At 46.3% G+C, this 144,179-nt stretch overlaps 3 protein-coding genes and 2 pseudogenes across 3 annotated transcripts; 3 read left to right on the forward strand and 2 right to left on the reverse strand.

The window, feature by feature from the left end:
• Positions 1 to 7,182: 7,182 nt before the first annotated feature.
• Positions 7,183 to 78,499, forward strand: LOC136524322 (uncharacterized; annotated as a pseudogene).
• Positions 74,314 to 77,593, reverse strand: LOC136521131 (protein MAIN-LIKE 1-like; annotated as a pseudogene).
• Positions 78,500 to 84,048: 5,549 nt separating the features above from the next.
• On the forward strand, positions 84,049 to 87,794 carry LOC136520280 (protein KINASE OF THE OUTER CHLOROPLAST MEMBRANE 1-like). The gene is made up of 5 exons (XM_066513735.1): positions 84,049 to 84,262; positions 84,783 to 85,153; positions 85,279 to 85,370; positions 85,845 to 86,318; positions 86,613 to 87,794. Exons 2-5 carry the CDS (start codon positions 84,785 to 84,787, stop codon positions 87,565 to 87,567), a joined length of 1,890 nt encoding a protein of 629 aa, XP_066369832.1. The 5' UTR covers positions 84,049 to 84,262; positions 84,783 to 84,784; the 3' UTR covers positions 87,568 to 87,794.
• Positions 87,795 to 88,568: 774 nt separating this feature from the next.
• LOC136522204 (elongator complex protein 4-like) lies at positions 88,569 to 91,869 on the reverse strand. The gene is made up of 8 exons (XM_066516000.1): positions 91,652 to 91,869; positions 90,835 to 91,088; positions 90,677 to 90,746; positions 90,172 to 90,328; positions 89,909 to 89,987; positions 89,463 to 89,622; positions 89,280 to 89,371; positions 88,569 to 89,180 (listed from the first exon to the last, which is right to left on the reverse strand). Exons 1-8 carry the CDS (start codon positions 91,797 to 91,799, stop codon positions 89,019 to 89,021), a joined length of 1,122 nt encoding a protein of 373 aa, XP_066372097.1. The 5' UTR covers positions 91,800 to 91,869; the 3' UTR covers positions 88,569 to 89,018.
• A 31,159-nt stretch (positions 91,870 to 123,028) lies between these two features.
• Positions 123,029 to 125,265, forward strand: LOC136521633 (zealexin A1 synthase-like). The gene is made up of 2 exons (XM_066515385.1): positions 123,029 to 124,061; positions 124,380 to 125,265. Exons 1-2 carry the CDS (start codon positions 123,159 to 123,161, stop codon positions 125,013 to 125,015), a joined length of 1,539 nt encoding a protein of 512 aa, XP_066371482.1. The 5' UTR covers positions 123,029 to 123,158; the 3' UTR covers positions 125,016 to 125,265.
• Positions 125,266 to 144,179: the final 18,914 nt, after the last annotated feature.

Genomic DNA, 144,179 nt, shown 5'->3' on the forward strand with positions numbered 1-144,179 from the left:
TCATCAATAAGATGGATCTAAATACAAAGTATGATTCATACAAGGTAAATGAAGTGAAAGATATTGTTCTTCCACATTTACTCCTCTGAAGTTCCGTTTCCCCTGGAAGATTATCAACACTTCTGGGAAAAACAGAGAACATAATGAATCACATGATCATGTTTTTCCTCAATGAAAAGAGAATGAATAGTGGATGGCTTGAACTTATCAACACTACTTTTCAGCCATGGAACAGTATTTTCTCTCACAATAAATCAGTATTAGCATCATCAGCAGCCGAAAAATCAGCCAGCCAAACAGGGTAACTATAATGTTTCCAGTACTGCAGTGTTCTTCCGACTTCCGTGACCACTGACCAGTTTGGCAGCCCCTGCACTGTACCAAAGCTGGCTGGAATTCTTTGCAGGTAAGACAATCAGCAACACAATGCAACAATATGTGTGCAGTTGGTAAAGCGGTGTTTTTCGTTGTTACCAATTGTAATGGATCTTGAAAAGGATCAATGAACATACTGAGAGTTAAATGTACGCTATAAATCTGTAAGCACAGATATACTGTGGAACATAATGGTAAAATACAGATCACGCAGATATGTGGTTCGTGGGGGTTAGAGAAAGTACCAGTTGCAACTGCCACTCACATTTTGAATTTGGTTTGTTCTAATTATTAGAAAGTATCACATTTACATTTTGTTTGGTATATAAATAACAGAAAAGGCAACATTTATGTGGTTCGTGGGGATTAGAGAAAGTGATAGGTGCAACTGCTTCTCAAATTTTGAATTTGGTTTGTTCTAATTATAAGAAAATATCACATTTAAATTGTGTTTATATATATATATATATATATATATATATATATATATATATATATATATATATATATATATATATATATATATATATATAAAACAGAAAAAGGCAAAAAGCTAGGCGCGCTAATGTCTAGTGCACGCCACCACGGGAGATACAATTGCGCTTTTTCATTACGACTGTGCATCTCACTCTCGGAGAAGATCTTTTCACTGCATTTTTTTTCCATCCGTGCCCGGGCCAAGGGTCACGATTGGGCTCGGAGGCCTCTTTTTTTGTGCACTAAGGCATCTTTCGCAGCTGACAGCCGTGTATCTGCCCGTGGAGGCGTTGGAGTGGGCCGAGTTCCGCTTAATATCCTAGCCTTCTTCTAATTAAACTCCCGGTACGGTACAAAGGGGGGCGAACCCAGTAAAAGATAAAGTTAGGGTTTGGGTGCTCGGTTCCGCACAGCGGGAAGGGAAGGGAAGAGAAGGGGTAGGAATACCTTGTGGATGCTCGTCGCCGGCGACGAGACCAACAAGGCATCGGCACCTGGTGTCGGGCGGCAGTGGCGCGGCGGTAGGCTAACCAGTCGTCGCATCGCAGGTAGAGAGAGAGGGGAGAGACGAGAGATAGAGCACACTTTTTTTTTGAGAATTGATAGAGCACACGTGGTGAAGATAACTAATGCGACGGACGGCCTTAAGCTCAGTCTGGGGTTATTCAGCCCATTGGGCCCAGTGGGAGCGCACCCGCACGGGCCTTCTTCTCCTGGGCCGTCCGTCATGCTTTTGTGTTGCAATTTCTTTGTTTTCTTACTAGCAAAATATTTGTTTCTTTCTCCTAAATAAAAAAGCAAAATATTTGTTTGAACAAAGAAAGGGGCTTACAAACACGACTGGTTCCAAGCAAAAAAATTACTGTATTTAATTTTTCAAACTGGGAAAAACAACCAGGCATGTGATCCATGCGTGGATGGATTCACAAAGCTACTACAAGGCCAAGAACTTTCAAGGAATGGTAGGTGTCCAGGGAATGACGCTGAACCCGTTCGACCTAGTGAGAGAAATTACATGCTCGGTCTCTATACTATTCTCGACTTCTCATCTCGGTTCATGAACTATCAAATTGTAGTTATAGGTCTATATAATCTATCTCAATGTTTCATCTCGATCCATATCAGTGTTTTTGTGCATCTGAAGTTCCTGCAGATGCAGCTGCGTCGAAGTAGTCTGTTGTGGTAATATCATTGCCAAATCTTCGTTGCCTGCATAACACCATGCATGTCCTCCACTCGTCCTTGATTCCTGCAACAACCTCCTGCACTGTGCTCGTCTTCGGTTGAAGACTATTATTTCTTTCAAGTGTTTCTGGTTTTTGCTGATGGTGGACTATTATCAGCTAAATTCAGGAACAAGTCCTATTCTTCATTATCAAGCGGCTATTCCCCTCCATACTGATCTAGCGTACCCACACCACTGGAAGAGATGCAGAGTGGTCTCTAAGTTCCTCATGCACAGCTGGGTAGAAAGTAGTATAGGTTAGGCCATTGCCGGACCTCTGCAGTCTTGCAGCGGTCCAGATTCTATCCTGAAGCATTAGCCATGTGAAGAGCTTGCATTTTGGTGGCGTTTTAGTCTTCCAACAACTGATGTTATTAGGCATCTTGATGTCCCTTCAAATTGCAATGCACACGCCGATCCGTTGTGAGTGCTGACCGTTCGTCCTGTGCGTCCACGTTGTGTTTGATTCTAGTTGATGCAATGATGCTTTGTATGCTCTCCCACGTGACATGAAGCTTCTTGTGTCAGTTCATCATCGTCAACGTCAGCAATCCATGTGTTGTTACTTGTTAGCCAACGTGTCTCTGTCACGGTCCTATTCCTTCTCTTGTTGTGTTTGTAGATAGCTGGGGACATGTCTGCCGGCAATTCTCCTTGCAACCAGCGAGATGTCCAGAAGGATGCCCTGTCGCAACGTTGAAATCTTTCGGAGTTTTAACGGCTGTGAGCTGGTACATCGATATCGATTCAGGCTTTGAAACAGACGTACGTTCCGGGAAATCAAGTTTCTGCACGCAAATTCACTGCTGGCTAGCTAGCTAGTTTCATCTGTCAACACTTCTCTGGTAGTCTTGTGGATGCAATGCACTGTGTCCTGTGACCATGCATAATAGGTTCAGACGCAATGTACATGTACCTGAGGTGGAGATTCTGGAACCCAATGCACGGACAAAGCCTTCGCCATCCAGACTCCAGACTCCACAGTTCCGTCTAGATTTTTTTTAGGCGCACATAATGACGAATGATGGGTCAACGTCATTATTACCATTTTTTTTCTAATCAAATAGATGAAGTGTCCACTAATATCCAATTCCTACTGGTGACTGCTGACCTGCTCCTTTAACAATGAACATGGACGGATAACTGAAAATACCTTGGTGCTTTATTCTTCTCATCTCAAAGGTTAGAAAAAAAAGATCTACACTACATGATGCCATGCCACAGCCTCTGCTAGTTGCAGCACTGCATGCTTTGCTCATCCACTTGGGAAGAAGTGGGGATCAATGCTCAGTGTTCAAGATTTGCTAGTACTTTCTTTGCGATCGACTCTGTGTTCAAGATTTGCCACTTTGATGATTTGATTTGAGGCCTTTTCCATGATTCCTTCCACGTGCTCATGTCATGAGAGATCGATCACGCGTAGTACAGGCAGCATTTCCTGCTCTGTTTTCCACTTTCTAATCTATTGACCGACGTGCATTTTCATATAAGCAATCTCGCGTTTTCAGAGCTTGGTCTTCTGCATCTGCATGCCTCTTGTGTCATGTACTAGCCGAGTCCTGGTCCATGACGTACGAGGACGGGCTACCACTAGTCCACTACTACCAGTGGAGTGCCGAGGCAGAGAACCTGTTGCCAAAGAGTGCAGCATCTGGTAGCATTGCCAGCCGCACATGCAGCGTCCTCACTCCTCAGCCGAAAATGGAGCTGATCGGCCAAGTGGTTTCAGGAGACCCGGCATAGCCGGTATAGAAATAATTAGGTATTGCCCACACTAATCTTTGTCTCACTCAGTTTTGGGTGAGCAGACAAGGTTAGGAACCAAACGATTCCTTTCTTGTCACAGGTTCTAATCCTCTCGCGTGCAAATCCGAGGCACACTTATGGGCTGTCCGGCTGCCGCGTGATGAGGCGGATATATCCTCCAAATGGTGCTCTGTGTTGGCTAACGCTATGTAATAGCTAAGCATGCCACGTAACAAACTCTTGTGAACCATCAGGCTGTTTAAGAGCCATTGATTAATCAAATTCAGGTGGGGTATTCGGGACCCCTAAGGATTTGTTTGGATGCACGTGTATTTACCTCAATTCATATTATTGGAGTGGAATGAAATGAAACTTAGTTTAATTTCATTTTAATCAACTTCAACACATATGGATTGGGATGAATCCATACACATCTAAATAAGGCCTAAAGCAATCATTCATGCCTAGACATTTTTGTAACCAGAATCATAGCTAACCAAAAGCCACACAAAAGAATGAATAATCATAACCAAGTTAGAAAATACTGTGACTTATTAATCTCGTTTGATTTGGCTGCTGCTTTCAGCTTTTTCAGAGAATAAAGGGAGCAAAAGATTAGCTAGTACGGCAACAGAACAGTTAGATGTCACATCATCGAGTGACGTGAGTAGAGACCGGGCTATAGGAACCGATAGTATGTTCGGCAGCCTGTATCTGGTTTACCGCTTATCAGCCAGTCAATAGTGTTTTTCCCTCACACCAAATCAATCAACAGTACTTTTAGCCATGGCTTATAAGCCAATCCAGCCGAAATGAAGAGGCTGCGAATTTTTATTTCCACTTCCACAAGGCATAGAGCCTTGTCCACGTGTGCATTGCAATCAGGAGGACAAAGTCATGTGAAACATTTACATGCCCATTTCTCCCAGATATTACAGTCAAAAAAGTCAACCCACCACTACTGAAAACATCTTATAGTCTCAAGAAGGGTAGTCGAACGAACTTTACAGAGCTCTCCATATAGACGCAAACCCCAAGTGCGTTGCAGTTCTGTGTATGCGCTCATTCCAGTCCAGATCAACCATCATCTGCGTGGTCGTGTATTTATGTTTTTGATAACTGACTTCCAGAGTAGTTGTTCCAGCCAGGTCACCAGATTCTCCGGTTTGTCTCGCCGCGTCCTTCTGTGATCCCTGCAGCTCATGAACATAGGGTTTATAATATTTGAAAGAAAATCGCCCCCCGATGATAAATTCGAAATTTTGGGAATTTTAGAAATATCGGGTCAAATTCAAATGAGTTTTCTTTAAAAAAAATTAGCACCATTTTATGAGAAACACTCTCTAACCTACCATACATCACAAATTAATTTATATAACACCAAAAAAAATAACACAATATATAGCAGAAGTGTAGTAGTGATAATATGACAAACTAACGGTGAGCGAGCTGCCTATGCTAGTTACGTCAATTGTAGGAGTAAGGAAATAGAATGAATTAGGAGAAATTTATAGCTTCTATGGGTCAATGCGATATAGAGGGCCATTGTAAGGCAGTTTTGTGCAATTTTAGGGCATAAGATGAATTCAATCGAATTTATTCAAATGATACAAAAAAAAATTGGCCCAACGAAAAATGCTACATTTCAAGAATTTCAGCGAGATTGTGAGCCTTGCTTGAACATGGCAGTCAAAGTTCACCATAACTGCTGCAAGCTGAGCCAGGGTCGCTGAAGTGCGCATATTGTACACCATATATGTTTTTTTTATGAAACAGTAGGGGTTGCCCCCTACTGGATTTTATTGAATAAAACTTTTATGGTACAAATACACCATATATGTTTTTTTGTCGGCTGACCAAGGTTTAACTATAAAATTCATAGTTGACCACTCCCTTCATTCCCATAATTTCAGCAATACCCTCTGTCGACAGATTATCGTTGGCAGTCCTCCGAGGGCTATCCCACGAAGGTAGATTGATCGGTAGAGGAGCGCGGGATAAGAACAAGAAGGCAACAGAGACACATGAGTTATACAGGTTCAGGCCGTCAGTATGACGTAATACCTTACTCCTGTGGTCGCTTTGTATTAGCTATCGTATGATATGCCGTGATTTTAGAGGGGGTCCCTGCCCGCCTTATATAGTCCGGGAGGCAGGGTTACAAGTCGGTTAGATCTAAGATATAACCGGAAAGTAATAACTGATTATAGAAATCTTGGGATCATACATATCCTAACAGATCTCGTAGTATCTTCAGGATATCTTCATGATGTCTTGCGGAAGGCGCCGAGCAGAGTCGTGCCTCGCAAGGCTTCTTCTTGTGGGCTGGGCCACTCCTAGGGGCGTAGCCATGTGATCTGCCGTGGGTATCCGGGGTCGTACCCCCCACACCCTCCCACTTGCACATTCAGAAAACATATGGCTGATCCTTTCATGTTCAGAACAGAAAAAGCAACTACTATTGTCTACCTTCCTCATTTGCATGTTAAGAATAGATTACTCTTTTACAATTTACTATAAAAAACATGCATGAGCAAGTCTGTATGAAAAAAAGGGGGAGCAATCTTGTATTTTCTTTTGAACAATTTAACATTTGCATGTGCCTCAGAAGTTGCCCAAGGTACCCTAGCATGTGGCCCAGAGGATCAGAGTACTAGGAAGCAATAGTGTGACGCCTCAGACAAGCTTGAGCATTGGTGCTTTTGTTCGAATCTCTGTTGCAACTTGCACACCCAAAATGATGATATCAGGCTGAAAATAAAATGGATTTTTTGCATTTTGGCCCTTTTTTAAAGAAAATTTGCGTTTAACCCCTGGACGACGTAAACTGATCTTTGAACCCTGGGAGTCGGCGCCGTTGCCTACGGCGCCGAGGTAACACGTCTTGGCGCCATAGGACATGGCGCCGAGATGCCTGGCTAGGCAAGACAGGGCATCCAAGTGGCGCTGACGTGGCAGGTAGGTCGGGGCCACGGACCCTGGCGCCGAGGTCGGAGCCACAGATCTTGGCACCGACCTCAGAGCCATGGGTCTCGGCGCCGACTTTGGAGCCAAGATCCATGGCGCCAAGCTCGAATTCAAAACCCACGCCAAGGTTTCCCTGGCCGAGGCTCCCTTCATTTCTTCCTCCTTGTTCTCGGGTTTTTGCTCTCCCTAAACCGTCCAATCTCTTGAATCGAGCAATTTGACCTTGGAAAGTTGGATTTGATCCATAGATCTTCGAGAGCAAGGTATGTTCTCTCCCCTCCTAATTTTTTACGCATTGGTTTGGTATATATTACGTGTATTTTGCAACCCTAAATACGTTAGTACTTATTGTTTGAAGTGATTATTAATTTTTTCTATTATGTAACAGTAGGATGCCAAGGCGTGGTAAAGCTAGTAAACCAAGGTAATCTCTGTCAATCATGTTATGTTATTGGTTTATTTATGTACAACAAATGGAAAACCCTAGGTTTATGGTTTAATGGTCATTGCTTTCGGTTCTTAGAACGAAATTGGTTTATTTGTAGTTATGGCAAGATGACTAGAAATGCCTTTGACCCATTGCCTTTGCCTAGTGGTGTTCCGGTGCCCATGTGCTTTTGCGGTGATCCTTGCAAGGTAACGAAGTCCGATGAAGAGGACACGTATAGGTAGAGGTATTGGATGTGTGCCAATTTTGCCTTTGAGCCTACACTTCGTCAGCACCGCATTAACAAGATGGTGGAAAATTAATGTTGTGTAATAATTATTTTGTGTCATATGAAGTCATGCATAGTTTATTTGGTGTGTAACATTTAAATGTATTGCAGACCCCTCCACCACTCTGTGATTTTGAGCAGTGGATCGACACCGAGATCAAGCCAGAAGACAAGGAGTGGATGTAGAAACTCTTGCGGTGGGAGGCAGAGGACAAGGAGTTGATCGAGAGGAGACGCAAAGAGGTGGCTGCAGAAAAGGAGCACAAGGAAGAGGAGGAAAGGAGGCATGTTGCTACGTACAGGGAGGAGAGGGAGGAGAAGCTTGAGCGTGTGCGCCGAGCGAAAGTAGTGATGGAGGAGAATCCCGATACCCTGAGGAAGGGAAAGTGGCCTCGTTGCACTCAGTAGTCTCCATGACTTGCAAGTTGTTTGGTTTATTCATGAATAATGTTGTCTAGTTTTGGAGTTTTCATTGTGTTGTCATGTTGTCAGGGACCAATACTAGGGTATGCAAAGAGGAGGAGCTAATAGTCATCAACATTGATTCAACCAAGCAGTCAGGAGCACGCCTATAGCTCCAACCGACCCCTAGGTGCATGTGCTCTGCCTCGCCCAACCTCCGAGGGCAGGCTCCGCCTTGCCCAACCCCGAGGCTATGATCTCTGCCTTGCCTGTCCCCGAGACCACAGGCTCCGCCTCGCTCGACCCTTGGGTTTGTGCTCTGCCTCGCCCGACCCTAAGACCGCGGGCTCCGCCTCGCTAGACCCCTTGGGTGCAGGCTCTGTCTCGCCTGACGGAGACCCATACCACCGCCAACCACTCCAGGTCCAAGCGTATGGCCTTGGGTCAAAACTCTAACACCAAGGAAGAGATCGGCACGCCCTAATGTAACCCATGACCACAACAGGCCATACCTGAGGATTCACATCAAGAATAGCATCGGGTGTACCAGTGCTGTTCTGCCTAACCCTCGTACGAACACTGACAGGCGCGTCAGTTTACCACGACGTCTGCCAGGATGGAGTGGAGCGCCATGACCGGTGGATGACACCTATGCATGACGCCAGTGATGGATAGGACCACGACATGGAGCCGTCCCTATTGACATCTACAGGGTTGGTGGGACCCGCATGAAGGAGAAGGACCCAGGGATTCTGGAGGCCTTCCTCTCTCTCGTTCTTCTCCTTTTCCTCCGCTATAACCTACACTTTCCCTTGGCCTATAAAAGGGAAAGCAGGGCACCCCAAGAAGGGGATCCCAAACCGATCGACCCATCAAGATTTGATACAAATTCACACAAGAGCACGACACGAACGCACAGCCAAGCAACGATCAAGCTCTCAGCACCCACTCACTCCTTTCACCAGAGACTTGGGATCCTTTCCCTCTCTCAAAAGTTTGTAACCCCTACTACAAACTTTCAGTGCTAGTAACATGAGTAGCAGCAACAAATTGGACATAGGAACTTTCTGCCCAAACTAGTATAAACATCGTATCCTCTAAGCACACCATCCGAGTAGACACGCAATACTAGAAATTTACTCATCGGTGGTAACTCAAAACACCGACAGTTGGCATGCTAGGTAGGGGCCTTTTTGCGCATCTCGACATCCACACCAGGCCTTGGATGGCTATTCACGGCGTCAGCTAGGTCCTGGGCATGCATGTGTGCTTCGGGAACCTAGACTTCATCATCACGATGGAGGGAGGGTTGGTGTAGGCTCCTGCCATCGTCCAACCTCTCCACTTCACCGGCCTCAACACGATAGCCGAGGTGCTTGAGGAGCTACAGCTACATGCATCGGAGGCCCGTACCCCCAGGAGCGACCAGCTCCTCAACTTTGATTACAGGAGGCTAGAGCGCCAGCTCGGCGCCTTATTAGGACCCCGACCATCATGGGAGGACTTGCGCCACCTCACCTTCTCGTTCGCTAATGTCATGATGTAGCTTGCCAGAGGAGAGCCGCTCACCCCAGAATACCTCACCCGGAGCGCCCCGACATTGCTCCTGTCCGGTCTCTGCAGCACCGTAGAGACCGTTGGCCACCCTATGGCACAATGCACGCCTCCATCCCCCACAAATGACGAGTTCATGGGGATGATCGAATATATCACAGAATCTTTCCACAACCTTCTCACAGGAGAATCGGGGTCGCCCTCTGACTCTAACTCTAGCAAGGGGAGTCATCACCCTTCTCATGAATGTTTCGTGATAGGTACCCCCAAGGGACACATCGAAAGCATCCACAAGGGAGAGGCTACCCAAATGAACGACCTCGACGATGAGGTCGAGAGGGATGCATGGGCCCCACCTAGCCTGCGGGTGGAGTAGCTGAAGGCCTAGCACCAAGAGCTCAAGGAAGCATGACTCCAGCTCGAACAGGAATACGCAGAGCTCGACCAAGAGATCGAGCGCCATGAAGACGGCGGGGCATGCGTGCACCGTGGCCCGTGATGTGAACCGAAGGGTCATCAAGGACAATGAAGCCCTCCCACACTTCATCGGGTGAGCTAGAACATTGCTGCTGTGCGGCCTTGCTTCGGGGGCTTTCAGGGCCCGCGAAGCCCGAGAATCATTGATCCCATCGTGAGATTCCCATGCTACTCGAGCATGCAGCGATGCAACAGGCCGAGAGCTCGCTGTCCCAACGACGTGAGCTCGACGCCAACCAGCGTGCGCCCTTAGAGTGACCCAACATGGACGCATTAGTCCACCAGGCACAACAAGGTGATAGGTCATGCACCGTGGTCCCGGTGCAAGAGCGTCTTGGCCACAATCATGACACGCGCGACACCCTTGATGCCCCTAGGTGTGCCCATGGTGACGCTAGGGAGGAGGCCAGCCATGGCTACCACCCTCATCATGGCAGAGGCTACTAAAGCGGCGAGGACTGAAGCCCAAGCCCTAACTTGCCGGGACCTCAGGCCTTTTGCCGACACATCCTCAACACCGCCTTTCCACCACGGTACTGACCGTCGACCAACATCCCAAAATACTCCGGGGAAACAAATCCTGAACTGTGGCTCAAGGATTATCGGCTTGCCTGCCAAGCCGGTGGAGTGGATAATGATGATTTCATTATCCACAACCTTCCATTGTTCCTGGCCAATTCGGTAGGAATGTGGTTGGAACACCTTCCGCCCAACAGAATCTAAAGTTGGGCGGACCTGAAAGAGATCTTCGTGGAAAACTTCTAGGGCACATACGCGCATCCTAGGAACTGATGGGATCTCAAAAACTACCAATAGAAGGCTGGGGAAACTCTTTGTGGGTATATTCAGCGCTTCTCCCAACAGTGCAATGAGCTGCCTAACGTCGCCGACGCCGATGTCATAGGAGCCTTCCTATTTAGGACCACCTGTGAGTCCTTGGTTCACAAGCTAGGACGTAAGGGCCCACAAACTACCAAGGAGCTTGTGGGGGTACGACCTCGGATACCCATGGCAGACCACATGGGCTGTGCCCCAAGGGCGGCCTAGCCCACAAGATGAAGCCTTGCGGGGCATGACTCTACTCAGCGCCTCCCGCAAGACACTGGAAAGATATCCTAAAGATACTACAAGATCTATTAGGATACGTATGATCCCATGATTCATGTAATCTGTTATTACTTTTCGGTTATCTCTTAGATGTAACCGACTTGTAACCCTGCCTCCCGGACTATATAAGGCGGGTAGGGACCCCCTCCAAACTCACACAATATCATATGATAGCCAATACAATCAAACAAAACACATGAGTAGGGTATTACGTCATACTGATGGCCTGAACCTGTCTAACTCGTATGTCTCTGACTCTCTATTGCCTTCTTGTTCTTGATTATATGCCTCTCTACTGATCAATCTACCTTCGTATGATACCCCTCGGAGGGCTGTCGATAATATTCTGTCGACAATTGGCGCACCAGGTAGGGGAGTGCGTGCTATTTATATATCAAACAAGATGATACGATCCATAGGCTCTTTGTTCCCTCCCATAGCCTGGCCAAATCTTCATGGTCAGATTGATCTCATGGATCATCAACACTGACGAAGTCGGAGAGCTCATCGAGCTAGTGCAGATCGATTCTACGCCGATCACCCCAACACTTGCAACCGCAGATCCTATCTTGGAACCACCTCTGAGGTCGCCTTCATCGACAACTCACTGCCTACTTCCTTGCTACTAGAGGAGGCAGATCATCAATGATGATCTGATCGCATCCATCGATCGGGTTTGTCTAAAGCTCACCGATTGCCTCTCCATCGCCGAATTGGCTCTGGACACTCTGGTTCAGCACTGATCACCATTTGATCTAGATCTATCGAAGGCTGCTTGGGAAACTCCAGGGGCTATGGCCCTACCCTTTAGGTTCACCAACACTGCCACCACTTACCAAGATGCCCTAAGGGGCAAATTCGCCAACTAGGTTAGAGATGTTCATCCTCTCGCTGACCAGATCGCCAACTAGCTTCCACCGGCCATCAACATGCTGCACATCACCCGATGCCCTGGAGCATCCCTCCAAACCATCCTAGAGGAGAATCTAGACTCCGAGTCCCAGGGCTCTACGGAGACCGTCGCCAAAACCACCACCGAACTACTACCTCTCCCTCTGTTCTGTGGCAGCGCAATCTTCAACGTTAGCGTCGATAGCCCCCCTCAGAACAGTGAAACTGAGGGGAACATGCCGCTCACAAGAACCAAAACGTCAACCGTGCACAGTGCCGAGCAAACGAGGTTACCCTTGCGATGGACGAGGCTTAGCTTGACTCGCAAGGAAGGCCACTCCAACGCAATCTCAATGACGAGTTTGTTTACATTGACGGCCACAACGTCTATAAGACCCCAAGCATCAATCTGGCAGTGGCCATCAACGAGCTCACCTGGCTCCCGTAGACACCCGAGGTCGCCAAGGTCGTCGCCATGCTTAAAGCGATGCATTGTCAGGTCAATGAGATCCACCAGGATTAGAGACCTTCATACTCCACAACCTCGATTCACCGATCAGCCACGCCAAGATCCGACTGCCACCCAAGTCGCTTCACCGACCAACACCATGACGACAGGCAACCCCTCTAGGGTGGAGCTAGGGGCAACCGCATTGAACATCACTGCCAACACAACTAGGAGGTCGACCAGGACATCTGAGTGCACCTCAACAATCTCTGAGATGCACGACGATGTATCGATGAACGCCGTTGCGGTCGCCATGAAGAAGAAGTACGTCGCTGCCAGGAGTACGAGCAAGAGTACGGTAACCTAGACTCAACTCTCGAGCCGCTCAATGCCGGCAACATTGTAGACGATGGCGTCGACAACCCCAAAGGGTTCATGAGGGTGCTCTGAACACTTTAGTGACCCCGTGGTTTTAAAATCACTAGGGTCGAGCCCTAGGAAGGAAGGATGAACCTAACACAGTGGCTATAGGCTTACACCACTGTCGTCTGCGCCATCGGAGGAGACACCAGTGTCATGGCTAACTATCTTTCTGTCATGCTCACGCCAACCGCCATGGACTGGTTCACAAGCCTTGCCCCAAACTCCATCGGATCCTAGGAAGAGCTGAAAAGTCTTCATCAATAATTATATGGCTGTGTGTACTCAGCTGGGCACCAAGCATGATCTCAACCGCATCAACTAGAAGTCGTCCGAGCTCCTTCATAGCTACATCATACGCTTTTCCGAGATGAGGAATTCTATTCCCAACATCACAAAAGCTGAGGTCATCAACGCCTTCATCCGGGGACTCCATCACCGCGAGCTCCTCTCCAAGTTCAATCGCAAGCCGCCCATAGGGATTGGCGAGATGATCAACACCACCAACCAGTATGCCAACATCAAGGAAGCCAAGGTGCGCTTCAATGAGGATATGGGCACTCATCGCCCAACACGCCGTTATGATGACCGCCTCGATGACCGAAGCCACAACGATCACCACTACGATGACCGTAGTTACCATCATGACAGCGGCCGTGATCGGCCAAAAGGACCCAAGTCTGGTCAAAATCACCGCCGCCGGCTAGACCACATCGTCGCCGCCATTAATGAACCTCGTGCCAAGCGCAACTACGACGAGTAGTAGAAGAAGATCCTCGATGGCATGTGCCCTCTCCACAAGAACACCAAGCATAAGATGAAGGACTGCCTCGGCTTGGCTAAGGAGTTATAGGACATAAAGCTGGACGATGACTCCAATGATGGAGCCGGAGGCCACCGACCACCTAGGGGCAATAACAATGCCTTTTAGGACCATGACAAGGTGGTCGCCACCATCTTCGAGGGCCTCGCCTCCACCAAGAGCAAAAGAGAACAGAAGCTCGCCGCCCAGCGGGTGCTCGCCGTCACTTTAGAAGATGCTGCCGCCAACCCCAGCTATCACCCATGGTCCGAGGTCCCCATCACCTTTAGCAGGGCCAACCAGTGGGCGGACGTCCCCTACACAGGGCGTTTCCCCCTCGTCCTTGACGCAACCGTCCAGAAAGTGCTTTTTAGAAAAGTGCTCGTCGACGGTGGGACCACTCTGAATCTACTCTTGGCCGGAGCCCTAAAGGAGTTGGGCCTTAGGATAACAGATCTCACACCCTCAGACTCCTCCTTCTGGGGTGTGCTAACTAGCAAGGCATCCAAACCACTTGGAGAGATCACCCTATCAGTACTGTTCGGCATGGCAATCAACTACCGCGTTAAGCACATCAACTTCTACGTCGTCGACTTCAACACCGCCTACCACGCCATACTTGGTCGGCCAGCTCTGGCCAAGTTCATGGCTATACCGCACTATGCTTATCTAGTGCTAAAGATGCCTTCACCTGTAGGAGTCCTGGCCCTATGGGGCAACCTATCCATCGCCTACGCCTACAAGACAGAGAGTCTCTTCCTCACTGAAGCCACCGACCTCTCCATCCAGATGGCCAGTGTGGTTACCGATGCCAAGACAGTGCCCGTCGATGACCTAGAGATCCCATCACTAGAGCCTCCTCGCACCTCTGCCAAGTCCAAGGAAACCAAGGAGGTCGGCCTCAGCCTAGACGACCCCTCCAAGACCGTGAAGATTGGGGCTCACCTCGACCCCAAATAGGAAAGTGTGCACATCTCCTTCCTACGTGCCGACACCAACGTGTTCACTTGGAAACCTATAGACATGCTGGGGTATCGCGGGAGAAGATCGAGCACTCCTTGAATGTCTCACCGACCGTCAAACTGATCAAGCAGAAACTCCACCGATTTGCACTAGACAAGAAGAAGGCTATTAGGGTAGAAATAAAATGGCTCCTAGTTGTGTATCATCCTGAGTGGTTAGCAAACCTTGTTCTCATTCAAAAAAGGAATAAAGAATGGAGAATGTGTGTTGATTACACTGATCTTAACAAACACTGCCATAAAGATCCCTTCGGTCTACCTCGGATAGATGAGGTTGTAGACTCCACCGCTGGCTGTGAACTGCTCTCCTTCCTCGACTATTACTTCGGCTATCACTAGATCTCCCTCAAGGAAGAAGACCAAATCAAGACATCATTCATCATGTCTTTCGGTGCATACTGCTACACCACCATGTCCTTCGGACTCATAAACGCTAGGGCGACCTATCAAAGGACCATCTAGATGTGCCTCGATCAACAGATCGGCCACAACGTCGAAGCTTACATGGACGATGTGGTCATCAAGTCCAGGACCACCGATGCTCTTATCGCTGACCTCAAAGAAACGTTCGCCAACTTGAAAAGGTACCGATGAAAGCTGAACCCTTCAAAGTGCATCTTTGGAGTTCCATCCGATATACTTCTTGGCTACATCACCAGCGCACGTGGCATTGAAGCCAATCCTAACAAGGTCTCTACCATCACCAACATGAAACACCCAACATGCGTCAAGGATATACAGAAGCTTATAGGCTACATAGCTGCTTTAAGCCGCTTCATATCGCGCCTTAGTGAAAAGGGACTTCCATTCTTCAAACTCCTCAAGGCTTCTGAGCACTTTTCCTAGTTAGAGGAGGCGGACACAACTTTCAAGTAGCTCAAGCTATTCCTAACAAGGCCTCCGATCATGACGGCGCCATGGCTAGATGAAACTCTCCTGATCTACATCGCCGCTACTTCTCGCATCGTCAGCATAGCCATCGTCGTCGAACGTGAGGAGGCCGGGCACACCTATAAGGTGCAACGTCTAGTATACTTCATCAGTGAGGTCCTTAATGAGCCCAAGACTCGTTATCCTTAGGTCCAAAAGCTGCTATATGCCATTCTGATCATGTCGCGCAAGCTTCGCCACTACTTCGAGTATTACAAGATTGTTGTGGTCACCGAGTTCCCTCTAGGGGACATTCTCCGCAACAAAGAGGCCAATGGCTGCATCATCAAATGGGCTATTGAGCTTGGCACTTACTCCATCAAATTCAGAAGCAGGCCTACCATGAAGTCACAGGCGCTCATTGATTTCATCGCTGAGTGGACCGAGATCCAAGAGCCCATCGCCGCCACTTGCCCTGAGCACTAGGTGATGTACTTCGACGGCGCCCTCAACATTAACGGTGCTAGTGTAGGCATTCTGTTCATTATGTCGACCAAGGATAAACTTCGATACGTTCTCTGGATACATTTTCCGGCCTCCAACAACGCCACCGAATACGAAGCGTGTCTCCACGGACTCCGTATAGCTGTTGAGCTCGGCGTCAAATGCCTCATGGTATATGGGGACTCCACACTGGTCATCAACCAGCTCAACAAAGACTGGTCCTGCTCCAGTGACAAGATGGATGCATATTGCATCGAAAATCAGGAAGCTTGAAGGGAAATTCTACGCTATCGAGTACCACCACGTGGTACGAGATCAAAATCAGCTCGCCGACCACCTATCCAAGTTAGGCTCCTCTCGCGCCGCAAATCCACCAGGGGTCTTCGTTCAAGATCTTTTGGTGCCATCCATTAAGGAAGAGAAAGAAGTTCAGGAAATTCCCCCCGCCGAGCAGGTGGTACTTATGGTACCTTCGCTGACTGCCAATTGGAGGGAACAGTTCATCAAGTACATCACCAGCACCGAAGTACCCACCGACAAGACTAAAACCAAATGCCTAATTCATCGAAGCAAGCATTACATGCTAGTGGACGGCAACCTAATGAGGAAAAGTGCTAAGGAAGGGATACTATAGAAATGCATCACCCAAGAAGAGGGAGTGAAGCTACTTCTTGAAATTCACACTGGTTCCTGCGGCAACCATGCAGCCTCGAGAAACCTGGTCAGCAAAGCTTTCCGAGCTGGTTTTTATTGGCCCACGGCCATCTTTGATGCAGAAGACCTTGTCCGACGTTGTGAATGATGCCAATTTTTTGCTAAGCAAATACACGTGACGGCACAAGAACTGCAGACCATCCCAGCTTCCTAGCCCTTCGCATGCTGGGAACTGGATATGATCGGGCCTTTCAAGCCAGCGCCAAGTGGTTTCTGGTACATATACATCGCCATCGACAAGTTCTCCAAGTGGATTGAGTATAAACCGCTCGTCTCGGTTACTACAAAGAAAACAATCGAGCTCTTCGAGGATATCATCCATAGATTTGGTCTCCTGAACAATATTATCACCGACCTCAGAACTACGTTTACTAGCCATCATTTTTGGGACTTTTGCAAAGACCGATGCATCTCCATTAAATACGTCTATGTTGCCCATCCTAGAGCCAATGGCCAGGTCGAACGGGCGAACGGCATGATCCTTGATGCCCTCAAAAAGAGGCTATATCAGAAAGAAGAAAAGCATCTGGACAGATGGCTCAAAGAGTTACTAGCTATGGTCTAGGGACTATGCACTCAAGCTAGTCACAACATCGATGTGTCTCCATATTTCTTGGTCTACGGCTCAGAAGCCATACTACCAGTGGACATTGCCTTCCGAGCACCTAGGGTGGAAAATTATGATGAAGAGCAAGCCACAACTGTTCGGACAGAGGACGTCGATAGGGCCGAGGAGGAACGCCTGATCACCTATGTCCACATAGCCAAATATCTAGAAGGCTTATAGAGGTATAACAACTACAACATCAAAGGTCGTTCATTTGCTGTCGACGACCTTGTTCTCCGTAGAAAACAAAAAACTGAAGGGATGCACAAGCTCTTCTCCCCCTGGGAAGAGCCTTACATCGTCAAAGAAGTTACCCGACTAGGGTCTTATCACCTACGTGACTTAGACGGAATTGATGTCCCCAACTCATGGCACATCGAGCGCCTTATACGTTTCTATCCTTGAAATGCTCTAGATATGTATTCTCCACTTCATGATGGATAAAGTTTTGGTCACCGTAATTTGACTCCATTATTTTCTCCATTACAATTTAATCTCCACTTACGGTCGCCAAGCTCTAAGGTACTCCTTAACGAACTCCATTACGGGATCGCCATAACTACTCCGCCATGTTTCTCCAAATCTCTAATGAATTTCGCCGAACAGGTTTCTCCAAATTGCCGATCATGTTTCTCCAAATCTCCAACGTATTTTGCCGAACAAGTTTCTCCAAATCGCCGACCACGTTTCTCCAAATCTCCAACGTATTTCACTAAACAAGTTTCTCCAAATCACCGACCATGTTTCTCCAAATCTCCAATGTATTTCACTGAACATGTTTCTCCAAATTGCCGACCACATTTCTCCAAATCTCCAATGTATTTCGCCGAACAAGTTTCTCCAAATCGTCGACCACGTTTCTCCAAATCTCCAACATATTTTGCCGAACAAGTTTCTCCAAATTGCCGACCACAATTCTCCAAATCTCCAACGTATTTCGCCGAACAAGTTTCTCCAAACCGCCGACCACTTTTCTCCAAATCTCCAAGATATTTCGCCGATCAACGAGTAGCATATGTCTTGTTCTACGCTCTATGGAGAAGACCCAGTCTCTGATCTCTCCCTACATGTGCTATGGGCTCCGTGCTCTTCGTTATGGGTGGTCAGCTGTGGTCCCTTGGTCACGCATGTTCCTCCTACACATGCACAGGCTCTGCGCTCGACGTTATGCACTATGGGCTAGCCAAGGCCAAGAGCACAGTAGAAGAACTAACTACTCGGATGCCACTAATACTACGTATATCTCCAAGTTGTTTCACCAACCACCGAGCAGCACATGTTTCGCTCTGTTCTCTATGGAGAAGACCCAGTCTCCAATCTCTCTCTACACATGCTACGGGTTCCGCGCTCTACGTTATGGGTAGTCAGCTACGGTTCCTTGGTCATGCCTATTCCTCCTACACATTCATGGGCTCCTCGCTTGACGTTATGGACTATGGGCTAGCTAAGGCCAAAGATTTCAGTAACAAACTAACTGCTCGGATGCTACTTATACTGTTTACAATTGCGTTAGGGTTAATACTATAATGATTTCTTCGCCGCAACATTACAAAGTGCATAAACATGCACATGTCAGCATTTATACATATACATAAATCTCTGTTTGCGCCCTTGCACATTCTAACTACTTTCTCCAGTTAATATAGCATGATTCTCTGAGCAGATCACTAAACTTCACCATCGCCGTCTATCTCGCCGAATAGGTCAATGTCGCCGGCTAGTTTCTTTGCCACGCCCTCCACCTCATCCTCTAGCTGCTGGTGCTCCGCCTCGCCCATCCCTTCAGCAAATCTAGCCCCTATCGCCTGACGGTCAATGGCTAGATAGTGGGACCGAACCACCGCAAGGGTGTGAGTAATGGCAGTAACAATGGCGTCATGGTTGAAGTCCTTGAAATTCTCCCATGCCGCCTTGCACCTCTAGATGATGGTGTCTGAACACGGTGGCCTACCGTCGGGCTAAGGAGCTGCCTCTAAGTCAACACAGTCGAGCACTGGTTTGACTTCGGTGACTACAGCATCAAACTTTTCCCTTTGGGTCCTGGCCTCCTACTCCAGCACATCAAACTATGCCTTGACCCTCCGATGGTAGTCTAAAAGCATTAAAAGGTTCTATCAGGCAAGGATATCACTCCAACAGTAACTCCAACCAAGAAGTACTCATCGTTTAGCTCCTTGGCTAGTTTGTCTGCTTGCCCTGACTCCTTCGCCTTCTCCTCTTGGAGTTGCTCGATGGTCTGGCGCAGCTACCCGAGCTCTACATCTTGCTCTACAAGTACAAAGGTCGTCATCACCAATAATAATTCAGCAATGCAAAGCAAGTTCGTCGATACGCCATACCTTTTCTCTGCTCAGAGACACTTTTGAGCTGCTCGGACTTGCGCTCTAGCTGCTTGGAAGCACTCGATAGCTGCTCAGAGACAGTGGCTAGCTGCTTAGACTTGCCATGTAGTTGCTCGGACATGGTTGCCAGCTGCTTGAATAGGACACCCTTCTGGTATTCAGGTCCCGCACGTTGGATTCCGCAAGGTCTCGCTCGCGCTGGGCCCTCTAGATGTTTCTCTCCATCAGGTTCATCACCTCCTTGAGTTTATCGTTCTCCTCACCAAGGGGCTCCATCCTCTTTATCAGCTGGTGCCGTTGCTTGGCAGTCCGAGTTATCCCTTTCAAAAAATGCCAAGATTATGAAGAAGAACAATCTCTAACATCAAAGATGAACATTAAAGATGCAGTACTAACCTTGATTTGTTTCATCACGCTGGCAAGGGCGGACTCAAGTCTCCTTAGCTCCCTAGTGGTGTCCTCCTCCTCAACAACCACCACCTCGTCGCCATGTCTATGGAGGATCTAGATAGCTTGGGGTCGAGACTCCTCATGTTCGACCTCTTCCACCTCATCCTCCTCCGCCGTGGCTGGAGGCACTACCGAGGGGCTCTAGGGTCAGATAGTGGGTCCGACCATGCCCTACGACACCTCGGAGGGCGCTGGTTGCTCCTTGGGCGCCACCACCTTCGCTGCCCTAGACTCAGGCGCGACACCAGCATCTCCTGCATTCGCCGCTGAAGACCCGGTGGTTTTCGCTATTGCCCCGGGAATCATTGCTGAACCATCCGCCATCGGCACCAACTATTCGCTGCCACCAAGTCCGCTAGTAGCGGCGATTGACTCCTCCATAGGCTACCGAGCACCCGGGGGTTCTGAAATGGGGTCCACCAGCATCTCCTCTGCCCTAGGGCTAGCCTTCGGTTGCTCATCAGTCTGGGCGGGTGGGGCCAGATCCTCTGTATGCCTCACTCTGCATCAGATCAGCTCATCAATCACCAAAAAAGGATAAGGAAATGACAACCAAAAAACTCCAAGGCAAGGGTACTTACGTAGCGGCTTTTTAGTAGATTTTTCTGAACCGGCGCTGCCTACCCGAGCCCCTAGTCGTGGCCTTGGGGTCGACGCCTGCGTCTTAGGGTAGAGGTCCCGCGGTCTCTACCATCGGCCTTTCCTCCACCCGCCGCTCTAGGCCTCCCCTCGCCTGCTGCTCAGGGACTCTCTCCGACCGCCGCTCCCGGGCTCCCCTCGCCTGCTGCTCGGGGACTTCCTCCACCCGCCGCTCTAGAACTCCCCTTACCTGCTACTCGGGGACTCCCTTCACCTGCTATTGGGGGACTTCCTCCCCTCCCCTAGATTGTTCCTCTGCACACATGCTGTGCGGAGGTGCCTTCATGCTCGGTGGAGGAGCCACCGGAACTTCATCGTCATTCGACCACTCGGACATCGCGGTACTCCGCGTCCGAGTGGTCTGGTCACCGCCATGCGAGATGTTGCCCGGCTTGAGGGGAGCAGCACCCACCATCTTTCTCTTCTTCTGGGCTGGCTCATTTGCCGCTGCCCTCTTCCTCCAGACTTTCTCCGATACTAGGGGTGGACTCTCCGTCCGACCAGTGTCCGTGCCTTCAGACTCTGATGAGGCGCTGATGGCTCCCACCTCGGGCTGTGCTGGTGGCCGGGCAACTACTGCCTGCGGCCAATCACCCCTCGGCACGCCTGAGAAGTACACCGCTCTTTCCTATGAATGAATCTTCCCATAAGTGAATCAGTTCACTGCTCGACAATGCTATAGGATTAAAAGGATCAGGAACAAACAATTGAGATAGTTACATGAGGAGGCGGATTCGTGAAGTTAAAGGGTCTCGTCTACCCCAACACCTAAAACGAGTCCAATGGAGCGAATAGCTCTGCGGCCTGCTCTACAACCTCATGTCTCGACAGCGTCTCCGACCTCTCTCGGGTGCCGTCGGTGTCCCCCTTAAAGTCAAAACCCGCATGGGCCCTCTCCTTGCAGGGTTGGATGCGGCGCATTATAAAGCTCGCCACTACTAGTCCACCGTTGGCCTTCACGCCCTTTATTAGGCCAAGGAGCTCCCTCACTTGCTCTATATCAGCACTATTTGGCCTCTCCGACCAGCTTTTCTGGCTCTCCAGGATGTGGTCGGCATCGCAATGGATGATAAGATGGCTCTGCTTTATGTAGAACCACCTGGCATTCCACCCCTTCAGCGACATGTTCAGTGGCATAGTAAGGTACTCGCCCACCATTCCATCACACTACTGAAGATACACTCCGCCGACCACCTTAGAACCGTTGCCGCCCTTCTTCTTCAACCAAAACAGGTGTCTGAAGAGGTTAAAGTGTGGAAGAATCCCCAAATACGCTTCGCAGAAGTGGATAAAGATTGCGTTGTGCAAGATGGTGTTTAGGTGGAGATTGCATAGACTAAGTGCCCAGAACTCCAACAGATCCCTCAAAAAAGGATGAACAGGAAATCCTAATCATCGCCAGAAATAAATCCTCAAACACCACTACTTCATCAGTGTGAGGCATTGGGAAGGGCTCACCACTGGCTGGCCACCATTCGGCAGTGACGCAGTCAGGAAGAACGCTCGCCTCCACCAATCTGTCAAGCTCTGCCTCCCCATGCGTGACGGCACCCACTCTTCATCATGGCTGGCTCTAGCACCTGCCTTCTTTAGGCTTGCCTTCTTTAGGTTCATAGCTCCCCTCTTCGGCGCCACCTCTCATATCTGGATGGGGACTAGTGGTGGAAGCGTGCTTGGATGTGAATCTAGAAATGCGAGTTCTAAGGAGGAAGATGAAATGGCAAAGTGGCAAAGGTGGGAGCGTGGGGGTGTGGCGACACAGTTATAAAGCACCCCCACCCTTTCGCATTTGAGGGTTTTTGGGAAACCACTCCCGCGGTTTGTGCCTCTCCAAATTCTCCGCAACACAAAAAGGGCTGTTACCTGGGCTTTCGCGCAACTGCGGCCCGTATCACTGATTTATCTCAGCAATTTGTTATGGCTCACCGAATATTCGCCGACTTCTCCGCCAACCGTTATGGTTTAGTAATTACTACTATATAGCCATTACTCCGGTATTTTCTCCATGATTTGTTTTCTCCAAGATTTTCTCTCGTGGCTCGAGGACTACGTTAGCATTACGTCTCGGTTCCTCACTGCACTAGGGATTTTTTCTTCAGTTGACTGCTATTTCTGATCCTAGCACCACGTGACCACGTGACCTACATTCAGGCTTAGGGACTAAGTGGGCACACTTCACCTTGCAGTGAATGTGTTTTTTCTCATTTTGGGGCTATGCCTGGGGACTGGCTGCCTGCTCAGCTGGTCTTCTACTATTCTTCTGCTTTGGACCCTAGCACCACATGACTACATCATCTACTATCAGGCTCGAGGACTAAGTGGGCACACTTCACCTTGTGGTGAATGTGTTTTTTTCTCATTTCAGGGCTACGCCCGGGGGACTGGCTGCCTGCTTGGCTGGTCTTCTACTATTCTTCTACTTTGGACCCTGGCACCGCATGACTACGTCATCTACTGTCTGGCTCGAGGACTAAGTGGGCACACTTCACCTTGCGGTGAGTGTGTTTGCTTTAATCTAGAAGACTCTATGCCTCTTAAAGTTGAAGAAGACTATCTCCTTTTCTTGTGGTTGGACTCTAAGTGGGCACACTTGGTCCACTACGAAGAAATTTTTTATTCTAAACTTGAGCTCCTTACACCCTTATGGCAAGCCATACTTGGGTTACACTGCTCAACGATGGTTCATGCTGCTCGGCGATGGTTCACGCTGCTCGACAACTGCTCACAACTGCTCGACAACTCATCACGGTGGTCGGACCTTGAGTTTGACTGCTCGGCTCTGTTCACACCTGCTCGAATAAGCTCAAGACGGCATTGCACAATGGGTACAAGGCGCTCGGGGGGTATGACCCTGGATACCATGATAGACCACATGGGCTGCTCCCCTAGGGGTGTCCTAGCCCACAAGATGAAGCCTTGCGTGGCATGACTCTGCTTGGCGCCTTCCATAAGACACTAGGAAGATATCCTAAAGATACTACGAGATCTGTTAGGATATATATGATCCCTTGATTCCTATAATCTGTTATTACTTTTAGTTATCTCTCATATCTAACCGACTTGTAACCCTACCTCCTAGACTATATAAGGTGGGCAGGGATCCCCTCCAAACTCACGCAATATCATACGATAGCCAATATAATCCAACAGAACACAGGAGTAGGGTATTACGTCATACTGATAGCCTAAACCTATCTAACTCGTGTGTCTCTGTTGCCTTCTTGTTCTTTATTACACGCCTCTCTACTGATCAATCTACCTTCGTGGGATACCCCTTGGAGGACTGCCGATGATATTATGTCAACAGAGCTCCTCAACATCACCACTAGCCATGCCTCGAGCAAGGAGGCGGTTGGAGCGATCTTTGACCGCCTCAAGGGCAAGGCAAAGTGAGACAAGGACGCCGGTGAAGGCGCCTCCAACCGTCCCAACAAGAAGAAGAACAAGCAGCAGTGCAAGGGCTTGTTCGTGGTCGCCGTCGACCATAAGGGGGTCGGAAGCCCGTCGAGGGCACCTCAAACCACTTTGAGAAGCTGCTCGAAGGACCATGTCTGAACCATGCTTTCCCCATCAAGCATCTATATAAGGACTGCAGTCTCATAAAGCGGTTCTTTTCTAGAGGCTCCAACAAGGAGGAGCATAGGAAGGACCCCAAGCCGTCCGTGGATGATGCTGAGGGGAAGGACGATAGCTTTCCAACGCTGGATGGCCGCCTCATGATCTTTGGAGGGTCGGCAACCTATGACTCCAAGCGTTGCGAGGTCTATACGACCGAACCAGCCGCGCCTACCTTCCTCCGATGGTCGAAGTCTGCCATTACCTTTGATCGGACCGACCACCCAGAGAGCGTCCCACAACTGGGGAGATATCCGCTCATGGTCAACCCGATCATTAGCACAAAGCGGCTCACCAAGGTACTGATGGATGGAGGTAGGGGCCTCAACATCATGTACGCCGAAATGCTTGACACCATGGGCATCGACCTATCGCGTATCCAATTGAACGGAGCGCCTTTTCATGGCATCATTCCTATAAAGTAGGTCATGCCACTTAGGCAGATCAATCTACCCATCACCTTTGGGGATCCAAACAATTATAGGATAGAGACCCTTACCTTCAAGGTTGTCGGTGTTTCGTACAAGCACCGGCAAGTAAATTTATAGTAATGCGCGTTAGGCTCGGATGGTGTGCTAAAGGACACAAGATTTATACTGGTTCGGGCCGAATGTCCCTACATCCAGTTTGTTGCTGCTTGTGTTATTAGCACCATGAACGGTTTGTAGTAAGGGGTACAAACGATCGAGAGAGGGACTGGTCCCAAGTCTCTGATGGAAAGGTTGAAAAGAGGTCAAGAGCTTCGTTGCAGCTTGACTGTGCGTATGTGTGCATCGTCTTGTTGTTTTTGGGCCTTCCTTTATGGGAGAAGCGCATCCCCTTTTATAGATGAAGGGGCTGGCTTTACAAGGATGAGGGTTTTATCTAATCTTGTGGCTCACATCTACTTGGCCTGGTCCTTCATTCTGATGAGTGCTAAGGAAGATAAGTGCCTACAACACTGTCGATGTCTCTATAGAATGTCAGGTTGATTATAGAATGCTGCCCTACACAGGGTATGGGCTATAGTACAGTGGTTTTGACTTATTGGCCTTTCCCAGCCTTGCTCCGCATGCCTTCTGGTTCTTGTGAGTCTTCATCGGAGGGACGAGGGGTCGGGGTCCAGAGTAATGCCGTGGTCTAGACCTTCTGACTTGGCGGTCCTGAGGGGTCAGGAAGCGGGCGCCGCTCCCTCGGATCCATAGCGTGGTGACAGAATACCCGTCGTTCATGGAGATAGTAAATCTTCTTCTGGAGCGTAGCGATTGTCGTATATCTTCGTCGGGTTCTGTGTCCAAGGGCTGAAGGCGGCGCCTACAACTCTACAGGGTGAGGAGCACGCACCTGTACAACCTTTTGGGCCCTGCGATGCCCAGAAGGGTCTAAAGCACCTGTCCCGTCATCTCCTGGCAGTACTTTTCCTACCAAGGCGCAGGGTATGGTTCTTGGAGCCATGGTTGACCCGAACGTCTTGTCTTGCCCTGTCCCTATCATCTTGAGGGAACGAGGAGAAGTGGTCAGGTAAGATGAATCCAGTCATTAGATATGGAACAGGGTGAGGCTCGTTCCTTGTCATTGGGCGAAACGGATACCAATCCCTATCTCTTGGGCGAGACCGACCCTGCCCCTCCAAGGTTGGGTGAGGCGAAATCTATCCCTCAGCCCTCGGGCGAGGCCGAGCCTGCCCTAAAGGCGTCGGGCGAGACGGAGACTAGCCCTGAGCCCTCAGGCGAGGCAGAGCCACCGAGATTTTTGGGGTGAGAGGATAGGGACTGCGGGCGCGTGTCCCGCGATGTGACGTGGTGGCGCGCGTGGCAGGCCTAGAGATCGAGGCGGACGGTTGCCCTTCTTGTGTCCGTCGCCCCCTATAAAACCACGGGGTTCGCCCCCAAGGTTCCGTATTTCGCTCCCCTGCCTTTGCGTTCTAAAACATCCGCCGCCAATCGCCCTAGCCTCCTACGCCCGTATCGTCACCATCGACCAGCTTGCGCTCGTGTTGCAGCCATCATCAAGCTCACGCCTGCCCTCCTCCCCCATTGCTTTAATGGAGTTGTGGGGCAGATCTAGCATCACCTCACGGCGTTTGAAGGGCCTCGTTCACCGTGGCCTTCTCCGCCCACTGTCCGCCGTCCAGGAGTGGCTGCTACCTGGCGACGAGGGTGAGCCGGTGCCGCTCGAAGGGTATGTTGTCTCTTTCGCCATCTTTCATGAGCGGGGATTCACGGTGCCCGCGCATAGATTCCTTCGGGGGCTACTGGATTATTACGAGGTGGAGCTACAACATCTAACTCCCAATGGGATTTAACACATGGCAGCGTTTGTTGCCCTGTGCGAGGGTTTTCTGGGGATCGATCCCCATTTTGATCTGTGGCAATATTTCTTTAATATTAGTTTGTCGAAGAGGAAGATTGGGGGGAAAGATGTGAACGTGCCGATGGGTTGTGCCAGCATTCATCTACGCCATACCCGGTCGAGGGGTTACCCATACATGCGTTTGGCGACATCCAACAAGGGATGGCACTCGCAGTGGTTTTATGTTAGGGATGATGCAAGCGCCACCCTACCAAGGTATACTGGACGCCTTATTGTAGATGCTCCAGAGTCGTGGAGCTGGGGCGTCTAGTCCAAAGACAAGAAACATCTCGCCGACCTTCTTTCCACCCTCCAAGCCCTAAAGGATCAGGGTGTAAAGGGAACAGGGATCATCGGCGCCTATCATGCGAGGAGGGTGGCGCCACTGATGGTGCGCGTGCTTCCCCTGCATCGGATGATGCCTGGGATATCGTTTGAGGGGACGGTGCTTGTTGACGAGGCGCTCCCTTTCTTGGAAGTGGCACAGCGCATCAAGGAGGCAACGGAGCTGACGAAGGATTCCGCAGGCAGGGTCCTCAACATCGTGTATCTGGTGCCCGGTCATCCCCCAATGTAGCCAGAACCTGGGTTCTTTGAATTTGTAAGCCCTCTTCTCCCGTGCTCTTTTCTTTCTCCTAAATCTCCCTTTTTTAATACTTGCTTTTGTGATGTTGGGACTAGCCAAGGGGGCTAGTCTTTAAGGATAGTCCGGTTCCGCTACCAAAGGACAAGGCTATGGCGGCGGCGAATCGACTCGCGGCCGAGCGGGACAGGAAAGCAAGGGAGGAGATGAAGAAGGTGAAACGATTAAAGCAGGAGGCACGGGATCGGGGGGAGGATGTGAGCAGTGAGGATGACGATGATGACGATGACGATGATGATGAGGTAGCTATCAGCGTGGATTGGGATGTCCTAGAGGACGAGGACACACTGATAAGTGGCCACCCATCCATGCAGGGACCCTTCCCTTTCCACGCGGAGGGAAGTGAATCGGCAAGGTCGGTGGAGGCCGACGAGTCCACCGCTTCGCACGGCGTGCCGGCCGAGGACCGGTGGGTGGAGGAAAGCGGGCCTGCCGCTACCAACCTCGGGGAGACAGGGGAGGGGAGTGGCACTGGAGCCATGCCCGGCTCTGGTGTCGCGCTCTGTGAGATGATGGAGGGGAGTGGCTCTGGTGCCGCGCCCCACGAGGTGAGCCCCCCTGCCTCGGAGCAGGGGGTAGGCTCGAAACGGTCCCGCCCAGATGAGTCGGGGCAGGGATCTGGGGATCCGTCCCCAAAACGCTTCCGCTGGCCGAGAACGTCAACGTAAGCTGCTGATTCCTCTGTTTTCATCCTTTTTCCTTTTTTTATTTTGACTTAATGGTTATTACCTTCGTGTAGGTTCTTGCGGACGGGTCACCCCCTGGGGCTGGCGCCCAAGAAGGGCCTAGCCATTCAAGTGGGATAGATGGTGTCGCCTAGAGTCACCCCTATTTCGAGCAGGAGTGGTGCCGATGTTAGGGCCACGTTGGCTGACCCGATGGCGTCTGTGGTGGTGCCCACGCCCGCGGAGGTTACTGAGCGAGCGGCCTCCTCCATGGCGGACATGGAACAGCTGGCCGAGGGCCGCATACCGCCGGTGGAGGTGGTCGTGACCGCGCCAAGCCAGGATTAGTTGGGCACGGTCGTGGTGGCGCTTGAGGGCGTAGTGCAATCCGCGCCACCAGGGGCCTAGGTGGATCCACCCGTGGCGCTCGAAGTGGCCCAGACGGAGGTGGGTCCAGCCGGAGGGTCCTCGAGTGCGGCAGTGGTGCTGCACTGGGTCAGGAGGGAGCCACCCCCGGCCCCTTTGTCGGGAGGAAGCCGCTCCCCCGCGCGGGGGAGCCGCCGCTTCAGTGGATGGCCGCCCAGGACCCGACATCAGCTCTGTTCTCGCTCGATGATCATTCTGAGAGCATGGAGCGGGAGGGTCTTGACATCAGAATTTTGACCATGCTGGAGGCCCTGGACTAGGCCAGAGGAGCCCTACGTGAAATTGTCATTCCTACTACCCAGGTATTCGCTTGATTTTCTTCTTTCTCTGCATGTTTTTGTGTTTTCGCATTTCTAATTCCAGTCTTCTTCCTCTTCAGGTTCTTGTTGCTTGTAGCCGAAAAAAATCCCGATTCCTCCGCGAGCAGAAGGTGGAGTGGGATCGCCTCTTCGAGGAGGCCCGGCTATGAGCAGACATGGCCGCACAGCTTGCTACTGCCTAGGAGCAGGAGGCCCAAGCGCGTCAAGACGAGGAGGAGGCCCATGGGATGTTTGAGGATTTGTCGGTGAGGTCCAAGCTGGATGGGGAGGAGATTGCCAGGCTCCAAAAGGAGCGAGACAAGCTGCTGCAGAGGAATGCCGTGGCCAATGAGAAGACCGGCGAAGTCCTAAAGGAGCTGGAGATGGAGTGGGACCTCCGGCGAAAGGCCGAGAGTAGGGCCACGGCCCTCCAGCAGAAGGTGGATGAGGACATCGAGGTGGTCCACTCTCTCCGGGCGGAGCTCGATGACACGGTGAACCAAAGGTTGAGCGCTGAAAATGTCGCCGTTAAGCTGGAAAAAGAGGCTGCCCATGCACGAAGGGCCCTTCAGGTTGAGAGCGATGAGCATGATCTTCTGCAAGCTACGGTCGGGGTGGTCCTTAATGCCCTGAATGTGACGGAGCCGGTGGAGACCAGCCCACTCATGGCTTGTGTCGCAGGTATCACGACTCGGGTGGGCCAGCTTGAGGAGAGTGCCTTTCACGCCGGGATCACCCAGGCCTTCACCGTTGCCCATGCTCATTCCGAGAAGGAAATCAACCTGAAGGTGATGAGTGAAGGCTTCCCGTCCACCTATGAGGATGAAGAGCTAGAGGAAATGGAGGAGATGGTTGCTCCCCTTGCGAAAAACCTGGCAGACAATCTGAAAGAGATGGTTCTCCCTCCGCGGGAGTAATTAGTCGAACAATTTTGAGAACAACTTATATGTAATATGTGGACAAGTGTCGGTATTTTTTGAGTCTGGACGCGGTTTCATGATTTTGCGTCATAATTTCATTTTGTTTGATTTTTTGCGATCTTACCAATCTGTTCCCCTGAATTATGCCGCTGGTCATGATGCGTGGAGATTGTTTCGAAAGAAAGAAAGGAGGTAGCCGTACCTTAACCAGCCCCTGAGTAAGGTTTGACCCCCTGCATTTGCTGGGGTCGGGGGTTACTGGTGATCGGAACTGTGGTTTTGGTGACAAGGTCGACGAAGTCCTTGGATGACATTGCAATATTCCCCGCCCTGTCTTCCAACAGAAATCCCCAACTGGGGATTCTATGGGCTCGGCAAGGTGGGACCTTCAAACTTGTGTCCCTGTATTGATTGGCTCGAGCCCCCGGGCCTTGTTAGGGTCTGATAGGGATCGGCCGTAATTTGCGTGTTACCCCATCCTCGATTTTCGTAATCGGAGGGGCTAAGTAAACGACACTTGCCTCGACGGCTCGAGTATCGTGCTCAATGAGCTCACTAACGGGTACATTCGTGTGGAATCCGGGTCCATCATTTGCTGACGGGGTCGGCAGAGCCCTCTGGTGGCACTCCACAACTTCTTAACCCGCCTCCCGGAAGATGCTCGAGCCGTTCGATAGGCTCAGGCGGCCCGATGGCCCCTCCTCGATGGAGATTCTGTGGGTTTGGCTCGGGGTTAGAATCAAATGAGAAAAGGTCGAGACGTCCCTGTCCGCTTCTAAGCGGGGTCGGGCAGGGCCGCTGGGGCTTGTCTCAGTTATCTCTCCCTAGCTTTGTTCGGCATGAGGCGGCCTCGAGCCCTTCGCGGACCGACCTTCGAACCTCGGACTGTGGTCGCCTATATCGAATGAGGCGATGGCCGTTTCGTGATGCAACACGAAGCGTTGGGATGTTTTGCATATGTATAATATAATCGAAATGAAGGCGGGGTCGGTAACGTTACCGTGGTGGTATGAGTGACGAAAAGCTCCTACCAAATGTGTCCGTGCAGGGTTCGGACCCTGATGTTCGCGATGAGGTTGGAGTAACCTACATAAGAATTGCTATTCTTTGTTTTTCGTATCTCGGTGGCGATCCGAGCCGTTTAATTAACTTGGGCAGCCTGACAGCTTCTCCTTTGGGAGAGACTCTGTAGGTGGACCCCTCCGAACCCTTCTTGAGAAGGCAAACGTTGAAGCCGAAGACGCAAGGGGCGTTGAGCATGGTTTTTCTGGTGAACAGAAACACCGTAGCTATCGAGGCGTAGGGTCTGCTAGTTTGTCCAGTTTTTACTCAAAGTTTTATGCCCGTATTTCGCATCCTTAGTTTCAAGTGTACGGAGGGGGTCGGGTGGGGAGGATGTCTAGACTGTTAGACATCCTCGGCAGCCCCCGAGTGATGTTCGTGTTCCCGCCGTTTGACGGGGTCGGAAGCTCGAGAATGAATTTTAACGCATAAAGTAAGAAAGCTGAGATGCTTATCTTTCTTTGGACGTTCGTTCGTCGTCTCTTCTGGGCCGAATGGCCGGCCTAGGAGATCCAAAAAGGTCGCGCCGTCGGATCGTCCCGTGGTCCTGCATGGGGAGGCGAAGGGTTGTCTGCCTATGTGGGCGCCTTAATTGTCGCGGCCGGTGCGGGTCAGTGGCGGGCCATACCCAGGCAGTGTTTAGTTTGACCGGGGAGGACGCCTCATCGACCGGGGCGCGTCCCGTCAGTTTTGGCGCGTCCCCTCAGGTATCAATCAGCATTGATTTTGTATTTAAAGAGGAGAAGGGAGAGGGTTTTTCGTCCAACCTTTCGCCTTTCCTTAGCTGCAGTGGCTCTTCTTTAAATAGGGAGGGGGCGGGGAGTTCTCATCCCACCTCATCTTCTACCTTTGAGCCGCTATCTCTCCTTCTTCTTCCTTTCCGCCGAATGCATCCGTGCGTCGCAACGGTTCCTGAGTGAGGAAGAGTAATGCCAGAGAGAGAGAAAACTCACAAATCCACTCGTGAATCTAGAGCATGATGTCGAGCCAGAGATCATCCAACGTAGATGAGATGGTGTATGCCGCCCTTGCTGAGGAGTCACTACTGCCGAAGGAGAAGGGATGCTAGGAGGCGTCGTACGTGGTCGACTACACCGTCGTCCGCTGTGCTCCTCCTTTGGCGGGAGGCATTTCCTGCCCATACGCCATTGTCAGGGTTATGGCTGGGGATGATGGCGTAGTCCCTGGATGCCCTAGTGGAGGCGTCACTATCGAGGTTGCGGTTGATGACGATGGCGTAGTCCACGGACGCCCCGGCGGAGGCGTTGCAGATGGCGGCGCCTTCAAGGATCCTGCAAAGTGGCGGGATATCGGGATGTCGCCGATGGAGAGCGTGGCATGGTGACTGCAGTAGACGAGCTGGCCCATGTACATGCCCCGGGCGTCGCCGATGGAGAGCGTGGCACGGCGACCGCAGTAGTACTTGTAGTAGAGCTAAGCAAAGACTGTAATGAAATAACTTTGTGGGGAAGCCCCCGAGTAAACAGTCCTATGAATTTATAAGTGTATTGTTCCTTTTTGTAATGAAATCGCTTTGTAAGTGACGAATTTGTGCAAAAAATGAACAAAATTACATCCTTTGCTTATGGCAAGCAATTTTTTTTTATCTTTCTCCTTTCTGTAGGAATGATTTTAGTGCTTTTCGACCCTTCTCATGGTCTAAGTCATAAGAAGCTAGGAACGTGGGTGAACTAATTCTGATTGAACTGGTGAGCAAAGAGGTTGCAGCCACTGGGGCGTGGGTGTCTCGCAGTCCTACTAGTTGTATTCAGAATTGGTTCCCAAAGTCTTAGCCCTTGGGACTCGTTTGTGAGGCGAATGGAAAACTTAGAGAATGTTTGTAAATATAACATAGGAGGTTTTTTGCAAGCGTAATACTTGTATTACATATGTCATATGTTACGATCACATGCCAGCCCCCGAGTGAGGTCTGACCCCTCGCGATTTTCAGGGGTCGGAAGTCACTAAGGATCGGGGTTTTGTTATGACAAAATCTGATAAGGAAGAGTGTAAGCTTATTTTAAGGATAGAAACGACGTAGCTGCTCGATGTTCCAGGCGTTGGTGAAGACCTCGCCGTTGATGGTTTTCAACTGGTAGGCGCCTGGGCGAAGTACTTCCGCGACGACGTAGGGCCCTTCCTAGGGCGGGGAGAGTTTGTGGCGGTCCTTGTTGCTCTGCACAAGATGGAGGACAAGGTCTCCGACGTTGAAGGCTCAACCCCGCACCCGTCGGCTGTGGTACCGTCGCAATGCCTACTGGTACTTAGCCGAACGGAGGAGGGCAATGTCGCGGGCTTCATCTAGCTGGTCCATGGCATCTTGGTGAAATGCTTCGGCCCCCTGTTCGTTGTATGCTCTGATTCTTGGTGCTCCGTAGTCGAGGTCCATTGGGAGAACGGCCTCGGAACCATAGACCATGAAGAAAGGTGTGTAGCCGGTGGCCCGGCTAGGAGTTGTCCTTAGGCTCCAGAGTATGGCTGAGAGCTCAGCTAGCCAGTGTGCGCCGAATTTGTTCAATCGGTTGAAAATTCTGGGTTTGAGGCCTTGAAGGAGCATGCCGTTCACGCGCTCGACCTGCCCGTTCATCCGGGGTGTGCGACGGCTGCCCAATCGATCCGGATGTGTTGTTCATCACAGAATCAAATGAATTTCCTACCGGTGAACTACGTGCCATTGTCTGTGATGATGGAGTTCGGTACTCCAAAGCAATGGATGATGTCGAGAAAGAACATCATGGCTTGCTCGGATTTGATCGTGGATATTGGTTGAGCTTCAATCCATTTTGTAAACTTGTCCATGGTGACAAGCAGGTGGGTAAAGCCCCTGGGCACCTTTTTGAGTGGCCCAACCAAGTCGAGCCCCCAGACCGCGAAGGGCCACGTGATGGGGATCATCTGGAGAGCCTAGGCCAGGAGGTGTGTTTGCCGAGCGTAGTACTGGCACCCTTCGCAGGTGCGTACAATTTGCTCGGCATCGGCTACTGTGGTGGGCCAGTAGAAACCTTGTCGGAATGCATTCCCAACCAACGTTCTTGGTGCGGCATGATGACCGCAGACTCCACCATGGATGTCGCTCAGCAGGAGTTTTCCCTGTTCGCCAGGGATACAGAGTTGCAAAATCCTGCTGTGACTCCATTTGTAGAGTTCGCCTTCTACAAGAATGAAGGACTTGGCACGTCGTGCGAGCCATCGGGCTTCCGTCTTGTCTGCCGGTAGTGTGTCATGGAGGAGGTAGTCAAGGTAAAGCATTCTCCAGTCATTGGGAGGGTCAGACTCCACTGCTGGGTCCTCTTCAAGCTCCATGACCTCGAGGTCGGGCGGAGCAGTTGGCGGATCGACCCCTGGGGTCAGACTAGAAGGGCCATCATTGGCTTGTTCTGACCCCGCGTAGCGTATCGAGGGTTTGTGTTGGTCACTGGCAAAGACGCCAGTTGGGACTGGCTCTCGGCCAGATGCTGCTTTTGCGAGCGTGTCGGCTGCTTCATTGAGGCACCTGGGGATGTGATTGAGTTCGAGGCCGTCGAATTTGTCCTCTAGCCGTCGGACTTCTTGACAGTATGCCTCCATCTTGGCGTCGTGGCAGCATGACTCTTTCATGACCTGGTTGACGACCAGCTGAGAGTCGCCCCTGACGTTGAGGCGTCGGATGCCCAGCTTGATGGCGATTCGTAGGCCGTTGATGAGCGCTTCGTATTCTGCAGTATTGTTTGATGAGGGGAAATGGAGCCGAACCATGTACCTCATGTGGACCCCGAGGGGAGATACAAAGACTAGTCCTACTCTGGTGCCCTTCTTCATCAGCGATCCATCGAAGTACATTATCCAGTACTCTTGATCGATGGCTGCTGGTGGCATCTGGACCTCGGTCCACTCCGCGATGAAATCAGCTAGTACCTGAGATTTGATCGCTGTTCAGGGAGCATAGGAAATGCCCTGATCCATCAGCTCGAGTGCCCACTTTGTGGTTCTTCTCATAGCGTCATGGCTATGGACAACCTCGCTGAGGGGGAACGACGTCAATACTATCACGGGGTGTGACTCAAAGTAGTAGCGTAGCTTCCTTTTGGTGATGAGGATGGCGTAGAGGAGTTTCTGGATTTGGGAGTAGCGGGTTTTAGAGTCGGATAACACCTCGCTGATGAAATACACAGGGCGCTGCACCCTGAAGGCATGCCCCTCTTCCTCTCACTCTACTACTAAGGCGGAGCTAACAACTTGGGTGGTGGCCGATATATATAGTAGGACGGTTTCTCCGTTGCATGGAGGAACTAAGACCGGTGGTTTAGTTAGAAATCGCTTAACCATGTCAAGCGCCTCCTGAGCCTCGGCCGTCCACTTGAAGCGGTCAGCTTTCTTTAGGAGTCGATAAAGGGGGAGTCCTCGTTTGCCGAGGTGTGAAATGAATCGGCTGAGGGTGGCGAGGCACCCTGTGATCCGCTAAACCCCCTTTATGTTTTGGATCGGGCCCATCCTTGTGATGGCTGATATCTTCTCCGGGTTGGCTTTGATGCCACGCTCGGAGACGATGAAGCCGAGCAGCATGCCCCTCAGGACCCCAAAAACACATTTTTCAGGATTGAGTTTGATGCCGTTTTCCTGGAGTTTCGCAAAGGTTTGCTCAAGGTTGGCGATAAGGTGGTTAGCTCGTTTGGTTTTGACTACGATGTCATCGACATAGGCCTCAATGGTTCGCCCGATGAGGTCTCCGAAGTAATTGAGCATACAGCGCTGGTACGTTGCCCTAGCATTCTTCAAACCAAATGGCATTGAAACGTGTCAAGGAAGCAAAACGATCCGAAGGGGGTGATAAAAGATGTCGCGAGCTGGTCGGACTCTTTCATCGTGATTTGATGGTAGCCAGAGTATGTGTCAAGGAAGCAGAGGGTTTCGCACCCCGAGGTGGAATCGACTATTTGGTCTATTCGTGGCAAAGGAAACGGATCCTTTGGACACGCTTTATTGAGGCCGGTATAATCGACACACATTCTCCATTTCCCGCTCTTTTTTCGCACAAGAACGGGATTTGCTAACCACTCTGGGTGGTATACCTCCTTAATGAATCCTGCGGCCAGCAGTTTGGCTATCTCTTCGCCGATGGCCCTGCGTTTCTCCTCGTCGAAGCGGCGTAGGCGTTGCTTCACCGGCTTGGAGCTCGGGAGGATCTGGAGAGTATGCTCGGTGACCTCCCTCGGGATGCCTGGCATATCCGAGGGTTTCCACGCAAAGATGTCTTTGTTGTCGTGGAGGAAGTCGACGAGCGCGCTTTCCTATTCGGAGGAGAGCGCGGTCCTGATACAGACTTTTTTGCCCTCGGAGCTGCTGGGGTCCAAGAGGACCTCCCTGGAGCCTTCTGCTGATTCGAACGACTCGGTTGATTTCTTCGTGTTGGGTGCCTCTTCAACGACCTCTTCCCTAAGGGTGGTGAGCTCTTCGGAGGCAATGACTGCGGATGCGTGTCCACAGCATTCGACTTCGCACTCGTAAGCGCGCTGGAAGGAGGTGCCGATGGTGATGACCCCACGGGGACCCGGCATCTTCAGCTTAAGGTACGTATAATTGGGGACGGCCATGAACTTCGCGTAGCATGGTCGTCCCAAGATGGCGTGGAAAGTCCCCGGGAACCCCACTACGTCAAAGGTGAGGGTCTTAGTCCGGTAATTGGACCGATCCCCGAAAGTGATAGGCAGATCGATCTGCCCCAGGGGCATAGCCTGCCTACCAGGCACGATGCCATGGAAAGGCGCTCGGATGGGGCAGAGGTTTGTTCGATCGACGCCCATCTCGTCCAGCGTCTTGGCGTACATGATGTTGAGGCCGCTGCCTCCATCCATCAGTACTTTCGTGAGCCGCTTAGGTCCGACGATTGGATCGATGACAAGTGGGTACCTTCCCGGATGTGGGATGGCATCCGGATGGTTGGTCCGGTCGAAGGTTATGGCGGATTCCGACCACCGAAGAAAGGCTGGCGTGGCTAGTCTGGCTGTATAGACCTCGCGGCGTGCGAGGTTCTGGCGATGCTTGGAGTCGTAGACCGTTGATCCTCCGAAGATCATGAGGGCACCGGTCGGCGTTGGGAAGGCGTCATTCTTCTCCTCTGCGTCGTCTGTGGTGGGAACAGGTTCCTTCCCCTGCTCCCCTTTGTTGAGGCCCCGGCCAAGTATTTGCGCATGAGGCCGCAATCCTTGTATAGATGCTTGGCCGGGAAGGCATGGTTTGGGCATGGCCCCTCGAGCATTTTCTTGAAGTGGTTCGGAGTGCCTTCCACGGGCTTCCGACCACCTTTGCGGTCGGTAGCGGCCACGAGCGAGTTGTCGCGCCGTTGCTTCTTATTTTTCTTTTTGGCAGGACGGTTGGAGGCGCCTTCGCCGGCGTCCTCGTCCCGCCTCATCTTTCCATCGGAGCGATCAAAGATGGCTCTGACCGCCTCCTCTCTAGAGGCATGACTAGTTGCGATGTCCAGGAGTTCCTTGGTAGTTTGCGGGCCCCTGCGTCCTAACTTGTGGACCAGGGATTCGTAGGTTGTTCCGGACAGAAAGGCTCCTATCACGTCGGTGTTGGCGACGTTAGGGAGCTCGTTGCACTATTGAGAGAAGCGCTGAATGTACCCACGAAGGGTTTCATCGGCCTTCTGGCAGCAGTTTTTGAGGTCCCATGGGTTTCCAGGGCATTTGTACGTGCCCTGGAAGTTGCCCACGAAGATCTCCGTCAGATCCACCCAACTCTGAATAGCATTGGACGGTAGGTGCTCCAGCCATGCTCGCACCGAATCGGCCAAGAACAGCGGAAGATTGCGAATAATGAAATTGTCATCACTCGCTCCACCGGCCTGACATGCAAGCTGATAGTCTTTGAGCCAAAGCCCGGGATTTGTTTTGCCAGAATATTTAGGGATGTTGGTAGGCGGTCAATACCTTAGGGGGAATGTAGCGTTGAGGATGTGTCGGCCGAAGGCCTGAGGGCCTGGCAGGCCGGGGCTTGGGCTTTGGTCCTCGTTGCTGTCGTAGCGTCTGCCACGTCGGGGATGATAGCCGCGGTGTGCTGCTTCTCCATCGTCATCGTGGGCACGTCTCCGAGTGTCGATGATGTTGTGTACGTCATGGCCATGGCCGAGGCGTTGATGTACTAGGACGACGGAGGGCTGTCTACCGGCTGGCGGTGTTTGGTGAACGAACACGTCCTTGGTGGGACGCACTGAGGGCGTGCGCTGGCTGGTGTCGGGTTCGTGTCATCGAGACAATGAACTTTCTACCTACTGCGCCGTTGCACGCTCGAGCAACGTGCGAATTTCTCGGCGAGCGCGGCGATCCTCGGACGTCGCGGCCTCCAAAAGGCCATGCAGCAAGGCGGTTGCTACGGCGATGTTCTGGCTGGCTCAGGCAAAGTGAGGAAGGGTCCCATCGTCGATGAGGATCCTTTGATGTACGGTGCGGGCCGTGGCGCGCGCGCGCCCCCCGTCTTTGCGGCGCTGAATCTCGTGATTGATGTCCGTGTATTCCCGGACGAGCCCTTGCCCGGCCTCATCGATCTCTTGCTAATGGGCCCTCAGCTGTTCCATCCTCAGGCGAGATGGGGGTGCCGTCTCTTCCCCGGATTTGCTATCAGGGTTGTTCGTAGGGGTGACCTCTTCCCTGGAGACAATTTCAACGTGACCCTCGGGGGTCTGTGTCATGAAGCATTCCTGGGAAGGGTGATGGCTCCCCCTACTGGAATCCGAGCTAGAGAATGATCCTGGCTCCTCATTGAGGAGCCCGTAGAGGGTCTCCGTATCATGCTCAATCGCCCCCATGAACTCGATGTTCATGGGTGACTAAACCATACGTAGCGCCTAAAGGCGGCCAGCGGTCGCCGCAGCGTTGCGGAGACCGAACGGAAACGCCATCGGGGCACTCTGTGCGGACCCTCCCGGACATAGGGTGGCATTGTGAGAGGCCTTTCTTGATGACTGGACTCCAAGGGAGTTGCCCAGCGGGCCCTCAAGCCTAAGACGGCTGAGGTTGATGGAAGGGAGAGATGGGGCGGCTGCATGAGTGAGCGCCAGCTCTCCTCCTAGTGAGATGATGAAATCTAGGTCGCCGAAACGCACGTGTGCGCCTAGGGCCTAGCTGATTGTGTGGGTGGCCATCCGAGGCCTTTTCTAGAACGCGCAAAGCCCCCTACCTGGCGCGCCAACTGTCGGTGTTTCGTACAAGCACCGGCAAGTAAATTTATAGTAATGCGCGTTAGGCTCGGATGGTGCGCTAAAGGACACAAGATTTATACTGGTTCGGGCCGAATGTCCCTACGTCCAGTTTGTTCCTACTTGTGTTATTAGCACCGTGAACGGTTTGTAGTAAGGGGTACAAATGATCGAGAGAGGGACTGGTCCCAAGTCTCTGATGGAAAGGTTGAAAAGAGGTCAAGAGCTTCGTTGCAGCTTGACTGTGCGTATGTGTGCGTTGTCTTGTTGTTTTTGGGCCTTCCTTTATGGGAGAAGCGCATCCCCTTTTATAGATGAAGGGGCTGGCTTTACAAGGATGAGGGCTTTATCTAATCTTGTGGCTCACGTCTACTCGGCTTGGTCCTTCATTCTGATGAGTGCTAAGGAAGATAAGTGCCTACAACACTGTTGATGTCTCTGTAGAATGTCAGGTTGATTATAGAATGCTGCCCTACATAGGGTATGGGCTATAGTACAGTGGTTTTGACTTATTGGCCTTTCCTAGCCTTGCTCCGCACGCCTTCTGGTTCCTGTGAGTCTTCGTCGGAGGGACAAGGGGTCAGGGTCCGGAGTAACGCCGTGGTCTAGACCTTCTGACTTGGCGGTCCTAAGGGGTCGGGAAGCGGGCGCTGCTCCCTCGGATCCATAGCGTGGTGACGGAATACCCGTCGTTCGTGGAGATAGTAAATCTTCTTCTGGAGCGTAGCGATTGTCGTATATCTTCATCGGGTTCCATGTCCCAGGGCTGAAGGCGGCGCCTACAACTCTATAGGGTGAGGAGCATGCACCTATACAACCTTTCGGGCCCTGCGGCGCCTAGAAGGGTCTAAAGCACCTGTCCCGTCATCTCCTGGCAGTACTTTTCCTGCCAGGGCGCAGGGTATGGTTCTTGGAGCCACGGTTGACCCGAACGTCTTGTCTTGCCCTGTCCCTATCATCTTGAGGGAACGAGGAGAAGTGGTCAGGTAAGATGAATCCAGTCTTTAGATATGGAATAGGGTGAGGCTCGTTCCTTGTCGTCGGGTGAAACGGATACCAATCCCTATCTCTTGGGCGAGACCGACCCTGCCCCTCCGAGGTCGGGCGAGGCGGAATCTATCCCTCAGCCCTCGGGCGAGGCCGAGCCCGCCCTAAAGGCGTCGGGCGAGACGGAGACTAGCCCTAAGCCCTTGGGCGAGGCATCGCCACCCAAAGGCGTTGGGCGAGTCGGAGTCTATCCCTCGACCCTCGGGCGAGACCGAGCTCGCCCCAAAGGCGTCGGGCGAGACGGAGACTAACCCTGAGCCCTCGGGAGAGGCAGAGCTATCTCACAAGGCATCGGGCGAGGCAGAACCAAACTCTTGTCATTCGAACAAGAGACAAAATAGTGCTCTTATGCGTCCAAAAGTTTTTAACATTCGGTGGTTATTGGTTCCACCTTCTGGGGTACCCCGGTATTAGGTCCCCGACAAAGGTGGTCGGGTTCCACAGAACCCACCATGCCATCCTAGGACGTCCAAGCTACGCGAAGTTCATGGCCGTCCCCAACTACACCTATCTGAAGCTAAAGATGCTAGGACTATGTGGAGTCATCACCATCGGAGCCTCCAAGGAGCTTGTAGCCATTAGGAAGGAGGTCGCCAAAGAAGCACCAGACCCAAGCGGTCGGTCGGGTCTTTTGAGCCTGTAGAGGGTGCCAAGGAGGTGCTCATAGACCCTAGTGGCTCCAAGGGCAAAGTGGTGTGCATAGGCACCATGCTTTCCTACAAATAGGAAAGCGTGCTTGTCGACTTCCTGCTTGCCAATAGAGACATCTTTGGGTGGAAACCCTCAGACATGCCAGGCATTCTGAGAGAAGTCATTGAGCATGCCTTGAAGATTAGGCTAGGCTCCACGCTGGTGAAGTAGCGCCTATGTTGCTTTGATGGGGGAGAAGCGTAGTGTAACACCTCGGGTGTTAGCCTTGCATAACTTGACTTGCATAACATGAGCATGATCATCAAGCATTCATAAACAAGCATTTACAATTGAAACATTGAATTTAAACATATGCAACGTTGCTTGTTATTGCATGTTTCTTTGTACTTATGCAACTGATCATGAATGAAAACATGTACTTGGTAGAAGTGAATCACAAAAACATGTAACCACAATTGGGTTAGCAATTAGAGCACTGTTCATGAAAATCACTTTTCATAATCGAGCCTTTAAGTCATGTTTCATGTGATTGCCCTAACTAGCTCTATGAGTGACTACTATGTGAAATGATTAAATGACCTTACAAATTGCTTAAACATGTTTAGAGTATCATTATAAACAACTTTGATATTCATGGTTAAGGGTAAATAGGTCATTAAGCCATGCTTTGATGTGTTTCATCTTTTAAATGTGACATATTTGACCAATTTGGAACTAGATGTTAGAGACCTTGCATGGAGGAGTTCACTAAAGCAAAGTTGTAGGGTTTGACATCAGGAACAACTTTTATTTTTATGTCATGGACTGATTTAGCTTCTAACATGCTTGAATGGGTCCCACAAAAATCAACAAATAACTGTTTTCAACACTTAACGAAAATTTCTAAGTCGTGGTTCACTGTCAGCCTGACAAGCCGAACTTGATCATGATTTTACTCCGTTTCTATTGAGAATTGGAGCATGATCCTTGAACGAAAGTTGTAGCTGGTACTTTGGTTTATCATTTTGGTTTAAAGTGTTTGCACGTTGGAGCGACGGATTCGCTGGAAAAGTGTCGCCAAAATGCGCTGTCAGGCACTGCTCGGGCGACTGACGAACTGAACCGCCGTTCTTCAGTGGCCGACCGGAGCAGAGTCCGCGTGCCGCGTGGACATCGCGGCTGGCCACGCGTCGCCGGCGCTCTGCCCAGCGCGGCCAAGGCAGGCAGACGCGCGCCTTCAAGTCCCTAGCACCGCCCGCACTCAGCCACGCCTCCAGTATCACATTTCCGCCTCCTTCTTCACCGCAAGCACAGCCGCCGAGCTCCAGCAGCTCCGCCGTAGCCATCGCCGCCGCGCAGCTCCTTCGCCAGCTAACCGTCGCGCCATTTCTTGCAACCGTAGACGCGTCGTGCTTCAACCTACCTACTTGACCCCTTTGTAGTCGCATTGGAGCCAAGGTGAGGGCCCCTTTGGCCGTTTCCGTCGCCGCCGCCATCACTAGCGCCTCGCCGGAGCGCGCGCTCGTCGTGGCCGGGGCATCTCCGACCACCTCTAGCAGTAATAGTGGGTGCGGTAGCTTCGTCGTAGTGTGTAGATGCACGTCCAAGCTTGTTTCTGCATCTCCATGGCCTCTGCCGGCGTAGCGCCGCTGTCCAACTCCGCTGAGCCACCATGGCCGTCGCCGCCGTACTTCGCGTCGGTCATCCGCCCACCAAGATAGCTACACGCGTACCCTAGGTCAAGGAGATCACGGTAGTCCAGGTTTCGTCGCCAAAAGGGTCACCGCCGGTGAGCTAGCACCGCCCCCGCGCCGTCGCGGCGCCGTGCCCTGTTTTCATCTCACTGGTGGGTAGGGCCGGCTGACAGTGGGGTCCCGCCTGTCAACGACAGAAGTGAAGTGGGCTAGTTCATTTGTTCATGTTTCATGTGCCACTTTGGAAATTTGATAAGTTGAGCTAGGTAGCTTCAAAATTTGTGAAATAAATTTGGTACTGTTCATTAGGAAGTGAAGTATTTAAGAAAAATATGTTCTTGGTTTCAACAGTAGAAATTTCTGGAGATTTAAATCAGGATTTGAAATGTGTTTTTGAATGCATTTAAATTTGTTTATTTTATATCTAGAGTTCCTGTGCTCCAAAAATTATGAAATTTTTGTGGTAAGCTAGTCTTAGCATATATGAGCTTGGGTAAAAATTTGAAGACCAGTGCATGTGTAGAATTATAATTATAGATTTTTATTTTATGGCTAGTCAATCCTTGCATGAATTTTTATAAATTATTTATGAGTCCAAAATTCATGAAATTTGTTGGAGGTAATACTAGTACCATATGGATGTTAAGAAAAATAAAAAATCTGTTGCTTGACACTTTTCAATAGGATTTTCCATTTATGCTATTTCAAGCCTTGCTTCCTTATCATTTTTGTATCGAATGTTCTACTTAGTAAAATGACATGAAATTTTTATAGTAGTCCTTTGATAGCATTAGTAAGACTCTGTAAATTTTTGAGAATTTATTAAGCACATCTGATATATATTTATTATTTAACCTAGATATCTAAATTAAATAATAAAGGCAATTTAATAAATAGTTTGGGCTTCACCATTATATTATCTAAAATGTGTTTGGTATGCCTACACTGTTGGTAGATGTTAAGTTATCAAATTTTGAATGATTACATGAAGTAGGAGTATCATTACTTTATATAGCATGTTAAATAGTTTCCGGACTGATTCTAGAGTGTGATGAGTTGCATATTGAAACTGAGGTGTACTATAAAAATGGTTAATAACAAAGTTGTAAGGAATTTGATAAGCTTTCCAGAAAGTCCAAGATCACTGGATTTGGATTTGTAGAACTTCCGTTATGAGTGGAACAATTAACTGCTATTTTCTGGTATAATCGATGCATTATGGAAGTAGATAATTAAATAACCAAGAAGAGATATGCACCTACTCAATAAACATGATGCACTTGTTAACATATATGCATTCGTAATACTTATGCCATACTCATGCATCTAGGATCGGAGGAAGAGATCACGTTGCTGGAATTCGAAGAAGCAGAGGAAGGGAACCCGCAGGAGGATCCGCAAGCCGCAGCTCCCGAAGGCGTGGAGCAGAACCCTGAAGAGCTTCCGGAGTGTCCTGACCATCGCCCTACTTCCTTTCTGCGAGGCAAGCCCCGGAGCATTATAAGTCTCCCAGTAATTTACAAATATTTAATTACGTATTTATGATTGATGCATTAGGTTATAAGAGTTGAATGAAACCACTTGATGTATGTACATTCCTTGTCCAGATATCACATCTTTAACCGGTATAGGTCCAGGATCAAATATATGCTTAGCCATGCTTAGACCGGTAGAAGTCGGGTGATTTCCTGTCACCTACGAGAAATAGGTGGATACCGGAGCACGGTTGGTTATAATTGTTATCGTGGAAAAGAACCATGGTTAATGTAAATGGAGACCGGGCGGGATGTCGATAGAAAAGCAACAAGACATGGAGGTCTTGGGTGTGGATCTATCCCCGTCTGTGTCGATCAAGGACCGTACCGTTGTTGGAACTTCTGACAAGATTGAACGCATGCCTCTCACTTAGCTGGCCGGATAACTCGTTCCGACCGCGAAGCCGAGTAATTCAACTCAGGCCGGGAACCATTCTGTTGTGCGCTCCTTTCGGGGAACGATCAGACTAAGCCCAAGGGCAGGCTTGGCCTGAGCATCCTGGCATCTGGTGTTCCAGATTGTGCGGCGCAGTACGGACCCGCGAAATGTGTACCGGAGTTGTACCAAAGGTGACCTAAGACTATCGTGGCTGGTAGATCTGGGTTTGTGTTAGGAATAAATTCCCAGCTGGTTGAAATCGATTCGAATCGCCGTCTCTCCTGGATAGTGAGAAACTTGGCTAGCTCCAACATCGTAGTAACTGTGTTATGAAATATGATGGTTCAGATGAATATGGAATTACAATACCTGCTATGGTTACTATTGTATGATTCTAAATGATATACCACATGTTTGGCACAAGATAGTTGCTAATCTAGAAATGGATAGTTATAATTAACTTGAGAACGGAATCATAATTGTACAACGGGTAATTGCCTTTTTCGCAAAATGTTGCCAAGTTACGTCCACTTATATAGCCTTGCATAATCCTTGGAGTCATTTTATTTCTAGTTCATGATGGGTAAGTCTAGCTGAGTACCTTCTCGTACTCAGGGTTTATTTTCCCATTGTTGCAGATGGCACTGTGTATCATGGTTATTGCAAGAGTTGCTTCTATCCCGCCGTGGATGAGGAGTAAGCCTTGGGCAGGCTTCCTTAGTAATTGCTATCCTTGCTTTTGTGGACCGTGATCTGGTTTGGCACTGTATCAAACTATGTTGGAAACTTTATCTTTGAACTTATTTGCTTCCGCTTTATTTATCAAACTCGGTGTGTAATAACTTTTATTCGTACTCTGATGATGAAAAGTATCTGTGAACTTTATGTAATATGTGGCATGTATGTTGAATCATGTACGATCTTGGTTGTTGTAAATCGTTTATCGAGACCCGTCGTGGTACTCGACGGACTACCAGGTTTATATGGGTTCAAGTATAACAGTGCGACCGCTTGCGGATTGCCATTGTACTTGTATTCTTATAAATTGGTCGGTTCTGCGACAGCTGGCATCAGAGCAAGATTCAACGTTAATTGTCACAAGTGTATTTAAAAACAAAAGTTTTTGTTTTCCAAAAGCCCTTCTCTAGCAACTATTAGTTATATAATAGGTATTTGAAATCTAAAGTGTGCCAATGATCACTTTCCTTATGCCCAAATTAAGGACTATTAGGTGGCTATTTAAGTACTAACATGGGGGTTTTTACTTCGTCGTCCATACGGCGTGCTATAGTATGGATGCCATTCACTTGAGTGGTAATGTATGGATCAAATGCCTCTACGCCAAGGTAAGATGAGTGTATGACCGCAAGATGTGAGCGTGCGGTCGGGAAGAGTTAGCTTTGGTACGGCTATGTATGCATGCTTACATGTGTATATGGTACGTATTTAATTGTGGGTTTAAATTCTTATCGGATAGATTGATACGGAAGTATATGTATGGGTATACATATATGAAAGTATTTACAATTACATTCTGCATATTTCAATATGGGTTTAGGGCTGAAATGAAATTTTATGCAGGTACACTAACAACGAAACGTGTAGCTCGACTAGTTACGCTATTTATGAGAGAACGTATGTATGCCACCGTGTCTACCGTTAGAAACAAATTTTTTTCCTAAGTTTGTAAGGACGTACAGCATGAGCATGCATCATGTTAAATTACCATTCACATAATTACATTGTTCCTCCCCTTATAAAATTCTTACTCGGTTATGTAACTCTTATCCATTATGGCATTGTCTCACCAAGGGGTACATGTTAATGGTGCAGATGGCACGCACCAAGCAGACTGCTCGCAAGTCCACCGGAGGCAGAGCTCCTAGCCGTCAGCTTGCTCCACGTACCCGTCAACGTCACATGTTCCTTGGAGAGTTTGGGATGCCTACACTCTTGTGGAGAGTGCTCAGCTATGTAGGTTATCCTGATGGAATGGAACCCCGCTACTTCTGGGTGAATGAGCGGTTGGGAGAAGGTCTCTTAGTTACTGTGGAGGCCGTTGTTCATCCCCGAGGTGACGATTCTGAGTGGACAGGCTGGTGTTATGAGTCAACTGGTAGGACGGCTGAAGAAGCAGCTGGCAGGGCAGCCTTTGGGATCTTGAGGAATATCATGGATTGTTTTCCTCAAGAACTGGCAGCCGCTTTGGTTGGAGTGTTTCCGAGGGGCAACCCCTCCACTGACTCATGGTAGCAGGCAAGAGGAAGATCTTTGGAGATTGGTGCAGCAGAAGGGCAGAACAGCGATAACCCTTCCATGAGCACCATGTTCGCAATGATGAGAGTGTTGGATGGAGTTGAAGGTAGCCTCAGACGTGTATCTGGTGCTCTTGGTCATGCTCGTGAGGACCGACGTTAGCTTCAGAGGGAGCACGATGCTGAGATTGAGAGGCTCACTGAAGAGATGACTCAGTTAACTCACTAGCGAAATGCAGCCTGGTCCAGGGAAGATGTCCTGAGAGCTCGACAGTTTGAACTAGTGCAGCAGCTGGCCAATGCGGAAGAATACAACGATAATCTGCATGAAGAGGTTCATCTACTGAACAATCAGCTCCACCCTTATGTCCCACCTAGAGTCATAGAAATGGATCTAGAAGGGTACGAGGAAGGTGAAGAAGAAGTGGAGCCTGAAGAAGAAGTAGAACCTGAGGAAGGAGATGATTCTGCGTCTGACCTCGATAGTGATCATGATGAGGATTAGATCGTTTCGCATTTAGTGGAAGGACTAATGTATCACCTTTATTTATGTAATGGACCTGTAGTTTGAAGTTGGCATTAGTAACCAGACTATCATGTAATGTTAATCGCATGTTTGGATGAACGTCAATGCAATTCCAGTTCTTTGTCGGTAATCACGCTTTAAATTTGCATGCGTTATGAGCACGATAAGTGGTCAAATTGGTGATGTCATGTTGCGAGAATGAATTGTTATGCCTCTGTTTTTATTGTGATTTTGAGAATTTTCTCTAGTAATTTCAGTTTGGCATGAGTACCTAATTCATCTACAATCTCTTGACATCAACCAATAATCGCTTATTGTTGTAAATTCATAGATGACGCGCACCCGTGCAGGAGCTAGTAGCAGCCAGGATGGCAATGGTGATGACTTACCCCCACCACCGCCGCTGTCTGCTTAGGAGTTCTTTGCCCAGTTCCTGGGGAGCCAGAGGACAATGGAAGAAGCCTTGCGCCTTATCGCGCAAAACACTGCTCGTGGCCACCCACAGCAACCAGGGCCGAGCCAAATCAGCATAGTTCATTCAAGGAGTTTCTAGACACAAAGCCACCGATCTTCAAGGTGGCTGAGGAACCACTGTAGGCCGATGAGTGGCTGAATACCATCGAGCAGAAATTTCGTCTGCTAAGGGTCACAGAGCACCTGAAAGCAGAATATGCTTCTCATCAATTGCAAGGACCAGCAGGAATCTGGTGGACGCACTTCCTGTCGTCTCTGCCTGCTAATGCGAGAGTGACCTGGGATCAATTCAAGCTGGCTTTTAGGGGACACCATATTCCCTCGGGCCTGATGCACATGAAAGTAGCAGAATTTATGAGGCTCACTCAGGGAACAAAGTCACTCACAGAATATATGCACGCATTCAACAACTTGTCAAGATATGCTCCAAGTTTCGTGGATACTGAAGAGAAAAAGATTGAGAGTTTCAAGCGAGGGTTGGGTACCAAATTAATGAAGACTATGGCAAATTCTCGATGTGCCACGTACAATGAGTTTATTAGTGATGCCTTGACCCAAGAAAACCACAACAACATGCATGCAGTTGCTAAAGGTCGCAAGAGGGCATATGAGGCTGGTGCATCCGGATCTTTCCAGTCGAAAGCGCCTGTCACAGCTAGGCCACAATTCCGTCCACCTGCACCCAAGTTCAGGCCTCCACCACCGAAAGCTCAGAATAATAGGCCACAGAAACCATTCCGTAAGGCGTTCACTATTGCCTTACCAAAAGGAAATGGCAATCAGGACAGCTCCACAGGATTCAGAAGTAATCAATCATGTTTCAACTGCAACCAACTGGGTCATTGGTCCAAGGAGTGCCCCCACCCCAAGAGGAATAGCAACCCAAATCAGAACAATCAGAGGCAGGTGAATGCCAGGGCACGTCCGGGACAAGTGCATTATACCGCTGTGGAGGAAGTGCCCGCCGGAGAAGTTGTCACGGCTGGTATGTTTCTTGTCAACAAGCATCCCACTGTTGTTTTATTTGATTCGGGAGCTTCTCATTCATTTATGAGTCAAGCATTTGCATCTAGACATGATCAAGAAATAATTGAAGTAAGTAAAGGAGGTTTTAACATAAGTTCAGCAGGGGGAACTGTTACTACCAAAAAGATAGTAAAAAATGTACTCATCTTGATACAAGGGAGGGAGTACACAACAGATTTGATAATATTGCCGGGGTTGTCGATAAGTGTAATCTTAGGCATGAATTGGATGAAGTATCATGGTGCTCTTATTGACACTAGCACCCGTACTATCATGTTGAGAGAACCCATGGGAGGGAATGCTTTTCTAGTTCCACTCTCCCGCGAATTCAGACCCCAACATTTAGCCTATGCTATCCAAGCCACCACCATATGTGATATTCCCGTGGTTTGTGAGTTTCCGGATGTATTTCCAGAGGAATTACCAGGTCTACCGCCAGATAGGGACGTGGAATTTAAGATTGAATTAGTGCTAGGTACCGCACCCATATCCAGAAGGCCCTATAGAATGCCACCCAATGAGTTAGCAGAACTCAAGGTTCAATTGCAAGATCTATTGGACAAAGGTCTTATCCAACCTAGCTCATCTCCATGGGGATGTCCAGCATTGTTTGTGAAAAAGAAGGATAAGTCACTGAGAATGTGTGTAGATTACAGACCACTCAATGCTGTGACCATCAAGAACAAGTATCCGTTACCTCGCATCGACATCTTGTTCGATCAGCTAGCTAAGGCAAAGGTATTCTCCAAAATTGACTTGAGATCAGGTTACCATCAGATAAAGATCAGACCGGAGGATATACCTAAAACTGCTTTCTCTACTAGGTACGGCTTATACGAGTATTTGGTTATGTCTTTCAGACTAACAAATGCTCCAGCCTATTTCATGTACCTAATGAACTCGGTATTCATGCCCGAACTTGATAAGTTCGTGGTTGTGTTTATCGATGACATATTGATTTATTCAGAAAATGAGTCAGATCATGAAGAGCATCTGAGGATTGTCCTATCCAGACTGAGGGAGCATAAGCTATATGCCAAGTTTAGCAAATGTGAATTTTGGATGAGCAAAGTACCTTTCTTAGGTCACATTTTATCAAGAGATGGAATCTCAGTAGACCCATCAAAAGTACAAGAGGTCATGGATTGGAAAGCCCCAACTTCGGTGCATGAAGTTCGGAGTTTTCTAGGGTTGGCAGGATACTATCGTCGATTTATTGCAGATTTCTCAAAGATAGCTAAGCCTATGACCAGACTACTTCAGAAAGATGAGAAGTACAAGTGGACATCAGAATGTGAAACAGCTTTTCACACCCTCAGAACTTTGTTGACTACCGCACCTGTGCTAGCACAACCAGACATTGAAAAGCCTTTTGATGTATTTTGTGATGCATCAGGAATAGGTTTGGGATGTGTACTTATGCAAGAAGGGAGAGTAATTGCATATGCCTCTCGGCAATTGAGAAAACATGAAGTCAACTACCCTACACATGATTTGGAACTTGCAGCCGTTGTCCATGCATTAAAGATATGGAGACATTACTTGTTGGGCAATGTATGTCATATCTATACTGACCACAAAAGCCTCAAGTATATCTTTACCCAGCCAGAACTGAACATGAGACAACGTAGATGGTTGGAATTGATTAAGGACTATAATTTGGAAGTGCATTACCATCCGGGTAAAGCTAATGTAGTAGCCGATGCACTTAGTCGAAAGTCCCATTGCAACACTGTGGAAGCGCTATTGGAAGAGAGATTCAACTTGCTACATCCTGCTGTACTACACAATATCACAATCAGTTGTTCGCTTGAGGGCAAAATCATAGAGCTACAGCAGACAGATGTAGGAATAAGTCACATCAAGAGAAAAATGCAAAAGCAAGAAACCAAACATTTTAGATTGGACGAAAGAGGTGTATTATGATTTGAGGACCGACTAGTGGTGCCGAAAGACCGTGAGCTAAGGAATCAAATTTTAGAAGAAGCTCACTCATCCAAATTGTCTATCCACCCGGGTAGTAGTAAAATGTATCAAGATCTAAGAACTCGTTTTTGGTGGACTAAGATGAAGAAAGAGATCGTAGCCTATGTTGCTAGGTGTGACAACTGCAGTAGAGTGAAAGCCGTCCATATGAAAACCGCTGGATTACTTCAGCCACTGCCTATTCCAGGATGGAAAAGGGAGGAGATCAGTATGGACTTTATCACATGCCTTCCAACAACTCCACAAGGTCACGATTCAATCTGGGTCATTGTTGATCGTCTCACCAAGTCAGCACATTTTGTACCAGTTCACACAACATATCACGCGGGGAAATACACTGAGATATATGTATCCCAGATCGTGAGATTGCATGGAGTACCCAGGACCATAATCTCAGATAGAGGACCACAGTTCATAGCTCGTTTCTGGGAGCACTTACACCAAGCTTTGGGAACCAAGCTAATCAGAAGTTCAGCTTATCATCCGCAAACTTCAGGACAGACAGAGCGAGTGAACCAAATCCTAGAAGATTTACTTAGGGCTTGTGTTATATCTTCAAAAGGTTCATGGGAGAAATGGTTACCTTTAGCTGAATTCTCCTATAACAACAGTTATCAAGCGAGTATCAAAATGACTCCATTTGAAGCCTTGTATGGCAGAAAGTGCAGAACTCCATTGAATTGGATTGAGCCCGGTGAAAGGAGATACTTTGGTATTGATTTTGTCAATGAAGCCAAAGAGCAAGTACGTATCATCCAACAACACATGAAGGCAGCTCAATCAAGACAGAAGAGTTATGCCGATAGAAGAAGAAGACCACTAACTTTTGAAGTGGGTGACTATGTATACTTGAGAGTATCACCCATGAAAGGTGTGAAAAGATTTGGGATGAAAAAGAAACTTTCACCAAGATATGTAGGGCCATACAAAATTTTGGAACAAAAAGGAAATGTTGCGTATAAGCTACAACTACCACCAGAGATGAGTGCAATCTTTGATGTGTTCCATGTTTCTTAGCTAAAGAAATGTCTTCGAGTACCGGAAGAAGCTATTGCACCCACCAACGTGCAGCTTCAATCGGATTTGACCTATGAAGAAAAGCCAATTCGAGTATTAGAGGAGATAGAGAGAGTAACAAGGAGTAAGATTATTAAGTTCTATAAGGTGGTGTGGAACAATCATAGTGAACAAGATGCTACGTGGGAAAGAGAAGATTATCTGCAAGAAGTTTATCCCGCCTTTTTCCAAGAATGGTAGGTCTTGCAAATCTCGGGACGAGATTTTTATAAGGGGAGGGGCTGTAACACCTCGGGTGTTAGCCTTGCATAACATGAGCATGATCATCAAGCATTCATAAACAAGCATTTACAATTGAAACATTGAATTTAAACATATGCAACGTTGCTTGTTATTGCATGTTTCTTTGTACTTATGCAACTGATCATGAATGAAAACATGTACTTGGTAGAAGTGAATCACAAAAACATGTAACCACAATTGGGTTAGCAATTAGAGCACTGTTCATGAAAATCACTTTTCATAATCGAGCCTTTAAGTCATGTTTCATGTGATTGCCCTAACTAGCTCTATGAGTGACTACTACGTGAAATGATTAAATGACCTTGCAAATTGCTTAAACATGTTTAGAGTATCATTATAAACAACTTTGATATTCATGGTTAAGGGTAAATAGGTCATTAAGCCATGCTTTGATGTGTTTCATCTTATAAATGTGACATGTTTGACCAATTTGGAACTAGATGTTACAGACCTTGCCTGGAGGAGTTCACTAAAGCAAAGTTGTAGGGTTTGACATCAGGAACAACTTTTATTTTTATGTCATGGACTGATTTAGCTTCTAACATGCTTGAATGGGTCCCACAAAAATCAACAAATAACTGTTTTCAACACTTAACGAAAATTTCTAAGTCGTGGTTCACTGTCAGCCTGACAAGCCGAACTTGATCATGATTTTACTCCGTTTCTGTTGAGAATTGGAGCATGATCCTTGAACGAAAGTTGTAGCTGGTACTTTGGTCTATCATTTTGGTTTAAAGTGTTTGCACATTGGAGCGACGGATTCGCTGGAAAAGTGTCGCCAAAACACGCTGTCAGGCACTGCTCGGGCGACTGACGAACTGAACCACCGTTCTTCAGTGGCCGACCGGAGCAGAGTCCACGCGCCGCATGGACGTCGCGGCTGGCCGCGCGTCGCCGGCGCTCTGCCCAGCGCGGCCAAGGCAGGCAGACGCGCGCCTTCAAGTCCCCAGCACCGCCCGCACTCAGCCACGCCTCCAGTATCACATTTCCGCCTCCTTCTTCACCGCAAGCACAGCCGCCGAGCTCCAGCAGCTCCGCCGTAGCCATCGTCGCCGCGCAGCTCCTTCGCCAGCCAACCGTCGCGCCATTTCTTGCAACCGTAGACGCGTCGTGCTTCGACCTACCTACTTGACCCCTTCGCAGTCGCATTGGAGCCAAGGTGAGGGCCCCTTTGGCCGTTTCCATCGCCGCCGCCATCACTAGCGCCTCGCTAGAGCGCGCGCTCGCCGTGGCCGGGGCATCTCCGACCACCTCTAGCAGTAATAGTGGGTGCGGTAGCTTCGTCGTAGTGTGTAGATGCACGTCCAAGCTTGTTTCTACATCTCCATGGCCTCTGCCGGTGTAGCGCCGCTGTCCAACTCCGCTGAGCCGCCATGGCCGTCACCGCCGTACTTCGCGTCGGTCATCCGCCCACCTAGATAGCTACACACGTACCCTAGGTCAAGGAGATCACGGTAGTCCAGGTTTTGTCGCCAAAAGGGTCACCGCCGGTGAGCTAGCACCGCCCCCGCGCCGTCGCGGCGCCGTGCCCTGTTTTCGTCTCACTGGTGGGTAGGGCCGGCTGACAGTGGGGTCCCGCCTGTCAGCGACAGAAGTGAAGTGGGCTAGTTCATTTGTTCATGTTTCATGTGCCACTTTGGAAATTTGATAAGTTGAGCTAGGTAGCTTCAAAATTTGTGAAATAAATTTGGTAGTGTTCATTAGGAAGTGAAGTATTTAAGAAAAATATGTTCTTGGTTTCAACAGTAGAAATTTCTGGAGATTTAAATCAGGATTTGAAATGTGTTTTTGAATGCATTTAAATTTGTTTATTTTATATCTAGATTTCCTGTGCTCCAAAAATTATGAAAATTTTGTGGTAAGCTAGTCTTAGCATATATGAGCTTGGGTAAAAATTTGAAGACCAGTGCATGTGTAGAATTATAATTATAGATTTTTCTTTTATGGCTAGTCAATCCTTGCATGAATTTTTATAAATTATTTATGAGTCCAAAATTCATGAAATTTGTTGGAGGTAATACTAGTACCATATGGATGTTAAGAAAAATAAGAAATCTGTTGCTTGACACTTTTCAATAGGATTTTCCATTTATGCTATTTCAAGCCTTGCTTCCTTATCATTTTTGTATCGAATGTTCTACTTAGTAAAATGACATGAAATTTTTATAGTAGTCCTTTGATAGCATTAGTAAGACTCTGTAAATTTTTGAGAATTTATTAAGCAAATCTGATATATATTTATTATTTAACCTAGATATCTAAATTAAATAATAAAGGCAATTTAATAAATAGTTTGGGCTTCACCATTATATTATCTAAAATGTGTTTGGTATGCCTACACTGTTGGTAGATGTTAAGTTATCAAATTTTGAATGATTACATGAAGTAGGAGTATTATTACTTTATATTGCATGTTAAATAGTTTCCAGACTGATTCTAGAGTGTGATGAGTTGCATGTTGAAACTGAGGTGTACTGTAAAAATGGTTAATAACAAAGTTGTAAGGAATTTGATAAGCTTTCCAGAAAGTCCAAGATCACTGGATTTGGATTTGTAGAACTTCTGTTATGAGTGGAACAAGTAACTGCTATTTTCTGGTATAATCGATGCATTATGGAAGTAGATAATTAAATAACCAAGAAGAGATATGCACCTACTCAATAAACATGATGCACTTGTTAACATATATGCATTCGTAATACTTATGCCATACTCATGCATCTAGGATCAGAGGAAGAGATCACGTTGCTGGAATTCGAAGAAGCAGAGGAAGGGAACCCGCAGGAGGATCCGCAAGCCGCAGCTCCCGAAGGCGTGGAGCAGAACCCTGAAGAGCTTCCGGAGTGTCCTGACCATCACCCTACTTCCTTTCTGCGAGGCAAGCCCCGGAGCATTATAAGTCTCCCAGTAATTTACAAATGTTTAATTACGTATTTATGATTGATGCATTAGGTTATAAGAGTTGAATGAAACCACTTGATGCATGTACATTCCTTGTCCAGATATCACATCTTTAACCGGTATAGGTCCAGGATCGAATATATGCTTAGCCATGCTTAGACCGGTAGAAGTCGGGTGATTTCCTGTCACCTGTGAGAAATAGGTGGATACCAGAGCACGGTTGGTTATAATTGTTATCGTGGAAAAGAACCATGGTTAATGTAAATGGAGACCGGGCGGGATGTCGATAGAAAAGCAACAAGACATGGAGGTCTTGGGTGTGGATCTATCCCCATCTGTGTCGATCAAGGACCGTACCGTTGTTGGAACTTCTGACAAGATTGAACGCATGCCTCTCACTTAGCTAGCCGGATAACTCAATCCGACCGCGAAGCCGAGTAATTCAACTCAGGCCGGTAACCGTTCTGTTGTGCTCTCCTTCCGGGGAACGATCAGACTGAGCCCAAGGGTAGGCTTGGCCTGAGCATCCTGGCATCTGGTGTTCCAGATTGTGCGGCGCAGTACGAACCCGCGAAATGTGTACCGGAGTTGTACCAAAGGTGACCTAAGACTATCGTGGCTGGTAGATCTGGGTTTGTGTTAGGAATAAATTCCCAGCTGGTTGAAATCGATTCGAATCGCCGTCTCTCCCGGATAGTGAGAAACTTGGCTAGCTCCAACATCGTAGTAACTGTGTTATGAAATATGATGGTTCAGATGAATATGGAATTACAATACCTGCTATGGTTACTATTGTATGATTCTAAATGATATACCACATGTTTGGCACAGGATAGTTGCTAATCTAGAAATGGATAGTTATAATTAACTTGAGAACGGAATCATAATTGTACAACGGGTAATTGCCTTTTTCGCAAAATGTTGCCAAGTTATGTCCACTTATACAGCCTTGCATAATCCTTGGAGTCATTTTATTTCTGGTTCATGACGGGTAAGTCTAGCTGAGTACCTTCTCGTACTCAGGGTTTATTTTCCCATTGTTGCAGATGGCACTGTGTATCATGGTTATTGCAAGAGTTGCTTCTATCCCACCGTGGATGAGGAGTAAGCCTTGGGCAGGCTTCCTTAGTAATTCCTATCCTTGCTTTTGTGGACCGTGATCTGGTTTGGCACTGTATCAAACTATGTTGGAAACTTTATCTTTGAACTTATTTGCTTCCGCTTTATTTATCAAACTCGGTGTGTAATAACTTTTATTCGTACTCTGATGATAAAAAGTATCTGTGAACTTTATGTAATATGTGGCATGTATGTTGAATCCTGTACGATCTTGGTTGTTGTAAATCGTTTATCGAGACCCGTCGTGGTACTCGACGGACTACCGGGTTTATATGGGTTCAAGTATAACAGTGCGACCGCTTGCGGATTGCCATTGTACTTGTATTCTTATAAATTGGTCGGTTCTACGACACGTAGGGCCATCGGCGAGGAGATTACGAAGCTTTTGGCGGCTGGGTTCATCAAGGAAGTATACCACCCTGAGTGGTTAGCCAATCCCATTTTGGTATGAAAAAAGAGTGGGATATGGAGAATGTGTGTTGACTACATGTGTCTCAACAAAATATGTCCAAAGGATCCATTTCCTTTGCCACGCAAAGACCAAGTAGTCGACTCAACCTTAGGGTGCGACACCCTTTGCTTCCTTGATGCATACTCTAGGTACCATCAAATCACGATGAAAGAGTCTGACCAGCTCGCAACATCTTTCATCACCCCATTCAGATCGTTCTGCTATGTGACGATGCCGTTCGGTCTAAAAAATGCGAGGGCTACATACCAGCATTGTATGCTCAAATGTTTTGGGGACCTCATCGGGCGAACCATTGAGGCCTACATGGATGACATTGTGGTTAAGTCCAAATGGCTGACCAGGACGTAGCCGACCTAGAGCAAACCTTCGCAAAACTCTGAGCAAACATCATTAAGCTCAACCCCGAGAAGTGCATTTTTGGGGTCCCAAGGGGTATGCTGCTATGTTTTATCATCTCCGAGTGTGGCATCGAAGCCAACTAAGAGAAGATCTTGGCCATCATGAGGATGGGCCCGATTTAGAACATAAAGGGGGTACAACGAGTTACAGGGTGCCTTGTCGCGCTCAACTGCTTTATCTCACACTTCGACGAATGAGGTCTCCCCTCTATAGGCTCCTGAAGAAGGCCGATTGTTTCGAATGGACTCCCGAGGCCTAGGAGGCACTTGACATGGTCAAGCAGCTTCTGATGAAGGCCTCGATCCTAATCCCTCCGACCGATGGGGAACCGCTTCTGCTCTACATTGCGGCCACCACACAAGTGGTCAGTGCCGCCCTGGTAGTGGAGCTAGAAGAAGAGGGACACGCCCTCAAAGTGCAGCATCATGTGTACTTCATTAGCGAGGTCTTGTCTGATTCTAAGACTCGCTACCCCCAATCCAAAAACTCATGTATGTTGTCCTCATCGCTAAGAGGAAGTTATGTCACTACTTTGAGTTGCATCCGGTGACAGTCGTGACATCCTTTCCCCTCGGTGAGGTCACCCAAAACTAGGATGCCATAGGAAGAATCACGAAGTGGGCACTCGAGTTGATGGATCAAGGCATTTCGTATGCCCCTTGGATGGCCATCAAGTCCCAAGTGTTGGCTAATTTTGTTGCAGAGTGGACCAAGGTCCAAATGCCACCAGCAGTCATCGACCAAGAGTACTAGATGATGTACTTCGATGGATCTCTAATGAAGAAAGGCACCGGCATTGGGCTGGTCTTTGTTTTGCCCCTCGGGATATGCATGAGGTACATGGTTCACATCCATTTTCCCTCCTCCAACAATGTGGCCGAGTATGAGGCGCTCATCAATGGCCTACGCATCATCGTCAAGCTGGGTATCCGATAGGTCGATGTTCGGGGTGACTCCCAGCTGATCATCGACCAAGTCATGAAGGAATCAAGCTACCACAACACCAAGATGGCTGCATATTGCCAATAGGTCTACCAGCTGGAGGACAAGTTTGACGGTCTTGAGCTCAATCACATCCCGAGGCATCTCAATGAGGCGACTGATGCACTGGCAAAAACAACATCTAACCAAGAGCCAATGCTAACAAGCGTCCTCACCATCAATCAGTACAAGCCCTCGGTCCACTACAAGGAGTAGGAATAGGCCAATGACCGGTAATCTGCCCTAGGCTCGGGGGCTAACCAACCGTCGACTCCATCTGACCCCAAAGTCATGGAGCTTAATAAGGATCCAGCGACAGAGTTCGACCCTCTGGCTGACTGGAGGACGCCTTACCTCGACTACCTCCTCCGTGAGGCACTGCTGATGGACAAAACAGAGGCTCAGCGGCTAGCGTGTCACACCAAGTCCTTTATCCTTATTGAGGGCGAGCTCTACAGGCGAAGCCACACTAGAATTCTACAGCGCTGCATCCCCATTGAACAAGGGAAGTGGTTGCTGAGCGACATCCACAATGGGGTCTACGGTCACCATGCCGTGCCTAGAACCTTGGTTAGAAATGCGTTCCGGCGAGGCTTCTACTAGCCAACTGCGATAGTTGATGCTAAACATATCATGCACACCTGCGAGGGTGTCAATACTATGCTCAGTAGACCCACCTACCACCCAAGCACTCCGAACGATCCCCATCATGTGGCCATTCATGGTCTAGGGGCTCGATCTGGTCAGACCTCTCAAGAGGGCACTCGAGGCTATACGCACTTGCTTGTCACCATAGACAAATTTACAAAGTGGATAGAGGCTTGACCAATCTTAGCGATCAAGTCTAAACAAGCTGTGTTGTTCTTCCTCGACATCATCCATCACTTTGGGGTCCTAGACTCTATCATCACAGACAATGGCACATCTTTCATTAAAAAGAAGTTCCTCTGATTCTGCGATGAATACCACATCTACGTCGATTGGGCCGCCGTGGCGCACCCCCGCACGAACGGGTAGGTCAAGCGGGCAAATGACATGGTCCTATAAGGCCTCAAGCCTAGGATCTTCCACCGGTTGAACAAGTTTGGCGGACGATGGGTCACAAAGCTTCCCATGGTGCTCTAGAGCCAGAGGACGACCCCGTGCTGGGCCACCAGCTACACACCATTCTTCATGGTCTATGGTTCTGAGGCTATCCTCTCGACCGACCTCGATTATGGAGCACCGAGGTTAGGGTGTACGATGAATAGGGAGCCGAGGCATCCCTCGAGGATGCCATGGACCAGTTAGATGAAGCGCACGACGTTGCCCTCCTTTGCTCGGCCAAGTACCAGCAAGCATTATGCTGGTACCACAGCCATCGAGTGCGGGGTCAGGCATTTAACGTTGGGACCTGGTACTCTGCCTCGTCTAGAGCAACAAGAACTACCACAAGCTCTCTCCGCCATGGGAGGGACCGTATGTCATCACAGAGGTGCTTTGACCAAGCACCTACAAGCTCAAGACCATCGACGGCGAAGCCTTCATCAATGCCTAGAACATCGAACAACTACATCGTTTTTACCCTTAATATACGCACACTTTCTCTTATCAGTTTCTCTACCAACTCCCTGATCTTTAGTGACACTCGATCGCAGTAATGGTAGGGGGTCGGGACTCACTCGGGGGCTGATATGAGCATATCTATCTGATGGACATTCTCTATGCTCGACCCTTTCTCACGTTAAGACCCAAAAGCAAGGGTTGAGGAAATAGATGCTGAGTAAAACTGGTCGAACTGCAAGAAACCTACGCCCCAGCGGCTACGACGTTTTTGCTCACCTACGTGATTAGAGTTTTTTTGGCACCACAAGCTTTCTAGCCTTAACTACGAAAAGAGTCAGTACACATCTAAGAGTATATCCATCTAGTAGACATTCTCTACACCTGACCCTTTCTCATGTTAAAACCCAAAAGCAATGGTTATAGAAACAGATGCTGAGTAAAACTGGTCGGACTGCAACAAACCTACGCCCCCAGCGGCTACAGCATTTTTTCTCACCAGTGTGATCAGAGCTTGTTCACCTGCACCCCGGGCTTTACAACCATAAGGACGGAAAGGGTCAGAATACATTAACCTTTTTATACAAAAAGGGGAGAAGGGATAAAAATCTATTTGGCCATGATGAAATTTAAGAGCTTGTTCACTTGTTACGAGTTCGCCGTCTGGCTTATCTGCCTAACTAAATTTTTGGGGAGGATGAAATCATCCTCTATCTCCGTAGGAAAGTCCTATGCCAGCAGGTCACCTAGGTCGGTTAGACGGCTTGGGCCACTATCGAGAGACGGGCAAGGAGCAGTAGGATGCCCCATGCAAGTTATGCCAACCCCATCACAAACGATAGACCCAAATTCCACTCGAACATATCCGGTAAGAGCTCCCTGAACTCGTCACTTGAGCCATCAAGGTAAGACCTATGCTAGCGGGTCACCCAAGTCAATTAGATGGCTCGGGTGGCTGCCAGGAGACATGTCACCCTTAATTTATGCACGTCTTCTCCAATTGGTTTCGCTATCAACTCCACGATCTCTAAGTCACGCTCGACCCCAGCAATGGCCAAGGGTCAGTCCTCACTTGAGGGCTAGTAAGAGTATGTCTATTCAGTAGACATTCTCTATGCCTGACCCTTTTTCACATTAAAAAACTAGAGGCAAGGTTTGTGGAAACAAACGCTGAGAAAAACTAGTCGGACGTCAAGAAACCTACGCCGTAGTGACAACGATGTTTTTGCTCACTAGCGTGGTTAGAGTTAGTTGCCCTCACTCTGAGCCTTAGCCTCCTCCTTCCCAGGAAGGGTTTGGAGGGGCCCACCTATGGAATCTCCATCAAGGAGAGGCCAGCAGGTCACCCAAGTCGATCGAACGGCTCAGGCCACTGCCGAGAGATGGGTCACCCTTAATTTACGCACATCTTCTCCTATTGGTTTCGCTATTGACTCCATGATCTCTAAGTGATGCCCAACCCCAGCAATGGCTAGGGGTCAGTCCTCACTCGAGGGCTGGTAAGAGTATGTCTATTCGGTAGACATTCTCCGTGCCTAACCCTTTTCACATTAAAGAACTAGAGGCAAGGTTTGCGGAAACAAACATTGAGTAAAATTGGTCGGACCACAAGAAACCTAGGCCCCAGCGGCTACGATGTTTTTGCTCACCAGCGTGATCAGAGTTAGTTGCCCACACTCTAAGCTTTAGCCTTCACCTTCCCAAGAAGGGTTTGGAGGGGCCCACCTATAGAATCTCCATCGAGGAGAGGGCAGTAGGTCACCCAAGTTGATCGGATGGCTCGGGCCACTACCGAGAGACAGGTAAGGAGTAGTGGGAGGCCCCATGCGGGTTATGCCAACTCTGTCATGGACAACAGACCAGATTCCACTTGGACATATCCGATAAGAGCTCCTTGAACCCGTCACTCAAGCCATCAAGGTAAATTTAGCAACCCTCGTTCTGCTTTTCCAGTGCATTGTGGCAGAACCTCTTGAGAAATTGGGCCCACGGGCATCTATCGTTGTCTCAACAGACCTTTGATAGCGTACACGAGTTCCCAACAACTTAACAGGTCTGTCGGGTGTCCTCGGGAAACCTGAATCATCCATGATTCTTTTTCGAACAGGATCCCAATCATAGACATTGCAGATTACAACAGTTTATTCAAATATATACATCAGAGTAAAAGATAGCGGAAGTCTTAAGATAACATAGTTTACAAACCAGTTGTTTTCAAACTTACAATACCATAAGTGTCATACAACCATAGTAGCGGGATAATATTACATTAACATTATTTATCATACAAACTAGTGCCTTGTCCAAAGGCCATTCATCACTCCTCATCGTCATTGACTTCAAACACGGACATGCAGCAGGGACCAAAACAAGCCTACGCATGCGACTCACCTGCAACAAGGGTTAACAAACCCTGAGTACAAAGTACTCAACAAGACTAACCCGATGTAAAGGGGGTGTAAAACTTTTAGAGATGCAGGGGTTGGGGCAAAGTAAGGATGTAGCAAGATTCAAAGTTCTTTGCCAAAAGCTTACTATTATTATCCTATTTTCAAGTTTTACCCCTAAGTCCTTTTAGTTCATTATCTCATCTAAATGTACATTTCCCATATTCCATTCCTTCTCATTCCATTCTTTTCTCATATTTTAGTAATTCACCAGTCCTACATTGCTTCTATAATGAATCGAGTCTCCATATCCGTGGAGCACCGGCAATTTGAATTGATTCAAGTCCCAACTGGGGATTCCTTATCACACGACATATGTAGAACTAAATCTTACATATATCAACCTCGCTACCGGATCCTCCTATACTAAGCCATCTCCACGCCACCCGAGAGCACAGCACACCTCAAATCCGGCCACATTCTAGCCATGAGGGTACACGCTACTCCTACCATCTCTCCACTCCCAGTGCGTGGGCATTCGTCTTAATATCGGATTAGCCAAAGTAGGCTTACCGGAGTATGTGACCAGTACTATAAAGTGTCTTGTTCAGAAGATCCACAATGAGTGGCCTTTAAGCGACATAGTCGGCAACATTAACCAACATTCAAGATAAGTCACCCGATTAGTCTCTAGTTCATTCAACCTTCTTTGTTTCTTTGGCCAGTATGCCATCTTTGATTGTATCAAAACTTTTATTTTGAAAGCCTATCATAAAGCATACTAAGCATTCTACGCCTTTATAAATGAAAACATCTTCAAGGATGATAAACAATTAACAAGGTAGGCAATGCATCAAGTCGGTAACATTTGAATTAATCAACTTAATGCAATAAGTAACATAGGTGATAAACTTTTCAAAGTAACAAGGTAAGGGTTTAATGCATAAACCGGGGCTTGCCTTCGTTGACGATCTCAGGTTCTGGATCAGTACCACAATTATCGAATCCTGTGACAACCGAGGATTCTTCCAGAACTTGCTCAACTAGAATCGTTTCACTCTCGGATTCTACATGAAATGATAACATATGCTTTAACATGATGATAATGTAAACATGATGCTGTCATGGTACATGAAATATAACAACACCCCGAATACAACTGATTTTTTTCACGGTACGGTTGCAAGCCAACAAAACCAACTTGCAATTCTACCATCAAGAACCACACATGTGACTTGACCAAACTGATCTTGAAACCCTACTAGTCACAAAACATGATCAAAACAAGATCAAACACTAATCAAACACTTAGGGTTTGCTTTTATTTATTTTTGAATTAATTTGGAAATAAGCCCAAAAATGAACTTGTTCCAAATGACCTCAAAATTTTATGTAAGCTTCCTCATGACAAATTAGTGTACCAAAACAAATTTCATAATTTTTGGAATTATACAGTGGCCTACAAAAATCATGGAAATTACATTTATCAATTAATGGACTGAATATTTGAACATTAAAAATTTATTCAAATTTCAAGTTTCATATTTTTAAACCATACTAGAACATGTACAGAAGCTACACACAAATGTTCAGAATTTTTGGAGCTATGATAATTTTCCTACAAATTCCCAAAGTTTCAGCACTATTCAAAATCTGAAAATATCAAAATACACTATTCTCTCTCTCTCACTGACAGTCGGCCCCCACATGTCATCCCTAACCTCTGGCTTTGACCGTGGCATCGACGGCGCTGACCGGCGCTAACTCGCCGACGGTGAGCCCAACAGCGACGGCCAAAGTACCAACATGTTCACAAGAACTAGGCGCATCGATCTGTGGTACTTCGGAGGGTGATTACGACACGGAACAAGGCTGACACCGGCCATGGCGGACACGGTGGCACGGCAGCGTTATGCTAGCGAAACAAGGCCGGTAATGGTGAAACAGAGAGTTCAGGAAGCATCAGTGGCTCACCTCGAATGTGTTGAAGCAACGAGCGAGGCCGGAGAAGCTATGGTGACGCGTTTCGACGGTGACAGTGATCACGGCGAAGCAGACCTCGTCGACGACGGCGTTTCGGCGACTGCAGTGGGAAAAACGACCAAGCAAGAGTGGATTAAGCACTATAGCATCGAGACGAGGCTGTAGAGACAACAAGCAAGGGCAACAGCTCACTGGATGATGCTGGCCACGGTGAATCAGAGTTTCGGTCGAGGTCACCGGCCGTGAGGAAGATGAACGTGGACAGCTCGGTTGGATGTGCAAGGAGTAGGCAGAACTAGAACACGGCTTTTCCGGGGCTATCTTGCACTGAGGAGGTGAGAGGAGCTCGCCGGAGTCGAGGCGGCGGCGGCGAGAAAACAGAGGGAAGGGAGAAAAGCAATTGACGCCATCTGAGCTTTATAGCGCGGCCAGGAGCACGCAGAATCGACACGCAGCGTGCATCCCGTGCCAGCGTGAAGCCGAGGGTGGCCACGAGCGCGCCTGGAAGGCCGGAGAAAGGACGCCGGCGGTGGGGCGGTGGCGCCCTGTTGTTAACTTGATTTTTGAAGTATTTACCGATTTGCCACTGAGTTCATTTTACAAATTACTCCCAATTTTTCTAAAGAAGTTGAAAATCTCCAAAAATAAAAGTTGCACAACTTTTCAAACTCTACAACTTTGCTTCAAGGAATATTTTCAAATTCTGCCTCCATTTTGAAATTTGAATTTGGGGTACATTTGAGCATTTGAATCATTTCAAAATTACTCCAAATTTTATATGTAAACTTGAAAAACTTTGAATACCAAAGTTGATCCTTATAAAATAATCTTCAACTTTGCTTTTTGCCACAACCCCAAATTCCAAATGGATTTTGAATTAGTCAAAAGGGGCAAAAATGACTTTTATGATTTGAATTTGAATTCAAATTTGATTTGTTTACCTTTTTACTTTAATTTTGATTTTTGACCAGTAACATGGCCCATTAGGGTTATTTGAGTCAAATGACACATGGCCTCACATGATCACATGAAATTTGACCCTTGTGGTCATGATCTTTATTTAAAGTTTGAATCACATCACACATAGAATAACAACTTATGGAATAAAGCTTATTTAGTGAATGCATTCAAAATTTTCTACTTTATGAATGCTTTGCAATGCATATGATGACATGTCAAGTTTTAGTGCTAGGTCAAAACACCAAAGGTGTTACATGCATGATCATTCATTCATCCATTCTCATGCATGCTTTCATACATTCATCCATACATTCATCCCATACATCCAAGCATCACATATGCAATTATTGCACCACAACGCTTCATGTCATGTCACGAAGCGGTAGTCGTCTCATTCAATATGAGCAGTGACTGACCGAGGTTTGAAGGCCGGCCCACGAAGGGCTCGAGGCCGCCTTGCATCAAACATAGCCAGGGGAGAAAACACATATGAGCCCTAGCGGCCTTTGCCCAACCCGCTCAGAAGCGGATAGGGTCATCTCGACCTTCTTGTTTGATCCTAACCTCGAGCCATGTCCACAGAATCTCCATCGAGGGGAGGCCAACGTGCCACCTAAGTCGGTCTCCAGAACAACTCGGGCATCTACCAGGAGGCAGGTTAAGGAGCAGTGGAATGCCACATGAGGGCTATGGTGACCCCGTCATGAATGACGGACCTAGATTCCACTCGGACATGCCTGTTAGCGAGCTCACCGAGCACGACACTCGAGCCATCAAGGCAAGTGTTGTTAGCTTAGCCCCTTCGATTGTGGAAACCACAGATGGGGTGATGCATAAAACTCGATCGACCCCTACCGAGCCCAACGGGGCTTGGGGGATCGAGCCACCCAACCCAAACTCAAGAATCTGACTGGCTGAGGTTTGAAGGCCAGCCCACGATGGGCTCAAGGCCGCCTCACGACAAACAGAGCCAGGGGAGAAAATGCAGATGAGCCCCAATGGTCGTTGCTCGACCCACTCAGAAGCAGATAGGGTCATCTCGACCTTCTCATTTGATCCTAACCTCAGGCAATACCCACAGAATCTCCATCGAGTGGAGGTCAATGGGCCACCTAAGTCGGTCTCTAGAACGACTCGAGCATCTATCGGGAGGCAGGTTAAGGAGTAGTGGAATGCCATATGAGGGCTATGCCGACCCCATCATGAACGATGGACCCAGATTCCACTCGGACATGCCCATTAGCGAGCTCACTGAGTGCGTCACTCGAGCCATCGAGGCAAGTGATGTTAGCTCAACCCCTCCGGTTGCGGAAACCACAAACGGGGTAACGATCGCAAAGATGAGCCAACCCTCGACCGGACCCCGCTATGCGTGGGGGCTCGAGGAAAGTTGGACTCACAAGGAGACCAAATGCGTGGTCGTAGAACGATGGCTTAGATCCTAGGGAGGGGATACATGCGAAAAACTAAGGATAATGTTTCTAAAACAAGAGACGTTTTCTCCTGCTAGTTTCGCTATCGTCTCTCTCGATCTTTAGTGAAACCTGACCTCGGCAATGGCAAGGGGTCGGGCCTCACTTAGGGGCTGATAAGAGTATATATACCCTTTCTGAAATAGTCGTTGTGCCTGACCCCTTCTTCATGTTAAAAACCTAAAGGTAAGGTTTATGGAAACGAACGACTAAGTAAGGCTGGTCAGACTGCAAGAAACCTATGCCCTAGCGGCTACGACACTCTTGCTTACCAATATAATCAGAGTTTCTCGCCCACACCTCGAGCTCTACGGTCTTAACAACAGGAAGGGTCGAAACGCATTAACCCCTTTTTACACACAAAAGGGAAGAAAGAACAAATTTGTTCAGACAAAATAACAAGTTTGTTTAACACAAAGCACAAGGGTCAGAACTTGTCCGCTTATTACAAGAATGATCGCCCGACCTATTTAACTAACTAGCCCCTTCAGGGGAGAACTATGCCTTCTATCCTGTCCGCCAGGTCCTACAAAAGGGTGGCCACTACCATTTCCATCTCCTCCAGCTCATGGACTTCATAACCTGGCGCATAGCCATGACTCATCGCCTCTAGATTGATGATGTCCCCATAATGAGAATGAGCAATCGTGAAGGACTGATTGACCCTAGTGCGAAGGGCATTCCTCTTGAGCTGGCGCACCTAGGCTATGATCTCGATGGCACGAGCCACGAGCGAGCTGGTCCCCTCTGACCACACCACCTAAAGGTCATCGCAGACCACTCTGAGGGTGGTGCTCAGGATACCGAGCTCGTCACTCTCTGCCTGAAGTTTTCTCCTTTCCTCGGCAAGATCCACAGCCAGTCCGATAGAAATGCTCTCGGCCTCCAACTTCTGGGTCATCTCCCTTTCGAGCTCGGCCTAGAAGGAGCTAACTTTCTACTATGTGTCATCGTGCTCTTGGCAGGCTTGGTCATGCTCTTAAAAAGCCTGGTCACGCTCCTGGCGAGCCGCGCCGCATTTCGAGTGGAGCCTCTCCGTGGTTTGGATTAGCTCATCCCACTCCTTGTGCAGCCGAGTGACCATCACGGCATCCAGGCTCGCCCTTTTCTCTAGGGCCATGAGCTTCTCCTTGGCCCCTAGCCTCAGATCCCTTTCTTTCTCAACCTCGCTCAGAAGGTCAAGGATTTGTTGGCTGGTTTTGGTGTCCTTCTGGAGCAACTCATCCTACACCTTCTTGACCCTAGCGGCTTCTTCATCATCCTTCCATGACCTCGCCGATAGGGCCTCAAATGCCTTCTCAACCTCATCAGCATCCCAACAGGCCTCATCTACCCATGACCGAAGATTGGCTGCCTCCTTGGCAAGGGGAGTCAGATCGACCACCCTCTGCTAGGCGATAGTGAGCTGAGCTATCACCTCCCCACGTAGCCGTGCCTCCTCGATGAGGCGGTCCTAGGTTTCCTTCTGTTGATGAAGGAACCAAGATTTCCCCTGGCTATGAGCTATAAGGGACTGTAGGGAGACGATGGTTAGGATATAAAAAGTATATAGAGAAAGAAAAAGGCAAGAAGCAGGACCAAACCATACCCGATAGGAGGGAACAACAACATCACGCAATGCACCCGTGGCATGGTCTAGGGCCTCGAGCATGGACCTAAAACCTACGTCAAGGCTCTCTCACTCCATGCTCTCTATGGCGGTGTTAGGGGTAAAAGGTGTCAATGCTGAATCCTATGGATCCGTCCACTGGAGCAGGGGCTCGCCCCGTGTGGGTGAGCCGCTACCCACCAATGTCAGGGTCAGGGATGACTCCATGCCAGCCCCAAGCCATGCTGTTCCCACCGGGACACCCCCTTTGGTGATGAAAAGGGCCAGCGATGCGAGCACAAACCTCTCTCTTAGCACCATGACTCCCGGGGACCCCTCAGCCATGTCCCCCTCCGTCCGGCCCATGCCAGGCGCTGTCGCTTAGGCCACCGATGGCACGGGTCGCGCCAAAGTCTCGGGCAACACTACAGTCGCACCCGGCTGTGATCCATCTATCACGGTTGCCGCCACCTCCACCTGTATCAGTGGGGTCATGACCGGTTGTGTCATGCCCGCCATGGTCGGCGCCATAATCACGGTCGGTAGCCCCATCTGCCCTACCATTGGCAACAATATTGTGGCCATAACTGGCTGCTCTACAATGTCTGAAGGCAACCCTTGAACACCCATGTCCGCCTATCCCACCGAGGCAACAGGTGCCACCACGGGCGGTGCCCAACTGGCCAGCAGCGCGGTCACACTAGCGCCGCTCCCACCCAAAATGGGTGCGACACCAGCCGATGGCTGCCACTCTGATTGGAGGGCAATGCTCTTCTTTGGCACCAGTGCTAAGGGATTCCGCTGCCTGCTGATGCTGCAAAAGGATGAAAAACACAAGTCACAATGAAATCTGACTAAAATAGGAAAAAATAGAGGAATCGAGAACTCACCTTGGCACCGTCAGGTGGTAGATGCGTTTGGCGAATGAAGCCCCCGACCCTTGCTCCACGTTGTCGGAACAAGGCTGCTTCGAGCCCACCCCTTGCTCCTAGGCAGAGGGGCTCACCCCGAGTAGCTCCTAGGGCATGTTGGTGGAACGCCCCACTCCCCTTGGCTCTTGGGGTGCGACAGCGGGGCCACCCACCTCCGCTGGCACCTCAGGTGCGATGGTAGAGCCGCCTACCTTTGTTGGCTCCTAGGGCAGGCCAATGGTACATCCTATCTCCGCTGGCTCTCCAGATGTACCCTCCCCTCCATGGGACGGGAAGGGTCCTGATGCATGTAAGAATGAACCGATACCTGTCAACGCATCCTCGTTCTCTAGGTTGTCCCACTCGATATCGTCGGCTACCATTTCTTCTTCCTCCATCACCTCATTGTCATCACCATCATCATCATTGTTGATGTCCTCCGGTCGTTCCCATGCCCACAGCTTCTATTGCTTCTTCCTCTTCTTATCCTCATTCGCCTTCCTCAGCCGCTCGCCCTGGCATGATTCGCCGCCCTCATGGCTAAATCCCTCGGTAGCAGAGCCGAGTGATCCATGAGGATGAGGTCCCTTGACTGGTCCTGTCCCTCTCAAAGTTAGTCCCATAGGGTCAGGAAATCAATTTAAGAGAAGGCAGGTGAAAGAGAAACTTACAAAGACGACGTAGCCTGGCTTTAGCCACATCGGAGGATGCCCCAGCATCGGGTAGACAAAGTTGAGGATGGCACCCACGTCATCCCACAAAGGCTCCATCACCTCCTTGATGCATTGCACGATCTCAGAGTTGGGGAGTGTTCCCTCAGTGAGCGTCGTTATGTCGAACGACGCCTCAGACACCATCGCGTATAGCGGGAGAGCGCACATCATCAACGGTGCCACCCTCCTCGCATGGTAGGTCCCAATGACCCTAACCCTTTCAGGCCGTTCTCCTTTAGGATGTGGATGGCAGCGATGTGGTCTCAGATCTTCTTCTTGTCCTTTTCCAACATGCCCCACTTGCTCCAATACTCCGGGGCCTCTTTGATCAGGCGCCCAATGAACTGCGGCAGAGGGGCGGCGACATCATTCTTGAGGTAGAACCACTATGAGTGCCACCTCTTGTTGGATGTCAAGAACCACATGGATGGGTACTCGCCGACCTAATTGTTCCAAAGCTAGATGTCAGCGCACCCCATCGGCATGTGCAGCTCCTGCTTGCCACCCTTCTCCCTCTTCCTCTGAAGCTGACGATGAAGAATTACCTCCACAAGTCGAAGTAGGGGCTAAACCCTAGGAATCCTTCACATAGCACAACAAACACCACCATGTGCTAGATCCCATTGGGATTGAGATGCTGCAGCTCAATCCTGTAGAAGTGCAGTAGCCCCTGGAGGAATTTGTGGGCAGGGGTCGCAAGCCCACGCTCATGGAAGTGGGCGAACGACACCATGTAGCCATCGGGTGGTGACAACAAACCCTCATCGCTAGGCAGCAACCACTCCTCGGCTGAGGTCCATGCGCGGAGAAGACCGCAATGAACGAGGTCCTCCATGCGCTGGAAGGTGATGTTGGAATGGCACCATGGGTCCATTGGAGGTGGGAGCAGATGGATGCAAGCTTAATGGCGGTGGAGATGCGGATGCAGGAAACCTAAGCATTGGTGATAGTGGCGTGGCTATGGAGGCCAGGATGCAGGCATGCGTATGAAACCTAGAGGGCTAACTGTTTGGTTTTATAGGGGCAACAGGTACGAGGAAACCAACCGCCCGCCTAGATCTCTGCGCCTACCACGACCTATCACCATGTCTTGTCATGGGGCGTGAGCACGCAACCTATGGTTGTCCCCTCGAAAAATGCGTTGAACATTTTGCCTCCCTGAACGGGCCATGACCCATCACATGTAAGAGGGATACGGAGCTAAAAACGCTCCTATGGCCCATCTAAGCCCAGGAGTTTGAAGGTTGGCAGAGAGCACTCAGGACCGATCGAATGAACCTGAAAACTATATGGATTGACCGCTGAGAATCTGGAGTCGGTCACCAGCTAACCCAAGCCAGACCCCTATGAATGGGATGCTAGGGCCCCACTTAGACTAGCCTATTAACAACTCATTGAGCACCATGGCTTGTCCATAGAGGAAAATCATGGCATGGCTCAGCCCCTCCATTTTTATCGAAAAAATGCTTGAGGGAAGACGATCATGAAGATGAGCCGACCCTCGACCAGACCCCTGCTATGTGTGGGGGCTCAAGGAAAGTTGGACTCTCAAGGAGACCGAATGCATGGTCATAGAACGATAGACCCCGTAGGGGTCAAAATTAGGAAAGACCTTTTCTAACCGACCAAATCTCACGACTATACCCCCGAGAGGCCCGATCACAACGAAAGGGAATCATCGTCCCCAGGACATGCTGTGGGTGACAAGAAAAGGCCAAGGCCCTCAGAGTCCTCCTATTCAAAAAAGCCTCTAAAGGAGTCTTCTACTCCTCCATAGGCTCGGGGGATACTGTCGGGGACCAATACTAGGGTACCCGAAGAGGAGGAGCTAATGGTCATCAATATTGATTCAACCGAGCAGTCAGGAGCACGCCTATAGCTCCAACCAAACCCTAGGTCCACGGGCTCTGCCTTGCCCGACCTCTGGGGGTGGGCTCCACCTTGCCCGACCCTAAGGCCACAATCTCCACCTCGCCCAACCCTGAGGCTGCGAGTTTTGCCTCACCCAAACCTAGGGTTTGTGCTCCGCCTCACCTGACCCAAGACTGTAGGCTCCACCTCGCTAGACCCCTTGGGTGTGGGCTCTATCTCGCCCAATGAGGACCCATAACACCGCCAACCACTCTAGGTCCAAGTGCATGGGCCTAGGTCAAAACTCTAACACCAAGGAAGAGACAGGCACACCCTGATGTAACCCGTGGCCATGACGGGCCATGCCTAAGGATTCACATCAAGAATAGCGTCGGGCGTACCGGTGTTGTTCTACCTAACCCTCGTACGAACACTAACAGGTGCGTCAGTTCACCATGACATCCACCAGGATAGAGTGGAGTGCCATGACCAGTGGATGACGCCTGTGCATGGCGCTAGTGACGGATAGGACCACGATGTGGAGGCATAACTATTGACATCTACAAGGTCAGTGGGACCCGCATGAAGGAGAAGGACCCAGCGATCCTGGAGGCCTTCCTCTCTCTCATTTTTCTCCTTTTCCTCCACTATAACCTACGCTTTCCCTTGGCCTATAAAAGGGAAAGCAGGGCGCCCCATGAAGGGATCCCAAACCGATCGACCCATCAAGATCCGATATAGATCCGCACAAGAGCATGACATGAACGTACAGCCGAGCAACGATTGAGCTCTCAGCACCCACTCACTCCTTTCACCAGAGACTTGGGGTCCTTTCCCTCTCTCAAAAGTTTGTAACCCCTACTACAAACTTTTGGTGCTAGTAACACGAGCAGCAGCGATGAACTGGATGTAGAGACTTTCTGCCCGAACCAGTATAAACCGCGTGTCCTCTAAGCACACCATCCGAGCTAGACACGCAATACTAGAAATTTACTCATCGATGGTAACTCAAAACACCAACACATGTACTGCACTTTAATTATGGACGTACTTAGGCTATTTACTGCGTTATTTAGTTTGTCAGCATGTACTTCTATTATCATTATGTTGTGTAATGTGCCCTAGTATTGGACTTTCCATTGTGTTGTTGTTTTCATTATTTGTGGTCATAATATTTATTTTTATATTGCGGAGGTAGTGAAACGAGTTCATGTACTGCAAATAAAACATAATGAACTAGTGCATTACATAATTCGACACGCACAACACATGAAATGGCATGTGAGAACATGTGCCAAACTAGGGTATAGAGGTCCTCGACTAAACCTAACATACCTTAGGTGATTGAAGCGAACAATAAGCACATGAAATGGCATATGAGAACATGTACCAAATAAGGGCACATAGGTCATTCGACTAAACCTAACATGCCTTAGGTAATTAAAAGAATCAACAAACACATGGATGTGGCATGTGAGTAAGATATGTTCCTCCTAGTAGTGTGGCCATATAGCAAATTGTGTTGCACCTTCTCCATAGTATCCTCCCATTGTTGGTGGTGGTGGTGGTGGCGGGGGTGGTGGCGGAGTCCCCTTGTTGTTGTGATTAGGCATGGTGTAGTATGGATCATTGCAGAGTGCCTCCTGTGAACCAGCACCATTGTTGTTGTCGTCGTCTTCGTCGTCCTTGTAACTGCTGCTAACTTCTTTTTCTAGCTTGAAGATATGGTCCTGCAGGTAGTAGATGTACTGCTATGCGGATAAATTGGATGAGGATCGACCCACCTAGTGAACCCACAGTTTTCTTCAGACTCGGAAGACTGCAATAAGTATGTCATGTAAGTTGTAGTGCAATCGAGAAACATATTTAACAAATGAATAGTAATAGTAATTACCCATGCTCATAGGCATTTGAAGAAGTGACGGCCTCCATCCATCCCCTCGGTGAACATCTGCACTAAGTAGTCCTCACCATGCATGCATTTGGGCCAATCTTCTTTTCGGTTATCGTATCCTTTGAGAGGGCACTCTTTGGTGAAATCACTCTTGCTATCGAAGGGAAACTGATCAACTGGTTCCTCAAAGAAATCAGGACCAAGAGACCTCTCCCACACTATGGGAGTTCCCTTCTTGCCCCCCTTTCCTCTCCCCCTACCGAAACCCTTTCCTCTAAACGACCCTCCAGACATTCATACTCCAACGAAAGCAAATACTAGTTTCAAGGCAAACTAAAAATCCTATTTCAAAGCTCAACTAAAAAGGCAGGCTAAAAAGCCTATTTCAAAGCTCAACTGAAAAGCCTATTTCAAAGCTCAACTAAAAAGGTAGACTGAAAAGGCTACATTCGTATGCGCAATCAATGCATCTATAAAAGTCTATGTATGATACAACGATGACATGATAAATCACTATAAAGGCTAGATGCTATAGGTGTACTACACACATGTACTTTAGCTAGAAAATTTCGGCAGAGTTTCTCCAACTTTTTGATGCAATCCATACACAAATATGACATGAATATATAACCTCAATACAACATCTTTAGATATACAAATATATACCACATTCATCTCAAACCATACACATGAGCATATTAATAGTGCACACAGTCCATAATTATAGTCTATAAAGTCTATAGTAGTCCATACAGTCCATAATAATAGTCCATACAACACATAATAGTTCAAAAAAAGTCCATGAAGTCCATAATAGTCCATAATAACATCTACCACAAAATCCTACTACAAAGTCTACCAAAAGCCCTCAATGCCTCCTAGTCTTACCCTTACACTTGTGGCCAAGAGTGTCGGTGCCTGGAGTGAAAGGGTCAGGCGGACGGCGTCGCCTAGTGCCTGCAGGTTGCGTAGGTTGAGTCGACAGAGCGTCCTGTAGCTGAGATGGTCCAAGCTCTTCATAACCATGCTCCTCCTCCTCCTTGTCCTCGTCCTCGCCTCCATGGCCCTAAAAAGTATCCATAGTGGCGCGGGACGAGCTCTGGCCTCCCGAAGAAGTACCTCCATGAGTAGAAGTATTGAGCCATACACTCGTGTCCGAGAGTCCTGTGGCTGGTGCATGTGCCTCCATCGCCGCTCTAGTCCCACAACCACAATGAGCAGCAGAACGGCCCAGCCGACGTGCTAACCTCTGGAGTTCAAAATTTTATTAGTCACGCACAATTCAATATGGTTTGCATGTCAAACTAGTGGATGTTGTTGTTCAAACTTACTGTAAGAAAGTTCTGTATCATTGCCCTATCATGTACGCCTATTTTTTAGAAGTGTTCGATGTCAAGCATGAACTGTTTCAAAGTGTTGCCCTGCAAACAACGGCATTAACAGTTATACCGCTAAAATTAGAGGAACCATGGTCTATATGCATTGCTATTAAGTATTCATTCGCTAAAACTATAGATATCATGGTCTTTATGTGGTACCAGTAAGTTCTAAATCTCTTAAAACATAGCTATCTTGGTATTAAGTGTTGATTCGCTAAAATTATAGATATCATGGTCTTTATGTGTTACCAATAAGTTTTAAATCTCTAAAAACATAGCTATCTTGGTATTAAGTGTTGATTCACTAAAATTAAAGATATCATGGTCTTTATGTGTTACCAATAAGTTCTAAATCTCTAAAAATATAGCTATCTTCGTATTTAAATGATGGGATTAGAGTTGACATTACCATTCGGTCCAAGATCAGTGCAGCCTCCACCTCTATCCCTGCCCTCATTGCAAGCTCATACGACATATCTTCATCATCCGAGGACTCAATGTCATCGTAGTCTGCTTGGGTCCATTGCCCCTTCAGCTTGGTCCTTATTGCACGTGTGTACCAAGATAGGTACGCTCTGAAGTTGTTGTTCGTGTGTGGCTGGTCATTTGACGTACAAGTTCTCATGTAGGAGATCCCACTGGTCAATGTAGTCACGATGGAAGGTCTCAAAGTCTGTCTCTTTTTTCTGCTTCTAGCGATCGATCCTGTAGGTAAAATAAATGAATATGCAAATTTTTAGGCCCAAACATGATATCTTAACAAAATGAAATCAATAGCAGGCCACAAACTTATAGAGGATAACATTACACATGTCTTAAAAAGCAAACAATTTTTTAAATAGTTTGAAGACGCTTACTTGTGCAAGTTTATGGATGTTGAGAATGGCTCCACGGGCCACTCCTACCGCAACCCAAACTAGCGTGCAACCCTATGTGGCAGGTGGAACTCAACTGCATAGAAACAGATCACCAGGCACCGCATTAGGTACAGGTCTTCGTCCTCGTTGCACATGGTGCTCAACCCAATGTGCTAGAACTGTTGGTCGTCATACGACTCCCAAGTAACCTGCGAATGATTTATTAGTGAATTAGTGCTTACATTGCAAAAACAAATTAGTATGTCAAACACAACTAACTCACCATCCCCGACGTAAGTGTGTTAAGCTCATTGCCGAACTCGATGTAGGTGCGTTTACTCTGGGCAAAGGGACCCTTCACCTGGTCCCAAAGGTACGCATATGTTGGGCGACGTCGCGTGCTAGGAACCTAGAACCAGTCACGAGGAGGTAGAACTGTGGGCTGTCCCACCGATAGACGTGACCACATCCAAAGCTGAAGCAGGTAAACACAGCCTCCTAGCGAGGAGTTTTGCAAACTCCGGCGGCACGCCTCAAAAAGCTGGCGGTACAGGAACCCCAACACTCCAAAAGCCCAGCTGTAGCCCCCCCGCCATGTCCCAGTTAGTGAGATAGGGGAGGTACATCCACGATGCGGTGTCTCCCATACCGTCAGGGAAGATAACACAACCAAACAGGTGCATGATCCATGCCCTGCAGTAGTAGGTAATTGTCTACTCATCTACAAAGTTAGGACACTGACCAAAGTTTTGCCTCAACTAGCTGATGAATACTCCGGAGGTGTGGGTACTCAGTGTCTCAAGATGAAGCTCTCTCCCGAGGAAGAGCTACACTTGAGCTCTCCAACCACTAGCAGCGCACTGGCCGATAACTGGCCAACCTCTTATACGGAGACCGAGGAACTTCTGCGTGTCCTGAAGAGTAACGGTCATCTCACCGCAAGGAAGGTGGAAGCTGTGAGTCTCTAGCCTCCACCTACAAAACAAAAGACCAAGTACTACGACCATGTGCTCATCGACAAGCGAAATATAAATGTAAGTGGATTAGTTCATAGTTATTTTACCTGTCGACCAGAGTTGAGATGGTCGCGGGGTTGATGGTGGGCAACCCATGGCGAACCTGGAACAATACAACGTCTAGGTCAGCCCTCTCAAGGAGAGGAGTGTACTGATCATCGTACCACATGTCCTCAAACCTATCATGGGTTCGAGGACGAAGAGGGTGCAGTTCCTATAAACAACAGAATTTATTAGATTATGCGTGAACACAAATACATATGCAGTGCAAAAAAATAAAGAAGCAGAACTAAATAAGTTACATTCCCCTCCGCGGTAAGTCGTCCTCGGTGGTGCTCCTCGTAGTACGGATCCAGTAGGTGGAACGGTTACATCCTAGAAAAAAATTGAGAAAGTCCATATTAGTTAAATGTAAAGAAATAATGAACTCTTCCATACTAGTAAACATGCTTCTCAAATTGGACAATTAAAAAATAAAGTACATTGAACAGCATTAGCAATTCATAAATGAGGTTCATTTGTTATTTGCACTTGACTAAGCGGCCAATGGCATGTACGTGAATTATGCCCAATTCTCCCGCAATTGCCACATTTGTTCCGCTCGGGGTCAATAAGAAAGGGGGTTGCTCTCCCTCGCCTCGTTCTATCGGAAACCTGATCCATGACCATCTTGTGTCTCGTCCACTTCCTGGTTCCTTGTTTGTCCCAACATGTACCTAGGACCACAATGTACCTCAGACCAGTGTACGGTGGCCACTGCCCCTCATCAAGGTAAGGCTCGAAACAGGGAGACCAAGTAAGTACAAGGCTGTCAACACTAAACTCCCGTGGTATCTTGGTCTCAAAGGCAAAGTTGCAATGCTGAGATGCTGCAACATAATGAGAACAAGGAAAGTGGTGCTGTCTGGTTCTCCCACATCTACATGAAAAATTACTAAGTACCACAATATAACTCTTTGATGGCCGAACCTCACCATCGTATGTTGTACCACCCCTTTCCGTGACCTGGTACTTGCCGATGTTGTGATCAAAACATTCGACATCATGTGTGAGAGCCCTTTCCTTTGCCTTCTCTAGATGCTTCAAAGGTTTAGGTGCCCATGCCTGATTATTCCTCTGTAGTGCCATTGCTTGAGAGTGTCTCTCATTAAACCATGCAACCAACCTATAGAAGGTGAATGATACAATGGCATTGACGGGCATGGCATGAATACCCTTAAGCACACTATTAAATGACTCGGCCATGTTGCTAACCCAAAAATCGTACCTCCATCCACCATCATCATAGGCTATTGTCCATTTTTCAGGTTCTCTCATCAATCCTCTCAGCCACTGCCTACCTTCTCCATTTGTTGTCATTTTAAGCTGCTCCAACTTCTCATCGAAGAACGGCACCTCAAGCATGTGAGCAATTTCCTCGAATAGAGGAAAGTTGTCCTTTGTACCATCCTTCTGAAGTAAATTATCGGCAAGGTGCCGAGTGCACCAACGGTGGTGCAAAGGTGCGTACCCCAGAATCTGCTCCTGTACGGCACTGAGTATGCCCTAGTGTCTATCAGATATGACACCAACTTCCCTACCAGGGCCAATGACATGTATCCGGACCAGACATAAGAACCATCCCCAGTTGTCTTTGTTCTCTCTCTCCACCAAAGCAAAAGCCAAAGGAACCAATGCGTTGTCTGCGTCACAACAAATGGCTACCAATAGTGTGCCCATGTACTTGCCAAGCAAAAAAGTACCATCAATGGATAACACTAGATGACAGTGCCTAATGGCCTCGACGCACTAGGGAAAACACCAGAATGCATGGAAGAATATCTGCCTCCCATCCTTCTATTCATTCGACTTTGGGATGTACTCGTAATGCATGCCTAGATTTACTGCTTTCATTGCATTGAACATTGTAGGCACCTACTCGTGTCCCTCCTCCCAGTCCCCATATATCATCTTCCAGGCCCGTTGCTTTGCCCTCCATGCTTTCCCATACTTTATGTCATACTTAAATATCTCCTTAGTCATCTCCATAATTGTCCTGACCTTCAAGTTGGGCTAGCCCTTCAATGTTATGTACAACCTTCTGGCAATGAGGGTAGAGGTCAACTGTCGATGCTTCTTATTTAGATCTTTCTGGACACAAGTGTGTGAACCTACAATTTTGGTGATCTTGAACTTCCCTATGGCCTTCTGTTTCCGAGCACAGACCCTCCAATTGCAATCTGCATTCTCGCACACCACTGTGTAACGGCGCTCCATATAGGAGTGCCTCACCTTGAATGGTCTTTTATGTCTCATAGAATATTCCTGTAACCACCTTGTCAAGGTGGGCAAGTCCTTGAAGACCATGCCCTTTTGAATTTCCACGCTGTCACCGGCCTTAGGAGCCTCTAGCAGCTCGTCATCTCTTCCTTCTTCATAAACATGTTGAGAATGACTGAGGTCGCTGAATTCATGAACTAGTGGATTACGATCAGGACACAAACACCTGATGAGCTCCATTTCTTGTTCGCTCAAAGGTGCAACTGGGCGGTCATCATCAAAATCAACGGCTCTTGTTGTGCCATAAGGCTCCTCATCATCTGCAATATTAACATCCATACTATTAGAGGCTATAAACTATGGGTCCACGTTGGTTGATGGAGGTGCAGGAGGACAACCATCATTATCAGGATTGTCTCCTACATATAAAGCGCAAATATGTATAGAATTGAGACAAAGGATTGGAATGAAGGAAGAATAACGAAAGCAAAAGTGTTACTACGTCACTTACTTGATGATTCTGGGTCAAATGGATCTCCTGAGGGGCAGCAACTCCATCATCGAACCGACATTCTGCACGAACATCAGGACATACTCTAACCTCATTTGGGGCGGATTGAGCATTGGGTACCAGAACCACATCTTCCACATCCGCCTCGCGGTTGGGTAACGGAGGGTCAGAAGGTGTCGGATTCTCCGGTTCTGAAGAGAACCCATGAGGGGGTGAATACCCATGTAGGATGGGATCATTGGATAACTTCCGCACAACCAAATCTAAACATTGAAACTCATTCTTCATGACAGTTTTGACATATTTGTCCCATTGAGCCTCTTATGCAATTGGGATCAACCGCCTAAAAATACGACCCGATTTACCATAGTGAAGTACCCCCTCAACTGAGATGCCATCCTCATTTGAATTGCAATGAAGCTCGTCACGAGCACTACCAAACAACTCAGAAAACAACGGTCGATCATCGAACATGAGAGGCACCCTTTGCATTCCACCAAAACTAATATTCTCAAACTCACCTTCCTCCACACTTCCTTCATGATACAGGGTGACCACGTTGTCCATCTAGTTGGTATGCACAACATCAAAGTTATTACAGGTTTAACTAATAAGGGTATAACTAAATTACATATATAATTAAGTATCCCACTGTCTACCTAGATAAATAAGTATCTAAACTACCTAGCTATATATCTAACTATATAAGTAATTTTACTAACTACAGTTACTACAAGTACTACCTATATATAACTTAATTACCTAACTATATAACTTACAAATAAACTAAATAACTAGATTAACTACCTACAAAAGTACATAAATAACTAACAATCAAACAATCTATCTAGATTACCTAAATATATAACCTCTACGTAACTAAATTGTCTCACTAAATACCTAAATTAACTAACTAAATTACATCACTATATAACTAAATTAGCTAACTAAACTAACAAAATTGTAAAACAAAATTACATAAAATAAAAAAAAACTTACCTGAGGCTGCCGGCCGAGGGAGAGGGGTGGCCTCATAGGGCGGCCGGTGGGGGTGGGCGGCGGCGCGCCGGCCGGCGGGGATGCCGGGGAGAGGCGGGGGCCGCCCTCGCTGTCGATGCACGCAGAGGAGGAGGATGGGGCGATGAGGGCGACCGAGGGAGCGAACAGGGGCGCGGAGCTCTTTGAAGCTGGTGCCGCGGACTGCTGCGGTGGCACGGGTGGCCAGCGGTCGGAACGACAAGAGAGAGAGAGAGATCGCGCCGGAGTCGAGAGGAAGAGGAAGACGTCATGCGGTATAGGTATAAGACCTCGGTGCCAAGATTTGTGGCTCCGAGGTCGGCGCCAAGATCTATGGCTCCGACCTCGGAGCTAGGATCCGTGGCGTCGACCTACCTGCCCCCGTTTTTCCCGGCCAGGCATCTCGGTGCCAAGACCTACAGTGCTGAGACGTGTTACCTCGGCGCCGTAGGCCACGGCGCCGACCCCTAGAGTCCAAACATCAATTTACGTCGTCCAGGGGGTTAAACATAAATTTTCTTTAAAAAGGCCAAATTTAAAAAATTAGGAAAAATAAAGTTGTCGGCACTAGACTTCGGCGTGCACCATAGGCTGCACCGACCTAGAAGTGCTCCATAGTGTACTGCATCTTGTTCAGGACACTGGACACATGGTAGGGCAGGCAATTGATGTTTTGATTTACTTTAAAAAAAATGATATTTTGATGACTTTAGTAGTTGTTTACAAGGCAGTTTGTCTTCCTGTCTCTCTGCATGTTTATTTTATGATTAGGTCTTGTACTTTTGTTTTCAAGGTAACATTTCGGGCAAATTAATGAAGATTAGAAAGTCGAGGTAGCACATTCCAGGAATTCTAACTACTAGTACGCGTTAGACTGAATTTCTAACATCTCCCTCGTACTATGTGTCTATCTACAATGCCAAAGCGATATACATGACTTTAATATATAGAGATCTTTTACAATGGTTCGGAATGTACCTTGGTACCTTTAGGTTCTTTCATCTTTTTTTATTTTCTAAGTAATTAATTAAGAAATATATTGTAGAAATTGAGGTTGTGTCCTTCTGAAACTGGACATAACCCCGCTGCCAGCCCAAGTTTAATAGGGCACTTCCAACCCCCCCCCCCGGTTGCCGCCGCTCAGTTGCGCATCTCCATCCCCGCATTGAAGACCTCGGGCATCCGGTGTGTTTGGGCCGCCACCGCCATGTACAAGTAAAGGAGGTGCTTGTGTTCATGTCGCTACTAATCACGGCACCTGTGACGGTTACTGACTACTATGGCGCAGCTGAGGACATCCTGGCCCGACGGCGGCCAGCGGCCTGCTCGCCCGGCGGCGCAGCTTCTGCTGCTGGCTCCATAGGGAAGAGGAGCAAGGACGGCATCGGCTTGGGAGGCGCTGGGAATAGCACGTAATCGACCGGGCAGGTGCGGCTGCTAGTGGCCGTGGTCATCCAGCGAGAGATAGCACGCGCGTGACACTTTCCATGGTCAGAGCTTCGACGGGTGAGAGAAGACCATGGTCCAAGAGACGGAGGATGAAGAAAAGGACTAAAATGACGGAATTATCCTTATTCGAAAATAAAATATACAATAAAAAATAGATTTTGCCCCACATATTTTGGTACTAGCTCCACCTAATTTGGTACTATCCTCACCTATTTGGTACCTCTAGGTACTTTTTAGTTGGGTATCTCCTATTTTTCCACCGTCCGATCTTACTCAATGGATGGCCCATGTTTTTTTCAACCATTATAAAATTTCTCTAATATATAAGAATATGGTAGTACTATCTTCATTCTAAATTATAAGTTGGTCTGGTTTTTCAAGTTACATGACTTTTGCTGTGTATATAGATATAAATTATGTATAGTTGCATATATCTAGAAAAGTCAAAACGATTTATAATTTGGAATAGAGAGAGTAAAAGCAAGAGAAATTAAGTATTATTGGGTCCCTCACCTTTATAGCCATATAGTTAATCATCACGGTGTGGAGGGAGTCTAAGTGAACATTTACTTTAATTCTAAAAGAAAGTGAACATTTACTTTTATTCCCCACCCCCACCTCTCAAAAAAAAACATAAATAAAATGCTTAAGATTAGTTAGAACTTGACCCTTTGCTAGAAAACTGATGACAAGTTCTTTGGGCAAAACTTGTTAATTTTGTACCTTTCGATTCAATTGGTAATTCATGCGTCCTTATTCTCTATTCTCCAACGAGCTTCATTTATCTCCAGTGATGTTAGGGTTTCAGGTTGGAGGTGAGGTGGTGGGGCTTCACCAACGCTAGGATGTGCAAGACCATCAATTGTGATGGCGATGATCGGAGTTGGCCTAAAAGTTTACAATTCTAAACTATCGTATGAATTTGACTTTGACATGTAACTAAAATTACTTCGCACTAAAACACGATTTTTTACCTATTCATCACGTCTAGAATCTTAGAAATCTCTCTGCATTAAAGAAACCAACTTATGTACAATTTGAGGCTCTCTTTGACCTTTCTATTAATATTAGAAAGTCAAAAACCCTGTTTTTTTTTTTACTTTCGTATATGAACCAAAATCATTGTTAGTTTTTCTTGTGGTGAAAACTCCTTGCTTAGGTTGGATTATCTAATTTAGCACTGGTGATAAATCTTAGTTATCATTATTATCCAGTTCAAAATTGGAAGTTCCTCTTAGAAAAAGGAACCATCCGTTTCAAATTATAAGTCACTTTGACTTTTTTGGTACATTCATTTTACTATGTATCTAGATATAATAATATGTCTAAATACATAGCAAAATGGATGAACCAAAATAGTCAAAGCGACTTATAATTTGGAACGAAGAGAGCACTAAAATTTCGTAAACATAAAGTTAGCCTAAACTTTATTTTTATTTCTCTAACCCACAAATGGATTTTTTTTTCTAGTAGAATCTATTCCAAATTCTATATTGAATTTGATTTCAGGTATCTTCAATTGAAGCATTCATTTCTTAATATTTTTCCATTTCAAATTAAAAGTCGCTTTGATTTTTTTGGTACATCGAATTTGCCGTGTATCTAAATCAACGTTATGTCTATACATAGCAAATTCGATGTATCAAAAAATTCAAAGCATTTTATAATTTGGAACGGAGGGAGTAATAGACAATTTGTCTATCAACACTGCAAAATATACGTGGTGACTTCACTAGTATAACAAAACCGACGCCTAAGTATGGATGCCATGGTTTGCAAAAAAGGAAAATATTTTTAGCGTGAAAAAAATACAGCTAAGTTCAAGGATCTCCAAGAGTTTCCAAAGTTCACTCCCAATCTTGATTTTTTGGTAAGATCGAAAAAACGCTCTCCAACAACTCTCTAGTTCACCTTCCTATCTTTCCGCACTTGATAACATTGACACAACCACGTGGAAATATACGCGCGTCTAAGGTGGAAGGACGTGTAGAGGAATAAGGAGAACGGCATAGTTCGCAATACAAGAGAGAAGAAATATAAAAGTGGTTGTTGTGATTTGAAAATAGTTTAGAATTTCTTATGCAAAATTAACTTCTAAATTTAGGGAGAGATTTTAGAAACTATTCAAACTACAAACCAATAAATATATGCTTCCAACTTTTTTTAGCCACATGGAAAACTCTTTTTTATATAGGACATGGAAAACTCATTGATTTACCAAGTAACTTTTTAAGAAATATTGGAGATGCTCTTATTAAATATTGCAGTTCATCATAAAAATGCAAAATGGTGCATAAATAAATAAATTATTAAATGAAAACCACATTGTGCAAAAAGCGGAAAAGAAAAGGACAAACGGAGGAAAGAAAGCAAGGACGGGATGGAAGAAAGAAAAAGCAATCAGCGCAGATAATCCCGTCTTCGCTACAGCTTAAGTGTGAAGCGTTTTGATATAAATAATGGTCAAAATAAACTGATTTAATTCTACTTCTGTTTTTTAATATAAATGAAAGCTATCTGAATAAGCCTGGTCAAAATAAGCTGCAAAAGCGTAACGTTTGCTAGCAGTAACATACAGGCCCTATATAACCGCTCAACTCCCCTGCGGACGCTCCCCCACCCACCCAACCCAACCGCCTACGGCGGTACGGCCGGCTTCTAGCAGTTGCTTCCAATCCATTCGTCCGCAGATTTCTCCAGTAGCCGTAGAGACAGTTGATTTCTAGGTTAGTTTTGTTTCCTTTGTGGCTTTGTTAGTTTATTAGGTCTATCAAAACCAATTCGCCGACATCACTTAGGAAGGGGGAAAGCAAGGGCAGGAAAAGAAGAAGAGACAGGTGAGAATCTGCTTGTTTTCTGGATTCTTGATGTGTTGCTGATCCAAATTCCTACCTTTTTTGGTTCCCCATCTAGGTTTCGATTTTATACCGGTCATTGCAGTGATTCTTACCGATTAAGATTGCGTGATTCTTGCTCTAGTGGATTGGGGAATTCTTGATTTTGTTCCCCCTCCATGTTCTACCCTTTTCTTCCCCATCGATTTTCGCTTTCGCGCTGGTCAGTTCGGAGCTTATCCGTAGTTTACATTCTAGTATAGTTCTTTCCAGTACTATAATCACTGGGAAGTTGGGATCCTCAGCTCGCTCTGTCTGTGCTTGCTTTCAATGTTAGTTCAACTGAAGTAAGCAAGGAAAGTTCGGCTCTTCTCTGTTGGGTAGATGCATTGAAATTGTGAATAAAAGAATCTCGGCGATTTGATAAAAACACCAAAAACATGCTTAGAGCGCTGTGAAGTCTGGACTCTTTTCTGCGTAATAATGTATTGGGGTTTGTATAATGGTGAGATTTGCTCTGCAGGAATGGCAGGACAAAGCTCCGACTCAAATCCCACCGATGCATTCGAGGAGTACATGCTGCTTGAGAAGGATCCTGATCTCTACCGGATGGTTTTCTCTGGCCCGAGCCAGATAAGCCCATGGATTGACCCGAGTGTGCTAAACCTGAAGCACCGGATAGGGAGAGGTCCATTTGGGGATGTCTGGATAGCAACTCATCATCAGAGGATGGAGGATTATGATCGGTACCACGAGGTCGCAGTGAAGATGCTGCATCCAATTAAAGAGGACCAGCTGCAGTTCTTCTCAGCGAGGTTTGATGAGATATTCAGCAAATGTCAGGGTCTTGGCAATGTTTGTTTCTTGCATGGCATATCGACACAGAATGGGAGGGTATGTTGGTCTTGGACTAGTTGTGGCATGCTGATCTCTATTGCCTCCCCATGCTAGGTCTCTCTGTCATATCATCTTGGTGATTAATGTTAATCCATAGCGTATTTGGCTTCATGAATTTTCAGATTTGTATAGCTATGAAATTCTATGAAGGATCCATCGGAGACAAGATGGCTCGGCTTAAAGGTGGAAAGCTCCCTTTGTTAGAAGTTTTAAGGTATGGTGAAAATGCCTAAAAAATTTTATATATGCATCTGTTGCACCATGGCAACCATTAAGATCAACATACAGGATAAAAAAATTCTGAATTTGAGCAAGTAGTTTCTATGAGGCAATGAGTATCATATTCTAGAGTGTTTCTTTTCCTCCTTGAACAATCATACTCAGACTAGAAAATTATTGTAAAAATTACCTTATGTAGTAATATGTTGATTTATTATGGCTAAAAAAAGGACTAGCAGGACATTTGTTCTCTAACTGTATAGTACAATAGTTTGAGAAAAAAACTGTATAGTACAATGGTCTGGTATCCAAAACCATGCGCTGTCTTAACTGTCACCTATCCTTATGTCAATTTAGTATGACTTCAATTCATTGTTTCGATTTGGTACTGCTTATTATGGTATTATTCAGAGGTGTCTTGTATGCTTATTTTCTTGAATATTTTTTCATGACAAATTTAAATTTACAGATATGGGGCTGATTTGGCACGCAGTGTACTAGACCTACACACCAGGGAGATATTGATCCTAAATCTGAAACCTTGCAATTTTCTCATAGACGAAAATGACCGTGCTGTGCTGGGGGATTTTGGGATTCCATCCCTGCTGTTTGGCCTTTCATTACCTAATCCGGACCTTATCCAGAGGCTTGGAACTCCAAATTACATGGCTCCAGAACAATGGCAACCAAACATCAGAGGTCCGATTAGTTATGAAACTGATTCATGGGGTTTTGCGTGCAGCATCCTTGAGATGCTGAGTGGCATTCAGCCATGGCGTGGAAAATCAGCAGATGAGATTTATCAGTTGGTTGTTTTGAAGAAAGAAAAGCCAATATTCCCATACAGTCTGCCTCCAGACATTGAAAATGTGCTTTCTGGATGCTTTGAATATGACTTCAGAAAACGTCCCTTGATGAAAGACATTTTGCATGCATTTGAGAGGTAACATGATAAGTATCATGGTTTCTCATTATCTGCAGATTTTGTTTGAATTTCCACTAGATGAGTAATTTTACCATGGTTTATTATAACATCTGCATTTATTACATCTAAGACTGCTAAGTTCTACTGTAATATTGTCTTGTGTCCTATCAAAGCATAGAAATGTGTTGACATGCTTTGGTTGTTCTGCTGTAATATTTTTCCCAATATCATATTTCCCCCCTTCTATTTCTTTTGAGAAAAACGTTGGAGCATCCTTCGACCTAACTTACTTTTCTATTTTTCCTTTTTTAGTGCTAAAGATGCAGATCATGACAACATTGGTTGGGACAACTCTGAAAATGTAATGGTAGACAGGCTAGCCATGGCAAATCGCATTAACTGGTTGCACTTTAAGGACAAGCTTCAAGTGGGTGACAAGGTCCGTTCAAGAAAGCTTAAAAACTCTTGCAGTCCTGAAACTATGGAAATCCCTGATGGAACCATAGTTGGCATTGAGGATGATGGAGAGCGTGATCCTTACATTCTTGTACGAGTCCTTGGGCTACACGACCCTTTAAAGGTTCGCTGTTCAACAGTGGAGAGGGTAACATATGGTTTTGCTGCTGGAGACTGGGTACGGCTGAGGGAGGAGGACAAGAAGCGCTCTCAGGTTGGCATTCTTCATAGCATTGACCGTGACGGTGCAGTGACTGTTGGTCTGATAGGAATGGATACCCTTTGGAAGGGTAATTATACAGATCTCCAAATGGCTCAAGCCTACTGTGTTGGACAGTTTGTGCGCCTAAAGGCCAACATTTCAAGCCCAAGGTTTGAATGGCAGCGAAAGAGGGGTGGAGGATTAGCCACAGGTCGAATTTCACAGATACATCCGAATGGGTGTCTTGCCGTGAAATTTCCTGGCAAATTTAATCTTGGTGAAGTATGCAGTTGCTTGGCAGATCCCTCTGAGGTGGAGGTGGTGAGCTTTGACAAGTGCGAGGGGATTGTTAAGAAGTATGAGCATCTCGAGGACTTCCATTGGGCAGTGAGGCCCCTGTTCATTGCTATTGGTTTCTTCACCGCTCTCAAGCTGGGTGTTTTTGTTGGGAAGAGCATTGCGAGGCCAAGGAGTCGGAAGGTTGCCAGCATCTCCGATCAGAGTGGTGATTACGAGCAACAACAGGTGCAAAACAATGCTAATGGGGCGTGGCTTCCACCACCAGTTGCAAACATGCTTTTTGGAGATGTTGTTGGGACTTCTGGATAAGAAATCATAAAAGATCCATGTGAAGATGGAGGTTTGCTAAAAATAGCATCGGGAATTGTGGTTCCTAGTTGTGCATATTTAGGCCTGAAATGTTTTATCTAAGCATTTGTGAATATCTCTGTCTTCAGCAACTCTTCAGCACAAGTTCTGTACATAAACTCCAGAATTATCGTCTTAAACATACAACTATGCAAAGCTATTTCTTGCTTGGTGGACTGTTTATGCCATCCCAGTCTTATGTCCTGAGATCTCATGTTTTCTGTGCTTGTGTTTGTGTATGATGATTCCAGTCGTGTATTAGTTGAAATCCTAACACTGCTCTTTGCATTTTGTTTTTACTCAACTTTCAAAATAGTTGACTGTTACAATTGCAACCCAAACAATAAATGCAGCTCAGCAATATCTGAGATCACAATAACCGCAAACAGTACAATAAATGCAGCTCGGCAATATATGAGATCAAAACCACCAACGGGATCGGCGGCCCTAAATCGTTGGAATTATATTACTCGCAGTGGTTGCCTCCTTTGTTTTTTTGTAGAAAGGATGACAAAATCTCTTAGGGGCCGTTGGGATCTCTTCATTTGGAGGAATTGAAATCTACTTAATAATTAGGTTATTTGATTTAGACTGTCATTCCACCACTTTCCAAAGTTTACATATAAACATATCTCAAATTTATAAGGTGAGAAATATAAATTGATTATATAGATCATCATACTATGTTTTTAATTTACAACTTATAACACGCTCTTCAACTCGCTCCCCTACGGTAGAAATGCAATACATTAGTATATCTCTCGTATAGCCAACAAAAATATACAAATATAATCCATATACAACCATAATAGCTTAATTAATATGTGCCTAAATTATGATTCTTAAAATAATTCAATTCCAGGGATCCAAATGGGGATCTACAACCATTATAGGGATTGAGAAAACTGAATTCCAGTTTTAGGGTAGGGCATCTACAACAGGTTGAGAAAATCTACCCACTTTACAATTTCCTTTTGCATTTGACATACTACATAGCAAACTTGTTGCAGTGTCTGTCACAGCTCCATCTTCGTGAAGACCAATAATTCTTCAGATCAGCTGCATCAGCATCACAAACATTCCCACTCTACGCAAAAATGTGGTCATTTCGAACAGACAAAATGAGAAAATCCACAGTTTTGTAATATGTTCAAGGCAATTCGACAAACTTGGACAATTACCTGCCGTTGGCAGATTGTAATATAGAAGTTTAGCCAGTTCAAATACTATTGAAAGTGGTGTACAACAAGCTGATAGATACATGAGGGAGGATGGTTAACGGTGAACCATCAAACTGCCTCCCTATCTAAAACCTAAACCTCCAAAAGCTGCATTCTGCTGCCAGAAGTAACTAGTACGCAACACTGCCAGGCTCCTCTCAAGGAAAACTAGCCATACCATCTGAATATGAATTAGAAATCAAGCTGTGAACCTTGTGACGAGCAACTACTTGATGCAGCAGATGAAGGCCCGCTTGACCCATCAACTGGAGCCTGGTTCAACCGTTCCAGCACCAGTGACCTCCTCTTTCGTAGCTTAAGAGAAAGTGTGGATGCCTCTAAGATCACAGGGACCTGATTGTCAACATAAAAGGCATCAAAACGAATGAAGACATAGCTCTTTTCTTCTTCTTTTTTTTTTTACAGAAGTTGTGATTGTGAATATTTCGGTACCTGACTATTAGTTTGTGCCACCTTGTGGACATGCAAAAAACCAACCATATCTTGATATCCTGTGAGCAGTTTTGCCAAGTCTTTGTCCTCATCTGTAACCAAGTAAAACAGGCAATTAAAAGACAGAGTAATGTAGATGATCGAAATGGTTACTGAAAATAAATTTCAAAAGTCCAAGCTTGCCTGGAATTGCTTTGATGGACAGCAGTGTATCTGCCAGGTGCTGCCATCTCTTACAGAACGAATTTGACAGAACTGTACTCGGAAATGTTATAACAGCAACAGAGTTAGATGAGCGCACCATGGCCTTCAGTGATCTGATAAATGAGACCATGTCCCAGTCCTATAATGCGTAAAGTAAGTGATTTTTCAGTTGCAACTACATCCAAACTTGATAGAAAATAAGAAACATAATTTGGTTTCAAATTTTCAGCACACTACAGTCACCAGCCAATGAATATTGTAGAATTAGATTTGACCAGGGGGAGAGATGTCCCCCTGATTTTCATCTTAAGAAGTTGGTGCCGAGACTCGAACCCGGGCTGGCTCAGCCAACCGCTTCTATGGCGTGTTGTGCTGACCAGTTGCACCGTGAGAGTGTTGGCAATATTGTAGAATTAAATGCTAACCTTCTCAAAGTATCTACACTGCGGTGCACAGAGTGATTGTATAGCAATTCTCCCAGCAGTTAAACTCCCAGCATCTTTTCTGAATGTGGAATACAAAAGAGGTGTTCAGAATTAATACTAGGCACAGTGCATGGGTAGCATAACCAATTTTATCATTATTGGACAATAGATGCATTACTCGGTGATGAAAGGGTTCTGCAACTATGCTGTGATATTCCTCAGCTAAAGCAATTTTTGAACATTGGATCAAGACCTGATCTCACCTTGGAAGCTTGGATAAGAAAGCAGAACAACAATCCTGGAGGCCGCTGAGACTGTCAGCATCTTGAATGCTTACACATTCAATATTCTGCCCATTAAGTAAATGCCTTTCCAAGGGCTTCCTCAAATCAAAATCATTGCTAAATTCCTGCTTATTGTCTGCAATAATGCTAAATGAGTCATTGAGTCAAGACTTGTCAGGGACATCATGTGGGAGCAGAAGCAAGCTTAACTTAAATAATATAGTACTAGAAATCATGCTTATACAAGCAAAACTAATATGTATTGCAAAGATTAGCTGCTTGTCTTGTCAACATCAGGTTGCAACGAATGATTCTTTGGAATGAGTTGATAACAAAGACAGTGCAAAAATGATCAGCTTGCTAATGATTAATATATCTCTTCTTTTTAAATCGTAATCAAGAAAACTGGAACGAAAAGCATGGTTCCACAAAAAATCACCAACAACAGAACAGACAAGATTAAGAGATGGAGTGAAGGACCCACCTTTATGTTCAGCACGAGAGTCATCCCCAAAGTATTTCTTGTACTGCCAAGCTATCCTCAAACCCTCATCCTGTATAATGAAAATTTCAGTGCAATATAAAAAGAAGATCGCTTCTTGGCGACTATAAGTACAGTAATACAATTATTCTGGGACCTACATTTGCTCGTCCATCACTACTTGCTGCAGCCCCCATTGCTCTGTGTCGTCCATCCTCCTTTGAAGATGAAACTTGAGCAGGTAGTGTACCAAGGAACAACCGTGGCTCCTTCATAGCTCCTGAAAAGAGCAGGGGCTGTTTGTGCACAACACCCTGAGACATGAAGCACCGAAGAAGCAGGAGGTGGTGTGGCGCATCAGCATCCTCCATGATCATTACAACTGAGCCGAGAAGGAATCCACCACCCAAAATCCCTGCCAGAGAGCGCCAAATAACGGTGATCCAGTAACTGCCATGCACATCGTATTTTTTCAAAATAAAAAAAAGCATGCTTTCCATTTTTTCAATTTACAAAGTTTGGTTCTTATGTGCACTTCATCACATGAACTAATTTCCACGCATATCTAATTTCTAAGCAGACTCCAACCAGGCTAATTACTTCATGCCTGTGCACCAATTCCACACATCCCAGATCTTTTAGATAATGGAATATAATTATCTCAGCATCTGTATCACAAGATGCACATAGCCAAACCAAGGGGCAAGGCAAATGATAACACATAGTAGATTAGGCAAATAAAATCTTCTGCAAATACAGGTCACTGAAACGCTCCAATTTCCAATTCTATCGTTTCTGTCAAAAAGGCCAGATCAAACATACATGCCCAAACATCGCCGATACCGAAATACTGATAGCCTCCTCACTTCACATCATTCGAGATAAGCAAACGGAAATACGGTAATATCATCAACGTAAACATGAGATTTTTTTTATATTTTTAGTTAAAAAGGACGATTTGAGCAAGAAGCTGCTTACTGTCGAGGTCCGGGATGCCCGAGGAGACGAAAGCGGCACCGTTTGGGCCAATCTTCACGCCGGCGGCGCCGTATGATGAGGTCACAGGGTTGGATGTGGCGCGGGAGAAGCTGCTCCGGCCAAGGGTTCGGCCACCGGCGGCGGCCATGGTGGCGGCGGCGATGGATTGTAGGAGAAGAGGTTTCGGTTTCGTTTCTTCTTTGTCGTCCCTGGGCCTATTTGCGGTAGACGCGTAGGGCCGAAAATAATACGGCAGTTTTGCAAGTTAGTTTTGGGCCAAGCCCATTTTTATCTAAAAAGTATACGGGCCTGCGGGCGGACACGACGCGGAGCGAAGGCTGCGGGGCTGGCGCGCCCGTCGTGGTCCGTCGGCGCAGGCTGGGGCGCGGCGCGTGGCGCGTGCGGGTGGAGGAGAGGGAGGGCGGGGAGGGGGCGGCGCTGGGCCGGAGGCGGGTCGCTCGAGGCTGCCGAAGGGGAAGCTTCGGGAGCGAGGACTGGTGAGTTTTTTTTTTTTTTAACCGAGGACTGGTGAGTTGAGACCAAGAGAGACAGATAATAAGAATAGGCAGGCATGAAAACGGTATGGATATTTTTCGACCGTATTCGAAATCGAATCTGTTTAGAGGAGTTGAGATCTGTCCGTATCTGAGTCCGGATATCCAACATCTAATAACGTATCCGTATCCGAATACTCAAATCGCATATTTATGATGTCGATATCCAATCGTATCATATCCGACATAGTTGATACTATCCGTATTCGAATCCAAATTCGTACCGAAATATGAAAACAAATGTAATATCGGTGATATCCGTCCGTATTCGATCCGTTTTCATCCTAAGAATAGTTGCTGTTTGTTTCGGTAACGGCAATGGTTACCCGATCGGAACGGGAAGGGAATCAATAATTTACTATTCTGTTTGGTTCAGGTGCGGCAATGGGAAAGCAAACCCAGACGCGAGTGCGAGTGGTTACCGCCCACGAGCCACGATCGGTCGTGATCGACGTGCTGAAGCTCCGTAGCTATTCACGTGCGATCCGATTACAGCATGCTCGAAACAACACAATAGGTAATGGTAGATAAGAGTCGACATCTAACTCATCTAAATCTCATTAGTATAAATAAATATTCGAAATATTTCTGACATCGATAGACAGAGCGCACGCTTGCCTCGAGCAGGTTAACATAGGGTCACAACTGTTAGTTATTTAGGTAATTTTAGAAATGATTTAGTGTAGAAAAATAGTAGAAGGTTCATGATATCATAATGTGCACGGTGTGATCTACTCGCAACAACAAGAATACATAGGATGCCAATTATATTGATCATATCAACAAAATTGAATATAACAAATTCAGTAAGAACGGTATTATACCTAGGGTGGGACCTGCGCCTTTCTCACTAGTCAGCATATGAGTTGCTCGAAGTTGCGGATCTTAGTGATGTAGGCGGTGGTTCACTGTGGAAGTAGTCGCTCACGTCAGGAAGACGATGAAGTGGTACTAGCCGCTAAAACGATGAAGTGGAACTGGACACCAGGAAGAAGACGAGCAGAAGTAGTCGTGCTCATGCTCCCCAAAAACCTGATTCGCCTGCACACCTGAGCATATGTCACAAACGGGTGTCAGTTCCGGAGACCTGCTCTTTCAACCTTCTATGCACGTAGAGGTTCATAACAGGATTACTCGGTAGCAGCTCAAACGGTGAAGAGAGGGTGTTCGTGTATCGTACGCGCGAGACTTTATGATATTCGTGCCCTTATGCGCGAGCGAAGAAGGTGTCAGAGAGTCGCAAGAATGCACCTAGACGAACGATGATACTGGACGAAGTAATCGCGGAGAGGCGAGAGTAACGGACAGAAAACCCTCCCGTAACAGTTCGCGGTAATTTTCGTCAAATGGCTCCATCAAACAACCTGAGTGGCAAAACCTAGCCCACCCCGCATCATGACATGTCATGGGCACAGCGGCTCGGCTTTGCTTGTGCGTGTGCATGGCTCGCCTTTTGCTCTTAAGACAAGCGCGCACACAGACCGCCTCTTTATGTTGAGTCAACATTTAGTCAAAATCTCATATGATACTAAGGTCTTGTTTGGTTGAGCTGTGGCTGTGGAAAAAAGCTGCTGTGGGCTGTGAGCTGTGGAAAAGCTGCTGTGGGCTGTGAGCTGTAGAAAAGCTGAAAGCTGTTTAGTTAAACAAGTATAAAATATACCTTTTATCTTTATCTCTCTTGAAACAACTATGGAAGAACTTTTCATTCCACCAATTTCGAAAAGCAGAAAGCCAAAAGCCAAAAGCAGGGTCAAACCAGCTTTCAAAAATGAACTACGGAAAAGCAGCTGCTTCTGAAAAAGCACCCTCCAAAAACAGCCCCTTTGGTTGGGCTTTTGGCTTTTGGGGCCAAAAGCCAAAGCCAAAAGCCCAACCAAACAGGGCCTAAGACTTTAATGCACCTATTTGCATTTAATATGGGCTTGAGGTTTTATTTGAATTAATTGAACTAAAAATGAGCCAAGCCGATTAAATCCAACAACAATTTCATAGATACAATATTGAAAAGAGTTTGGTCTGTTTACTAGGCCTCTCTCTCTCATGATCTGGCACTGATGATGTATGTTTTTATTAATATATAGTAGAAATTATAAAGTAGCCCTAGAGGAAAAAATACATCACCAAGACTAGGCCTCTCATATTGTAACACCTCTGGTGTTTTAAACACTAAAATATGTCATGTCATCATATGAATTGCACATCATTTTTGAGTTAGTGAAAACTTTGATATGCATTCACTAAAACAAGTTTACTTTTATGATTATATGTGTTGACTTGTATGGATGAATTAAGTTCATAACTCTAGTATTAAATTTGAATTCCAAAACCCTAATTTCTAGCATTTAAATTCTACCCTGGAAAACCTAATTCAAAATCTAAGCACATTTTGGGGTTGGGCCTAAAAGGAAAAATGTAGAGCTTGTCAATGTGTACAAAGTTGGTTTTTAGAGTTTTCAAAGTTGTTATGCAAAATTTGGAGTAATTTAAAAGGGGATAAATTTTTAAAGTGTCCCCTTTTGATTTCAAACTTGCATTTTCAAATCTAGACAGAATTTGGGTATGGTTATTAAAGCAAAGTTGTAGAACTTTGAATTTGGAACAACTTTTATTTTTGGAGATTTTTGAGTTTCCATACAAATTTGAGAAATTGAGTGAGTGGCAATTCGGTAATTTGCTTGAACAGTGCAAGCAGGCAGCTCTCGCCGCCGGCCATGCTTCCACCGACTTCTACGCGCGTCCGCGAGTGCCACCTCCTGCTTCGACATGTCTACATTGTCGTAACATGTCGAGCGCACCTTCTTCCGCTGCCCTCCGCTCGCCTGATAACTCTGGGCGCCATCCAATCGCTCTCTCCCTTCCCGCTGTTTTCCCATCACCGTCGCCCTGCTCCGTCGAGCTCACGTCGGAGCTTACCGAGCCTTCCCGTCTCCAACCAGTGTCACCACTGTAACCATGTTTGCCTGGCGCACCCGTAGAGCCATCTAGCTGAGCATCTCTCTCCCTGGAGTGCCCGGCGTAACGTCGTCTTCCTCCTCTCCGGCGAGATGGCACCGTGATCCACTCCACCGTAGACACGGAGTTCTGTTGGGCTTCTCACTTCGCCGTTTATTGTTTCATGACCCTCATGATTTAGTGTTGCTCGTAGTCTTGATCGTTCATCATTTGGCAGTTCGCTTTTGCCGGAACAGAGCTTTGCCGTGAGTTCACGCCGCTACCATCGTCTCCAACGTCGACGACTTAGCTCCGACTCGCTGCAGCCGTCGTTCTCGAGCGCATCAGCTTCGGGGTGAGCCACTGATCATGCATGTGCGGTCTTTTTAACCTCTACCACGCTGTAGCCACCGGACCGCGGAACGCCGGTGAGTTTTGCTCCGCCGTGCCGCTGCGCTCGTTGCTGCTTGCGTTGTAGGGCGTTGGGGGTTCTATTAAGGGCTCGGTTAAGTCCGTTAGGAGTTGCTGAGTACGCCGAAGACCTTTGTATCGCCGGTGAAGTCGTAGATCACCGGGTGCACGTCGGCTATGCTTCGCTGAGCCACCATCGTTGCCGGCAAGGTCACTACAGTGACCTAGAGCTTCAACCCGTGCCACCGGTGTGTGCGCAATGGCTAGGAGATCATGTTGGTCCGATTCCCGCCCTCGGAAACCTCACCACCGACGAGAACGCGCCGGTCAGAGGCTCGCCGTCACACTGCTCTCACTGATGGGTGGGGTCACCCTGTCAGTGACCGTTTTACTGAAAATAAAATTTTCTATTTTGCAGAAATGATTAAATAGTGTTGTGATTTGTTTATTTTATGTAGAATTAAATAGAGCTCCAAAAATTATGAAAATTTTTGTGTGACCTCTCTGAGATGTAAACTTTTTAGGAAAAATATTAAATGTTACTTTTCAATACATTTTGAATATGATAAAAATTTCTCAAATTAATTAAGAAATGAGTTTTCATGATTTTTCTAGGCTTGTATAATTATCCAAAAATTATGAAAATTGTTTTTACACTTAGTCATCATGTGATGAGCCTTCACATAAATTTTGAGCTCAATTGGAAAAAGTTGAATTATTTCATAATTTTGAATTAATTGTTAATTAATAAAAATAAATATTAACTCTTAATGACTTAGGTTTTGTTTGAATTTGGGATTGAGTGATGACCTTGGGTCATATGCATAAAATGATCCTTGGCATTTAAAGTAAGTGTTTGAGTTTATAAAAAGATTTAGTTAGTTTTTGGCTTGTAACTATACCGCGAAGGAAAGTTGTATTCAAGTTATTAACTTTTGCATCCATCGTCAAGCATAATGTTTTATATCTCGCATCATTTTAAACATGGCATTATTACTACGTGTAGTGAACGAAAGTGAGAACGTGGTAGTCAACAAAGTTATTGAGGGAGTTAATCCGCCTGTTGAGGTCGGGTTTGATATCTGTGGAACATCTCCGGAACTGGACTTTTTCGACAATCAAGGCAAGCCCCGGATGCATTTAAACCTACCTTGTGTTTTACAAATTTATATCGCTTTTGCTTTCAAATACTGCATTAAGTGATTAGGAGTTGAGTGGAAACCTAATTGGTGCATTACCAACCTTGCTTTTCCATAGCAACCTTGTTACCAGTTTCATTTTGGGAATGCCCACTTATGCTTAGCCATGCTTAGACCGATAGAAGTCGGGTGATTACCTGTCACCTATGAGATATAAATGGATTTTTGGGTATGATTGGGTATTTATGTTATCATGAGATATAATCTTGTGGAGTAATAATTCTAGACCGGACGGACTTGGTATATGAGAGCCATAAGACATAGATGTCTTGTGAGCGAGTTCTTTCCGCCTATATCGGTTAAGAGCCATCCGTTATTGAATTGCATGAGGTGAGACTTTGTAGTACTGGCCACATACTCCGGTAAGCCTTAACTCGGCTATTCTATTACAAGAATGGCTACTCGCGCACTAGGAGTGGAGAGATGGCGAGAGTAGCGTGTACCCACGTGGCCATGGGCTGGATTGGTGGAGTACTGTATTCTCGAATGGCGCGGACCTGTTCTAGTTTTAGAGGATCTAAGGGTAGGTTTGTATATGTAGGTCGGGGACCTGCATATATCATATGATTGGGAATCCCCAGCTAGGTTATAATCGGTTCGAATCGTCGTTGCTCCTCGGTTATGGAGACTCAACTCATTGTTCATCATCATAGTTAATAAATAAAACTTGAGGAAGATTTGAGAAAGGGTTGGTACGAAGTTCATGATCTCAATACGGATCATGGTAGATTCATATATGATCTTAATAAGGGTTATTTGTTGAAAGAAAGAATCTTGTTAGAGAGCTTTTACGCAAAAGAACTTTGATTCTTACTAAAGCCCTACCTTAAATCCTCGAGCCTGCATTCCTGAGTCTTATCTATTGTTACTTCGGTTAAGTCTTATTGAGTACTTTTGTACTCAGGGTTCATTAAACCCTTGTTGCAGGTGAGCCTCATGCGCAGGTCTGCTTTGGACCATGCTGCATGACGGTTTTTCAAATCGATGATGACAAGTAAATATGTGGCCCTTGGGCAGGGCACTTTATTGTGTGTTTTGTTTTATGTTACTAAGCTACTCCACTACTATGGTTTGTAATAATAATCGTACTTAGTTTATGAAACAACTGTTTTGTAACTAAGTTATTGTAAGACTTCCGCTATTTTACTCTGATGTATATTAATGAATAAATTGTTGTAATACTGCAATGACTCTGTAATGGATCCTGCTCGGAAGAAATCGTGGAAGATTCAGGTTTCCCGAGGACACCCAACAGACTTCTTAAGTTACCGGGAACATATGCATAGTCGTCAGAGGTCATTGGACATTGACAGGTGCATGTGGGCCCTATAATTTAGGAGGCTCTACCACAGAATGGTATCAGAGCGACCATTGCAAAGTTTTTGTAGTATTGTTTTACAAAAAACTTCAAAACGATTTGGGGCAAATAAATTTAATCTGTTAATTTGGTCCAAATTGCTTCTGACTTATCTTAATTCATTCTCGCCATTCCTTATTTGATTAAAAAGGTTTTGTATGGTGGAGTAGTAATCTTATTATGCCCTATATAATAAGAACTATTGTTTATGTACCTTGTGAGCTTTGATGTTCAAGTTTCGTAAGGACGATTCATGCATCATGATTAATCCACTTGTTAATTACTTTCCCTCTTAGTTTGGGTTGAGTAGTATAAGTCACATTCTTACTACTCTTTAGACTTTTCTTAGATTGTCTTATGGTTATTAAATCTTGCTTTCTATAGTATGGCTCGTACCAAGGTAACGCCCCATAAGTCCATTGGACCCAAAGGAGTTCCTCGTCACCAGCTTGCCCCTAGAAGTGATGGTGCTAGCAGTAGCAGCTTTAGGCCTGATCCCCAGGCTGAGGTACAGAGGCTTTCAGCAGAGTTAGCACAGGCTACTAGAGATAGGGCCTTAGATGCCATCCAGGTGGGCAAGTTACAGGATCAATTGAGGTGTCTTACCACCGCTCACAGGAACTGTGAGCGTATGTTAGTTCGTATGGTGGAAGAAAGAAATGAAGCTTGGCATAGAGAAGATGTAGCTAGAGCCCGAGTTCATGAGTTAGAGTTTTATGTAGAAGACTTAGAAGAATATTATACCAATCTGCATGAAGAAGTCCATAGGCTGAACAATCTCCTGAATCCAAATCATGAGCCTCAAGCTAATGCGATGAACCCAGGTGTCGTCATAGCAGATGATGATGAGCCTGAAGAGGAAGAAGAAGAGGATCCAGAAGAAGTGGTGGTCGTCAATGAAAGTGATGATGAAGGCAGAAATGTTTCTAGAATGGATACCGATCCTGAGGTTTGATGTGATCAAGGAGAAGAGTAGAGTTGTAATATAGTGAGTTCTAGTCTAGCTGGGTAGTCTTGCTTAAGTGCAGACTTGTGTATAAATAAGTAAACCCAATGTAATGTGTTTGTAGTAAGCTCTTTTAATATTTCAATAAATGCTTGTGAGTAAAGTTTGGTTTGTCATGAACAGATGCCTCATACTCGGGCTTCGGATATTCATGGTTCTTCGCAAGACGAGGGTGGTGTTCCTGATCCACCACCAGTTCCGCCAACTTTGGCTAATGCTATCACGGCACTAGTCCATGTGACCGTAGATAATGCTCGATTGCTTTGGGAGTTAGCTCAAAGCAATCAAAATATGATGCAAGGGAATCATGGTCGTAATCATCAAAGGCAGGAAGCTACATATGTTGACTTCACGGATACACGACCAGCAGTATTTACCAAGGTTGATGAACCACTTGAAGCTAATGATTGGCTTCATACCATAGAGCAGAAGTTCAACCTCATTCCATGCACTGAGTTCCAGAAGCCTGTTTTTGCTGCCCAACAGCTTAGAGGTGCAGCAGGTGCTTGGTGGGCGAACCTTGTGGCCATGCAACCAGCCAGTACTCGGTTAACTTGGACTGAGTTCTGCACTGTTTTCCATGCCCATTATATTCTAGATGGAGTTATGGCCATGAAGCTTGATGGGTTTCTTGCTTTGAATTAAGGTGATCAAACAGTCATGCAGTATGTGGGCAAGTTCAATCACCTTTCACAGTATGCACATGAGCATGTTAACACGGATGCTAAGAAGAAGAAGTGGTTCATGTGTGGTCTTAGTACCAAACTTCAGACCATGATGACTACCTGCACAAATGTCATGTATCATGAGGCAGTTAACATTGCTATTGCTTCAGAGGAAAAATATCGACAGCATAAGGAAATTAAGAAGAAAAAGAGCGTGCCATCTAGGTCTTTTGGCGGCAATCAAAAGAGATAGAAGATAATTTATCATCCGGTGAATCACTACCGTCCTCCTTATCACCCACCGCAGTTCCAAGCCGGTCAACAACCAAATGTCCGTCCTGCTATAACTTACCCGAACTCACAATAGATAAATGTTCCTGGTGTTTGTGCTCCAACACCCCAAGGCCACAATTACCCATGTTTCAATTGTGGGAAGTCAAGTCATTTCTCTAGAGAATGCCCGTATCCTAAGCAGTATAATCCGAATTTTTAGAAGGCAGAAATCAACAACAGGGTCAAGCTTAGGACAAGAATAATAACCAAAATGCTCAGAAGGGCGAAATGAAAAGAAGATGAGGTGGGTTTTCTATACTCAAGCTAGGAGATTCCAGAAGGGGAACCCATGATGCTGGGTATGTTTCCTGTCGCCGATCATCCTGTAGTTATGCTTTTTGATTCTGGTGCATCTCATACATTTATCAATAGAACCTTTGTCATAAAGCATGAAATCCCAATTGAGGAAACAAAGGAGAATTTTTATATACAATCACCCGGAGGACGTCTATGTACTAAGGAAATAGTGTACCAGGTACCCATAAACCTGGGTGGGCACATTTTTCCCACTACCATGATTATTTTAAAAGATCAGGATATAGATGTGATCTTGGGTATGAACTGGATATATCAGCATAAGGCTGTTGTAGATACTTTGAATAGGACAATAAGGTTGAGTTTGCCAGACAGTAATTCTTGGCTTCTTATCCAACTTCCAATCTTAAAGAGATCAGTGGAAAAAGTTTGTGCAACTTTCGTCAAAGAGATTAGAGATATCCTTGTAGTCTGTGAATTTCCAGATGTTTTTTTGAAGATTTATCCGGTCTACCACCTGATAGAGATGTTCAGTTTGGAATAGATCTTAAGCCTAGAACAGCTCCGATCTCTAGGAGAGCTTATAGGATGCCTCCCAAGGAATTAGCTGAGTTGAAGACTCAATTGCAAGAGTTGATTGATAAAGGTTTTATCCAACCTAGTTCATCACCTTGGGGATGTCCTGCAATTTTTGTGAAAAAGAAAGATGAGACCCTGAGATTGTGTGTTGACTATCGACCATTGAATGAAGTGACAATTAAAAATAAATATCTTTTACCTCAGATAGATTTACTTTTTGATCAACTGGCTGGAGCCAAGGTTTTCTCTAAGATTAATTTGAGGTCAGGATATCATCAAATCAAAATTAAGCCTGAAGATATTCCCAAAACGGCATTTACCACCAGATATGGATTATATGAATACTTGGTAATGTCTTTTGGTTTGACAAATGCCCCAGCTCACTTCATGTATCTGATGAATTTAGTGTTCATGCCTGAGCTAGATAAGTTTGTAGTAGTCTTTATTGATGACATCTTAATATATTCCAAGAACAAGAAAGAACATGCTGAACATCTCAGAGTTGTTCTGACATGCCTAAGAGAACATCAGTTATATGCCAAGTTCAGTAAGTGTGACTTCTGGTTAAAGGAAGTATAGTTCTTAGGGAATGTCTTGTTAGCTGAAGGAGTTGTAGTAGATCCAAGCAAAGTTAAGGATATACTAGATTGGAAACCACCAACCACTGTTCATCAGGTTTGAAGTTTTCTAGGAATGGCGGGTTATTACCGTTGTTTCATTCTAGATTTCTCTAGAATATCCAAGTCCATCACTGGATTGTTGAAAAACCAAGCCAAGTTTGTCTAGTCACCTGACTGTGAAAAAGCTTTCCAGACTTTGAAGAGATTATTAACCACTGCACCAGTGTTAGCACAGCTAGATATTGAGAAGTCGTTCGACATTTATTGTGATGCTTCTAGTATTGGTATTGGATGTGTATTGATGTAAGAAGGTCGAGTCATCGCCTATGCTTCTAGACAACTTAAGCGACATGAAGAACATTATCTAACTCATGATCTAGAGTTAGCAGCAGTTGTCCATGCTTTGAAGATTTGGCGGCATTATTTGCTTGGTAATACTTGTCATATTTATACAGATCACAAGAGTCTAAAGTATATCTTTACTCAATCAGAATTGAACATGCGACAAAGAAGATGGTTAGAATTGATTAAAGATTATGACTTAGAGGTGCATTACCACCCTGGTAAGGCAAATGTGGTTGCAGATGCACTCAGTCGTAAGAGCCATTGCAATTGCTTGACCATGAAGACAATGGATCTGACTTTATGTCATGAGATGGAGAAGTTGAAAATAGAGATAATTCAACAAGGTAGTTTGACCAATATAACTGTTGAATCAACTATTCGAGACCAAATTATTGCCGCTCAGAAAGAAAACAAGGGAAAAGCGGCATGTTTCAAGAATCGTCTTGTGGTACCAAAGGTTCCTGAGTTGCGATAGTCAATTCTTGAAGAGGCACATACCACCAGGTTCTCTATTCATCCAGGAAGTAATAAGATGTACCATGAATTAAAACAGAGATTTTGGTGGACTAAAATGAAGATAGAGATTGCTCGATATATAGCCAAGTGTGATACTTGTCAAAAGGTAAAAGCTATACATTTGAAGTCCGCTGGATAGTTACAGCCATTGCCTATTCCAGCTTGGAAGTGGGAGGATATTAGTATGGACTTTATCATCGGTCTACCCAAGATATCAAAAGGTTTTGACTCAATATGGGTTATTGTAGATCGACTAACTAAGTCAGCACATTTTCTTCTAGTCAAGAGTATATATCCCACTATCCAATATGCCAAGATGTATTTAGCACGAATCGTGAGCTTACATGGTGTACCAAAGACCATTGTGTCGGATAGAGGTACACGGTTTGTTTCCAACTTTTGGAAACAATTACATGCTTCGATGAGTACCAAACTTCTATATAGTACCGCTTATCATCCACAGACTAATGGTCAGACTGAAAGGGTAAATCAAGTACTTGAAGATATGTTAAGGTGTTGTGTCCTTAACTATTCCAATAAGTGGGATGAATGTTTGCCTTTGGCTGAATTCTCATATAACAATAGTTATCAAGAGAGCATTAAGATGGCTCTGTTTGAAGCACTCTATGGTCGTAGATACAGAACATCACTAAATTGGTCTAAACCCGGGGAAAGACGGTTCTTTGGAGTTGACCTTGTGAAAGAAATAGAAGAGAAGGTTAGGCAGATACAAAATAATTTGAAGATAGCTCAGTCCCAACAAAAGAGTTATGCAAATAAACGACGTCGACCATTGGTGTTTAACAAGGGAGATTATGTATATATGAAGGTATCACCAATGAAGGAAGTCAACCGTTTTGGTGTTAAAGGCAAGTTAGCACCTCGTTATATTGGACCATTTCAAATATTGGAGAGATGTGGAAAAGTGGCATATCGTTTGAAGTTACCAGAACATCTCTCAGCTATACACGATGTGTTCCATGTCTCCCAGTTAAAGAAATGTCTTCAAGTGTCGGATCAAAATATTGATATTGAAGGAGCGGAACTTGAACCTGATTTGACCTATTCGGAATATCCTATCTGAGTTCTGGATCAGAAAGACCGTGTCACACGAAGGAGGACAATCAAGTTCTACAAGATATAATGGAATCGACAATAAGAAGAAGAAGCTACTTGGGAATCTGAAGATTTCTTGCTAGAATAGTTTCCGGAGTTTCTTGCGTCGATATAGAATAGGGTTAGTTGTGTTTTGTCTTTACGAACCATGTTTTGTAAAGAGACCTTAGCTGTTTTATGGTCAGGTTTTGAATGTTTTTGCTTGACACATTTCCTTTTCCATTACTTTATCCTAGGACTTTTAAATCTCAGGATGAGATTTCTTTTAGGGGGAAAGGTTGTAACACCTCTCGTGTTTTAAACACTAAAATATGCCATGTCATCATATGAATTGCACATCATTTTTAAGTTAGTGAAAACTTTGATATGCATTCACTAAAACAAGTTTACTTTTATGATTATATGTGTTGACTTGTATGGATGAATCAAGTTCATAACTCTAGTATTAAATTTGAATTCCAAAACCCTAATTTCTAGCATTTAAATTCTGCCCTAGAAAACCTAATTCAAAATCTAAGCACATTTTGGGATTGGGCCTAAAAGGAAAAATTTAGAGCTTGTCAATGTGTACAAAGTTGGTTTTTAGAGTTTTCAAAGTTGTTATGTAAAATTTGGAGTAATTTAAAAGGGGATAAATTTTTAAAGTGTCCCCTTTTGATTTCAAACTTGCATTTTCAAATCTAGATAGGATTTGGGTATGGTTATTAAAGCAAAGTTGTAGAACTTTGAATTTGGAACAACTTTTATTTTTGGAGATTTTTGAGTTTTCATACAAATTTGAGAGTAATTTGAGAAATTGAGTGAGTGGCAATTCGGTAATTTGCTTGAATAGTGCAAGCAGGCAGCTCTCGCCACCGGCCATGCTTCCACCGGCTTCTACGCGCGTCCACGAGTGCCACCTCCTGCTTTGACGTGTCCGCGTTGCCGTAACGTGTCGAGTGCACCTTCTTCTGCTGCCCTCCGCTCGCCTGATAACTCTGGGCGTCATCCAATCGCTCTCTCCCTTCCATCTGTTTTTCCCATCACCGTTGCCCTGCTCCGTCGAGCTCACGTCGGAGCCACCTGAAAGGATCAAGATGCCTAAGAGGGGGGGGGTGAATTGGGCTAATTCTAAATTTTCTTGCAATAATTAAATCTTACGGTTAGCCTAATTAACCCCTTGTGCCTAGAAAAGTGTTTCTATTAATCTAACGTACAACGGACTTGCAACTTATGTTCCAAACTTACTCTAGCATGGCAATTCTATGAATGTAAAGATAAGTATTGAATTGCTCAAAGTAAATGCTCAAAGTAAATAGAAAGAGAGGAATGCGGCGATGTTTTGCCGAGGTATCGGAGAGTCGCCACTCCCCACTAGTCCTCGTTGGAGCACCCACGCAAGGGTGTAGCTCCCCCTTGATCCACGCAAGGATCAAGTGCTCTCTACGGGTTGATTCTTCGACACTCCGTCGCGGCGAATCACCCAAAACCGCTCACAACTTGAGTTGGGTCACCCACAAGCTCCGCTGGGTGATCACCAAGCTCACAATCACCACCAAGCTGTCTAGGTGATGGCGATCACCAAGAGTAACAAGCATGAACTCTCACTTGACCACTCCAAGCCAAATGAGAACGGTGGATGCACACTTTGCTACTCTTGATTCACTAATGAGGCTACTCTCTTGGATTCATGAATCTCAATCACCTCACTAGGACCTTGCTCTTCTTGGCACTCACAAATGTGTTTCTCAGCTGTTGAAATGAGCAAAAGTAACTCCACACACGAGTGGAGCTTCTATTCATAAGGCAGCCTAAAAAACGAACCGTTATGTGCCTCTACAGGGTGACCGGACGCTATGGTCATGTTGACCGGACGCTCCGGTTAGTTCAACCCACACACTAGTATTTAAGTGTTGACTGGACGCTGGCAGGGTCCGGTCAGTATTGACCGGACGCGTCTGGTCACAGATTTCCTTCTCTAGAACCTTACTAGAGTCGACTGGACACGGCCTCTCAGCGTCCGGTCACTTGACCACTCCAGCGTCCGGTTGCACCGAACGTAATCACCTTGATCAAATGTACTGATCGGACCCTATGGCCAGCGTCCGGTTGCACCAGAGCTAGCGTCCGGTCAGCATTTGACCCTCCATTCACTTCCAACTCTCGAACATATATGAATGAAGTTTGCTCCATTGGATCATAGGGCTGTTGTGGAGCTACCTAGTGCTAGTTTTAACAAGTGTGCACCACACCTAACTCACTAGACTCATCTAGGTCAAGCTACCCATCCATACCCCCCTTAATAGTATGGCCAAAGGAAAAACAAAGTCCTAAACTACTCTAAGTGTCACTCCAACTCCAATCGACACTTAGAACTAGTCATCCTTAACCTTGTCGTCCATCCTTTGAAAACTAAAATGATTTCCATCGTAGGGGCATGATAACCTTGATTGCCCAATTGATCTCCATTACCATGACCTAACTTAATTGCCTCTGCAAAACACACATTAGTCATAGTAATCTTGTATTGTCATTAATCACCGAAACCCAACTAGGGGCCTAGATGCTTTCAATCTCCCCCTTTTTGGTGATTGATGACAATACCACCTCGAGTATGTGAAAGAGTGAGGTTTTTGTTATGCTTGGTTCATATAAGCTTTTGTCAATAAGAACAAAAGAGTTAGGCAAGCTTATATGACCCAAGCAAACACGATGTACTCAAAAGATATGAAATAAGCATGAGTACAAGTAATAAGGCTCATTTGCATCAGAGTATAAACGTGGAAGCAAAGTAAATGAGCATTGCACAAGTGATATGGCATATAAAGGAATTCAAAGTAGAGAGCACACATGTCATAAATTACAATTACGTAGATATCACTATCACATAGATATAATAGTAAACATGGATGCATAATGTATCACACACATAGAAACTCCAACTGTAATAGATAATAAGCTAATAATAGATAACTAGCTCCCCCTAAATGTCGCTCCCCCTGAGTCTACATACTCAAACCCTCCCCCCCTTTGGCATCAAACATCAAAACCTAAGGGTCGGTCGGCGGGGCTGCAGCGGATGAGCCGGGCACTAAGGTACGAGGAGCAAGATGAAACTGGGTGCCATCATCATCATCAGACCCTAAGCTCTGTATTGACTGACCCTCTATGGCTGGAAGTGTCTCTAAAGCGGTCTGGGTCTGAGCTGGGGCAGGTGCGGCCTGTGATGCTGCTGGTATGTCTGTCGTAGGATCTAAAGAGGCGACAGATGAAGGGAGCCTCTGAGTAGTCACGGTGACAGGGGCTGCTGTAGAAGGACCGGCGGTATGCATATGTGGCGGTGTAGGCATGCCTGTCAACTTCCTAAAAGATGCTCCAAGACTCCTAGAGACTAACATGTCAAGCACAAATAGCGAGGATGACTGATCCGGTGAGAAGCCCGTATGATATGGTGTGAACTGCGGGGCTACCACTGGCGAGGATAACCATTGGGACACCTATACTATGGGAGAGGCAAATGGAGCTGGAGGCTGTCCCTGACTCTGAAGCCCACTGGGCTATACTGCTAGAGTCATCGAAGTGGTGGCAGGCTGAGCAAGCTGGGGTGAAGGTTGTGGCTATGGAGCCCCAAGTGTTGTTACTACATGCTGCATAAATCCCATAAGCTGCTGCTGCATGAGTAACTGCTGCTGATGCATCTGCTGCTGCTGCTGCTAGAGGATCTGCTGCTATCACCGGAACTCATCATGACGAGCCTAAAACTATGCAAAGTTTGCAGCGGTCTCCTGAGCCCATCGAGCCTGATCCTACTGCATCCGCTCAAGAATAGCAATCAAAACAGGGTCCGTCTACGATGCAGGTGGAGCTGAGCTGGAACTACCGGCCTCTGCATCATGTCTATGTGGAGGCATCTAAGGGATAGGCTAGTAGTCGTCATCCGAACTATCACTAGACTCGGTCCTCTCCTCCTGAGCCTCAAGCTCCTCCTCCTCAGTAGTGGCTATGCCTCTGATAATCTCGTCCTACTGAGCTGCGAACTCCGGTACATCTAGACGACGACAAGGCTGAGCGGGTGCCTGTGGTGTGCTATGCCTGATCCTCTATGCCATGTTATAAGCTAGAAACTCTGTGGTGGCACCTTTTTACTCGGCAACCATCTCTAGGGTCCTAACCTACACAGCCTTGAGCATTAGAAATGTGATCCAATGTGCATGTGGAAGCTGCCTGCGACCCTTGAAGCCCTCAGCTATAGTATCCTCCATCTCTGATAGAAGGAGGTCCCAAATATCGAACACTGTTTGCTGCATCAGGGCATTGAGGAGCCAAAGCTATAGGCGAGTCAGACCCTCTCTGTATCCCAACCTAGGAAGTAATGTCCTCCTGATGATAGCCTCTAGCACTCGAGCTGTAGGAGTAAGGTCACTGGGTTCCTCCTCGACCCCTCACCAAAGGGCTCCTTGAAGCAATGTCGCACAAGATCAGTAGGGGGCACCATACCTCCATGAGGACGCATGGGAGGCTCTTGCTGTCCATAACACACCTCATGTAACCTGACAGGCTACTCCTGTAGCCTTAGTATCTCCCTGGCCCTAAAACTCATCACCCTGTAGTCTCTGCCTCTGAATGCAAAGTGTATGAAGTTATGATGCGGGTCAACGTAGAGCGAAGCATAGAACTGCCGAACCCAAGATGGTACATACAATCCTGTCTGGCCAATCAGATCTGTCAGCCCCGGCAAATATGATAAGTAGGGGCGGATATGCTCTCCGGCTGCTGCCACAATAGCCTCAATGCCATAGACTCTCTAAGATCAGAAGACTGCCCCACTATTCAGATATGCATTGTAGAAGTCTTCCTGGAGTGGCATGTAGAAACCCTCTGCTGCTCTCTCATCCCTCCTCAGAGGAAACCACACCTCAAACTCTACAAACCTCAGCTGTCGAACCTGCTTGGCCGTGGTGGCCCTCAAGTCAAGATGTACCACTGGAGGCGGACCCTATGGTCTAGGCGGTGGACGCGATCCCCTCCGCTGTGTCGGCGACCTCAGTGAGACTGGAACATGGGTACGACCAGAGCGGCGTAGCAGTGGCTGGGGTGCCTGCTCGGTCTCCTCGGCCTCCTCGGCCTGCTGGCCCTCCTGAGTCTCCTAAGCTGGCTAAGGCTCTACTGGTGGGGGCTGCTATTGTGGCTCCTGCTGGGACTCCCCCTAAGGCTAAGGCTCCTCAATAGCCAGACGACGTCCTGCCATCATGACAGTCCTAGGTGGACCACCATGAAGACGCTCAGCCTCCTCAACTGCTGCCCTCTGTGCTAGTGTAAGCTGCTGATCTACAATGACAACACCACTGTGAGCACCTCCTCTCTTGGCATGCTCTGTGGCCTCAGCGACTACTGCTGCTCTCGCTATCTCTGCATCAGGATATTTGCACTTCTTTGATGTAACCTACTTCATTGCCTTGCCTTTGGTTCCTGCGGGCAAGCGAGGCGGGGGCCTCCGATCGTCATCTCCAGGACCACCACCAACGTTCTTAGTGCGAGCCATCTGATCTGACAAGAGAAAAACTACCGCTGACAAGATCAACTGTCCACTGACACTTTCGAGGCTTGGCCTCGATCCGTACTCGCAAGCTTGGCTCCGAGTTGACTGTCAACTGCTACTGACACCTCAACAACGCCGACTCGTTGTATGATGGAATAGATGGATATACGAGTAAATATGATATATCTAAAAGATGCAAGACCCTATGAGAGCAAGCAATTTAGATGCGAAATTGAAGCGACTGGATTGCTACCTGACGAACTGATGATCTGAAGAAAAAGAAGAGAAGCGTCACGCGGGGGATCACCGGGACTTCTAGGGTTAGGGTTTGCGAAGCACTTCGATGAATCGGTGGCCCTAGATGTGATTTGAAATCAATGCTTTGAAGTCTATCTAGGTCACGGGCAAAACATAGTGGGTGCTAGGGCATGGTCTTACCGGTGGAGGGGAGAGAGAACGCTGCAGTGGAGGCTCCGGTGGTAGATGCACGATAGCGCGCGCGGGAGTGGGTCACGGCGGTGAGCGACGACGCGGGACTTCAATGGCGCTAGAACAGAGACACTACCGGCGTGGGAGCAGGTGATGGCATGCATGCGAAGCTTGCACGGGCGTTTGCGGCGTTGATGCAATGGGCGCGGTGGTGCAAGGTGCTCGGCGCGGGCAGTCACGGCTGTCGTGCTGGTTGGCGGTGGCGCGTGGAGCTGAACGACGTCTAGGGCACGGGACTAGGCGGTGGTGGAATAGGTTAGCAAGGGTACGGCTCGCGCGATTAAATAGGTCCCCCGATGCAACAAGAAAGGAAACAGATAAAGAGTCCTAATGCCACACGAGATCTACTAACCGGACGCTCCGGTGGTAGCGACCGGACGCTACCACCCAGCGTCCGGTCAATTCCAGAGAGGTCCAATTCCTCTAGAATTGTGACCGGACGTGTCCGGTGGTCCATGACCGGACGTAGGTAGGGTCCGGTCAGTTGCCCTTAACGCCATGAAGATCGACCAGACGCTAGAACCCTTCCTGACCGGATGCACAAACAGAGAGTCTGGTCACTCCTTCAGCTTCTGTTCACCTCCTGTGAACTGACCGGACGCTGGACAGTAGAGTCCGGTGTAGCGTCCGGTCACCCTTTTCCAGCAAATCTTCAATGTTCCTCCGCGCTGCCTATTCCCAATCAAGTCTCAACTCAAATAAGATCCAAATAAACACCAATTGGGACTGATGTGAGTGACCTCTCTCAAACCCTTAAGTTTTTCAAAATATTTTGCCTTAGGCTATAATTCTTTTTTAAGAAAATAGGCAATAAGAGGGCAAATGGAACAAAACGACCAAACAACATCCATGCATATGCAATACTTTGTAAGTAAATCTAGTTGCTTATCAAGTTTGATCCAAGGTTAAGCTTCTTCACACGCTTTTCGGCAGTTATCTTAACCATGTTAGACAAGCCCTATATGCATTACCAAAAATTAAACATGTTGTATATTACAATGAATGCAAGGGACAACACAAACTCAATTCTTAGTGAAGTTACTAAAATCAAGTACATTGAGCTCATTCCGCAATCTACAAAATGTAGCCTCATCTAGCGGTTTAGTGAAGATATCCGATAATTGATCTTCGGTTCTTACACCTTCTAGTGATATATCATTTTTAGCAACATGATCTCTTAGAAAGTGATGGCGGATATCTATGTGCTTGGTGTGAGAGTGTTGAACCGGATTATTCGCAAGTTTTACTACACTTTCATTGTCGCAAAAAAGAGGTACCTTTTCTAGAACTACACCATAGTCTAGCAAAGTTTGTTTCATGTATAATATTTGTGCACAACAAGCGCCCGCGGTAATGTATTCTGCTTCAGCGGTGGACAAAGCCACACTATTTTTTTTCTTAGAGGACCAAGACACAAGTGATCTACCAAGCAAATGGCACCCTCCGGATGTGCTCTTTCTATCAACTTTGCAACCGGCATAATCCGAATTGGAATAGCCCACTAATTCAAATATAGCTCCTTTGGGATACCAAAGGCCAATGCTTGGTGTGTGCTTAAGATACCTAATGATTCTTTTTACGGCAATTAAATGTGTTTCCTTAGGATTAGCTTGAAATCTAGCACACATACACACACTAAACATGATGTCGAGCCTAGATGCGGTTAAATATAACAAGCTACCAATCATGGAACGGTAGAGAGTTTGATCAACTGGGTTACCTCCCTCATCTAGGTCGAGATGTCCATTGGCAGGCATTGGTGTCTTGATTGGCTTATATTCATCCATCTTGAATCTCTTGAGAAGATCTTTTGTGTATTTCTCTTGAGAGATGAAGATGCCTTCTTTCATTTGCTTGACTTGAAAACCAAGAAAGAATGTAAGCTCACCAATCATTGACATCTCAAACTCCTTCGACATCAATTCACCAAATTCTTTGCATGAGTCTTCATTTGATGATCCAAAGATGATATCATCAACATATACTTGACAAATGAAGATATGCCCATCAAGCTTCTTGGTGAATAGTGTGGTGTCGACCTTCCCAATGGTGAAGCCCTTCTCAATGAGGAAGTCCCAAAGGCGCTCATACCAAGCTCTTAGGGCTTGCTTAAGCCCATATAGTGCCTTGGACAACCTATAAATATGATTAGGATATCTAGGGTCTTCAAACCTGGGAGGTTGATCAACATAGACTAGTTCATTAATAAAGCCATTTAAAAATGCACTTTTCACATCCATTTGATATAGTTTCATTTAATGATGTGATGCATATGCAAGTAGGATACGGATGGCTTCTAATCTTGCAACCGGTGCAAAGGTCTCTCCAAAATCCAAACCTTCAACTTGGGAGAACCCCTTTGCAACTAGTCTTGCCTTGTTCCTCACAACAACACCTTGATCATCTTGCTTGTTGCAGAACACCCACTTTGTTCCAATGACTCTTGCACCTTTTGGTCGCTCTTCAAGAGTCCAAACTTCATTGCGAGTGAAGTTGTTCAACTCTTCATGCATGGCATTGATCCAATCCAGATCTTTAAGAGCTTCTTCTACCTTGGTAGGCTCATAGCAAGAGACAAAAGAGTGATGAGCAATAAATGAAGCAAGTTTTTGAGATTGAGTCATTACACCCTTTGATGGACTCCCTATGATGAGATCTTGTGGATGATCTTGTAGGAGAGGTGTATTTCTTCTATTGATCACTTGAGGAGGTGGTTGTGGAGCATCAACATCTTGTGCTTGTACCACCATTTGCTCATTGGAGATATGAGTATCTTCATTTTCTACTCTCCCATCTTTTGCGCCATCTTGTGGCACACTTGATGAAGAAGGTTGATCAATGACTTGTACATCATCTTCATCATCTTTTGGCTTGATGTCTCCAACCAGAATATTCTCCATAGCCTTCCTCAATGGTTCATCACCTACATCATCAAGATTCACATGTGCTCCTTGGGAGCCATTAGATTCATCAAATTCCACATCATATGTTTCTTCAACCAAGCTGGTGGCATGATTAAATACTCTATATGCTTTGGACTTTGATGAGTAACCAACAAGAAAACTAATATCACAACGTCTTTGGAACTTCCCTAGGTGTTGCCGCTTCTTATAGATGTAGCATTTGCAACCAAACACCCTAAAGAAGGAGACGTCCGGCTTCTTCCCATTAAGCAATTCATAAGGTGTCTTGCCAAGGAACTTTTGAAGGAATAGGTGGTTTGATGCATAGCATGCGGTGTTGATTGCTTCCGCCCATAGAGCTTCGGGGGTGTTGTACTCATCTAGCATTGTCCTTGCAAGAGTGATCAAAGTCTGGTTCTTCCTCTCAACTACACCATTTTGTTGAGGAGTATAAGTTGCGGAGACTTCATGCTTGATCCCAACTTCATCACAATAAGCTTCAATGTTTGTGTTGTCAAATTCTTTTCCATTGTCACTTCTTATCTTCTTGAGCTTCACTTCAAATTCATTTTGAGCTCTCTTGGCAAACTTCTTGAAGCAAGATGCAACTTTAGATTTGTCATAAAGAAAGAATACCCACGTGTACCTTGAATAGTCATCAACAATCACAAGACAATAGAGATTCCCTCCCAAACTCTTGTATGTTGTTGATCCAAATAAATCCATGTGTAGGAGTTCTAGCACTCTTGTGGTTGACATGAAAGCTTTGGTTGGATGAGTATTTGCAACTTGCTTGCTGGTTTGACATGCACTACAAAGCTTGTCCTTTTCAAACTTTACATCCTTCAACCCTCTCACCAAATCATTCTTCATAAGCTTCTTGAGTGAGCTCATCCCAACTTGAGCAAGTCTTCTATGCCATAGCCACCCAAGTGTTGTTTTGGTGAATAGACAAGTCTTCAAATTTACATCTTCGAAGGTGAAGTCCACTAGATATAAGTTGTTGTATCTAAATCCATTGAATATCACTTGATTATTATCTACCTTGGATACAACAACCTCCTTCTCGGTGAACAAGCATTGGAAGCCAAGATCACATAATTGTCCAACAGATAGCAAGTTGAAGCTCAATGAAGCAACATAGAGCACATTGGAGATGGAATGATCATTTGATATTGCCACTTTGACCAATCCTTTAATCTTGCCCTTTGAGTTATCTCCAAATATTATTTTCTCTTGTCCATCTATCTCTTTATCTAGTGAGGTGAATATACGAGGATCACCGGTCATATATTGAGTGCAACCACTATCAATAACCCAATGACTTTCACCGGTCTTGTAGTTCACCTACACACAAGAGATTCAAGCTTTAGGAATCCAAACTTGTTGAGGGCCCTTCACCTTCTCAACAAGTGACTTAGCCACCCAAATCTTCTTAGGCCTATTCTTGTTAGGAGGTCCTAAGAACATGACTTTCATCTTTCCACTAGAATCCTTTCTAAGCATGTAGTGAGCATTGAAGGCAAAGGGTCTAGCATGCTTGGGCAAGGGTTGTGGTGGTGGAGTTTGGCACTCATGAGCAAAGTGGCCTTCTTGTCCACACTCAAAACATCTCTTTGGCTTTGGCTTTGGCTTTGATTGTTGTTATTGAACTTGAGCCTTCTTCTTTTCTACACTTGCCACATATCCAATGCCACTTCTATCCATCTTCATGATGGTGTTCATGAGTAGCTCACTTTGGAGGTGCTTGCCTCTAGCAAACTTGCTCAACCCAATCTTGAGATGCTCTTTTTCCAACTTGAGCTTCTTCTTTTCTTCCTTTAGAGCATCATCTTTCTTCTCTTCTTTGAGCTTCTTATTTTCTTCTTTGAGCTTCTCATTCTTAAGGATCAACTCTTTGTCATGATCAAGAGTTTCTAGCACAATGGTGTTGTGGCTTTTCATCTCTTCAAGATCTTTCATGAGCTTTTCATTTGTGTTCTTGAGCTTGACATATTCATCATAGTCATTTCACTCAACCACTTGCTTGCCTTTGCCACTAGATCCTTGCTCAATGCTCTCATCAATTAAATCATCATATGATGTAGCTATATCAATCTTAACAACATGGTTAGTAGTATCATGTGGCTCATTTGGTAAAAATTCTTGAGCAATAACAAGAGTATCATGATTGATCTTAAGAGTTGTATATTCATCTTTTAGCTTGTTGTGGCTAGTGATGAGCTCATTGTGCACCCACTCAAGTTTATCACGTTTATCTTTAAGCTCTTTCTTAGAAGATTTGAGCTCCTTGAGTTTGGATGATATAGCATCATTTATTTCTCTATGCTCATCATTAGCCTTTTTCAATGTATCGCACTTTGCTAAGAGTGAATCATTTTTAGCATCAAGCTTTTCATTTTTAGCTCTACTCTTTCTAATGATCTTAGTGTATTTTCTTAGTATTTTGACAAGATCATCATATGAAGGTGAATCATCATCATCGCTATCGCTATCATCATCACTAGCTTGCTTATCATCACTACTATCATCATTATTAGTTACCTTGTGTTCACCCTTGGCCATAAGGCATAGGTGTGTAGAGGATGATGGCGATGGTGGCGGTGAAGATGGAAGATCAATAGCAATGGCGGCCACCTTCTCATTGTCACTACCATCATCGGATGATCCACTAGATGAATCAATGTTCGTGAGCCAATCACCGATGATGTAGGCCTTTCCACTCTTCTTCTTCTTGTGGAAGTCCCTCTTTTTGCCATCTCTCTTCTTGTATGGCTTGTTCTTCTTCTTCTCATCTTTATCTTCATTACTTGAGTCATCTTTCTTGCCCTTGTTCTTGTTCTTGAACTTGTCTTTCTTGGGCTTGGGGCATTGATGTGCTAGATGACCAAGTTCACCACAATGGAAGCAATCCATTTCGGAGATTGGCTTTCTTCTAGAGCTTGTGAAGAACTTCTTCTTGCCGTCGAACTTGATGCCACTCTTGTTTAGCTTCTTTAGCATCTTGGCGGCTTTCTTCACCATGAGAGCAAGATTTTCATCTTCATCTTCTTCATCACTTGAGCTCTCATACTCAAGTCTTGCTTTGCCCTTGTCTTGGCTAGCTTTGAATGCTAAGTCTTTCTCTTTCTTCTTGGTAGAGGATGAGCCATCTTGTGGTGTGATGTGCATGTACATCTCATGAGCATTGATCTTTCCCAAGATTTGTGTCGGTGTAGCGATGGAAAGATCACCTTGGTGTAGCACGGTCACAATGTGCCCATATTTGTCAATGAGGAGGACACTCAAGATCTTTCTCATAACGTCGGATGGTGACATTTGAGTAAGTCCAAGCCCATTGACTTCCTCTACAAGAACATTTAAACGTGAGTACATCTCATTAGCACATTCTTTGGGAAGCATCTCAAATGAATTTAGCTTTTTAATCAGAAGATGATAGCGTTCCTCACGCTCACTCTTGGTTCCCTCATGGAGCGCACAAACGTCCGACCATAGTGCATGGGCGTCTTTGTGGTTCCTTACGCGGTTGAACACATCTTTGCAAAGGCCTCTAAAGATAGCGTTTTGAGCCTTTGCATTCCACTTTTCATAATTAACCTCATCGCCTTGTAAGTTAGTAGCATCCCAAGGTTTTGGGAAGCCTTGTGAGGCGGCTCTAAGAATACCAACGTCTAGAGCTTCTAAATACGCCTCCATGTGGATTTTCCAATATGGAAAGTCATCTCCCTCAAAGATAGAAGGAGGTCCATCCCCGTGAGACATCTTGCTCTAAGCGGTTAAGCTTAAAAATGTGAGCACGAGGCTCTGATACCAATTGAAAGGATCAAGATGCCCAAGAGGGGGGGGGGTGAATTGGGCTAATTCTAAATTTTCTTGCAATAATTAAATCTTACGGTTAGCCCAATTAACCCCTTGTGCCTAGAAAAGTGTTTCTATTAATCTAACGCACAACGGACTTGCAACCTATGTTCCAAACTTACTCTAGCCTGGCAATTCTATGAATATAAAGACAAGTATTGAATTGCTCAAAGTAAATGCTCAAAGTAAATAGAGAGAGAGGAACGCGGCGATGTTTTGCCGAGGTATCGGAGAGTCGCCACTCTCCACTAGTCCTCATTGGAGCACCCACGCAAGGGTGTAGCTCCCCCTTTGATCCGTGCAAGGATCAAGTGCTCTCTACGGGTTGATTCTTTGACACTCCGTCGCGGTGAATCACCCAAAACCGCTCACAACTTGAGTTGGGTCACCCACAAGCTCCACCGGGTGATCACTAAGCTCCCAATCACCACCAAGCCGTCTAGGTGATGGCGATCACCAAGAGTAACAAGCACGAACTCTCACTTGACCACTCGAAGCCTAATGAGAACGGTGGATGCATACTTTGCTACTCTTGATTCACTAATGAGGCTACTCTCTTGGATTCATGAATCTCAATCACCTCACTAGGACCTTGCTCTTCTTGGCACTCACAAACATGTTTCTCAGCTGTTGAAATGAGCAAAAGTAACTCCACACACGAGTGGAGCTTCTATTTATAAGGCAGCCTGAAAAATGAACCGTTATGTGTCTCTGCGGGGTGACCGGACGCTCCAGTCATGTTGACCGGACGCTCCGATCAGTTCAACCCGCACACCAGTATTTAAGTGTTGACCGGACGCTGGTAGGGTCCGATCACCACTGACCGGACGCGTTCGGTCGCATTAAACCCTCACTGGATGCTTACTGTACTCGACCGGACGCTGGATCCTCAGGGTCCGGTCAGTATTGACCGGACGCGTCCAGTCGCAGATTTCCTTCTCTGGAACCTTACTAGAGTCGACCGGACGTGGCCTCTCAATGTCTGGTCACTTGACCACTCCAGCGTCCGGTCGCACCGAACGTAATCACCTTGATCAAATGTACTGACCGAACCCTGCGGCCAGCGTTCGGTCAGCAGTTGACCCTCCATTCACTTCCAACTCTCGAATATATGTGAATGAAGTTTGCTCCATTGGATCATAGGGCTATTGTGGAGCTACCTAGTGCTAGTTTTAACAAGTGTGCACCACACCTAACTCACTAGACTCATCTAGGTCAAGCTACCCGTCCATACCCCCCTTAATAGTACGGCCAAAGGAAAAACAAAGTTCTAAACTACTCTAAGTGTCATTCCAACTCCAATCGACACTTAGAACTAGTCATCCTTAACCTTGTCGTCCATCCTTTGAAAACCAAAACGATTGCCATCATAGGGGCATGACAACCTTAATTGCCCAATTGATCTCCATTACCATGACCTAACTTAATTGTCTCTGCAAAACACACGTGAGTCATAGTAATCTTGTATTGTCATTAATCACCGAAACCCAACTAGGGGCCTAGATGCTTTCATCACCGAGCCTTCCCGTCTCCAACCAGTGTCACCACCATAACCGTGTTTGCCTGGCGCACCCGTAGAGCCATCTAGCTGAGCCTCTCTCTCCTTGGAGTGCCCGACGTAACGTCGTCTTCCTCCTCTCCGGCGAGATGGCACCGTGATCCACTCCACCGTAGACACGGAGTTCTTGTGGGCTTCTCACTTCGCCGTTTATTGTTTCATGACCCTCATGATTTAGCATTGCTCGTAGTCTTGATCGTCCATCATTTGGCAGTTCGCTTTTGCCGGAACGGAGCTTTGCCGTGAGTTCACGCCGCCGCCATCGTCTCCAACGTCGATGACTTAGCTCCGACTCGCCGCAGCCGTCGTTCTCAAGCGTATCAACTTTGGGGTGAGCCACTGATCATGTCTATGCGGTCTTTTTAACCACTACCACGCCATAGCCACCGGACCGTGGGACGTTGACGAGTTTTGCTCCGCCGTGCCGCTGCGCTCGTCGCTGCTTGCGTTGTAGGGCGTTGGGGTTCTATTAAGGGCTCGGTTAAGTCCGTTAGGAGTTGCTGAGTATGCCAAAGACCTTTGTATCGCCGGTGAAGTCATAGATCACCGGGTGCATGTCAGCCGTGCTCTGCTGAGCCACCATCGTCGCTGGCAAGGTCACTCCAGTGACCTAGAGCTTCAACCCGTGCCACCAGTGTGTGCGCAATGGCTAGGAGATCATGTTGGTCTGATTCCCGCCCTTGGAAACCTCGCCGCCGGCGAGAACATGTCGGTCAGAGGCTCGCCATCGCGCTGCTCTCACTGACGGGTGGGGTCACCCTGTCAGTGACCGTTTTACTGAAAATAAAATTTTCTATTTTGCAGAAATGATTAAATAGTGCTGTGATTTGTTTATTTTGTGTAGAATTAAATAGAGCTCCAAAAATTATGAAAATTTTTGTGTGACCTCTCTAAGATGTAAACTTTATAGAAAAAATATTAAATGTTACTTTTCAGTACATTTTGAATGTAATAAAAATTGCTCAAATTAATTAAGAAATGGGTTTTCATGATTTTTCTAGGCTTGTATAATTATCCAAAAATTATGAAAATTATTTTTACACTTAGTTATCATGTGATGAGCCTTCACATAAATTTTGAGCTCAATTGGAAAAAGTTGAATTATTTCATAATTTTGAATTAATTGTTAATTAATAAAAACAAATATTAACTCTTAATGACTTAGGTTTTGTTTGAATTTGGGATTGAGTGATGACCTTGGGTCATATGCATAAAATGATCCTGGGCATTTAAAGTAAGTGTTTGAGTTTATAAAAAGGTTTAGTTAGTTTTTGGCTTGTAACTATACCGCGAAGAAAAGTTGTATTCAAGTTATTAACTTTTGCATCCATTGTCAAGCATCATGTTTTATATCTCGCATCATTTTAAACATGGCATTATTACTATGTGTAGTGAACGAAAGTGAGAACGTGGTAGTCAACCAAGTTATTGAGGGAGTTAATCCGCCTATTGAGGTCGGGTTTGATATTTGTGGAACATCTCCAGAACTGGACTTTTTCGACAATCAAGGCAAGCCCCGGATGCATTTAAACCTACCTTGTGTTTTACAAATTTATATCGCTTTTGCTTTTAAATACTGTATTAAGTGATTAGCAGTTGAGTGGAAACCTAATTGGTGCGTTATCAACCTTGCTTTTCCATATCAACCTTGTTACCTGTTTTATTTTGGGAATGCCTACTTATGCTTAGCCATGCTTAGACCGATAGAAGTTGGGTGATTACCTATCACCTACGAGATATAAATGGATTTTTGGGTACAATTGGGTATTTATGTTATCATGAGATATAATCTTGTGGAGTAATAATTCTAGACCGGGCGGACTCGGTGTATGAGAGCCACAAGACATGGATGTCTTGTGAGCGGGTTCTTTCCGCCTGTGTCGGTTAAGAACCGTCCATTGTTGAATTGCATGAGGTGAGACTTTGTAGTACTGGCCACATACTCCGGTAAGCCTTAACTCGGCTATTCTATTACAAGAATACCTACTCGCGCACTGGGAGTGGAGAGATGGCGAGAGTAGCGTGTACCCACATGGCCATGGACTGGATTGGTGGAGTACTGTATTCTCGGGTGACGCGGACCCATTCTTGTTTTAGAGGATCTGAGGGTAGGTTAGTATATGTAGGTCGAGGACCTGCATAAGTCGTGTGGTTGGGAATCCCCAGCTGGGTTATAATCGGTTCGAATCGTCGTTGCTCCTCGGTTATGGAGACTCAACTCACTGTTCATCATCGTAGTTAATAAATGAAACTTAAGAAAGATTTGAGAAAGGGTTGATATGAAGTTCATGATCTCAATACGGATCATCGCAGATTCATATATGATCTTGATAAGGGTTATTTGTTGAAAGAAAGAATCTTGTTAGAGAGCTTTTACGCAAAAGAACTTTGATTCTTGCTAAAGCCCTACCTTGAATCCCTGAGCCTGCATTCCTGAGTCTTATCTATTGTTACTTCGGTTAAGTCTTGTTGAGTACTTTTGTACTCAGGGTTCGTTAAACCCTTGTTGCAGGTGAGCCTCATGCGCAGGTCTGCTTTGGACCATGCTGCATTACGGTTTTTCAAATCGATGATGACAAGTAAACGTGTGGCCCTTGGGCAGGGTACTTTATTGTGTGTTTTGTTTTATGTTACTAAACTACTCCACTACTATGGTTTGTAATAATAATCGTACTTAGTTTGTGAAACAACTGTTTTGTAACTAAGTTATTGTAAGACTTTTGCTATTTTACTCTGATGTATATTAATGAATAAACTGTTGTAATACTGCAATGACTCTGTAATGGATCCTGCTCGGAAGAAATCGTGGATGATTCGGGTTTCCCGAGGACACCCGATAGACTTCTTAAGTTACCAGGAACATATGCATAGTTGTCAGAGATCATTTGACATTAACAGGTGCATGTGGGCCCTATAATTTAGGAGGTTCTGCCACACATATATTTTAGTTACACGCTTATGTTTAGAACTAAATAAATTCGGTTGCTAACTAATTGTGGCTCAGCCGGTTAGATTTTTTTATGCTAGAACCTGTGTCAGGCTGTCAGCACATGAATATTTGTGGGTGTCGACGTCTATATCTTTTTTTAAACGAATTCGGTTAATAAGACGGGCCCCCGTCCCCCAGACATCCATACTCTTTCTTGACTAAAATGAAAGCAGCCGGCGCAAGATTCGTGTGGTCTTGAAGAATCGCAGCTCGGCATCTTCTCTGCGTGGATCGCGACAAAAACGACATCATCAGAAAAGAAACAGAGAAAAAAAAAATTAGACCTAATTGTGACAGTGGTGTTACTGACATATATTAAGGGCGTCCCCAACGGCCTGGGACAAGTCGCTAGCGACGAAAAAATTTATATTAAGTGGACAATCACCGCAAATCCGCAATGGTCTGCATGCTTAAGTATATCATAATGCCGTTGGGACTCGTTGTCTTTGTCGCCCGGAAGGCCGGAAACAGCATCTGTTCGCATCTGTTTGGTCCAATATTCTTGGCACACCATTGCGCCGAACCTTGTGCTCAAATGTACTCTCTCCGTCAAGTGTCGATCTCACTTTCCAAAAATTTAAATATTTCTAATTTTAACTTAATATATACAAAAATTTGATTAATATTTATGGTGCTTAATAAATATTATTAGATTAATCATAAATATATTTATATAATAAAATCATTTAAAGATATAAATATTGCTAATATTTTCTATAAACCTAGTAAAATCTAAAAATAATAATTTGTACAAAACTCTATGTGACTTCCTTTTAGAACGGAGGGAGTAAATGTGATGCTTCACACAAATACTTGTGACTCTTCCTGTGTTCGTCGTCATTTTTATTTAGTTGATTTGCTATTTCGAATTTTGTTTCGCACACATATTTGACTATGTCCACGAAATTTATCTGTTTTATTCCTTGACAAGGTCGCCCTTCCCTGTCACAGCTAAAATATCAGAGCGAATAAGGGAAAACGCCACTTTATAATTCAATAATTCCTACATACACCATGTAATAATCATACTAAATATTTGATGCTCTTGAGGTTATTCGATAAAACTTTTAGTTTAAAACTTTAACCATCATCATATAAATTCTAAATATCTAGTTCAGAAACAGGAGAATTTCACATTTACAGTTTTTAGCTTGGAAAGTGCTTTTATAATAGGTCTATATAAATTTATTAGATTTTATAAACATACTTTAATAAAAAAAACTATGATTAAATAGCTCATATCATAAATTTATATAAGATTTAATGACGTTGTTTTTATAGTGGGCAGCGATGTACTGGTTGGTAGCAAGATGTATGTAGTAACTTTGTCAATCTTAAAATCTATTGGTTTAGTCTTTCGGATGTATTCATAAAGTAGTATGTACACATGTGTAGGTGCACATAGATGTATGAGTGTCTACATATTATAATTTGCCAAAAAAAGAGAGTTGATAAATCACATGCGCCTGATTTTTTACTTTCTTTTCAGGCGGTGAACATCATCCAACTAATATAAATCCAATGATCGGTCGTCATCCTCATTCTTAAGACCGAGCACCTTCTCTCTTGCTGTTAGTTCATCTTCACTTTCACTTTCATAAATGTGTATAAATTACTACCTCTGTTCCCTTTTATAATTTTTTAAGAGACAACTTACATGAATGCTCCCAAATTGTTTCGCAAAAAAAGAATGCTCTCAAATTAAATTTTGACCATTTATTTATTGTTATATTATATTATTTATGTTTATGACTTACGATAATTGAGTAATACATTTGATTAGGCCCCGTTCGCGTGCCCTTAAACCCGGCTTATCCGCTTATTTTTTCATCCGAAACAGTGTTTTTCTCTCACAAATTCCTACAGCATTCCTCCAAACTATCCAGATTCCTCCAGAATTCAGACAAGCGAACATAAATCTAAGCATATCAATTTTGTATTATAATAATAATAAAATTATTAGTCCAAGATTTTAGAGCTTAAATGATACTTGTGCGCTTATGAAAGAGAATGGGACTAGTAAATATGTTCTGACAGTGTCATCTCATCAAATCTCATCAAATACATAAACATGTGTGCAAGCCTTGTCTTGTTCCCCGCGGCATCTGACCATGGCCCAAATTGTTGGGCCGCTTACTCTACAAAACGACACTGCGATTGCGAGGAGCAATAATTTAGCCATGTCAGTGTTACAGGCTTGTGAAGAACATTTCTTGCCATCCTCGTAATAAGCTATAAACATAAGCTATAGTAGCAACGTTGTCGTTGGGGTTGGAAGCAAGCATCGTCCCGTGCGCACACGCCAATGGATGACCACTACTATGTCTACCTCGGACTGGCTCTGGTGTCGCTGCTCGTCGTGCTCGCGAAGCGCCGGCGCGGGCCGGCGGACGGGCGCCATGGCTTGCGGCTTCCGCCGGGGCCGTGGCAGCTGCCGTTCATCGGCAGCATGCACCACCTCTTGGGCCAGCTCCCGCACCGCGCGATGCGGGACCTGGCGCGGCGCCACGGGCCGGTGATGCTGCTCCGCATCGGCGAGGTGCCCACGCTGGTGATCTCGTCCCGGGAGGCGGCGCGCGAGGTGATGAAGACGCACGACACCTCGTTCGCGTCGCGGCCGCTGAGCGCCACGGTGCGCGTGCTAACCAACAACGGCCGGGACATCATCTTCGCGCCCTACGGGGAGCACTGGCGCCAGCTCCGCAAGCTCGCCATCACGGAGCTCCTGAGCGCGCGCCGGGTGCTGTCCTTCCGCGCCATCCGCGAGGAGGAGGTCGCGGCCATGCTGCGCGCGTGCGCCGCGGCGGCCGCGGAGTCGAGCCCCGTGGAGATGCGCGCGCGGCTGTCGGCGCTCGTGGCCGACGCCACGGTGCGCGCCGTGATGGGCGACCGGTGCAGGGACCGCGACGTGTTCCTGCGGGAGCTCGACCGCTCCATCGGGCTCTCGGCGGGGTTCAACCCGGCGGACCTGTGGCCGTCCTCCCGCCTCGTCGGCCAGCTGAGCGGCGCCGTGCGGCGCGCGGAGGAGTGCCGCGACACGGTGTTCGGGATCCTCGACGGCATCATCAAGGAGCACCTGCAGAGGATGGATAACGCCGGCGCCGGCGCCGGCGAGGCCGAGGACCTTCTCGACGTGCTGCTGAAGATATACAAGGATGGCAGCCTCCAAATCCCGCTCGACATGGACGTGCTTAAAGCCGTCATCTTTGTAAGTTTTCTTTTGCTTGCTATTAGTAATTCTTTGTTGATTGTTTTCTTCAATCATAGAGTGTAGATACCACACGGCAAACCCGCAGGGATCTGTCTCTTTGTCGCGTCGTTTGTCACAGTGCGCGTACCAGGAAATTGCAGGGTGCGTGAGCTTGACAACCGTGACAGTATAGACTGCATTTGCTGCAGTATGCACATCGTTTGTCCCTGAAAATAACAAGGCAACTAACAAACCAACATGTAACACCATGTTCGTCGACATGTCGTATTCCTTGCATTAATGACGACCAGCCTCTGTCTGTCTCGATCTGTGCAGGACATCTTCGGCGCCGGCAGCGAGACGTCGGCGACCACGCTGGAGTGGGCCATCGCGGAGCTGATCCGGAACCCCAAGGCCATGCAGCGGGCGACGGCCGAAGTGCGCGAGGCCTTCGACGCGCGCGGCGCGGTGGCCGAGCACGCGCTGGGCGAGCTCCGGTACCTGCACCTCGTCATCCGGGAGACGTTCCGGCTGCACACGCCGCTGCCGCTGCTGCTCCCGCGGCAGTCCCAGGAGCCGTGCCGCGTGCTCGGCTACGACGTGCCCGCGGGCACCACCGTGCTGGTCAACGTCTGGGCGCTGGGCCGCGACGGGAGGTACTGGTCCGGCGACCCCGAGGAGTTCCGGCCCGAGCGCTTCGAGGCCGAGGCCAGCGCCGTGGAGTTCAAGGGCGCCGACTTCGAGCTCCTGCCGTTCGGCGCCGGCCGGAGGATGTGCCCGGGGATGTCGTTCGGGCTCGCCAACGTCGAGCTCGCGCTCGCCAGCCTGCTGTTCCACTTTGACTGGGAAGCGCCCGGCGTGTCCGACCCCGCCGAGTTCGACATGACCGAGGCGTTCGGCATCACCGCGAGACGGAAGGCCAACCTCCTCCTCCGCCCCATCCTCCGCGTGCCCCTCCCCGCCGGTGTCTAATCGCCGTCCTCGCCACGCCGCTAATGGTTTGCTCGTTACTTGTATCAGTGTGGATTCACGTGATCGATAAACTGCTCTGGCCGAGGGTTCGGCACTTTGGCCACCGGCGGCGGTGGCCATGGCCTGTCTAGAGGCAAGGACCCTGTTTCTGTTTCTTTGTGTTTTTCCGCTAGGTTCAAGCCCATCTACACTATGGGCCTACTTGCTTAATCTGTGCTTAAAAGGGTAAAGTCCATATACACACCCTCTTAATAAATTTCTAATGTCTCATTATATGCGACTGAAATGCATCATGCCACACTTCTTTTGAGCGTTTTTTATATTCTCCTAGAGCGTCTTTTTTTTTCTCTATGAAAAAATATTTTTCCTCCTCTTAAACATTCACAGCAAAGTTCGAAAATGCTAATAAAAAAACGCGTAGGCTACGTGGCTTGAGCCCACACACCCGCCCGCTGCCCCGCACGTCCCACCCGCCCTACGCCCGCAACCCCGCACTCCTCTCCCTCCCTCCCTCCCTCTCTTTCTCTCTGGTGAGCACCTCACCGGCAGCCTCCTCCCCACGCCCACGCCCCACCGGCTCCCCACGCCCGCACCCCGATCCCCAACGCCTCCCCCACGCGCGGCCATGGCGGATGCAGCGGCTGATCCGGCGACGGCGCCAGGTAGGCCTCCTCCTCTCTTTCTCTTCTCTCTCCTCTCTCCTCTAGGGTTCCGGCGAGCTCCACCTTCTTCTCCCCAAACTCCGGTGGACTATAGAATGGCTGAGCGGGGGGAGGCAGGTAGGCCAGGCGGCAGGGATGGTCGATGGGTGGCTTAGGGGAGCTGACGGTGGCGGTGGCAGTCAGGCCAAGTCGAGGCAGAGGAGGCTCACCAGAGCTGGAGAAGATGGCGACGGGCGAGCTCACGGGAGCTGGAGAAGATGGCGGCGGTGTGGGGGAGGAGGGGGCGAGGGCGTCGGAGTTGGGAAATGAAAGGTCTGGTCTATTTTTTTTTCCTTTTTTGGCAACCAAAATAATTTATTTTTCAAATTGGAGTGTCCAACCGGAAACTGGATTTCGTGCGCGCACATGCTCTAGTAAAGTTCAAAATTGTTTCAGGTGGGAAAAAAATTCCACCAAGGAGACATATTTCCCATAGAGAAAAAAATGTTAGGGACAATTGGGTATGTGTGCGTGGTGGTGATGGCAGCGTGCGCACGATGGAGGTGGTGGTGTGTATAGACAACTAGTGGAGGGGGGCGCGCCATCCCGCGCACTTGCAGATAGAAACCTAGAGATCGAGTTGGTTGGAAATATAGGCCTCGTTCGCTTGTTTTAAAAATGGCTTGTTCGGCTTCTTTTTTCAGCCGGAACAATGTTTTTCTCTCACAACAATTCAACCGGAACAGTGTTTTTTAGCCAGTTTCAGCCAAGTTTCATACCAGCGAACGGGGCCATCACGCGAAGCATCCACACGGAGACCGACTATAAGATGGACAGATATTTATAGCATGATAGATTAGGCATTAAATATTACACAGGTGGTTCCAATATTACATAGATGAGTCTTACGGCTGCAGCAACATCCTAATTTTACATAGCATGATAGTTAATAGGTGGCACAGGTACGGTTGGTACCTGATGGTTTTCGACATTGTGCCATGTCGTAGGCAACAGTGGTACATTGATTTATGTACAGAGTGTCTGACACAGTAATTATACATATTTATTACATGGACAGTGATTATGATTTCAGTAGTTTGGTCGCTGGCCTGAAGCATTTGTCCATGGAAGATCAGTTGCCGCTGGTGGATGAATGTGTGAGCGAAATTGAATGTGTTAATATTATTTTCTTTGTGAACTGTAACATAGCGGTAGGTAATGCAAATGGGTAAGGAATATGCCTGAGTCCTGATAGCGGCACGCCGGCACATGCATTCGGTGTGGTGGCTGCATCCGGATATGTAGCCTGTCAAGTGTGAGAGTGAGCATATAGTGATGATTATAGTTTGAGTTATTCCTATCTTTTATTGGATCGGATATTGATAAAAGTCATTTTTACTATACCTGATGAGCCAAGTGGAGAGGTGTCTCCGTGACGCTCTATAACACCCTCGGTGTTACCGCTTAAACAACTTACTAAACTATGTCACGAGCTTCATGTTTATGTGGCAATGCATGTGATAAAGTGTGTAGATTAATTTCCGTAACTCAAAACGATAAAAAAAAATGCTAAACGAAAGTTGATTCAATAGTCATGTTATATCACTTAGGGTTTAAAACCAATTTTTATTAAACAAAAATACTATAGAACATTTATGTGACACTTAAATAAAGTTGAAAGTACAAACTTGGTAGATGCCAATGCAGCTTTAACTTTTGAAAAATAGATGTTGTTAACTAGTGTTTTGGGAGCTCTAAAATCAAACTTGACGTTAAGATAAGCTCTTTTCGTTAAGTCGGCAAACACTTGAATTTATGTTTAAAGCACCATTTTGGCGAATTATATTGAGCAAAATAGTTAAAGGGTGCTTAGATATTTTGCTCCTACGGGTTAGTATAAGGTATGGACTATTGCATGAAGTATTTGTTGGTTGAAGTTAACAAGATTTAGATCTATTAAAAATTGCGACAAAATAGTTAATGGTTACTTAGCCTCAATTGAAATCATTAACTTTTTAAGTAGGCGGAAGTAGTAAGACAATGCTATTTTAATATTTAATTTCTAGCAAAAATGTTTAAACACTGGGTCCATGTTTTTGTATGGTTGATTGCATCAAAGTGAGTACATGAGCATGGTGTAGGTCGAAGTTGTGTTGAAGATCACGTTGCTCTCGTAAAAATTGCCCAAAACTCCTTACAACACGCTGTGAACCACGTTTTGGTGGCCTGTTCGCGAACTGGCGTTCAGCGTGACGAACTCACCTTGTCATTCTTGTATCTCCCTCTCTAGTCACTCTTGACGTGGACCTTAGTTCAGTGAAGTGGTTGAACCTTGGTCGCACTGATTGACAGCCTTTTGCATCGCTTCAAAATTCATGCAAACGCATCATTCGGCTGTTTGGCTCCATGGACATGGTCACCGTGTGCTGCCGTTGTCTGGCCGTTCATGGCTTTGGCCGCGCCATGGGCCGGTCTCGAAGGCTGCCTATTGCGCGTTGGGCTGGGCTGGCCTCAGTCATGTTTCGTGAGGCCGGGCTAGCCGCAGGGCTGCTGTCGCGTGGCCATCGTGGGCGCGCTGCCAGCCACGACATGGGCAGGCCAGGTCGATGTCGCGGTGACCGCCGTGTGGTTGACGTGGCGCCCGTCTCGCCGCTCGATCCAACTACCACGTCACAACCTGGCATGGCCCCTTTGTTCGTCGCATCTGAGTCGATGACCCCGGTCACTGTGGCGAGGGTGATGCTAAGCCTGGGCAAAATACCCGATACCTATTACCCGGACCCGAATCACCTGAACTCGAGGTACCCGATCCCAAATTTGGATAGCGATTTTGATTACCCGAAATTAGTTCAGGTAATATCCCTCGGTACTCAAACTAACCGAACTACCCAAACATTTGTCCATGTCTTTGTATTTATCATGTGCTTTTAGTTGAACACTTGAACTTATCACTTTATTAGAATATAATTATCTCTGTTTGAACAAGTGACTATAATACATTATTCTTTACAAAATGCTATTGAAATTCTATACGAATTGCTGCTGAAATTATATATAAGTTGCTACTAAAATTTTATGTAGTTTGTTGTTTTCTGTAAATTTGGATGAAAGATGGTAAAATGGTTCTGATTGCTTACCACATGCTTGAAAGTAGCACAGGTGCTTACATAGAATGGTTAGTTAATGAACTAATGATGACTGCTAATGAAATTGAATATAAGGACTCACATTTAGTAATGCTTCCTGTAGATGCAATAAACCACAAGCTAGATAGCCTTGCATATCCTTAAAGTCTTTTCTTTCCTCCTGACGGGTAAGTCTTGCGGAGTACAATTGAGTACTCAGGGTTTGTTCTACCCTGTTATAGGTGACAGGAACATGTGGAGCTGACACTTATGTATGGAAACCTCCTGGTGGGCTCAGCGAGGATTTCCTTAACGTTGCGGACATAGAGTTTATTTGAAACTTCCACCCAAAATGTTTTACAATGGAAAACTTATAACCTGTTATGATGTATATAACGGATCATCATGTTAATGTTTAACTTGTCGTTAAATGATTTTATTTCCGCTAAAACTCTGATAACATGGTTATAGTCAGTTGTTATAAACAATAAATATTATACTGTGATGTTGCATGAAAAGTGATGTAAGAAACGACTTAAGAATGTTGTAAGCTTTATTCTCTCATTTGTGATCCTGATGGAAAAATGTGGATTTTTGGATTCTCCCATGGGGTGTGCTCGACGGAATTGCATAATTTAGTGTCTGCCCTTGAGTACTTAGTGTCTAATGGAAGACAAGTACTCCTAGGAGGCATTAGATTAGGTGGTTCTACCACACGCTTGCCGTAGTCTGCTGGAATTTTGTCATTGTAGTCAACACAGGTATCTGATTTTGAGAGGACAAGATGGGTCATTAGACAAAATGCACAAGGTCGATTGAAGTTTGCAGTAATACAACCATAGTAACTGCAAATATACTCTATGAGATTTGGGTGGAGCTTTAGTTAGCTTCTTCTGGTAGTGGAGGAAGCTATGGGCTTTCTGGATCTTCATCATAGAAGGGAAACATCTCTATGAATTTTGCTACACGCATTGATCAATGAGCTAATCAAATTCATAGCTAATGCATCTTGCATCTCATGTTTCACTCTATTAATAAATGAGAACAAAGGCAACCATAGAATCAATGTAGAATTGTTCATTAATTCTATTTCAAGTACACATCTTCATAGTAGCCTCTCAAATGAAGAGTTCATCAAATAGAAGGGCTTCAGCCGTGAACACAATAGGGTCACCTTGCCCAAATAGCACTGTAGTTCAATGACTATCAGTATCCTAACATGAACCTAATCGTTCCTTGCATTTCCTAGAGGATATCTATGTACAATTTTAAGATGGCTAGTAATCAACATGAACGAGGACATTGTCGACAAAATCTGGTCGGTAGTCTATCGAGGGGTATATCCACGGTAGTAGATGAATCGATGGAGGTGCGCGTTGAAAGCATCTAGGCCCCTAGTTAGGTTTTGGTGATTAATGACAATACGCGATTACTGTGACTAACGTGTGTTTTGTAGAGGCAATTAAGTTAGGTCACGGTAATGGAGATCGATTGGGCAATTATGGTTGTCATGCCCCTACGATAGAAATCATTTCAGTTTTCAAAGGATGGACGACAAGGTTAAGGATGGACTAGTTCTAAGTGTCGATTGGAGTTGGAGAGACACTTAGAGTAGTTTAGGACTTTGTTTTTCCTTTGGTCATACTATTAAGGGGGGTATGAATGGGTAGCTTGACCTAGGTGAGTCTAGCAAGTTAGGTGTGGTGCACACTTACTAAATCTAGCACTAGGTAGCTCCTTAACAGCCCTTTGATCTAATGGAGCAAACTTTATTCATATATGATCGAGAGTTGGAAGTGAATGGAGGGTCAAATACTGACCGGACGCTGGCTCCAGTGTGATCGGACGCTAGCTCAGGGTCTGGTCAGTTCATTTGACCAAGGTGAAAGCGTCTAGAAGTGACCGGATGCTGAGAGGTGAAGTGACCGGACATTGAGGGTCAGCGTTCAGTCGACTACAGTAAGGTCCCAGAGAGGGAGAATCCTGATCGGACGCGTTCGATCAATGCTGACTGGACATTGATCAAGTTCCGGCTACTGACCGGACGCTGCTCAGCAAGTGACCGGACGCTGGGGGTCCAGCGTCCGGTCGACATCAAAAAGGTTCCAGTGAGGGGAAAACATGACCGGATGCTGGCCAGCGTCTGGTCAACACTTAACCACTGGAGTTCAGGGTGTACTGACTAGAGCATCCGGTCAACATGACTGGAGCGTCCGGTCACCCCACACAGGTACATAACGGTTCATTTTTCAGCCGGTGTTATAAATACAACCTCCACTCATGTGTGGGGGTACTTTTGCTCATTCCAACAGCTGAGAAACACCTTAGAGAGTTCCAAGAAGAGCAAGGTCCTAGTGAGGTGATTGAGATTTGAGAATCCCAAAGAGAGCCCTCATTAGTAAGATCAAGAGTAGCAAAGTGTGCATCCACCCTTCTCATTAGGCTTGTCATGGTCAAGTGAGAGTTCGTGCTTGTTACTCTTGGTGATCGCCATCACCTAGATGGCTTGGTGGTGATTGGGAGCTTGGTGATCATCTAAAGAGCTTGTGGATGACCCAACTCAAGTTGTGAGCGGTTGTGGGTGATTCACCACGACGAAGTGTCGAAGAATCAACCCATAGAGAGCACTTGATCCTTGCATGGATCAAGGGGGAGCTACACCCTTGCGTGGGTACTCCAACGAGGACTAGTGGGGAGTGGCAACTCTCCGATACCTTAGCAAAACATCGCTGCATTCCTCCTTCTCTATTTACTTTGAGCATTTACTTTGAGCACTTACTTTGAGCAATTCAATTCTTATCTTTACATTCATAGAATTGCCATGCTAGAGTAGGATTGGAACTTAGGTTGCAAGTCTTTTGTGTGGTAGAACAATTAGAAACACTATCTAGGCACAAGGGGTTAATTAGGCAAACCATAGGATTTAATTATTGCAAAGAAATTTAGAATTAGCCCAATTCACCCCCCTCTTGGGCATCTTGATCCTTTCAATTGGTATCGGAGCCTTGTGCTCACGTATTTAGGCTTAACCGCCTAGTGAAAGATGTCTCACGGGGATGGACCTCCTCCTATCTTCAAGGGGGATAATTTTCCATATTGGAAAATCTACATGGAGGCGTATCTAGAAGCTCTAGATGTTGGAATACTTAGAGCCGCCTCACAAGGTTTCCCAAAACCTCGGGATGCCGCACACCCACAAGGCGATGAGTTGAACTACGAAAAATGGAATGCAAAGGCTAGAAACACCATATTTAGAGGCCTTTGTAAAGATGTGTTCAACCGGGTGAGGAACCACAAAGACGCCCATGCACTATGGTCGGACGTTTGTGCGCTCCATGAGGGAACAAAGAGTGAGCATGAGGAACGCTATCATCTTGTCATGAAAAAGCTTAACTCTTTTGAAATGCTTCCCAAAGAATGTGCTAATGAAATGTATTCACGTTTGAATGTTCTTGTAGAGGAAGTCAATGGGCTTGGACTCACTCAAATGCAACCATCCGATGTTGTAAGAAAGATCTTGAGTGTCCTCCCCATTGACAAATATAGGCATATTGTGACCATGCTACATTAAGGTGATCTATCCACTACTACACCGACACAAATCTTGGGAAATATCAATGCTCACGAGATGTACATGCACATCACACCACAAGATGGCTCATCCTCTACCAAGAAGAAAGATAAGGACTTAGCATTCAAAGCTAGCCAAGAGAAGGGTAAAGCAAGACTTGAGTATGAGAGCTCAAGTGATGATGAAGTTGATGATAAAAGTCTTGCTCTCATGGTGAAAAAGACCGCCAAGATGCTAAAGAAGCTCAACAAGAGTGGCATCAAGTTTGATGGCAAGAAGAAGAAGTTCTTCACTAGCTCTAGAAGAAAGCCAATCTCCGAGATGGATTGCTTCAATTGTGGAGAACTTGGTCATCTTGCACACCAATGCACTAAGCCCAAGAAAGACAAGTTCAAGAACAAGTACAAGGGCAAGAAAGATGACTCAAGTAATGAAGAAGAAGAAGAGAAGAAGAAGAACAAGCCATACAAGAAGAGAGATGGCAAGAAGAAGGACTTCCACAAGAAGAAGAAGAGTGGAAATGCATACATTATCAGTGATAGGCTCACGGACATTGATTCATCTAGTGCCTCATCCAATAATGATAGTGACAATGAGAAGGTGGTCACCATTGTTATTGACTCTTCATCATCTTCACCACCACCACCACCATCATCCTCTACACACCTATGCCTTATGGCCAAGGGTGACCGCAAGGTATCTAATGATGATGATAGTAGTGATGATGAGCATGCTAGTGATGATGATAGCGATAGTGATGATGATAAATATGAAACACCTTCTTATGATGATCTTGCTAGGTTGCTAAAACAATACACTAAGATCATTATAAAAACTAGAGCTAAAAATGAAAAGCTAGAAGCTAAAAATGATTCTCTTTTAGCCAAATGTGATATAGCGGAAAAGTCTAGTGTTGAGCTTAGAGAAGCAAATGATGCTATATCATCCAAACTCAAGGAGCTCAAATCTTCTAAGAAAGAGCTTAAAGAAAAATATGATAAACTTGAGATGACACATAATGAGCTCATCACTAGCCACAATAAGCTAAGAGAAGAATATACTACTCTTAAGGTTAATCATGATAATCTTGTTATTGCTTAAGAATTCTTATCCAATGAGCCACATGATGCTACTAACAATGTTGTTAAGATTGATATAGCTACATCATGTGATGACTTGATTATTGAGAGCATTGAGCAAACTTCTAGTAGCAAGGGCAAGCAAGTGGTTGAGGCCAATGATTATGATGAGTTTGTCAAGCTCAAGAATGATAATGCAAAGCTCAAGAAAGATCTTGAAGAGATCAAAAGCCACAACACCATTGTGCTAGAAACTTCTTGATCATGATGGTGAGTTGATGCTTGAAAATGAGAAGCTCAAAGAAGAAAACAAGAAGCTCAAGGAAGAGAAGAACAATGATGCTCTTAAGGAAGAAAATAAGAAGCTTAAGTTGGAGAAAGAGCATCTTAAGATTGGATTGAGCAAGTTCACAAGAGGCAACTATCTTCAAAGTGAGCTACTAATTAACACCGTCATGAAGATGGATAGAAGTAGCATTGGGTACATGGCAAACAAAAAGAAGAAGGCTCAAGCTCAACAACAACAAAAGCCAAAGCCAAAGAAGTGTTTTGAGTGTGGACAAGAATGCCACTTTGCTCATGAGTGTCAAACTCCACCACCACAACCCTTGCCCAAGCATGCTAGACCTTTTGCCTTCAATGCTCACTATATGCTTAGAAAGGATTCTAGTGGAAAGATGAAAGTGATGTTCTTAGGACCTCCCAACAAGAATAGGCCTAAGAAAATTTGGGTTGCTAAGTCACTTGTTGAGAAGGTGAAGGGCCCTCAACAAGTTTGGGTTCCTAAAGCTTGATCTCTTGTGTGTAGGTGAACTACAAGACCAGTGGAAGTCATTGGGTTATTGATAGTGGTTGCACACAACATATGACCGGTGATCCTCATATGTTCACCTCACTAGATGAAGAAGTAGATGGACAAGAAAGAATCACATTTGGAGATAACTCGAAGGGCAAGGTCAAAGGATTGGGCAAAGTGGCAATATCAAATGATCATTCCATCTCCAATGTGCTATATGTTGCTTCATTGAGTTTCAACTTGCTATCTGTTGGACAATTGTGTGATCTTAGCTTCCAATGCTTGTTCACCGAGAAGGAAGTTGTTGTATCTAAGAAGGATGATGATCAAGTGTTATTCAAAGGATTTAGATACAATAATCTATATCTAGTGGACTTCACCTCTGAAGATGCTAACTTGAAGACTTGCCTATTCACCAAAACAACTATTGGGTGGCTATGGCATAGAAGACTTGCTCATGTTGGGATGAGCTCCTCAAGAAGCTAATGAAGAATGATTTGGTGAGAGGGTTGAAGGATGTGAAGTTTGAGAAGGACAAGCTTTGTAGTGCATGTCAAGCCGGCAAGCAAGTTGCAAATACTCGTCCAACCAAAGCTTTCATGTCAACCACAAGAGTGCTAGAACTCCTTCACATGGACTTATTTGGACCAACAACATACAAGAGTTTGGGAGGAAATCTTTACTGTCTTGTGATTGTTGATGATTATTCAAGGTATACATGGGTATTCTTCCTTCATGACAAATCTGAAGTTGCATCTTGCTTCAAGAAGTTTGCCAAGAGAGCACAAAATGAATTTGAAGTGAAGCTCAAAAATATTAGAAGTGACAATGGGAAGGAATTTGACAACACAAACATAGAAGCTTATTGTGATGAAGTTGGGATCAAGCATAAAGTCTCCACAACATATACTCCTCAACAAAATGGTGTTGTTGAGAGAAAGAATCGGACATTGATCACTCTTGCAAGAACAATGCTAGATGAGTACAACACCCTTGAAGCTCTATGGGCGGAAGCAATCAACACCGCATGCTATGCATCCAATCGTCTATTCCTTCAAAAGTTCCTTGGCAAGACACCTTATGAGTTGCTCAATGGGAAGAAGTCGGACGTCTCCTTCTTTAGGGTGTTTGGTTGCAAATGCTACATCTACAAGAAGTGGCAACACCTAGGGAAGTTTCAAAGACATTGTGATATTGGTTTTCTTGTTGGTTACTCATCAAAGTCCAAAGCATATAGAGTATTTAATCATGCCACCGGCTTAGTTGAAGAAACATATGATGTGGAATTTGATAAATCTAACGGCTCCCAAGGAGCACATGAGAATCTTGATGATGTAGGTGATGAACCATTAAGGGATGCTATGAAGAACATTCTGGTTGGAGACATCAAGCCTAAATATGATGAAGATGATGTACAAGTGATTGATCCACCTTCTTCATCAAGTGTGCCATAAGATGGTGAAAAAGATGAGAGAGTAGAAAATGAAGAAACTCATGTCTCCCATGAACAAATGGTGGTACAAGCACAAGATGTTGATGCTCCACAACCTCTCCCTCAAGTGGTCAATAGAAGAAATACACCTCTACTTCAAGATCATCCACAAGATCTCATCATAGGGAGTCCATCAAAGGGTGTAATGACTCGATCATAAAAACTTGCTTCATTTATTGCTCATCACTCTTTTGTCTCTTGCTATGACCCTACTAAGGTAGAAGAAGCTCTTCAAGATCTAGATTGGATAAATGCCATGCATGAAGAGTTGAACAACTTCACCCGCAATGAAGTTTAGACTCTTGAAGAGCGACCACAAGGTGCAAGAGTCATTAGAACAAAGTGGGTGTTCCACAACAAGCAAGATGATCAAGGCATTGTTGTGAGGAACAAGGAAAGACTAGTTGCAAAGGGGTTCTCTCAAGTTGAAGGTTTGGATTTTGGAGAGACCTTTGCACCGGTTGCAAGACTAGAAGCCATTCGTATCCTCCTTGCATATGCATCTCATCATGATATGAAACTATATCAAATGGATGTGAAAAGTGCATTTTAAATGGCTTTGTTAATGAACTAGTCTATGTTGATCAACCTCCTAGGTTTGAAGACCCTAGATATCCTAATCATATTTATAGGTTGTCCAAGGCATTATATGGGCTTAAGCAAGCCCCAAGAGCTTAGTATGAGTGCCTTCAGGACTTCCTCATTGAGAAGGGCTTCACCATTGGGAAGGTCATCACCACACTATTCACCAAGAAGCTTGATGGGCATATCTTCATTTGTCAAGTGTATGTTGATAATATCATCTTTGGATCATCAAATGAAGACTCATGCAAAGAGTTTGGTGAATTGATGTCGAAGGAGTTTGAGATGTCAATGATTGGAGAGTTTACATTCTTTCTTGGTTTTCAAGTCAAGCAAATGAGAGAAGGGATCTTCATCTCTCAAGAGAAATATACAAAAGATCTTCTCAAGATATTCAAGATGGATGAATGTAAGCCAATCAAGACACCAATGCCAACTAATGGACATCTCGACCTAGATGAGGAAGGTAACAAGGTTGATCAAACTCTCTACCGCTCTATGATTGGTAGCTTGTTATATTTAACCGTATCTAGGCCCAACATCATGTTTAGTGTGTGTATGTGTACTAGATTCCAAGCTAATCCTAAGGAAACTCATTTAATTGCCATAAAAAGAATCCTTAGGTATCTTAAGCACACACCAAGTATTGGCCTTTGGTATCCCAAAGGAGCTATATTTGAATTAGTTGGCTATTCAGATTTGGATTATGCCGGTTGCAAAGTTGATAGAAAAAGCACATCCAGAGGGTGCCATTTGCTTGGTAGATCACTTGTGTCTTGGTCCTCCAAGAAACAAAATAGTGTGGCTTTGTCCATCGCCGAAGCAGAATACATTACCGCAGGTGCTTGTTGTGCACAAATACTTTACATGAAACAAACTTTGCTAGACTATGGAGTAGTTCTAGAAAAGGTACCTCTTTTGTGCGATAATGAAAGTGCGGTAAAACTTGCAAATAATCCTATTCAACACTCTCGCACAAAGCACATAGATATCCGCCATCACTTTCTTAGAGATCATGTTGCAAAGAATGATATATTACTAGAAGGTGTAAGGACCGAGGATCAATTGGCGGATATCTTCACTAAACCGCTAGATGAGGCAACATTTTGTAGATTGCAGAATAAGCTCAATGTGCTTGATTTTAGTAACTTCACTAAAAAATGAGCTTGTGTTGTCCCTTGCATTGCATTATAATATACAACATGTTTAATGTTTTGTAATGCATATAGGGCTTGTCTAACATGGTTAAGATAACCGCCGAAAAGCGTGTGAAGAAGCTTAACCTTGGATCAAACTTGACAAGCAACTAGATTTACTTACAAGTATTGCATTGCATATGCATGAATGTTGTTTTGTCGTTTGTCTTTAAATTGTCCTCTTATTGCCTATTTTCTTAAAACGAATTATAGCCTAAGGCAAAACATTTTGAAAAACTTGAGGGTTTGAGAGAGGTCACTCACATCAGTCCCAATTGATGTTTATTTGGATCTTATTTAGGTTAGGACTTGAAGAAAGAGTGATCGGACGCTGCACCGGACTCTGGAGTCCAGCGTCCGGTCAGTTCATAGGAGGTGAACTTGCTGCGAAGGAGTGACCGGACTCTGCGTTTCAGTGTCCGGTCAGAAGGCATTTTAGCGTCCGGTTGTGTGGAGAAGACGAAGGCTGTATTGACCGGACTCTGGCTCTGTCCGGTCGGTGTCCATCGGACGCGTCCGATCATGATTCTAGAGGTTTTGGACCTCTCTGGAATTGACTGGACGCTGGGTGGAAGCGTCCGATCGCTGCCACCGGAGCGTTCGGTCAATAGGAAGCATGCATAATCAGGACTCTCACTCCATTTCCTTTTCCATCCCATAGGGAACCCTTTTATAATCTAGCGCTGCCGTGGCCAGCACTGCATCCACGCCGTCTTCACTGGCTTCCTAACCCTAGCTGCCGTAGCATTGCCAAGCCCCTACACCCTAGCCGTTGTGCCTCGTCCCTGCGCTCGTCCGCCGCCTCTAGAGCCGCTCACAGTTCGCTGCGCCACTACAATGTCGCCTCCCACGCCAGCACCGCCGCTCTGTGCCTCCCCATGCTCCCGAGCCACCGCCTGCCCGAGCTGCTGCGAGCTCATGCAGCTCCCCATGCTGATGCCGTCGTGCCTTCACCAACTTCGTGTAGCACAGCCCTAGTGCTGACGTCGTGCTAAGCAGCAGCACCGCCATTGGATTTCCACGGCCGATCCACGCCGACCAGCGAACCCTAGCCTCGCCGACCTGGTGGTTCCCTGATCCACTCCTCTTCTTGTCGATTCGCCGGTTCGTTAGTTAGCAAGCCCGTGTTTCAATTTCGTACCTAATTGCTTGCTCTATTAGGGTTTCATATCTCTAGATGAATAATTAAAATTATTTGTATATCCTATCTATTCCATCGTGCAGCGAGTCGGTGCCGTTGAGGTGTCGTGGCAATTGTCAGTTAACTCGAGGCCAAGCTCACGAGTACGGATCGAGGCCAAGCCTCGAAAGTGTCAGCGATAGTTGATTTTTGTTAGAGGTAGCAGTCCTTGTCAGATGGCTCATGTCAAGAATGCCGAAGGTGGTCCAGGTGATGAGGATCCAAGGCATCCGCCTCACTTGCCTGTAGATCCAAAAGGTAAGGTAACGAAGAAGACTGCAACAAAGAAGCGCAAGTACCCAGATGCAGAGACAGCTAGAGCAGCTGTAGTTGCAGAGGCCGTAGAGCGTGCCGAGAGAGGAGGTGCTCGCAGTGGAGTCCAGATTGTAGATCAGCTTTCACCAGAAGCAAGGGCTATACTTGAGCGAGTTGAGTGCCTTCATGGTGGTCTAGCTAGGACTCTCATGATTGGAGGATGGCGTGTTGCCATTGATGAGGGTCAGCCTTAGGGGGAGTCACAGCAGTAGGCATAGCCAGTACAACAGACTCAGGAGGATGAGTAGGCCGAGCAGGCCGAGGAGATAGAGATGACACCTCAGCCATAGTTACGTCGCTCTGGTCGTACCCATGCACCAGTCACACCGAGGGCAGATACTCAGTGGAGGGGTTCTCGTCCACCGCCTAGACCACAGGGTCCGCCTCCAGTGACCCATCTTGACCTGAGGGCCACCATGGCCAAGTAGGTGCAGCAGCTGAGGTTCATGGACTTTGAGGTGTGGTTTCCACCTAGGAGGGATGAGAGAGCATCAGAGGGATTCTATACACCCTTGTAGGAGGATTTCTATAATGCATATCTTAACAGTGGTGCTGTATTCAGATCACAGAGGGTGTGCAACATAGAGTCTATAGTAGCAGCAGCTAGAGAGCACATTCGCCCCTACTTTGCATATCTACCAGGGCTGACAGACTTGATTGGATGGACCGGATTATATGTTCCATCTTGGGTTCATCAGTTCTATGTTTCTCTCTAGATTGACCCACAGCATAACTATATTCACTTTGCATTCAGAGGTAGAGACTACTGGCTAACGAGCACTAGGTTCAGGGAGATACTCTGGCTTCAAGAGCAGTCTGTCAGATTACATGAGGTTTGCTATGGATAGATAGTGCCTCCTAGACGCCCTCATGGTGGTATGGTGCCCCCTACAGACTTGGTTCGCCATTGCTTCATAGAGCCCTTTGGCAAGGGGTCGCGTAGGAACCCCAGTGATCTTACTCCTACTACTCATGTGCTTGAGGCTATCATAAGGAGGACATTGCTACCGAGGATGGGGTATCATGAGGGCTTGACTCGCATACAGTTGTGGCTTATCAACTCTCTGATGCAGCAGATAGTTTTTGATATTTGCGATCTTCTTCTGTCAGAGATGGAGGACACTATAGCTGAGGGCTTCAGAGGTCACAGGCAGCTACCATATGCCCACTGGATCACTTTTCTTATTCATAGGGCAGTTACTATGAGTCCACCAGAGATGCTTGCTGAGTACAGTGGTGCTACGATGAAATTTCCTTCATACAACATGACTCAGATGATCCGTCACAGCATGCCACAGGCACCTAGCCAGCCGCGTCGTCGTCCCAATGTGCCAGAGTCTGTAGCCTAGCAGGATGATATTATCAGGGGTATTGCAGCTATAGAGGAGGAGGAGCTTGCTCAGTAGGAGGGAATGGTCGTGAGTGACCCCAGTGACAGTTCTGATGATGACTACCAGCCCATTCCTCAGATGCCTCCACGACGACATGACCATGAGGCCAGCAGCTCCAGTTCAGTGCCACCTGCCCCGTAGACAGACCTCACTCTCCTTGCTATACTTGAGCGAATGAGGCAGGACCAGGCACACCAGGCTCAGGAGATAGCTGCTATGTTCGCATAGTTTTAGACTCGGCAGGACGAGTTCCAGAGACAGTAGCAGGCCATACAACAGCAGCAGGCCATGCATCAGCAGCAGATCCTCATGCAGCAGTAGCTTCTTGGATTTATGCAGCATGTAGTGACAGCAATTGGGGCTCCACCGCCACAGCCTATGCCCTAGCTTGGTCAGACTGCCACCACTTCTATGACTCCAGCATTATAGCCTAATGGGCTTCAGAGTCAGGGACAACCACCAGCATAGTATGCTTCACCTATAGAGCAGGTGCCCTAGTGGTTTGCTTCGTCAGTGATAGCCTCATAGTTCACACCTCTTCAGACGGGCTTTACACCGGCATAGATGTCGTCGTTGCTAGTGCCAGACACTTCAGTCTCTAGGAGTCTTGGAGCGACCTTCAGCGAGTTGATAGGGCAGCCTACTCCTCCATACCTATATGTTCCAAGACCTTCTACAACTACACCTATCACAGCGACTACAGAGACGCTCCCTTCCTCAGTGGCATCATCAGAGCCGGCTGCTTCAGTCATACCAGCACATCCTACAACAGCTCCAGTTCCTGATCTGACCTAGACTGTTTTAGCATCACTTCCAGCTATAGAGGGTCAGACAGTTTAGAGCTCAGGATCAGATGATGATGGCACCCAGTTCACGCTCGCTCCTCGTACCTTAGCACCCGGCTCATCCGTTGTAGTCCCATCGGCCGACTCTTAGGTTTTGGTGTTTGACGCCAAAGGGGGAGAGGGTTCGAGTATGTTAGCCTTAGGGGAGCGACATATCTAGGGGGAGCTTTGTTATTATATTAGCTTATCTATTACATTTGGACTTTTATGTGTGATACACTATTATGCATTCGTCGTGTGTTTACTTTTATGCATCAAACTATATTTATGTGATAGTGATATCTACGTGATTGTGATATATGACATGTGTGCTCTCTACTTTGAATTATTTATATGTCATATCACTTGTGCTATGCTCATTTGCCTTTGCTTCCGCATTGATGCAAATGAGCTTCATTACTTGTACTCATGCTTATTTCATATCTTTTGAGTACATCTTGTTGGCTTAGGTCATATAAGCTTGCCCAATACTTTTGTTCTTATTGCCAAAAGCTTATATGAACTAAGCATGTTAAAAATCTCATCTCTTTCACATACTCGAGGTAGTATTGTCATCAATCACCAAAAAGCGGGAGATTGAAAGCATCTAGGCCCCTAGTTGGGTTTTGGTGATTAATGACAATACATGATTACTGTGACTAACGTGTGTTTTGTAGAGGCAATTAAGTTAGGTCACGGTAATGGAGATCGATTGGGCAATTATGGTTGTCATGCCCCTACGATAGAAATCATTTCAGTTTTCAAAGGATGGACGACAAGGTTAAGGATGGACTAGTTCTAAGTGTCGATTGGAGTTGGAGAGACACTTAGAGTAGTTTAGGACTTTGTTTTTCCTTTGGTCATACTATTAAGGGGGGTATGAATGGGTAGCTTGACCTAGGTGAGTCTAGCAAGTTAGGTGTGGTGCACACTTACTAAATCTAGCACTAGGTAGCTCCTTAACAGCCCTTTGATCCAATGGAGCAAACTTCATTCACATATGATCGAGAGTTGGAAGTGAATGGAGGGTCAAATACTGACCGGACGCTGGCTTCGGTGTGACCGGATGCTGGCTCAGGGTCCGGTTAGTTCATTTGACCAAGGTGAAAGCGTCTAGAAGTGACCGGACACTGAGAGGTCAAGTGACCGGACACTGAGGGCCAACGTCCGGTTGACTCCAGTTAGGTCCCAGAGAGGGAGAATCCTGATCGGACATGTCCGGTCAATGCTGACTGGACGTTGATCAGGTTTCAACGGACGCTGCTCAGCAAGTGACCGGACGCTAGGGGTCCAGCGTCCGGTCAACATCTGTAAGGTTCTAGTGAGGGGAAAACATGACCGGACACGTCCGATCAGTGCTGACCGGACGCTGGCCAGTGTCTGGTCAACACTTAACCACTGGAGTTCGGGGTGTACTGACCGGAGCGTCCGGTCAACATGACTAGAGCATCCGGTCACCCCACAGAGGCACATAACGGTTCGTTTTTCAGCCGGTGTTATAAATACAACCTCCACTCGTGTGTGGGGTACTTTTGCTCATTCCAACAGCTGCGAAACACCTTAGAGAGTGCCAAAAAGAGCAAGGTCCTAGTGAGGTGATTGAGATTTAAGAATCCCAAAGGGAGACCTCATTAGTGAGATCAAGAGTAGCAAAGTGTGCATCCACCCTTCTCATTAGGCTTGTCATGGTCAAGTGAGAGTTCGTGCTTGTTACTCTTGGTGATCGCCATCACCTAGACGGCTTGGTGGTGATTGGGAGCTTGGTGATCATCCGAAGAGCTTGTGGATGACCCAACTCAAGTTGTGAGCGGTTGTCGGTGATTCACCGTGACGGAGTGTTGAAGAATCAACCCGTAGAGAGCACTTGATCCTTGCGCAGATCTAGGGGGAGCTACACCCTTGCGCGGGTGCTCCAACGAGGACTAGTGGGGAGTGACGACTCTCTGATACCTCGGCAAAACATCACCGTGTTCCTCCTTCTCTATTTACTTTGAGCACTTACTTTGAGCAATTCAATTCTTGTCTTTACATTCATAGAATTGCCATGCTAGAGTAGGATTGGAACTTAGGTTGCAAGTCTTTTGTGTGGTAGAACAATTAGAAACACTATCTAGGCACAAGGGGTTAATTGGGCTAACCATAGGATTTAATTATTGCAAAGAAATTTAGAATTAGCCCAATTCACACCCCTCTTGGGCATCTTGATCCTTTCACGCATAATAGGAACTAGACGGTGACATAAGGCGCAGAGACAGCGATTTAGACAGGTTCGGGCCGTTTGATCGATGTAATACCCTACGTCCTATGTCTTTGTTGGATTGTATTGAATATGCGATGAATTCAAGGGGGTCCCTACCCGCCTTGTATAGTCTGGGGGCAAGGTTACAAGTTGGTTAGATCTAGATCTATTGGGGTATATGGTAAGTATTTACAAGGAATACGATATCTATCATATCCAAACAGATCCTTCTCTATCTTCAAGATTCCTTCCTAAAACCATGTGATGCATGCCGACCAGTGTCTTGCATCACACGTTTTCTTCTTATGGGCTGGACCACCTCTGGTGCTGCGGCCCATGTCCATTGCCATGGGTATCTAGGGTTATACCCCCCCATAGCTAGTCCCTGAGCGCCTTGTATCCGTTGAGCAACGCTGTCTTGAGCAAGTCCAAGCAGTTTGACATGAAGCCGATCAGTTTAACCGGTGATCCGAGCGGTGAAAGTTAAAGCCAACCAGTTTAACTAGTACATAGATCTCGAACTTAGCCAAGTAAGGCTTGCTAGAAGGAAGTAAGGGGCTCAAGATAAAAAATTGAAAATTCTCCACCTTAGGCGAAGTGTAGTCACTTAAACTCTGTTTGCGAGGAATCATCCATGACTTAGTCAAATAAGGTGGGTAAATCAAGAAAAGAGCACTACATTCACCGCTAGGTGAAGTGTAGCCACTTAGTCCCCAAGCCTGCTGGAAGATGA

Source organism: Miscanthus floridulus, chromosome 18, assembly GCF_019320115.1.
Source record: "Miscanthus floridulus cultivar M001 chromosome 18, ASM1932011v1, whole genome shotgun sequence".
Lineage (NCBI taxonomy): Eukaryota > Viridiplantae > Streptophyta > Magnoliopsida > Poales > Poaceae > Miscanthus > Miscanthus floridulus.

Excerpts from the sequence above, each read along its gene's own strand:
- LOC136521633 (XM_066515385.1), top strand. The coding sequence starts at position 123,159 with ATGGATGACCACTACTATGTCTACCTCGGACTGGCTCTGGTGTCGCTG. Across the intron at positions 124,062-124,379 it reads TGCTTAAAGCCGTCATCTTT|GACATCTTCGGCGCCGGCAG; the intron begins GTAAGTTTTCTT and ends CGATCTGTGCAG.
- LOC136522204 (XM_066516000.1), bottom strand. The coding sequence starts at position 91,799 with ATGGCCGCCGCCGGTGGCCGAACCCTTGGCCGGAGCAGCTTCTCCCGC. Across the intron at positions 91,089-91,651 it reads GGGCATCCCGGACCTCGACA|GGATTTTGGGTGGTGGATTC; the intron begins GTAAGCAGCTTC and ends GCTCTCTGGCAG. Across the intron at positions 89,623-89,908 it reads AGTGTAGATACTTTGAGAAG|GACTGGGACATGGTCTCATT; the intron begins GTTAGCATTTAA and ends TACGCATTATAG.
- LOC136520280 (XM_066513735.1), top strand. The coding sequence starts at position 84,785 with ATGGCAGGACAAAGCTCCGACTCAAATCCCACCGATGCATTCGAGGAG. Across the intron at positions 85,154-85,278 it reads TATCGACACAGAATGGGAGG|ATTTGTATAGCTATGAAATT; the intron begins GTATGTTGGTCT and ends ATGAATTTTCAG. Across the intron at positions 86,319-86,612 it reads ATTTTGCATGCATTTGAGAG|TGCTAAAGATGCAGATCATG; the intron begins GTAACATGATAA and ends TTCCTTTTTTAG.